General features: G+C 31.6%; 2 protein-coding genes across 3 annotated transcripts; one reads left to right on the forward strand and one right to left on the reverse strand.

Moving 5' to 3' along the window:
• The first annotated feature begins 5,138 nt into the window (after positions 1–5,138).
• Positions 5,139–14,166, forward strand: LOC137933862 (alkaline phosphatase-like). Its single transcript, XM_068777938.1, has 11 exons — positions 5,139–5,303; positions 6,573–6,654; positions 8,186–8,327; positions 8,870–9,044; positions 9,120–9,298; positions 9,796–10,003; positions 10,973–11,143; positions 11,250–11,444; positions 12,482–12,679; positions 13,717–13,841; positions 13,910–14,166. The coding sequence occupies exons 1-11, from the start codon at positions 5,207–5,209 to the stop codon at positions 14,135–14,137; spliced, it is 1,800 nt and encodes a 599-aa protein (XP_068634039.1). The 5' UTR covers positions 5,139–5,206; the 3' UTR covers positions 14,138–14,166.
• Positions 14,167–34,821: 20,655 nt separating this feature from the next.
• LOC137933770 (uncharacterized) lies at positions 34,822–117,412 on the reverse strand. 2 transcript variants are annotated; one of them, XM_068777818.1, is made up of 11 exons: positions 117,408–117,412; positions 42,234–42,301; positions 39,771–39,858; positions 39,025–39,129; positions 38,385–38,524; positions 37,705–37,860; positions 37,357–37,623; positions 37,181–37,277; positions 36,294–36,406; positions 35,132–35,197; positions 34,822–35,053 (listed from the first exon to the last, which is right to left on the reverse strand). In XM_068777818.1, the coding sequence occupies exons 2-11, from the start codon at positions 42,288–42,290 to the stop codon at positions 34,919–34,921; spliced, it is 1,224 nt and encodes a 407-aa protein (XP_068633919.1). In that variant the 5' UTR covers positions 42,291–42,301; positions 117,408–117,412; the 3' UTR covers positions 34,822–34,918. The 2 variants fall into 2 exon arrangements, with proteins under 2 accessions (XP_068633919.1, XP_068633918.1); XM_068777817.1 differs by lacking the exon at positions 117,408–117,412 and adding an exon at positions 44,729–44,912 and having other exon boundaries at positions 42,234–42,295.
• Positions 117,413–144,179: the final 26,767 nt, after the last annotated feature.

The raw sequence follows: 144,179 nt of genomic DNA on the forward strand, positions 1-144,179 counted from the left end.
AAACTCTTCAACGTATCACGGTTTATTTATTATTAATATTAGTTTAGCATTATTTTAAGTCGCAGCTGCTTTAAGTGGATCATCACCCGAACTTCGTGCGGAGGATATACCCAAGTAAACAAAGGTGACCCTCGGGTTAAAGATGTTGTTGTTCTATACAAACAGTTGCTGTACATGCATAGCCAATGTTTTATAGAATTTATTCTCAAACAGTATATATTTACATTAATATTATTTTGAATGAATAATTATAATACCTTGTATATATCACGAGAAGAATGCCACAAGAGCCCAATTTGATAGAAAATAACATCAAATTCAGCTCTATAAGGTTCAAAGTTTAACATAACATAAATATATTAGACTTATAAGCGTATTTATTATATGTGCGACCAGAGCGCTTCGTAACGAACTCAATTGGGTTTTTATCTGTAATCACTTCTACAGACGTTTTTCTTACAGTACCACTGTTGATAATTTTATTCCCAAGCCTATTTATTCCTTAAAAGTCTTTCATATTTGCTTTATGATTTTTTGTTTGATGAACATTTAAAATTTATCGTATTATATTATAATTCTAGAGGAATTAGTAATAAAAGCTTACATTATTACTACAGAGTAACTAACTTCCAAAAGCAATCATATCATTTTTGCAGGCCGCTATCACTGGGTTTCATTGTAAATCTATGGTGGAGGCTTATGGACAGCTGTAATCTTCCTGGGACTGAAATTAATATAATGTGGTTATCATTTTTTTACCGTCAAACGAAGAAGAAAATGTTTTATAGTTTTCAATATAACAATTACAACAATTTAAATATGAAGAAAAAATTTTGGTCCGTCTGATCAAAATTTTACATTTAGAATATTTTATCTACGAATTTTTAATATGTTTGCAAATCGTCTGATTACTAGTTGAAAATGAACAATAGAAAATCGAATAACAATAAGACATCAAACATAAAATGAAAAAACATAGCGAGAAAAATGGATATGCAATCACTGCCATGCTCTACATGTAATCTAGGCTGTATGCAATGAGGCGTATGGCGTACAAGGCCATCGTGCAAATTTAAGAAGAGACATTATGTAGTCCGTTTTGTTGGGAAGTTCGTTTGGATTTTCAACTGCTTTTATAAATTTACTACGTCATTCACATTACACATTAATTATTTTGGAGAGGTAAAGAAATACGAAATATAGTAAATAATATTAGTAGTTTTATTGTTTTGATTAAAATTACGGCACGTCACGTCAAAAAAAGCACTATGTTATTAAAAGTTAGAAAAATGGATTATTCTGGTAGCATAAGGTTTTCGCTGCGCGCATCCATCAATTTAGCAGAAAATATCCTAAAAATTTAAAAGTTCTTACATTTTAAAATATAGTTCAAACTTTATATACAACAACACGACTTCTTATTTGAAAAAAGGGTCTTTCTAAATTCATCACTCACAATACAATTTCGTTTATTACTTCAAAGAAATTCAATCATGTTTGAAATGGCGGATTCAACCTTATATTAAGTTTAAGAGCGCTCTCTAAATTGTTCGGACGTATACATCATGTAAGGCTTAACTGTTAACCGTTTATTACTAAAGATATTATTATTTTTAATATGTTAGGCATACATATTCTATAAACACGGTAAATTGGAACCGTTATATGAACATTTACACATAAAACGTACATGTGCAAGCCCTATGTTTATTTAAATCGAATATTAAGGAATATTATATTCCGAAACAGCAATATATGGTTTATTACAAACAAAATAAATAGATTTTGTATAAAAACGTACAGATATGAACTATAGAAAAAAACAATTTCTTAAAAATTATACGATTCCAACAACAGATTATTATTACATATTTATTCTCTGTTCCATAATAACGTTCGTATTACATATTCTTAATTTCTTTAAAGATTCTTTTTTTGAGTATCTTCTTTTTCGTTCGTATTAATTACAATTAATACATTATGTATAATTAAAATATCTAACGATCGTCATCATCTTGCCAACCGATAGATGCCCGCAAAACATCGGCCTCGGAGATTGCCGCGATAAATAGTCTTGCGTTGCCCGTATCCTCTTGGTCTACACCCGAGCATCTATTGGCCCCTGAGGCTGTATGATTATCTAATAATTATCACTATAAATTTCATAGTACAGAAATATAACGAAAGAAAATATTCCCGTTATAAAAATAAATACTGGTTTTACGGCGGCAGGAAATGTGAAAATATAGTGCTATAAAGAGATTACAGTATTATTAGGTAAACAATTGTATTATAGAATTAGCTCATCTTTAATTCTTAGTTTGTGCTCAAATAAAATATATAAAATTAGACATTTAACTTGATTTCATTATACGAGGACTGCCGACATAATTTATTTTCAAATGATCTGATTTTTAATTTGTTTCATCCTTCATAATAATAATTGAATAAATTAATAAACCGCCTTATAAAGTGGCTTTGTGTACTTTACCAATGAATTCTAGTTCTATTAATAAACAGATATATCATATGAATTTCTTTTATAAACAAAAAGCAGTAAACGTAATAAAAAGTAACTGGGCCGAGACAATCACAATATAATTGGATTTTCTTAGATAAACCACTTGTCTTTTCGAGGGTGTTTACTTTGTTCTTCTTCCTAATATATAATACAAGACCTAACCATAAATAATGCTAACAATATACGTTATTAAGGACTGTGTGCTATTTTTAACATTTTGTATTTGCGAAAGCAAAATTTTTTACAACTAATGCTACTTTTATCTCTGGAACATAAGACTTAAAATCACATTAGTCATTCCGATTAAATTTAAGTTTTTCCTTAAGAGGAATTTGTACAGAGAACTACGGTTTATATTCCATTGGTGCCGGTCGCTATTAGCCTTTCTAGCTTTATTGATACTTCAGTCTCTGAGCTCGCGGATGCGAAATCCGCGAGCTAATAAATACAAAAAAATCTACGTTAGATGCGACGTCTGACGTATCGTATCTGCTAATTGATATCTATTCGGTTGGTGTGAACCTTTTTCTTTCTTCGATTCTTGTTGTTTATCTCGCTAGCAGAGCTGTTATTTCTTGAAGTGGGAAGTCGCTGATGCGGACAACATGAGACCGGTTATTGTTGAGCAAGCGGTAGAGGACTATGACTTGCGATCATTGTTTGCGTGTTCATTTCTCGGCATAAAATCTTATATAAAATTGCCACTGCTCACTAACAAATTCCTAGAAGATGGGCAGCAACGTCCTCTGCGTACACAACAATCGCCAGTCCTTCTGCCAAGCGTGGCGATTATTTATACCCCCTAGATATCTTTGGGAGAGGCCTGTACTCTGCAGTGGGCGTCTATAGGCTAAAATAAATACTGATCAGATGAGAAGTTCAGTCTTATAACAAAGTCTGAACACTTACTTATCGAGAATAGACATACATTATAACAACAGTTTTTTAATGTAGAATTACTGTGTAAGAAGATGAAATCCGAATGAATGAATTCTTCACAAATTCGTAGTGAACTCCGTGGAACGATCTGGTAAATGCAGCAAAGGCGAGAGATGAGTGTCGGCGTGAAAATGTGCAGTATGCTGTCCCTGCCACCATTACCATTTATGGGAACCTTTCGTGATATTATTCCCGCAGGAGTATAAACAGCAATATAACTTTCTCTGTACAAGCATTCCGTAAAAGTATTCTGTATGGTATTACATTGCTTTTTGGTTTACTTCGCACAATACTGTTTATTATATTATATACGACAATCACATCGTTTAATTTTGCACACAGAACCTTTCTTTACTCCTTAAACTTTCTATATCTACAATATCACCGAGAAAAACATGTTCAGTATTTTACGTCTGACCTATTGTGTTAGTGACAGCTTTCTATGTATATTCCTTCATAGTTTTCAGTAGTGGTGAAGTTACATAATTCGTACAAAGTATTTGTATGACGGAGATTTAACTTCCATCTAGAGATTTTTATATTTATAAATAACTAGCCACTCGGGAACTGCTTTTAATTAACACCCTATCCAATACAGAGGCTTTAGTACGGTAAATTATATTTATTGTGTTGTAAAATTTAAAATGAACAAGTTCATAAGAAAAAATTATAAACATAGAATCGAATGACAAACGAACACATGGACGATAACTGTTCATGTAATTTATAGACACTAAAATCGTAAAATTTTATGATTTATGAATAGGTAGGAAAAATATCGAAAGAAAATATTTCTCTGTTTCTCGGAGGAGCCGGATATGAAATAAATCACGATAGCTTGATATTATTAAAATACTTATCCATTCACTAATTTCAATGAAATCTGTTTTAGTAGTCGATATGTGATTCAGATCGTGAGTAAATGTTATTGAAAATATGTTTACCACCTCAATAGTCTTTGAACTTCTAACAATGATCATATGTTAAGCATTTGCCTTTGTCCATTATTTATAAAGTGACTGCCTGAATATCAATGACTAAACTTGAGAGTAAAGATCCTCCCAGAGACGAGTAAATTCAAAGATAAAATATTAAAACGGTGCCTTGGGTAACCGGCTTTGTTCTCTGACAAGTTATAAATATATTATCTGAACGCTCATAGTTTTGTATCATTTGATATTTAAGTTATTAAGAAATTTTGGCAATGTTTTTTATATTAAGGTAATAAGCTTTTAAGCCATTTATTAATATTGTCAACCATTATACCATTATTATCATTAAAACCGTAAGGCTGAATGTCTAATAATGGACACTGCTGGTCATAGCTTTCCATTAAAGACTTTTAATAGGACCAGTTGGTCATGCAGCGTCTTAGCAAGTTCATTTGTGCAGCTGAACGTCTCATACAGCGCTTTCCAGCCCGTGGTCTTACTGGTACTTCAGAAGATAGCAGCCATCAGTCCTGCACGCAATAAGGCTTTCCCACTAACACTTTAACTTGCTAACCTTCAACCTTTGCTTGCTACAAAATTTTCAAAGGATACTTATTCACGTATTTTTTGATTCCAGCATAAAACAAATGGAAATCTATGAAGTAGTAGAGACGTATTGCTCAATTAAAAATATAAAAATGATTTTGATAAAAATAATTTTAATAATAAGATTGTTTCAGGAAATACAAATATAAAGAAATAAACTGTTTTGCTCGGAGAGAAATTGCCGCCGTACTAATGCGTCATATCAATCATGAGTACTTGGTGCTGTGTCGTGATCATGGTTTCCACTATAAGTAACGGAGCTCTGCTTCGAGCGCCGCAACAGAGCGAAGAAAAGGAGACGTATGGTAACTATAATTCAGATAACTTTTTTCTTGTTTTATTATTCTTTTCTTATTTTCCTTTTACTTCACTAAAACGTATTACAATAGGATTCTCTTTGCGCACTCTGTTTTTTCGGAACCTAAGTCGGAAGCGGCTAAATGATTTTGCATATGGCGTGTTGCTTCTGTAATGATTTTTTGATGTAATGGTGAATATTTATGATGATGACATTGGGTTGACATGTTCAAATATGGATGAGTCTCCGACCAAATATTAAATATTAAAAAGAAACATTTATTATTTTTGTACATTTCATCGATTAATTTATTCATCCACTTTGCATCACATGTGTATTTAATATTAAGAAAGATGGTATAAGAATCGAATTTGATAGACACTATAATCAGAGTGTTGAAAACGCGTTCCGATCTGAAAAGAATTCATTAGGACTTAGCCGATTTATTTTGTAATCTCTTTTTCTTATATATTTAATATAGTAATTAGAGAAATTAATTCCCGAGTTTTATTATCACATACTACTAGCTGTTTGTTCGCCAAAACTAAGTAAATACTTAATTGAAAATGTCCTGTTTTTACCGCGTACCAAGTATTTTTAACACCGAGTTCTTCTCTTTAGCTGTTACAATTCGATACTTCTATAAGCATAAAAATATTTCTTTTTACCAAAAATATATTTTTTACATCGCCTTTAGGTTGTATATATACTATAAACTACAGTTCATATTATTTAGTTTATATACATTCAGCATACATGCTGTAAACTTTACACTAAATAAAACTGGAATCATTTATTAATCACACATTTCATATATTAATATACATATTATATATATATATATATTAATTACACTCCACGCACACACGACAAACTCCATTCACACTTTTAATGCAATAAAATATCTTCTGTTTTCTTCTTTTAACTTTCGTATTTTTTCTGTTTTTTTATATTAATTTTGTTATGTACGAATTTATCAGTTGTGAAAGTCCTCGCAATAAGTAAATAGAAATAGAATCCCTCAAAAAATCCATCACATTGTTATAGAATTAGATTGATAGATTACAATATTTTTATTCGAATTTTATTCAATATTTTTTTATGTTTATTTCATGATAATTAAGAGGGATAAATAAAATGAAGTAAAAAAATAAATAAATCTAGGATGTTAGTGTAATCAATATTTAAAGCAAAAGAGATTATCTCATTAAAATTTATTTTTGACACAATATCTAAGAATAATATTTCTCTCGTGAAAATATTCTTTTTGGCACAGATCGTCATTATTGGTATACTCAAGCCGAGCAGACGCTCCAAAAGCGTTTACAATACGCTACGGATAACAAACCTATAGCTAAGTAAGTATTATTGTTCTACATTTCATATTTATGTCAACTTGGCACTATATTTTAAGACGAGTTCATCGCCTCTTAAATAAGATATTTTATTTACAAAGCTGTGGGAGACGTAGCAATCTGTGTTTGTCTGAGTGAATCTGGCAACTTTTAGAACGCCTATTTTTATTTACTATTTATAAGTGATATCTACTGTATAGTAGTCGTTATTTACCTTTTACGAATTTTTCGTAAATGGACATTGCCATTGACTTTTCAATTATTACCAAAATTAATTTAAATAAGAAAGGTTTACGCAAGGTTAAAGTATTTTTTATATTCACATGCAAGCCAAGTTTTTGGGTCTTTACTTATTAGTAATATTCAGGCTTGTGAAGAGCAAGCATGAATGAGCTCATTTCTGAAATATCCTTCTAAAGCAGCATTATTATGATAAATTAGAAATATCGTCAGTAAAGTGGGTAGTTAGCCCTATCTTACCTGGTGTCTCTTTCTACAACGCGATCGACTCAGCAGTTGTAAGGGGAATCAATGGAATTGTAAGGAGTTACGTTATTTTTGATTTAATAGGGAGAGGGTCCAATAATACTCGAAATTTTACGAATGACACAGAGAGTGAAAATTTTTCGGCCCATGATTGTATCGTTACTTACATAAAAAAAATTAGCTCTTCAATACTTCTTCTTATGTACCCCAGATGTGATAAAATTTACACGCGTTACACGTCCGCTGCAACGTGTGAAACTTTCTTATTCCTGTTATATTTGCAACGGTTATCTAAATACTAAGTTAACGTAGCGGCGTAGATGGCACCGTTCCTTTGTTTTTGAAAGGTACTAACCAGAGCAGTCACACTTACAAAGTATTTGTATCAGTCAAAATACTCAGGCTCCAGTTCCTTGTCTCTAAAGTCGGAAGTTTTGTTGCTCACTCTTTTTGGTATGGATGAGTCGTTATTTCCAATTTTCAAGAAGAAATGTGAAAATAATTTTTAATTGATTATGTATTGTACACTATAGGATTCGTCATGAACTTCGCTTTGAAGTGGTAATTTGGGCAAGCTGTTTAGGTTTTGTTTATCGTTACAATGAGTTTATTAAGTGAATATTTGTGTACGTCATGAATAGAATGCCAAAAAGTCCAATTTAATAAAAGGCAATATCATAACGAGCTTCCTTATAAAGGAATTTAAAAATGAAAGCTACGAGGATTCCAAACACGAAAAAATACCAATCTGAAAAAGCTCGCCACAAAATCTGACAGGTTTTCTTTTTTTATTGTCACGTTCATAATAACCTTAATGCAGTAGAGCAATTCATTTGCAAGGTTTATTATCACTTAAAATGTCCTTCAAACTATTAAACGATTTATTTAAGTTTTTGTTTAATACCAAACTTATATTTTCCTCTCTTATATTGTGATTTTTTTCTTTTTATACCAATATGAGTCTAAGAAATATAAATGTATAAATTTTTAAGCATTTATTTGTATAACATTAAATTAAATTCCCAGTAATACTTGGTTTTGTTGAAAGGAATATCATACTAGTTGTTGGAGACGGTATGAGTCTAACAACCACAACAGCAGCAAGAATATTAAGAGGGCAACGTAAGGGATTATCTGGTGAAGACACGGATTTAGTCTGGGACACATTTCCGGCGATAGCTTTGGCTAAGGTATTAATTATTAAATCTTATGTACTTTTTAAAAAAATCTAACCACGGATTTTTTATTAGCATCTAAATAACTGACAGATACATTTTCATCGTCATTTTAGCCATAGGACGTCCACTGCTAGACATTCGCATTAACAAGGTCGTTTGTCTACCTGGCGGAAGTTCCAACGCTGCGCTTGCAGGTCTTCGGTTAAAAACTTTAAGACTCCAGCGGCGATATGTAGCCTACCTACGGCCACTTCAACTTACTAATCCTGGACTATGTCAGATACTTTCGTTCGTCTATGGAACACCTCATTTCCAATTCGATCTTTTAGACAAATACCGAGCACAGACCTCTTTATGGCCATTAAGTGAATGTGAGTGTGCGACGCTCATTTTATTCAAAGGATATTAAAATGTAATTATTTTATATTTATTAAAGAGTACTTGTATTTGTCAGTGGGCGAATCAAAGCTTTGAGAACTTTCCAATTACTTCCATTTATTACAAATGTTTCGGATTCTTTGATGGCGAGCGCACACTCTTTTTATTTTATTCAGACATACAATATAGATGCACAAACTGGCGAGTCATCGGCGTGCGCTACTGCTCTTCTTTGTGGTGTGAAAGCACGATATGAAACTTTAGGCCTTGATGCAGGCGGAAGATTTAATATTTGCGCCTCGGCTATTCACTCAAAAGTAACATCATTAATAGATTGGGTTCACAGTGCAGGTAAAAAAAGTTTTTTGTAATTTTTTCCACAAAATAGTTTTTTAGATAATATTTAAGTAAATATCTTTTGCTAAGGAAAATCAAGTGGCATCGTCACAACGGCAAGAATAACCCACGCAACTCCAGCAGCACTATACGCCCACGCACCTTCGCGTTACTGGGAAGACGACAGTCGTGTCCCGCCATCTGTGCGCAAAGATTGTAAAGATATTGCTCTACAGCTTGTGGAAAATGAACCGGGAAGAAATATTAACGTAAGGATTTAGAATACTTTAATATAAGTATTTCTATGAAAGCTTACGGCATAGTTATCTTTTTGGGGCTTGAACTTTATTTTTATTAAGAAAAAGTATTGGTTAAGTCCATGTTATAATTCTTATATGTAGTAATATTCAAGCAATAGAATCCCACTTTTTAACGATAAAAATAAGGCACAGTAATCACACTTGTAATATTTTATCTATGTTCTTTTTTTACAATCCAGTGAGATTGTTGTATATATTGGTTCGAATCAAGGCCCTCTAGGGAGGTTTTGCGCTTTGCTACGTTAAAAGAAGTTTTAAGGCTAAACGCCCTCTGCGCCTGCTTCCACGAATTTGACTAATTTGCAAACACCAACAGCACTGTAAGAATTTTGTAATTTTAGTTTTCACGGCACGTGAAAAATCTGAAAAGATGTTCCTTATATATTGATTATGTTTTATAGTGTTTTATAACATTATATTATTTTAATAGAACCTTTTATATCAAGGTCATAATGGGAGGCGGAAGGAGACATTTTTTACCAACAGTGACAGTGGACCCGGAACATCAAGATCGTGAAGGAAGAAGACTTGATGGACGCAACTTGGCTGAAGATTGGGTTAGAGAAAAAAAGAAACGAAAGTTGCGAGCTCAGTACATTCATTCACGAGAACAGTTAACTAAACTAGATTTTCGGAATACGGATTATTTATTAGGTATTCGTTTTCAATATATTACATAATTTATATTATATTTATATTGATCTTTTCTGTATGAGATGATTTAGGTAATTCTATTTCCGCTGCCAATTTTAAAGAGTTCTTTACTGCATTCTCATACTAAAGTATAAATATTTGTGTTCCAAAAGTCGTTGTCAATAAAATTCTTTGTTTTGTAGAAGAGACATACAAATTTGTCTTAAGTTGTCGTGTGAATATTATGGGGAGAAGTGTTTTCTTATTGGTATTAATACGAATTACATTTGTAACGGAATATTATCATCATCATTGTACGATTAGCAGTACATTTGCTGCTGAACATGGGATTATATCCCCCGCAGATTTCAAATAGAACCGAGAAGACGCTGGAAGCGACCCGCGTCTAGTGTCTTCCAAAGACCTTCACAAGGTCTATCTGTTCACATTGTTGGTGATCTGATCTTGATTTATGTATTGGTAATGGTTTCAGAAAAATAACCAAACGATATAGTAAAAAAAGCGTTTTCAAAGTTCCGGCAATTACGATAGTAAACAAATATTAATATGTTAAAATTAAAATTTCATCACTATCTGTCCCTGCAGGCTTTACACTGCCAGAACTTATTCGTTTGTAGCGTTCAAACAGAAAAATAATTTGTTATAATTTATTTCAGAGTGATCACTTTATGTGAATGTAAATAGGCGTAAAAATTTTAAAGCTTTTTGTTGACAAATACATTTATCCATTTAAAGCTTTTACACTTATAATCAATCACCTGTATTTCTGATAACGATGAAATGTAATTTTGATTCATTAAACTGAAGTGTATTTTTTACGCTATATTTTATTATAGATTATCTGCAGCAAAATTCATTAATATGATAAAATTACATGTAAGATTAAAATACATTACATATAGTAAGATTGTAGCATAATTAACACAATTTTTAACAAAGTATTTCCTTAGTAATTCTTTCTGATAACAGGTCTGTTTGAATATTCACATATGAATTTCAATATTGAGCGTGGGACGATAGAAGGGGAAGATTTAAAAACGAGTTCGAGAAAGGAAAACGATCCGTCACTTGCTGATATGACTAGGACCGCCTTGTCTTTGTTGATGAAAAATGAGAAAGGATTCTTTTTGTTTATTGAAGGTATGTTCTGTTCTTGGCTTTATAAGTTTTATAGTAAATTTACTTGATATTACTGATATTGTATAAAAATACGTTCCTTTTCAATGCGAACTATTTTTGTTATTAGGCGGGCGTATAGATCATGCACACCACTACAACAATCCGTACAGAGCTCTTGATGAAACATTAGAAATGGAAACTGCACTTCTGGCGGTCTTAGAGCGAGTGAACCCTGCAGAGACGTTAGTAGTAGTAACCGCGGACCATGGTCACGTGATGACGTTTGGAGGTCAAGCTACTCCTAGAGGTCACCCTATATTAGGTACGAATGTAAATAAAGTTATGTAACAAGCGTGAAAAGCGAAAACTTGTGTTTTGTTTGTAAAGAATGATTTTATGTTACCCTTTCACACTGCTTTCATTTTCATTCATTTTCAAAAATGTGTAAAGTTTTATATTTTATAAGGTAGAACTACGATAACATATAACTAAATTATTTTAATGTTCTCCTTTTATTTTTATATTTATTAAATATAGTTATATACATATATATAAATTAATGTTTGCCTGTATGTCTATGCATTTGATCATGTAATGATCTTTAGCAAAGTTGTTGTGAATGATCCCACGAAAGTTTCTAAGTTATATATATGACTAATTTTCTACAGACGGCGCCATTGTCCTTACAATGAATGACATATTTTACCGCGACAATTCATGCTGTGCAATTTAAATAAATTGACGAAAATAACGAAGCAATGATGACGTTTTGAGTTGCGGGTGACAAGAATTTATGTAAATTGTGAAATTCACGTCCGGCTCACATAATGCGAAAAAAAACGAAAACCAAAAGAAAAAAATCGAATGAACTATTTTTTTGTTAAATTATAATCAATTAATGAACATTATTATTATTCAGTTTTTGACTTAGTGTTTCTTGATACATATCATTTAGATTGTGAAAATGTATCATTACTGTTGATATTTGTCTTAGACTCGCTGGTTTATTTCGGAGAGTTTTACGTTAGTTCGTAACTTATTTATATATTTGTTTTTAATACTTATACGCTACATAAAATCGTCGTTGCTGTGTATCGCTTTAATTCAAGTAATGTATGCAGTAATATAGGATATTCAATAACGATATATTAAGTACATCTAACTAATATTATCTCGCGCCTATTGCCTTATATGTTATATTAGGCCTCTGTAAACTATTGACGGCTGGTTAGTGATAAAATAATACTGTTAACTGTTCCGATACTTCAGTCGCCTTACTTAACCAAAATGGCGTTATTGCGAGCTAGCGATTTGCGGATTTAAAATAAACGTATAATATTATTTTAATTTTGTTTTAAGGTGGCGATATCGATGTGTCAGATTTTGACGACTTACCGTACACAACGCTGCTGTATGGTACAGGACCAGGACATTCAGAGCCACGCTCATTACCTATAAATAGTACTAATTCAATACCAACTGACGCAGTGCATGCGGCTGCGGTGCCTAGACAATGGTCGACACATGGGGGAGAAGACGTACCTGTTTATGCTTTAGGTATGGTATAATAGTGAACATATATATTACCGAAATATGCTTATTATGTTAATTATGACGTCGTCCACCAATGAACGTCTTCTATAGATTTCAAACAGGAACGTGTCGTTGCAAGAACGTGAACTTGCAAGTGGTCTGTATCCAGCCTCTTCCGATGACCTCAATAGACGCCTGTCCATCTTGTAGTAGACCTCTTACGCTACGTTTGTGGATGCGCTGCTACGTCAGCGTAGATATTTTTTGTCACTGTATATTTCCTTTTGTAAATTTGAAAATATTGTTGTTTCACTCATTGTGGGGTTACGGATAGTAATTCAATAAGCCAGCTTGGTTGAATTTGTCTTTTTGTAAACATGTTTACATGTAAGTATCTTCATAGCATTTCAATCACTGATTATTGACCACTGATATTTAAATATCTATTTATTTCGTAAGATGTATCATCGATAGTTAAACTTACTTTAGTTATAGTTGATTAATTATAGTGGTCATTGCGTATGTTCATATTAGGTGTATACATTGTTTACATATTTTATTGTACATTTATTTCTATTGTTATAACAACCATGAGAAAGAATAAAAACTCCAGTTACAATCACAGATAATATCATATTATCAATGATGTAGTAGCGAATTTAAGATTATAGTGGAAGACTGGAAAATGTCAATGTAAGTTTTGTCGTTAGAAAGTTTTGTAGCGAGGTTTACGGGCGTTGTGATCTTTGTCATATATGAGATTTTCTGAATATATATTCTAGGGAGAATCTAGGATTACTTGGCTCGCCTAAATTATTATAAATTCATACAATTTGCGTCTGTCCTGAGTCCTAGTTTCATGATTTCGGTCTTAACGACTTAGCGTAAATGTTTAAAAAGTGGCGTTGAACCTGTCAAAATAAATTTGTTTCAATTAACTTTGATAATCCAATCAAGCGTTGTTGAAGGCGTAACTATTTTCAAGGAGACAATGAATCAAAAAAACATTAAAATTTGTTAAATATTTTGACATTATTTTCTTAATTAAATTGAATTTTTAGGTCCAATGGCAACAATACTTTTTGCGGGTGTGGTGGAACAGAGTTACATTCCACATGCGATAGCTTACGCGGCTTGCTTAGCGCACTATTCACGACGTTGTATGATTAACCATACTCAGCCTCAGGTATATTATATTTTTAATTTAATTTTTAAATTCATGTGTTATATTATAAAAATATTTTTTTCTTATAGATTAAAACACAAATATGTACCACACCAGAGGTTAGTAGAGGATCGAACGTGGAAGAGTCGAGAAATGATAACACAAAAACTCGCAACGTGGTTGTCGCTTCAAGCGTCATGTCTGATGAACGCATCAATCGATCGGCAGCTCAATTGCAAACACCCGTTGCATTTGTATTGTATTATACATTTGCCTTATCGTTATGGCGATATACAAATTATTTAAGCAGAGGTTAATGTATGTTTAAAATAAGTATCTTAGCCAATATCACTTATACGTTTAGTGTCTATTGATGATTTATAAGCAGAATTTAAAAGAATTTGGGTAACACAAATATTATGGAGTGTAAATAAATTGATTTTAATAACATGTGTTGTTATAATTATTTTAAATTACCTATATAAATCAATACATCGTTATGTCAAAAGTATTTTTTCGCTTGTCCAATAAAGCAAAATAAACAAAACATATTTCAGTAAAATTACATTGTTAATTGATTTAATGTGTTATGGAAAACAACGATTACATATAAAAATAAATTATATGTTTCGTACATTGCAAGATTTTAGCTGTGTACATATTTTCATTGTAATGCTTTATGGTACACGATATTTTTTTAAAGAATACATTATGCCAATCATCACCATCAAGTCAGTCGATAGACACCCACTGTAAGGTATAGGCCTTTTTCAGAGGTCGACTATTGAATATTGCACTGCCCGTATCCAGCGAATTTTCTCGACTTTTCTGGACTAGGGCTATGTCGTCGGTCCACCATGAGGTAGGCTTATCCACGCCGCGTCTACCGGCGTGTAGTCGCTACTCGCATATTCTAATAATATGATACTATATATGTATGGTAAATAAAAAGCACACCAGTTACATTGTATGGTACCAGTTAAATGTTAATTTTACTAATATTATTAGTATATTTACTACTTATTAAGTTTATAAAAGTTTCTCTTGTCTATTATTTTTATGTATACATATTTTCATTCATTTATTTACTTTACAAATCTTATTCATGTATTGAATAATATTAATAATTGATATAGTTTATTGGAAATTGTATGGCGTAACACATGACGATGTTGACGTTTTTGACGTATAAATAATTGGAAAATTACATAGATCGTATGCGATCTGTTCGATATCTTTTTTTTAAGTTCCGTAGTATAGTAATAGATACATAACCAACGACGTCATAGACATCACCACGATTTCCCAAGAGTATGATTCCATATCGCATATTGGATGCAAGGTAAAATACCACATGCGTTCATAGTACACGAACAATGCGGTAATTCATTCTCTGGTTTCTGCGATACAGACTACGTAGCTCTATACAAGGAGAGTCAGAGCTAATGTATAATTTCGAGTATGCGGCAATTATACGCATAAAACATTCCGTCAAAAAAAAAGTCTTAGGTTAAAAAAATAATATTCCTCCGAAAAAGCAAAAGCGAAATTCACAATCCAGTCGTTAAACCATCCGTTTTTATGAAAGAATCGTACACCCAGCAAAAAATTCGAGATTAAGTGATGTTAATCTTTCATAACCTACATGTGGAAAACGCGTTATCATCATTGCGAGAGCTCTACTTCTTTTTTAGTTGCGGGAGCTAATGACACGAGAAGTCTAAAAATAGTTTTTCAAGTCTCAGCATATACCATTTATACTCTATCCATAGGGGTATAAATGTTTAGATATAAATATAAGTTGCAAGTATAAGAGTTTTGTCTAACATGCTGTCATTATATTAAGCAGGTGAAGCTTACAGGGTTAAATACAGCCAAGTAGTTATATGACTAATGGCAGACGTACATTTAATCAATTTTCCAGATGATTTTTTTTTTGGAAAATCGTTAACTATTGTGAGTCGGTTGTGGGCAGCAGGCCACATAGCCCACAGAACAGCTGGCCGGCAAGCACAGTAAAGGACGACCATTCGCAAGAAATATTCTGGTTGCATCTGATCGATATACTGTAAATCTGTGGAAGAGGTCCATGAGGAAGTGAAGATATTATTTACTAAACTTTAGCACATTATTTAGTACTTTTTATTTAAATTATCTTCTTCTGTATTGCTTAAAACCATTATGAATAAAGTAACTGGACCAAGTTTGCAATGGCACTCTCAAAAAAACTTTTAATTTAAATTTTATAAATAATTCACCTTTTTGTTCACCAGTTTGATTCGGTCAAAAGATAGTAATGTATCCACACACTGCAGATGCTAGGAAGACACTGAGTCTAGTATATATATATATATATATATATATATATATATATATATATATATATATATATATATATATATATATATATATATATATATAAAGTCGTTGTGCTGTAACGACGTTTAGGGTTGTTTCAAAGTTATTTTTGGTTTTCGCATGTGCGTGAAAACATTTATTTCTAAAAACTTTAGCAGAAGTTGACGTGGTTTTTGTTTAAGTCAATCAGCAAGGTAATAGTATAAAGTTGAAAATTTTCTTTAAGAGTATTGTTTCTTGAATACACATTTTGTTGTGTTACATTATGCGTTTTTAGATATATATATATATATATATATATATATATATATAAACGTAATGTAATTTAAAAAACTATATTGATAATTTTGGCGATTTAGGTTTGTAAGATAAAATTACTACTTTCAACTTTCATTTAAATATTACCGTTAAAAGGAAGAAAAGTTTAAAATGATGACCCTATTAAGAAAACATTTAAAAGGGAAAAGTTAAACATTTGTTCCTTTTATTTTAACTGCAGTTACCGACATGTGGCCTAATTGATTAACGCCTGCGTATGCAATTAAGCGAATCCCATCTGGTGCACGCTATTTATAGTACAAAGGATTATGTTTTCAAAATTTCCAACGAATCATTTTTGTTTTCCTTATTTTATTCGTTTTACTATTAATTATTTATTGCTTGTACGTGTAGGTGTAATTAAAGCCATTATATAAATGGTTAATTGTTTTGGGGTTCATACAACTGATGGTTTAGCATATTTAGGTAAGGTTATTGACGATTCTAAAAGTTGAACGATTTAATAAAATAATTAAGTCTTATTACTAATATTCAAAGCTTTTCAAAAGCTTTTTAAAAGTTGTTATATATCATAGTTTAAAACACGCTGTGTGTAGAGAAATTACAGTCCCTTTAATACTACAGGAGTAACCGCATATAAAATTGTAAGAAAATTTAATCAAAATGTCCATTAAGAACCCGTGTCGTGAAACGCATTTTCAAAGAAGAGAACGAACATCTCATTAAAATCTGTCACAGGATGAAGTTAGTACAAGTAATTGTAAAGGAATGAGAGTAAGATTGTCCTCTTTTGATCAGTTGCTGCAAACGTTCTATGGAAAGCAGGTAATGCAACGAAGCTTGCTATAAAATAAACCGCTGTAGGTATTATGATGACAAATTAAATAACATATTTTTTTTAAATATACCAACTTTACTTGAACATTAAAGAGTCCATAATTTTTCAAGAAGACAAGAAGTGAAGAAAGGACCTTGGTTGGATCAACCATTTCAGACCTAAAATTCTATACGGGTAAAAGACTGAAACCTATGATCGCGGTCGCAGGTTCAACTCTCGAGATATAGCCTTATATAATTCACTCTGTGCATTAATCATATAGACTCTAGAATAACTTCAATGGCCGATAACAATGCGCAAAAATATTAACATTTATATATATAATAAAATAGAAACAAAATATCAAGGCACTATTTTGGTGCCACTATTGTTTCACTATTTCATAATTTTATATGTTAGACCTTAAGATTTAAAAGATGGGGTATTTATTGACTAATCTGTTTGCTAAATTGCTACAATAGCGTTACTAAACTGAAAATCTATTCGTTTCCACAATGATGGATCCATGCGACGCATTCGTGAACACGATTATTGAAAAAAAAAATACCATACATAACTAATTTGAATTTCACACTGTCAACTTTCATTGCGTATCGACATTGTTTCAAAATTTAACAAAGTTGCAAGTAAGCAATATTCGCTAGTTTTATTGAAACTTGTTTAGAATCAGTATTTTCCAAAAAAAGGCAAGCCTTATAGCTAGTTTGACCTTTAGCTATTAATAAAAAAAAATTTATTCTACAAATCAGCTAAGAGGCGTGCGCATTTACCTTACAGAAGTAAACGAGAATCTTGTGAATCGTATTTATAAGTTTGAATACCTATTTTAAAAATGTTGCATTAAACGGATACATAAATAGTAAACAAACACATAATGTCTTACTACCTTTATTTTCATCAAAGCATAATCCTTATCTGAAATAGTTTTTACTTTTTTTAATGAAAAATTCGAAACGCATTTTATTTAATTAAGCCTAATAAGCACATATTTACTCTAACCTTGTTTTACTCTCATGAGGAAAATCCAATTCTTTTCGAAGAAAGTGCAAGTATTGAAAGAATTATGCCAGAAAGACTAACAGCCGTTCTAAATCCTTCCTTTGTCGCTTGACAAAAATACGTAAAAAATACTGCAAATGAACCGCTATTCGAGAAATATCATATCTACATCCATTAGAATGAATATGTTTGATACATCGAGATAATCTACAGCGAATTCGAACAAGTTGCGTAACTACTCTGTAATCTATAACAAGAAGAGTGAGGTCATATTCGCTGTATTTGTCGCGCATCATGGATTTTGAACAACGCGTTAAAATATATTTTATTTTAATTTGCAAAAAAGTGCCAAAGAAGCATATGAAATGTTAAAATAAATCTATGGTGACAATGTAAATAACTTTGTTTACTAGTGGTATGAGCGATTCAAAAGCGGGAATGAATCGGTTGAGATGGACCTCAAGTGCGATCAAAGTTCTTTCTAAAGAATGACTCACAAGGGCTTCCTACAACATTTGCGACATGTACGGAGAAAGAGACCCGGAAAATGAGTCATCAATTCCCATCTCCGTTACTGATTCGCGAGTCTTTTGATAAAAAAATATGACTGTTTATCCTCACCCGTCTTACTCTCCGGATTCTGTACCATACAATCTCCGGCTCTTCCCAAAAATAAAAACCATCCTGAAATGAAACCGTTTTGATACAATTCCCGACATTAAGAGAGCTACTGCAGAGCAACTGAAGATCTTTTTGAAAGAAGCAGAAGTGCTTTTAAAAGCAGAATCAACGCTGGGATAAGGAGATTGATTTAAATTTGAAGTCTTAGTAAATTTAGTATTATTTTTGTTATTTTAACATACTTCAGATCGTAGTTTTAATATAGCATTTCATTTACTTATAGAAACTATTAGTTATTATTTGAATTATAATTCATAAAAAATCACGTACGACACTGCGAGATTATTAACATAAATGCGGGCAATCCACCGTCTAGGCCACGTCGTTAAATTGGAGTAAGCCGCGGTGAAAAGCAAACTTTTGTTTTACTAACTACTTATTTCATTACCTTTTGAATTTATAATGTCCCCTCCTCTATTGAAATTAAACTGAAAAAATGTAGTCATAGTTACATAAAAATTAATTATTATTAAGACAAATATTACATATATACATCATTATCATTTTAGCTAAAGGGCTCCTCATAAATTTTCAAAAGGATCGATTGCAAGCGGCCTCTAGCTCCGATGACATTAACAAGGTCATCTATCCGTTATTGACACTATTATTATTTAGTACAATTATAATAATCTGAAAAGCAATATTACAGCCATACCGAGCTTGAAATTTTTCAGAGTACCTGACGTGTATTTAAATTTTTAAAACTAAGCAGAGTACGTAAACATCATAAAGCGTACACTATTTCGATTCACGTCCGATCAACTCATACGCTTGAGTTGAAGTCATTGCACTCTACCGTGATACCATCCCCAACAAACGAGGTCACACGATATTACGTCACTATCACGTAATGCTATGCTCCTCCCATTTCCGGTCAAATTATTCTAAGATCCACTTCCGCAAGTGGCTCGCTTCAGTAACTGCTATTCCAAACGTTATCCAATCTAATTAAAAAAGTTTCTGGTAAAGATTTTTTTATTATATAAGTATCAAATTGGATTATGTAAACTGTCCCTGCAACTCTCAAATGATGCGGATTAAGTATGCTGTATATTTTATACCTACAGAATTTTTTAGTTTAATTTAGATTTAAGGAATTCATAAAATGGATAAATTTTAAATAAAAGTACTGTCTGCACTGATTTTCGACACTTCTCTTATGCTAAATCAGTTCAACGTATTCTTAGACGATAATTTTAATTAAAAAAAAAAACAATATTTTTTTTGAAACATTAAAATGAAGAAAAAAACAGTATTTTATTGGCTTAAATTTGACAAAGTGTTATGGAAACAACAACACTACCGACTTTGCATATTAACGCAAGTTTTGAGAAATGCTTTAATGATTATTTTTCAAATTCGAATGGTAACGTAATTAATATCATAAAATGCGTGATTGACTTGATTAGACATCTTTTCATCTTATTATTCATCATTTTCTTGTTAAGCTTATTTTGATTTAATGTAGTCTTAAATAAGTATTAACGCAATCGGAAACCTATTCAATTACTTTAAGAGATCAGATGAGTATTAAAGAATATTCTCCGGCTTACAGTCGCTGAATGGCCATTTCTTTATACTCATTGTACAAAAATCGCACACTCCGATTGCGAGGGTTGGTCTACAGCGACTGAATTCCTTATAGCCCCGCCATCGGCTGAGATACTCGATTTGTTGCGTTCACGCGGCTCACTGCAATTTTTTTTCTATTTCCGTGTATCGATTACATTGCGATATGTGGTTTGATGTAATATAATCTTTGCTTTGCTCATTTTTTTCATTCACTGATAATGCCTGATATTTGTCAATAACAGCTTCAGATGGATTTAGACAGAGAAACGCTAAAGTTCCATGAATTTTTTCACTCAAAAGCCTCTGTTCGGGTTGATATATGATTCCATTGTTGACTGCCAAGCTATTTAGTCCCTTTGGAGGATACTTCATGGAGTGATTGGGCAAAGAGAGAGCACTTGATTTTTTCTACAGATCGCACTTGACAATGTCGTTGTCAGAAGAATTTCCTTTAATACATTTAAAAAGGACACGGTCAAACTTGCATACATCTGTCTAATTTTAGCTGCCAATAAGCTTACTCTAACATTATTATAAAGATACTAGCTGATCCCGCAAACGTTGTTTTGCAAAAAAATTAAAATTTTTAATTAACAAATGTAAGATAAGGTTGATCGTAGAGGGGTGAAAATTTAGGTTTGTATGTATTTTTGTATGCTGTATCATAATAAAATAAAAACCAAAAAAATTGTCTAAAAAATTAAAAATAAAATTTAGGGGTGGACCACCCTTATCACTTAGGGGTATGGAAAATAGATAGTAGCCGATTCTCAGACATACTGAATACGCATGAAAAATTTGGTAAAAATCGGTCAAGCCGTTTCGGAGGAGTTCAAGTTCGAACACCGTGACACGAGAATTTTATATTAGATTTAATGTAGCGAATTTAGATTTTAGTTAGTTCACATTTGTTTTCAATAATAAACTTAAAAGTTTTACTTCGTGAAAAAAAATTCAGTCGCACCTAAAATTAGGCGCCAAAAATTCATAAATACAAATGACAATGACTAATCAATATTTTTTTAATTTCAAATCCTTAATACATTTTGCTATAGAAATACATACAATAAAACTCTTTCAATTAATTATAAATAGTCATTTGTGAAGTACGCTGCTTTTTACGATTGATTGTTTTCAAGTTTTGTAATACAATATATTACTTGTAATGTCCACTTCTATATTAAACGCTGTATTTCTTTTTATAAAATATTTGATTTTTTTTTTATAAAATTAATGTCAGTTTGTAAGTTAACAGGTATTCTTTTGAACAATGAGCGTATCGAAATCGGGTCAGTAGCTTACACGGGTTGACTGAACAGCAAATATTTTCCATTTGTGTTATTTTATAGCTAAAGTCGCCTGAAACAACATACAGACATTAAAAACAGATTATCTGTTTTCGGTATAACCCTGAACAAATGAAGCAATTACATGGAATTTTTTTTAATAATGGAAACTTCTCATGATAAATTAATTTGTGCAATGTTAGTGAAAAGCCTCGTGTTAACAAATTTCCCGGTAAAATAAAATTCAAATTCAAAATAGCTCAAAAGTATGTGGGCAACAAGGCGTTCTGCGAATATTAATATTATTAACTGGAGCACTACACAATCTCTACATTGGTGACCCCGGTTCCGGGCATAAGATCACAACCTTCAGAAACTACTTCGGCAATCCAAAAATCGCAGTGAGTAAGTACCTATATAAATAAAAATGTCGACATCAAGCGACGCATTTAAAGAAGCACTTGAAAACAATGGAAGTGCGCAGTTGTCAGTTTTTTCCGATACATGCCGCGTTGGAATGAAGATTCCACCATTTTATGCACACGACCCTCAGCTGTGGTTTGTGCAAATAGAAGGATATTTTTTATCCGGAATAAGAGTTGATAATACAAAATTTCATTATGTACTCACGAATTTAGAGTTACAATATGCAAAGGAAGTTCGGGATATAATTATTTCACCTCCCGCAGAAAATAAGTTTGAGACATTAAAGAAAGAACTTATAAAGCGATTGTGTGACACGCGAAAAAAAAGTAAAACAGTTATTGATGGAAGAATCTCCCAAAGATAGGAAACCTTCTGAATTTTTTAGACACCGAAAGCAGCTCGCGGGACCTGATATCCCTGAAAACTTCTTAAAAACTATTTGGACTAGCCGCAAATATACAGACGCTCATTGCATCTCAGGCACATTTGCGTTATTGGATTCGCTAGCTGAACTTGCAGACAGAGTAAACGAGCTTGTACCAAGCATCCCTCAAGTAGCGAGCACATCCAGAAGAGACGAAATGGCTGAAATGAAAGAAAAAATTGCTGAACTCACACGACAGGTGCACGCGCTGTCTAGTGGACGTCAAGCAAGAGACAGACCGAAACAAAGTTCATATAAATATTACCGCGGGCGTAGTCGTAGCCACACCAGATCAGATTCCAGCTACCGCAAATACCCCACCTGATAGTATCACTCTAAATTTGTGGCGAAGTCCCATAAATGCGTAAAACCATGTAATTTTTGTACAAGTTCAGTAAATGCAAACGCTAATGGCGACTAATGATTGCCACTCAAAAAGCTCCGGTCGCCTGTCCGTCACTGAACGAAAACGAAGTTTCTGGTCGATACTGGAAGCGACCTCTACGTCTTCCCCAAGTCAACACTACACGAACGCCGAACCAAAACCAACTACAAACTTTATGGAGCAAACGGCTAAATCATCGTCGATACTTAATGTCGTACCCCTCACACAACAGTTGGATTGAGTCACTGCCCTTGGTGCTATTTGGAATCAGGAGTGCATTTAAAGAAGATCTCCAATCATCTTCTGCCGAACTTGTATATAGAGAAACGTTCAGACTACCAGGAGAACTATTCCAGTCGCAGACGAACCCCACAAAAGATCTAACAGACTTTACGCTTAAGGAAAGTAATACAGCAGTTGCAGCCCGTGTCGACATCGAGACACTGTGAAAACAAAGTCTTCGTTTTTAAAGATCTGGCAAAAAAAACTCACGTGTACGTAAGAGACGACATGGTTCGAGAAGCTCTTCGTCTTGCATACTCCAGTCCACATCCTGTAATCGAGAGGACAGAAAAAAGTTTTTAGATAATTATGAATGGAAGACCGCCGCTGTATCCATAGATCACCTGAAACCGGCATACACATTACAAGAAACTCCCACCCAGAGAAAATAAAGAACTCAGGCAGACCAGATCAGGACGCAGGGTGAAATTCACAAATTTTTACCGATTTAATTTTTAACATTATTAAAAGTTCAGTGTAGTGAGTTCGTGCTTAAGGTATCTCAGGCTCGGAATGCTCAATTGCTCTTATTACATGAAATTTAAGAATATTTGTTATCAATTTAAAATTTTCCGTAATAATTATCCGGATTATTTTATTCAATGTTTTTAATATGATAAAAAAACTCCTTTGAATTACGACTAAACAATAGCCCATTAGCGCCACTTTTATAAAAAAGCGTTGTAGCATTTCAATTAACGAGACTCGTGACCATCGGTTTTCTTTTAAATTGTCTTTTGTGTAGCGCATGATTTTCTTCTACCGTAAACCGGTCGGTGGACAAGCTTCTTTAAATTCTTTTTTCGTTTATTAAATTGTGTTATTTTTAAAACAATGTCTTTTTATTAATAACCTAGGAGAGGTGTCATTTGAATTGTTAGTTTTTTTTAATAATTAGTTGTTTAGTTCTCATACAAATTGACCCTTTTTTCTATGGCGCTCAATTGTTCCATACACGTCACAAGGAAATAAACATTTTACTAAAAAAGTTAAAGTAAAAAATAATGTCAAACAAAAGTTCACGCGAACATATAAAATTTACACATACGACGTTAGCGTCGCGTTGAAGCACCGACCTTAGCTATTGTTGTAGCAAAGTGCAGATATTTCCTCAAAATGGTAGTTATGAGCGATTTATATAATATTTATATGAACCATATTTTGAGGTTTTGACGTTTAATAAGACCTATTTCTGTTATGAAAAGTAGTTCGTGTATCTAGATAAAAACAAACAACGTTTTTGAATAATAACCATTTTTAAAGACCTATTGGTATATTTATACGAATCTCTTGCTTAACATGCACCTTTCTGAAGTAAGTTTTTTATTTATTACCATGCGTAAGCATTGCAGACATGGCCGTTAATAATTTACAAGCTTTATTTAGTATACAGTCCAACGTATAAACTTCCATCACCGTAAAACGTCTAGATATTGCCAAAGGATTCACTGAATTCATCGCTCTATTAACGTATATACGGAATGATTGGAAGTAGGTGTAAACATTTTAAAGGAGTAAAACTATAGCTTATATTCTGTCAATGAATGCCTGATATATTCTCTGCAAAAATCAATGGTTTCGGAAATAATAAGTAAAGTTATCATAACATAGAAAGAAAAAGAGTTTTCTTTCTTTCTGTTCATTCTGTTGCCGCTATTGGCCATTCAAATTCTTTAAGAAAAGAAAAATGATATTTCATAATTATTAATTTATACAAGATGATTAATAACATCAAATATAACAGACTTCATTCGTCAGAAATACGCTACACATTCTACGTATTTAGATACATTATTAATTTAGCCTAGTTTTATTTTCGCTGTTTCAAAAAATCAATACAGGTCTAAATCTATAATTTAGTTGTTGTATCTTACGAAAAAGATCTTTTTATATTTTAAGAAAAACAAGTTGCAACCAAAGTACAGAAATTGGAAACGACGGGTTACCTCAATGAGCTCTTTCAAGTTTTCCTCAAAGTAAAACTACTTTGTGATGAAATGGAGCTTTAAAAAATCTTTAATGCCGCTTATACGTTATATTTTTATTCAATGAAACTCTTGTCTGATCAAGATTAGAGAAAATGACTAAATAAACAGTTGATTAGAACGGAGAAGGGTACTGCTAAAATTTTTTTAACAAAGCGTGAAGAATCAAATTATTATTAGTAAGATGTGTACTTTATTTACGCCCCAATGAACATCGTTCTGATATAATTTTCGATGTTATAATTTTTTTAAGTACCAAAGCGTTTGTGAAATCGAATTACTGATAACGATGAATTATTATAAATTATAACTTTTGTTATTAATGTCAATGTAGAGATATTTTGACCGTAGAAATAACATTTGGGGAATTATAAGTTCTGAGGTGTTTAAGATACCCTATTGACTAGCGAAAATCAATAATTATACATGGTTACTGGTTATATGTGGAACAGCTTTGAAAAGGTGAATGTATGTCTTATTTGTCGCCAAATAATGTATGATGCGATCTATTCAAATATCGATGGTTTTGAAAATAAAAAATAACGTCATAATAATGTACTAAGAAAAAGCGTTTTCAAATTAACTATTGTTTACTATCTCTCTGTAGACTTGGTACCGCTGGAGTAATTGACATAGCGAGTTCAAATAGATAAAATATACAATATAATAAATATAAATAGGAAATAATGTAGCAAAAACCATATATATAGGTTGGTTGTAAATAGGCGTAAAAGCTTTAAAACTTCTAGCTATACATTCACCTCTTTAAAGACATTTACATTCGTACGTATTCGTACGTATACACATTTGATTAATCTATTCTACTAAGCAAATGTGTATGCGATTAAAGAAACGAAATTTTATAAGTACTCGAGTGTGAAATTTATTCAGTATGCGATTAAATTGCGATATTTTTCTTCATCGCGTTCTAGGTCACAGTACAAAGTACTGCAAATTTGAGTTTAACAATGCGTTACATTTCCGTAGAGACATTCTACGATCTACGAGCCTAGTTTATTGTTTTGTTACTGGCTCATCTCATGGTCAAATTTGATTTTATTTCGTACTGTTTGTAAAAATACTTCAAATAACCTATAACCTATTGATACAGCTTTGTTTTAATTAAGGAAAGGTGTTTATATAAAAAAGTGAAGTCATCAAGACTGTAAAACAACAGAATGTAAAATAAGTTACGTACAGGTGCTAGTCAAGTGTTGTCGTGCTAAGACAATACGTTCCGGTTCATTGACTCCAAGAGAGAATTACTTACGAAGAAAGAGAAATACTAGTGTTTTATAATTAAATTAATTTACGCGTTTGTATAACTATTATGTAGTCACCGAGTTTTGTTTTTATTAACATTTAGCACAATTTCAACGGGCTAAAATAAAACAGAAAAAAAGGTTTACTTGTGTTTATATTTTAATAGATAAATGTGATAGAGAACAAAAATAGCTCAGTGTTCTTTTGCGGTTAATTCGCGGAAAAATAAACCTTCAACTGAGTAAGGTTTACATGTCCACGATTCATGATTACTGTGCAAGTATTTGTATAAAATATTGGAGAAAGGAGCGCACAGGACATCATTTTCGTCAAAAGCATAAAGATAACTTTTATGTTCTAGAGTAGTCCGTAGCCTAAAGCGAGTAGATCTCAACAAGTTTCCCCTTCATTGAACTTAAACTTTACAGACTAATAGCTTGCTTTAAATCGTTCAGTTCGATCAAGAGCGATTGCTTGTCTGCGGAGCGACGTGACTGATTGTAGCGCGGTGATCCCAAAATAAATATTCCGTTTTTAATCCATTGATAACAGTTATTTTTTTTATTTAAATTATATTGTTCGTTCTCTATTATTGTCATGGTTCGACTCGGCATTGTGTGTTTGCTACGTGTGACTTGTTTCAAACCATGAATATGTTAACCGAGTCAACTCAATTTCATAACGAAGATATTATTTTTTTGTAATAATGTTTATGAATTTTCATATTCCTTATTTTTACAAAAAGATTACACAGGGAAAAGTATAATAAACACAGTATGCATTGTGTAAAATAAAATCAAATAATAAATATGCTATGAAATATTCTTGTTACATACATATTATTAAAAATATTATTTACTACAGTCATTTAGCCAGACACGGACGTGTGTTGTCTAAGAGATCACATTAGTAATGTGGAAATTTGTAGATGAACAAAAGTAACCTAGCGAATTGGCACATTGGAGTGGCAGTGAGCATGTCATATAGCGCGCAGAGCAGATGACTGGACTTTAAGGTTCTGGAGCGATGATCGGCAAGCGCGTAGTAGTACCTCCTCTTAGATGGACAGACGACCTCTTTAGGGTCATCGGAAGACGCTGGCTGCAGGCTCCTTCCAACCGGTTTTATCACGTCCAAAACGTACTGCGCCTGAGATAATAATAACGGTAAAGATGATTTACCGCAATATAGTAATTTGTTAAATTATTTATTTCCTTATTTTTGATTTAACTAATATATAATTTTTAGTAATCAAAGATTCTATATCGCAAAGTTATAAATCGTAGATATATAATATAAATCGTAGTAAATATTGCCAACATGAAAAAAACGTTACGGTTTTACAAATTAGCGCTGTAATTTATCGCTCTCAATCATCCACAGTACAATGGTTCCGTCTACATTAATATACGTACGAGACGTCATTATAATAAATTGGCGAAAGATCATATTTGAGATGACAATAGTCAAGTTTGTATTATGTTTAGCTAAAGGAAGAAAAAATACAATCGGATATTATTTGATAACATATTTATTACGGACCGGCGCAGAATAGAACGTGTCACATAGTGGATCAAAGGCTGTGTTAAGGCGGGTCGCTTCCTACCGATCCTTCTGGAAACAAATAGGAGAGGCTTATGCTTAGCAGTAGACGTGCTACGGCCGAAATAATGATGATGATGTAATATTTTTTCCATCATCTTATTAAGCTTCATAAATTCCTTCAAAATATAAATTTGCAAGTTATTCATAGCATAATTGTGGAGTTGCAATTTTATTTTCAAATTATTATTAGATATCACATTTTTATCCACGATTTTTGGACTCTAAATAATATCGTTAATATGTCTGTACAATGCCTTTGTAGTTTGAATTGATAAATGGAGGCCGTTTATGAATAAAAATTGTGTGATAAAATGTATTCTATTGTTGGGAATCTAGATATTTACAACTAGTTCACTAGAGTTTTTGATAAAGTGTCTTTTTATGCTTTATTGCTAATTTTTGACAATAAAATCTATGAACCATTACTGATAAGTATAGAATATACATTCAATAAAGACATATCATAAAAATCATAAAAATAAACACAGCATATCAAACCTTTTTCAATATTACCTACACTAGGAACCTTCATAATATGTGATTATTATTGGCAGTGTTCTATTGTTTAAAATGCTTCCAGGAAAAAGTCAAATTTTAATAAGAGAGAAAAATATTTTAAGTGTTAAGTAAATAACTTTAAATACTTAGTATCAATAATGATTATAACAAAATTTCGCGGACTCTCCAGTGAAAAAATATAATAAATAGCTTGAAATTTTAATTACTAAAATAGCGTAGATTGATATTACAGAACAAAATTTATACATCAAGATCATCGCATCTAGGGAGAAGGTTTTAGCAATAGCAAGTTTAAGCAAGCCTTGTAATTCATTGGCGTTCATTTTCACCGACCAGACTCTTTTCCCTGTCCAATCGAGTTTTGAAAGATCGTTATTTCGTTGTCTAGGTCGTAACATGTTTATATTGGTAGTCTGTGGGTATATTTGCTTCCAAAGTGTATTAGTAATAATAAATTAAGGGTAAGCTATGAACACATTTCTGAAATTAGATTGTGTCTGTGAATATGAAATATGAATATAATCACAGCTCCATTTTATGTAATTTCACGTAAAAGAAATTTGCCTACGTTCCGAATGAATACTAAAAAATGGAACAGTAAGCAACTTCAATAATACAATGTGATATTATTGTACGTCTAGTGTAAGATCCCAAAAATAATCCTTTACTCAGCCAATTCGAATAAATATTCGTATTTCTCCACTTAAAACTTTCAGAGGCTACGTTTAATATTTATGAAACATTTTTATTTGAAGTGTCTAGTTAAGTTTTTCTTTAGCTAAAATACGAACAAATTTCACCTTGAATTGTTATTCAGTCTCTTACGTAGAAAATATAGACAAATATATATATTTTACACCGTTTCCCATAGACCAATGAAAAGTAGTGGGAAAGTTATTTTGGACGTATCTATTGAAAGGCAAAGGAACTCAATGTTTAGAGGATTTTGGTAAAATGACATTTAATAATTCGTGTATGTAATAGTGGACGTCTTACGGCTGAAATGATGACAATGATGATGATGATGTTCTCCAATAAAACATATAGCTATAAGCAAAAAGAGAAAATTTTTTTGCGTAAAAACATGCAAAAAAAAATCTCGTCACATTGTTAGGCAATTATATTTCAGTCTTCTTCTATATTAATGTGATAAATTATTTGTGAAATTGAAGAAATTTAATCTGCATAAAGAGGTACACCGTTTAGGAACGCAAGCGTAAAGCTTGAATCTTGTTTAAGAGCATCTGACATACTTCCCATGAATGTTGTTTGGTGTCGTCTTTAATATTTTATGGGCGAAACATTTTTTTTTTATTAAACAAAGCTTTAAAAGTAAATATCTTCTGTAAAATAACGTACAAAGATAAAGAATAAAAGCTAGTTTATCGCTAATAGCTATTCTGGAAGACAGACTTTTTGGTGGAAATAGATGTAATAAGTAGAGGTTTTTATTTCCATAGGAGTAATGAATCTTTATCTTAATCTAAATCTTTATGATCCAATAATGTTATTTATCAGTTCCAGATTCGCTTCTTAAAGTTGTTGACTCGTACGTGTATATAAGGAAATTTCTTAAGATACATATAGGTGACTGATTAGACAAAATAAGTAAGTCCAACTTTGAGAAAAAGATTAATCTAGATGATTGATCCAGCTCAACAGTTCGAAAAACTATGAAAGGTATTCCCGTCTAATATTCCACAGTGTCCTAAGGCTAAAAGTCTGCGGCAAATGTCTAAGTGTCTAACTTTAAGAGAGAAGCCACAGTAAAAAATAATATTCTTACTGAGGCCCCATAAAGTATTTATGATATTTTTATACGTTTAATATGTAATAAATTAAAAAAAAATAGAGAACGATTTTAGTGTATTTAAAAGGCACCGTGAAGAACTGGCTATACTAAAATAAGGACTGGAAAAAATTACTAAGTTGTTTAGAATAAATGGAAACAGATATAAACAATAAATTTCCGAAAAACATTATTAAACTACCATTCATTAAATACAAAATTCAATCATCTCAAAATCCATTAAAAAATATACATTGACAAAAAAGCATATTATTCGACGAATATTTAAATTACAAGAAGAATTCTTGGAAAGTCGTTGTTTTCATTCAGGCTGTATCTAACAGAAATTGTATATACCTAAATCAGTATTGGTAAACTTTTTTAAAGTAGTGTTGTTGTGGAGTTTCTTTCTGCTTTTTCTTCACAACTATAACATTTTGTGATGTAGAGTAGAGTTAAAATAAACAGGTTTTTTTAATAAATTCTCTTAAAAATCATAATCTTCTATAAATGATTTTTATCTTTATTCTTGATAGTCCATAATATATTCTTCCTTTAACGAAGACTTACCTTTTAAATCTGTAACAATGAACGCTGACCTTTATGTACACAGTTTTAGTTGTATCCGTTGATTATTAAATTACTTAATAACGACGAGCAACGTATTCATCAGAATCATGAAAGGTCATTAAAAATTTAAATTAGCTAAAGGAATAATTTATTTATTTGTGGATAATGTAACGATGAACATGTCTTTGACAACGAAACAGAGCGGACTGATTAATATTATATTTGGAGGAGGCATTAATTTTTCATTTCATTTTCAGATTTAATAAAAAATCATCTTGCGCTTGATTGCGGCGTATGTTTACCTTTTTTGTGCCATGACCTACCTTAACGTTTCTAAAATTCTTCCACCCCTCTTATGTAATATACATAATTTTTATGTTAAAACAAAAGAGTTTAACTCGTGGCGTGTCCACTTTCGAATTGCTCTCCTTGACAATTAAAACCCCGCGGGAGCCCTGTGGAACGTACGCCCCACTTTGGGAAACACTGATTTAGACATTGCGAATAGGAATATGAAAGGCTTTTGGTAATCGTAATTTCTTCGTGTATTTCTATTTATTTAGTACTTATCAATGAAATAATCACCGACTGCTTTTTTTTGGTAAATATTGAACTAGTCAGACTATCTTATAAAACGTTAATAAATATGCAATAAATTAAAAAAAAATTCTTAGTAAAAGGGATTCGCATTTTTAACTTTTCCTTTACTTGTTACCATGAGAAAATTTTTATTGTTTGCTTTAAGCCATTAAGATGAAAATTAAAAGTTTCTAATTTACAATTTAACTGCTAAAAGTTAGATCGTAAAATTAAGACTTTTATTATACTTTTTTAGGTATGTATTACGTTGGTTTATATCTTAAAAAAATGTTTCTTTTAAACATTATAATTTTTTTAGTCATTACCAGTTCTATGCTACATATATTAAAAGCATCAAAAATTACTAAACAACACTTATATTTCCGTTTTGATATTACTCGGGCAATGTTATATGAGCAGATGTTGCAAATCGATTTGCGATGACTGAAAAGGACTACGACGTCGACATATCTAAACTTTAAATTTTATGAGTAAAGTTTGCCTAACTTTTGTAGCATCTTACTAGAGACGTTTACGTTTTATGGAATGATAGTAAATTTTACGGCGAAGAATTTATATTCTTGGGGCCATAAATTAATTTAATGTTATTTGTGTTACTTAACTTTTTGGTTAAGTTTGAAAGACCGTTCAAGTGATAAATAATGATAAAGAAAGGCGTAAAAACCATCAAAAATGATACTATTTTATGGTGAAAAATTAGGGTAATAAATAACGGGTATTTTCGTTGCTGATCATTTATTATTTTTGTGAGTATACCAGCAGTAATAATCCCCACACATACATGCTTACCGAAATACGGTGCTAGTGGATAATGGCCGACGCCGTTAAGCGAAGCATTGTGCTGACCACTTGTAACTGTGCTCTGAAAATTGAATATGTCGGTTTGAAATGTGAGCACGGAATTACATGGACATCATGCTGTTTTTGTATAAAAGAGGAGCCAAATTAGTATGTTCTATATGTGTAATGTACTTGTAATGCTTCGGTCAATAATATTTAACATTAATAATTGTGTTACTGAAAAGATATTTAAATAACATTCTATTCTAATGTTAAATCTCCAATAATGTTGGTCCAATAAAGGGTGAGCATTTATATTTAATAGTATAAAATAATTTATATGTACTTTTAAATAATTGAATAGTATTTAATTAAGTATATTATTTACTTCAATTATTTTAAATATCAGAATAATGTTTGCGTATTTGACTAATACGAATTGTTTACGGCAATTGAAGAGATTTAAGAAAAAAGTCGGAACAGTTATTGATAAATTACTACAACAAATTAATTCACAATATAGTGAAATTTTTTCACAATATGTTACTATAGGTCTAAGTTGTTAAATTCTTTTAGGAGTTGTTAAATTAGTAATTGAGAGTTTTCAGTATCAAGAAAGTTAAATAAAACCTATGTATTTTAGTTAAAAATTAAAATTACAATTAAGGTTTATTTTTAGTTGAATTGTTATTATTGTATTAAAAAAAACAAAACATATGAAATCATTTAAAACAAGAAAATGATAAGCAGATGCTGTGACCTGATGGTTTCTCATCTTATATTCTTGATAGATGTGGTGGATGGTCTTAATATGCGGAGGCTAGTTGATTTATTAGAAGTTAACAGCTTAAAATGTATATTTACTAAAAATTTTAAAAATTGTTTTAGATAACACAATTTTACACTTCAATATTTGTAATACATTTAGACATTGGAAACAAACAAAACAGCGGTCAACAGAGTAAAATATAATATGATATGCTACAAACAAAAATAAATGCAATCATTCAGTCGTCTGGTAAAAACTCTGTGCATTTTATTTAGTTAACAGCCGAGGTTTCATTTAAATGCAGATGTTAAGAATTACTTTAGATATATTGTGTACTTTGAAAAAGAACGCTTTAAAAACTCTGACTCAAAGTTTTTTTGTAAATTTTACATTTTAAGTATATACGTAAAGGTGAATTTTCATGTATTTTAGTAAGCACTATCCAAAAGATACAATAAGTTATTGTTACAAATATAATCGACTACTTCCAGTTATATTAAGGTATATTGACTAAATATTCTGACGAAATTTTTCCACTTCGCTTGAATTTGTTATTTGAAGATATTAAATCAATTATTAAGTCGTTAATTATGTACGAGTTATTTCTACAGTCCATTCTTTGCCTGGTGTATTACTGAAGACATTAGGGTGGAGTAAAAATAACTATATATTGGTTGCAAAGTGAAATCGGCAGGCTTGGCAGGCGAGTTGACAATCGCAATGTGGTATTATAGTAAGAAGAGGATGCTACTGCCCATCCTCTCGAAACTTTTTTATGAGCAGTGGTAATTCCATATAATTAATGCCCAGGATGTGAATGAAATAGGAATGTATAGCAGGAATTGAACCCGCGAGCTACGATCGCAATTCTCAGTCTTCTACCACTGGGCTACTACTGCTAAATGAAAATACAAAAACTTATGCAACTTCCGAATTTGAAAAAAGAGTACTGAAATCGCACATCACAAGCAGCGACATCTCATAAAATAACACAATAATGTAGGAGGCTACTGTTTGAGGGCAGAGATTGGTAAAAGTGCACCAATTGTGTGCATTAAGTAAAATAAAGGCAGCAATTTACTAAAGTAGAACAAAATCGCCTACTAAAAATCTGTTGGATTTTGTAATTTTATGTTATGCGTTTTATTTATGAAAGTTTTTTTAAGTCTTATTTACATTATTACAATAAAAAACTACTAAGACTTCATGTCTCGGTAAATAAGGAAGTGTATATTTCTTTTTATCGCTATTCAAAATGAAATATTATAATATTCCAAATATAACAAAAATTAAAAAAAAATATTAACTTTTTATTTCCATATCTAAATTTGTGAAAGTAATAAACATTTACGCCCCAGATCCGTCTGTAGCATAAAGTTAAATTAGGGTACATATTACGGTGGCATACCTGAATCCCAAAAGTATTTATTGCCAGATGAGTATCGAATGGAGCGGTAAATAGAACTTTTAAATGAAGGAAATATAACCGGTAGCAGGTGAAAATGCGTTCGTTTAAAACTTAATTAAATAAAATTCATACAAGAAAAGTACGCTTATATATAGAAATCATTAAAACCATATTTAAAACGTTTCATAAATCTATGTTTATTTTTAAAAAAATCTACCACCTAATTTACTTATGTATTATAGTTAAAAGTCATGATTTTGTTGCTGTGATGGTGTTATTTTTAATTATTAATTTCTGGTGTGGAGTCCGAGTTGGCCTTGTTTTGCTCAATAATTTCTTTTTTAAGAGCTCTTCTTCTTGCATGTCGACCAGTAAATCTTACGCCTTGAGGTAATTCACCATTTTCAATAGAAACCTGTAATAAAGTCAGAGGTGTATAAACAATAATAGTTTATTATGCGAATTAGATCATGAAATATTTTTTAAATTTTACCCTTTTTCTGACAGGAACGTTGTTTTCTAAAAATTTATTGACTGCTCCAAGTGTGTTAATTGGTATCTAAAACGGTAAAGTTTTAGGTTTCATTAAATGATTTACATCACACACATAAGCAGCTCACTTAATCTCCGATAATTACATTAATTAAAAACAAAGTAACTATAATCATAAATAGTGTATACAAATGTGTGTCATAAATATTGTTACTAGGAAAAATATATTTTTCTATTATTTAAACCATTTATTATTATAACGTATTTGTTCATCAAGCTCATCCAAAATGATCGCCATTAATTTTAACACACTCCTTTTAACAAAACAAACATTCATAAAAAATAAATTTCTAATGGAAGAGAACCGTATTTATAGCCAGAATAAGTATATTAAATAACTGAGAAATTAATTAGCTGTAATGAATCGATACCGTAACCACGTCGTAAAGCAAATTGCATCTCAATATTAACGTCCTTTTTTTTCATTCATTTACTCTATTCACTTGTAAGTTAATATAAGAAAATACACTATTTATTGGTTGTATACTAGCTAAAGGTGCTTTTATATTCATATGACGTTTGCACGGTACGTACGCGTTCTCTGGCCTTATTGATTGTTCCTGTTTACTTTGCGACCTTGCTCGTCCTAAAACTGAATTCTATTAAACTCGTGATGTATTATGTGGTTTGTTTGTACAATGTGACTTAGTACATTTCATACACTACAATGAAATCTTTATAGGAATACCCAGCAAGAAAGCGATGAGGACGTTACTTTTGTCGACCGAGATGACAAAATTATGAAAATAAAATAATCAATATACAAATTGTTGCTTGCGCACCTTTTAATACAGAAGTCGCATGTAAGCGCATCTTTTAATTTCTTTATAATTGAACTTAATTCATCTCAACCAAGCGGTAACCAAGCAGAGTGTCAGACATCCTACCTACAAATTGGACAGACGACCTCGTTAAGGTTGTCGGAAGACGATAGATGTAGTATATCCTACGGCTGAACTGTTGATGATAATGATGACTAACCTTCTTTGTCCCCTTTTTAAAAAGCGCTTTATTAACACAGTCAAGTGCTTAAAGTATAATAATGATTTTACTCATGAAATAAATGTGGTATAAGTGCAACAAGCGATGTATTATGAACTTACTGCTATTATGTCATCAAGTAGTTGAGACGCATTCGGTGTCTTTACCGAGATTTGCGTATCGGATGATGTGGCTGATGATGGAGAAGCAAATTTGGGCGAAATTGATTCAGATTCTGTAGAAAATTAGTACTTAAATGATTACATGCAACTAAGGTCGATTCCTAGCCTCGTTTTATATAAAAAAAATATTTCCTTTAAAAATTTTTAAAATAAATGTATGAAATAATGATGGATGTATAATAAACCTTCTAGTAAGCGCTATATAAAATTTAATACAAAACGGCGCACGTTGGACTTTTTATAGCAACAGTTTGTTAAATATTGCCATAGTTAATGTTTTACTAACTAATACAACTAGAAAATCGATCAAATAAGCAATTTTATATGCAAAATTAAAAAAAAAATTCATTTAAAATATTACAAATTTGGCAATGTATCAATCAAAATAATGCTAATAATCCAGTTATTTTGATTTAGTTATATAAGAAAAAGAAATAGATGATGTAAATAGATGTTCACAAAAACTTAATTTTTAATTTATGATAAATAAATCGGTAACAACTGCAAAATTGTATTTGTTAACAATAGATAAAAAAATGCGTGCATATTAATTGCGTTGTATAGTCGTATTGACACACAAAATAGAGATTTCATTAATGTCGGCTTTAACTTCTTATTTAAAATAATCAACATTTCACAACAAACACTAAGTATGTAATCGAAATCCTACCAAACCGCAAGTGGATCCTCAACAATTTTGTTGAAAACTTATTACGACAGTGAGTCCGCTCGAAGGTTAACAAATATGTTTTTTTTTAATATTTCATGCTTGTCGAGTTATAATTATGTATAAGAATGTAAAGAATGATTTTGTTAAAACTATTCACCTGCGTGAATAGTGCCCGATTTTTGTACTGATATACTTGTGTTTCCCGCTGTATTTGTCAAAAATGTTTTTACTGCCGTTAAAGCTGCAATAGGAATCTGAAAAACAATGGTAGCAATGTTGTCAAAACAAAAAAAAATAGAAAACAAAATAGAGCTAATAATTTAAATAACTAACATTAAATATGTCCTCGAAGAATGTTGGGTTCCTTCCTACATTAACCTGTTTATGATAAACCTGTTCTACTGTTTTTCCTGGCTGGCTATTAAATTCATTTTGCATTTTGTTTTCAAATCCAGCGTCAACTCGTTTTTGTATTACTGGTGAAACTTGTCCGTTAACAGGTGAATCACCTTCGAAACCTGGATAGCTGTTTTTATGTAATTGGTTATTGTTCGGTTTGTAAAAAGCATTGTTGCCTTCTTTCTCTTGTTGACTTTGTATCTGTGAACATACATTTATTACGGTAGTAACGTTGTGTAAAATTTGATTTGTACATAGTTATTTTGTTAAAATATCAGTTACCTCTTCAACCGGAATGTTATTGTCATTTCTATTTAAGGACTCAGAATTTTTAATTTCGTAATTAGGTACGTCTTCCACTGGAGGTTTTAATTCATTTGTAGCTTCCGATTTTATTTTATTTTGTACTGAAGGTCCGGGAGGATATTTTTTTTCTATCTGAAATTAAATGATTTGAAGATGCTAATATGACGAACAATTATGTTCTCATGCTAATAAAGATTTAAAATTGAATTTTATTAAAAAGCGTGTTTAGTCGTATTTGCGAACTATGTTATAAGCATACTTACAGTTATATATTATTTACCTTGCTCAGTGCTTACTATCAATATTTCTGAGGTGAACAAAAAATAAAATTAGTTTATACCACTTTATTTCACCAAATTTATATAAAAATATGAATAAATTTTATACATACATATATAGTTTTTATAGTTTTAATCAATCTATTATAAACTTAAATTCGATGCTTGTTACATTGTGCCTTGTTAGTGTTAATTAACCAAAGCAAAGAAGGTATTAGAGGAATTAGAGTAAATTATAGAATTGTAAAAAATATGAGTAAACAATTAGTTTCGTGTTAATAAAAGTTTTTTCTCCTGTTCGCGTATTTCTTTCTTTAACAGTTTCCTCTGCAGCCTCTCTTGCTTTCTTCGTTCTCTTTCTGTTCTGTCAGCACCTACCAGAGTAGATGAAGAATAACGATTTCCTGCTTGAGCTGCCGCATATCCATTTCCCGCTGAAGTTTCTCCATTGACCCCACCTGCTAAACCTGCAGCTGCTTTAATATTTCCACCTGCAGTTGCTCCTGCATATAGGCCACCTGAAAAAAACTTATTCGTATTACTATTGTTTGTAGAATTAAATTGAGCTCCTCTAGAATGGCGTTTTTTCATTTAATACGAGGGTTCCAAACGCGCTATGATCTACGAAGAACCATCATCATCAATTAAAATATACTTAATACAGCAGTTGAGCAAATTATAACCATGTTTTATTATCACTTAAAAATACTATAACATTTTTTACAAGCCTTTGTTCAATAATCTTAAATTTATCACACAATAATTAAGAGACGTTACATGGTATATTTTAATACCATACACAGAGAATTTGCCTTGTGATTACTTGTGACTTATGTTAATCGCCGGTAAAATTCCCGGGAAACTACACATTATGTCAATTACATTATTAACATTACCATTAATTACAAACTATAGAGAAAAATATCATATAAAGTGCGATGAATTACGTTCCGAAAACTTATTGTTAGGAAAGAATTTTTAAGATGGAAGACAAAATCATTAAACAAATTTGTTCCACCTGAAGTTCCACCATTTCCATCCACAGAACCTCCTAAACCGGCCTTAGCAGATTGTCCAAAAGGTGTACCAGCTTCAGCGAATAGTCCACCGCCTGCGCCATTCCCTTAAAATTATAATTCAGTTTTTTTAAATATTCTTTTAAATTCATTCTGATTAATTTGTAATTCGCTAGAACAAAATAACGACTCTTTTTTTACTCATACATTGTTAGTAGCGCTAAAAATGTAGCACGATTATAGTTTTTAGTACTACAATGTTATAATTACCAATTTTTTTACTATCTGTATAAATAACATTTGTTTTGATATAATGTCCTCTAGTTATTCCTTTTTCATACGTCATCTCAGTCTATGGATGCCTATTGAAAAACATATATGTCCCCCAAGGATATCTATGCGGTTGGCGATTGTAGTATAATAGTATGGCATGGAGAACACTGATGCTCATCATGGAAACTGCTTTTGAACAGCTAATATATATATATAATTAAAGCAAAACACTGAGTTTTAAGATTGTGACTCGAGAATCGATTCCGCGACCTACGATCGGAAGTCTCAATTGTCTACTGCTGAGCTACCACTGCTCATATATATAATATTTTTTTTCTTAGTTTTCAAAATATAATCGCTGAACTTTTTAAACTATAAATCACACACATACATATATATATATATATATATATATATATATATATATATATATCACTGTTACTTTTAATATATTATTGAAAACATAATGTCATACCCAATAGTCCTCCTAAACCAACAGCAGCATGATATCCTCCAAAATTGACTCCCAATTTGCCGTCAGAGAAACTAATTAACTGCGGTGCCTACAAAAATAGATAAATATAATAAAATTACTTTTAAATTATTTGTAAAATAAATCTAAGTGCTTTCGTACCAAGTAATCGAACGATTTATACGATTAGAATATTAAATCAACCTGATCTTTGTTTGCATTCGCATTAACATAATGAGGAAGCTATTCAAACTTGTATTTAATCCTTGGCAATGTCCAATGAGATTTCAACATCTTGAGAATTGTATATCAATATGACGCAATAACGATTAACCCAATGGATGGCGCAAAATGAACAGAGTACCTACTTAATATATTAAATATGATCATATAAGTATGATTTACTTGACATAAATTTAATTGTATGTTTAATTAAAATATCTGAACTAAACAATAAACAACCGTGTTTTATTATGCCTTTACCCAGCACATACTTTAATAGGTCTAAAAGTGAAAAAGAATTAGGCTAAAAAGACAGCTGTCGAAACGATTAGGGAAGGGTATTCATCCGATGACATAGCAAAATTTTTTCACTGGAGGGTTTGTCATAGTGATGTTTACCTATCTAACTATTATGTAAGAAGTATAAAAGCTTTTTACTACTGGGATAATTTGGATAAGGCTTTATGTTATGGTTACTGAAAGCCATTTTTTTTCGGCATATGAGATCCGTCCGATAATAGCTATGAATTTTTCAATTCTGCAGGTTAAGATAGTATGAATTTCGATTTTTATGGCATTACGTTGTTATTAATTTTCTTCAACTACTGTTTGCAGCTGTATTGGACTAAAACAACGTTTATTTGTTGAACGTAATATAATAGAATAGGCCGAGAAAACGTGAGCAATAAAGATCGCGTTGGAAGCCCGTGTTTGAAAGCTGTTGCCATAGACGAAAATATTGACGAAGTAAACAAAAATATTGATAATCGCTTAATGATCGATAAAACATTTTGTGCGGATCTTAACATATGAATTGGTTATTGAAATTCATCCTTCAATTTTAGAATAAAACATATTCAATTTTAGCTAAAAAGAGCAATCACTGACATCGCTAAGGAGCTATTGGATTCTATCCGCAACGATCTCAGTTTGTTTTGCTCCCGAGGGCCCTAACTGGTAACGAATCATGGGTTTATGCTTTTGACGTGTAGACCAAAGTTTAATTATCTCAGTTAAACCGCCGCACGATTTGAATCCGAAAGAAGCCGAAAACTTTTGTCGAATGTGAAGGCTTTGTTTACATGGCAGGGGCTTGGTGCATCATAAGTTCTTGCTGCAAGATAGAACGATCAAATTCTATTTCTTGCAAATTACACAATTTATGTGAAGCGATCTATCTATACCTACATGGATTTGAGAAACAAAAAAACAAAAATTGAATTTTGCACCATGAAAACCTGTACCAGCGATATCGTTACTTGAGAGGGAATATTTGGCCATGGAAACACTTTGATGATTATTAAGATCTGGTTCTCTGTGACTTTCTTTTGTTCCTGAAAAGAGGAGGCTCTTAAATTTTTGAGGAGCTTTTGTGCTGGGCGAAAACATTAGCATCAGTGTATATCTATCTGATTATGGTTTTTTTGAATACTACAATTTTAATATAATAATAATATAAAATTTTTAAAAAAACTCCAAATTATAGTTTCGTGTTCTGTTTCCACTCATTTCCTGCAGTAATGGAATAATACAGGTACTTAAACAAATTACTATTAGGCACTTAGACGTTCTTGGAAATATTTATTATTGAATTGGGTTATCACAATCGAATTTGTAAAACTTTCGTTAAGGTCTTGAAAATATTCCATTTTGCACAACGTGACTCAATATAGTTCATTAATTACGTAAGGAATAGTTAATAAAGCGGTTGCTCAATATTTTTGTTTTATTATAAATTAAGTATTTACGCACGTATTTCCCGCGGTTGATATTTAAAAGTATTACTCGTATAATACGAAGTACGTTACATTTTATAAAGCAATAAAACCATAATAAATAAATTTATAATAGCACAAAAACACCGTTTAAATTTTTATTCAGTGTTCTTTTCTTGTTTTTTGCATTAAGTTTTGGTATCTTTAAGTATTTTATGAAATGTAAAGTTAATTACGTCCGTTATTTCCTTATAGTGTTTAATGTTATTAAATATAAGATCAGAAATGTGACTTAAATTTATTTACAAAACCAAACCTATGTTAAACATGCTGGATCAAGCTTTGTTCGATTTTTACTGATACGCATCCTTGTATTATTTGCAATTCACGTTACAATAATAATAACCATAAATTAAGTTATGCTAGAATTAAATCAAAATACTTTCGTTTTCACTAGTTTTTATGAAAAGAACAACCTAGTTGACTTTCTGTTAAAAGGATTTTTGTATCAAGGAAATAAGATACTTACGGAGTATACTTGTGCTGCGAGCACTGCCATCGAAATGATAAATAGAAAGCGTCCCATCTTTTCTGAAACATGTAAAGTAACCTCTTTATAAAATATGTAACAAACTGTAAAAGGAGAATAACTTATTCACTTAAATAACAATCTTTGTACTTCATGAATATTATAAACAGTTTGCAAGCTTGGAATGTTTTCAATAACATTTTTTAATAAAAATTTATTCATAATTTTGATTCGATTTCTATATAGTTTACGAACCCTAGTATCTAATGTTAACTACAAAATATATTAATCTGTTACGTTAAATTATTAAGGTAGTAATAAAGTCAATAAATTACTTAATACTATTCTAATTTTTCTTTTCCTTTTAAGCCGATAGACGCTAACTGCAAGGCAGTCCTTCAAAGATCGCTACGATGACAAGTCTTGCGCTGCCTGCATCCAGCTACTTCCATCGATCTGAACTATGTCGAAGGTCTCCCTAGCAGGGGACCAAAATTCGTTGCATCTACCGATTCGTAGACTCTACTCAAGAACCTTTGGGCCAAAAATTTTTGGACGCTTGTCGACCACACGAGTGAAGTCAACCGCCTACTACCATTTCAGAGGTGTAAGTCTTCGACAAATGCACGTTACTTTGACTCTTCTGCGGATCTCTTTATTTCTGATAAGATCACGCAGCGAAACTCTGATGATGGTAAAATAACTAATAACTTGTTTACTAATAATTATGACTTATTAGCATAAAAACAATTAGTTAAAGCGTTACAATATTTGTTTTTGACGAAAATAAAGGTAATTCATAAGAAACATAATACTCAAAAGTAGATAAAAAATAAGATGTTTTATAACACACGATTAATATATGTATTCACAATACACATTACATAATCCAAATATCAAGTGTTAGTTTTGGTATAACAGACCTTGACTATCAATTTGGCTTGTGGGCAAAATCAGACAAACAGTTTTTTTAAGTATATATACGTGAAGACTATTTATCAACGATATGAAGTCTGTTGACTAGAAAAAACGTGATTAAGTTTTTCAAATACATGTATCAATTGAGCAATACGTTACTGTTGTTTTTTAACCAGTAAAAACCTGAGGTCTTATAAATTGTCGGTTATCTGAAACGTATTGATGTCAATAACCTTTGACTTGTACGAAGCTGTACAAAAATGTGTTTAATTCTCTGAGTGGTAATCCCGTAATAAAGTTTAATCAAACTGTTTAAGACTGTATATTTCTTGCGAGGTTATAAACCAAATAGGTTTTCCGGTGTGCGTTCATAGAAGTAAGTATTGCAGATTGCGTCAAACTTTGCAATAACGTCGTTTTAATGTAACTTTCACTTTTTATACTTACGTCATGTGGATGAGATATTGTTTATATAGGCGAATTGAAATTTTTATCAAATCCTCAGATTATGTTATGTTCTTTTTATTTAGGTTGTTTTAAAATTTATAATAATCATTTACTATACCAAAATTTTCGCGGGGAATAAAACGTTATTTAAAAAAAATATGAATATGAGCATCTATTTTATATTATAGCATTAAAACAGATATTATTTAAAAAAAGCAGACAGTTTTTTTAATCATAAAAAATGTTTTGTTACCTTTCAATGTCACCTATGAGATAAAATTACTGTCATTATAAATGACAACAAATAATGCGAACATTATCACGTAAGTTTTGAGTGCTGTTATATGATTTTTTATGTTACATTTTGAGTCGTAAAGACATTTGTATGCGGCAGTGATCACTATGATACGTGATGCTCACCATGAGAAGAATGCATAAGTAATAGTTGAAACATTCCTTTATGCCTGTGTACAATACCACCCAAGAGTTATAAATTTTATGACTAGATCTACACCTATTGTTGTATAACCAATATTTTAATAATAGTATAATAATTCAATTTATTTCGGATTCTAGTAAGTTCATAAAGTATAGTTAGTAATGGGTTAGCATTATAAAAATTTAAAGATATTATAAAAAATATAGTAATTAACTAAAATTATGTATTGTCTTACAAAAGAATTATTTAATTATTAGTATGTATTTGGAGAAAAACTTTATGTTAATATCTCATACCTTTGATTGGATATTTTGTTTATATTTGAAAAAGATAAATCTTAATGATTCAATTGTACCGTGATCATTTCAGAGGCAGCGGTGTATGACGATTTATAATTTTAAATTTTAGTACATTATGTTTATAAAATTGCGTGTTGTACTGTATTCTACGTTTCTGTTAATAATATTAACTATTTTTAAAATGCGTGCAGTTTTCAAAGAAATCAATTTTGTTATAATCCCTTCTATCTAAGATAGCTTTTATGTCAATGAACCATATGAGATAAATTAACCTTGATATACGTATAAATTAAATATTTATAAATTAAGGAATAATAAAATAATCTAAGTATATAAAAGTTATTATAGAGTTCAATTTGATCATTAAAAATATATGAATAAATATTACTTACCTGAAATTGTGTTTTTGTTCTTTTATAATGCAAAACTGTCAATGATTTTTTTAAGTCCGTAGCCGAAAACTAATAATAAGTTTATTAAACTCAACTCTCTACTTAAAATAATTGTTTATTTGCCTCTTACTTCAATACAACCGCGCGCGTTGCCAAAGGCTTTGCGGAAAAAACTACAGACATAGGCCATGCCGTTCACTACTTTTGTTGTGAGCGGTCATATCGGGGGGACCGGTTAGCCGTTGGGTTTAATTGGGCCTTCGCTAATTTCTTTGCGATTAAATTAAATTAGTATGTAATGCCAATGAGTAATACCACACAATAATATTATCCAAAAATATTATTAACGATCGCTTGATATATCTTGTACAAAATATCCTTATTTGGTAAAATATTTTGTTGATCGCTATAGATATCAACAAGATATTTTTATAAAATTTAAGAGATAAGATATCGTACATCATCCTTTTCTTACTTTTAAATGCAAAAATTAAAAGTACATTATCAAATAAATGTCGTAATAGTATTTAAGAAGTTTTTAGTTGGTTTGAAGTAAAATTTTTATTCATTTGCATGGTTGATATTATGTCTACATCAATCATTGTTAAATTTCATTTAAAAAGAGTAACTGTGGACTTCCTGCAGTAGATAACAATTCAAACCGGTGATTGTTTACTACTTATAATATGAAGGTAATTGATACTTATAATATTAAGGTGATTGTTTACTACTTATAATATAATTGTAATATTAAGGTATTTTAATTTAAAATTGCTAATTAAGTTTTAGGATCTAAATTATAAGTACAAGGTCAAATTTTCATTACGATGTTTATATATATTTGTATATATATACATATATATATATATGTAAATATATTTATGTACATGTATATATATACATACACACATGTATATATCTTATTAATTAATCTTAAATGATAATATATAAAAATATGTTAAAGCTTATTTATTATTCAAAAACATACGTGGTTTTGATATAAATGATACCTGTTTGCGCTTATCACCTTGAACCATAATGCTTGGACTTTTCTATTTAGCCTAGAAAATGTACTTACTGGCTTTGACGTCTTTTAAAGCGAAACAGTCCTAACAGAATAAGTCGGTTATGTTATCTGTAAAAAATCGCGGAACTGGAATAAAACTACTTGTCTATTGTCTATTGTCTCATGTGAAGTTTTTGCTGTTAGCCCTGCGGCTTTTACAGCTTCATCGGAAACGAGTTCACGGAACGGAGGGGTCCGTGAACTATATAAAATTACAGGATTCGAGTTTCCGAACCCGTATCAGTACTCGGCGGGGAGACGAGGAAGTTACAAAGGTAGTGGCCGCATGATAGTAGCAGCGCTGTACTTGTATTTCTATATTACCTAACATATACAATAGAGTGTACTATTTTTCACCTTCGTCATCGTTTCAGCCGTAGAACGGTCACAGCTGGGCATCGACGCCTCCCCCACGGGTTTCCAATAAGCCCGCTTGGAGCATTTCTGTGTCCAACTTCTTTCGATGACTATCATTTCTTGTTAATGTAATTATATCTGTTTATATACATATTTATACACAAAAGATTATTGATATATCAATGTATTTAGCTATTATGGAACAAGCAAAATTAGTAGCAAGTGCTTTAAAAATCAATGATTCGATCAGTTAATGATATTCCCATTTTTTTTCAAAACTCAGTATTAACCAGTTTAAAAGCTGAAACTAGTTTATCATACAAATTCAAATAGCTTTGATATGTAATTTGAGTTAATTTAACATAAATTGAAAATAATTAAAATTAAATTGATGTTAAATTTTGCAGATATTTTAAAGGTAAGTAAAGAAGTTAGGGCTGTGAGGATTTGAACAAGCTCTTGAACGAAATTGGATTTATTGGTTCGCGGTGGAAATATAAAAACTTTAAATGAGCCGAGATATACTATTGCGGGCAAACTTCCTATAGATTTTTTTTAAACGTCTAAAATAAAGATTCGTAGAATTTGTGTGTTCTAGTTTTGTTAAAGACCCACATGTTAAAATACACAAATATTTGGCCTTAAAAATCAAAATTTATTACACATTTTTACAAAATTAGTAAAGAGATAACGTTTTTTATGGTTGCGCAACCAAACATTTCCTAGATACTTATTATAATTACACAACTCATTGTTGTGATAGTACAGCTAGTGCAAAGTTGATTCCAACAATTACAATCGCATCACATTGTTTGCGAGGAACAAAATCAAACATCTTTTATAACTGTAGCATTTATGAAATCAATATTATTGCCTAAGGTAATAATGAAAAAAGCTAAAGTTAATATTTTAATAAAGTTGCCTTATGACACCATAAGTACATCATATATGTTTATTCTGATAAATCGTAGCGAAAAAAATTGTTTCGTACCAAAACACATGGTGAACATATAATTTTGTAATTAATACAGATTATACAGGCCGCTTCCAACGGTTCCTGTTAGAAATCTATAGGGGAAGCCCAAGTACAACAGTAGACGCCCTTCACCTGAAATAATAAAGATGATTTTTTACAGGTTGTTGAGAAAGCATAGATTTGTATTTCGTTGAATGGAGACATTATTTCAAAAGCGAGTAGTTCTAGAAAGTTTTTTAAAAGGTTATTTAGATGTCCTTTATTGAAAAAATTATAACATGAAAGAAAAATATTGCATTTTAATATCAAAGATACGATTTCAAAATGAAGCAAATAAATTCTAGGAAATCAACAACTTCTTGATACTTGGAAGGATTAAATGTGGAAAAAAACACTCGTATTTTTATGATAGGATAAACATTAAACTGCATGAACGAAATTCCTGAAAGAGCCGTATCCATAGTTTCTGCGTAAAGATCTGAACTACAGTACATTTAACGCTTATCCTCCCTAATCCGGTCAAACTGCCAACGAGAAAATTTACTTTTTTTTTAGCATTCACCTTTAAACGTAAGCCTCCCCCATAGATTCTGATGTGACCTGCCTCCAGTGTTTTACGATGACTTTAACAAGTTCGTGTAGTAGAATGTCTACCTTATCGGTGTACTTCTCCTCACTCCAGTCTTCACTCCAGCATCTTAAGCATCTTAAGGCCCCAACAGCCATCTGCACGCTTCATGGCCTGCCCCGAGATACACCACCCCATGACTAGATGAGCGCCAGTGAGCTAGCAAATGCGGTCCGAAGTGTCTTGTTTCTGGGTAGAAGACATATTAAATTATTAATAATTAAAAAATTCATTCGTTTAATTAATTCTCGTTAAAATAATGCATTTAAGGTGTTTTATATCCTAAATTTAAAAAAGCCTATTTGTAAAAATAATATAATATTATAAGCTGTCAATTAATTTTAATAAAAAAACAGTCTCAATGTTTTGAACTTTAAAATCTTTAGATAAATTTACTTTCCATGTTACCGAAAATTGGTTTGATGAATGCAATTATCAAACATAAAACCGAAGACATTCATCCAAAGGGATTAAGCATAGTTTTAAACAAACATCTGTGCTGCAAAATTAGATATAGCTTTCCTTTGCAGAAGCTACATTAGAGAATGCAGTCAAATTTCAAGTTTCTACTGCATTCGTGTGTGAACATCAATATGTAAAGTTACTGCGCAAACAACATGTACCTTTCTGTTTCTCAAGGTAGTGAACACAAACATAGATATAGAACGTTATATCTCTAAGTGTGCTGTCTGATTAACCATTACTACTGATTGACTGATTAATAAGTAACTTCTTACCGCGTTATTTTATAAAGCATATTCATTAAAATAATCAGAGAAACTTAACAAGTTTTTTTTTTTTAAATTGAAATTGCGGAAATAGCATGTGATTCGTTCTGCTTATAATTTTAATTACTGCACCATTAAGGGCATGGCAATAGATATCCAGACATTAAACTTATTTTTTTTGTCAAAATAGTTTTTAGTTCTTGACAATTACGTTTAACTAAAGATAACATAAATCACTGGTGACTAATGCTAATTTTATATTACGAAATACAAATATTTATGAATCATGAGTAAATTATAATTGTATAATTAGTTAAAACATTTAATTACTGTTAAAGACTAATTCAGATGAAGAGTGCGTTAAAATATCACTTTTATTCCTAGTTCTTTTATAAACATAATTGTAAACATAAATCCAGATTTTTATTTTAGGTTTCTTGTCGTTATTTGCGAAGTTTATCCTTTTGTTCACCTTGAGACTATTTACTTACGTGTTAACTAGACTTAAATCCGATTACGGAGTAAACATGACATGTATATTTATACATATATCTACTCACTCAGTTTTTGTGCTTATTGTCTGAATAAGTGATAAACATAAAAAAACGTTTTAATATTCATATTTATGTACGTACGTAATGAAATCGTGTACGTTCATTCTCTTGTGGATAAAGACTTCTTTGCATGTACTTTAGATGTACGAGAGGTGGCACTGAAAATATAGAATATCTAAAATTAAACTTAGTATCAACTTAAAAATAATTTATAGTTTTACAAAATTGTCGTCATAAGAGTTTATGCATCGTTGCATATTGTAAACATCTTCGTTTAAATACAGCCATCGTTTCTTTAGCACCTTCAAGCGCTATAAAAATATAAACTTGCCTCCTAATCAATGCCAAAATATTAACACTTAAAAAAATTATTAGTATATTTTTTGATCTTATAAAGTCAATACTATTTCTATACTCACAGTTATAACTATGCAGGAACGCTAAAGCTGTAAGGGCAGTTAGAGATGTTTTCAAAAGCTTCCTTCGAGATCTATTTTAATGTTTTAAAATTGCAGACGAAGTAAGAATTTTTTTAACAATATTGTTCCACGAGGTAGCATTCTGGGACCTACTTTATTTAGGTTCTATACAAATAAATTCTGCGAACTATTGTTACCAAATCGTCATATTATAGTATACGTTGACATTTTACTTGTGTTTTGCCTGAAGGTCAGGTACGCGCCTAGCAATTACTCCTTTGTAAAAGAATAAAATAATGGTTAGCTCTTCATTTTCTTACACTTGACAACAATACAACGAAATATGTTACTCTTGCGCTCTTACTGAATGTTACTTATGTAATACTATAAAAATGTACTTGTTAAACGATTACTGCAGAGACCAAAATACTTTGTAGTAATAATTGAGAATCGGCTAGCTCGGAGTGGACATATAAAAGTAAGAAAAATGTAAATATGAAAACTCGTAAACATTTTTAATAATTTCTGATCGGCGCTTGATGTGATACTTTAAAAATTGTCAACTGCTTGGGTTTGCAGTGTGTGAAAAATGTGGTGCGACAAAGATGTTAATCGTTGAAAGGGCATAAAGGACAGTATTAAATTGATTATTTTATTAACCTATTTTATTTCCAGCAAGTAAGATAAAGCTACATTCTGCGATTAATTCTCCACCAATCCGCACAATTGGCTTTTACTCCTAACATTACTAAACACGGCAGAAAGTTAATAGGATTTATATAGTTAATAGTTTAATTTCACAGAACCAAGAATTCAAGACAAAAAAAATAAGTTTTTTTTAAATGTACTTCGTTGCTTAACGTAAATGTAAATCCGTAACAGTAAAGTGGCCGCCGAAACGTTTGTATGACGATACTCAACAATTTACAGTAAGTGCTTAATGGGTTAGAAACAAACAAATTATTTTATACAACGATATCTACTCTGTTGCCTTTTAAACATGGAGGGTGTCAATATCTGTGGCCCAAATATAAACTAATGCAAATTTTAGCGGACATTTGTGTTGCATTTCGTATTTATTATATCACGGCGTTGTGTTGTTGTGTAAATAAAATGAAAAGGTTTTGCGTAACTAACTCTTGGATAGCATAAATTATTAAATTCAGCTGAGAATACGGTTATTCAATTGTACAGATACATTAAGGTTGCTACCTTTAAACTCCCTTAAAACTTAAAACTTAAACTTAAAACTCAAGAGTCGTGGCAAAATTAGTGTAATGACTATTTTTGAGGTAAGGCGTTTGTGTCCCTCGCCTAGTAGATGATAAACTGATGTGATTAAAATTGAATAATTTTTTTTGTCATATTTAAATTATTTTTCAATTTTAATTATAAGTAGCATAAGTAAAATATTATTCGTTTCAATTACATAATTTTCTTTTCGACATTTGTAAAGAATGACATTTTTAATATTTACATTGATTTAGAATAATGTACATTAAGGATAGATATTAATAGCTTAAAGATTTGAGAGAGTAAATGGGCAATTTTATGGGGATTTTTTTTTCACTTTTTTGAGTTGGGTAATCGTGTACATCGGTAGACCCAATTCGCCCAAAAATTTAAAAGTTACCGACATATACCTCCCTTACTTCCTTCAATCAGCAAAACACTTTTTGTGGATTTATTGGCAATTTATTATTTCGCAATTGTATTCTGAAAATGTAATGCCGTGTGTAGATGATATATGTTTACTCGTTATGGAATCTGTGAATGGAATGAATGAACTTGTAACTAAATTAAAATATTTTACGCCTGCGAAGAGAGTGGGAGCAATTTATTCTGAAATGTGAAGTTTTTGTGTATCGTGTTACAGTAGGATAAAATAGAGCTATAAACGGAAAAGTCGAATTACAGATTATTTTTAATAATATGGCATAAACAAGCAATTTCTTTGCTTAGAAATGTTTTCAAATTTTATAATTTGAATTTCGAATAGAATTGGCTAATATTTAAATTGGAAATTTGTGTTTTTAAATGTAACAGCGATATATTAGTGTTGTATTGTACGTAGTGTTATTGTTACATTCCCAAGATATGCATTGTGCATTGGTGTTGAATAAGCTTGTCAAGGTCAAAGTGCCCGCGCCGAGGCTAAACGATTGTTTTGAGAGGGCACTCAGAGTACTAGCGGGCGTTGCCGCCAGGTAATTATCTGAAGAGTTACTAGTTTTAAGTCTTTGTTCAAAGATAATACTTGTTACTAGAGTAATTTTTGTACTTTAGCTGAAGCCTATAATATCTGTCGAGCAAGACTTACGAACTATGAAATTACCATACAGAAATTGTTGCTTTTCCGAAAAATATTTTACAATATATATAAAAGTGAACGTCAAAGAATTCATGCAAGTTAGGTTAACTTTATATTCTCTTCCCAGAAGGCACCTTTAACATCGATAAGATTCCACAACACGATCCTAAAATAATGAACTGTTTGGGGTAGGTTAGTTTTGTACATTTAGACATTTTTTCCTGAAACCAAAAAAAAACGCGACATCCGCTACCTAATGGAATAAAAACTATGGGGAAGGCGTAAGTTCCGCAGTGCATATCCTAGGTATCTATTTAATATATTTACGGTAGCTTTATTGGCTTAACGATAATTTCTTAGCTCTCCATGAATACAAACCCTTCTTAGTTTTTATTTAAAATATTATTAGCGTTTACAAAAAAATTATTACTTTTCATTAATCAAAATTTAAATATTGGAAAAATTTTAATTATTATTTATTTATCTCTATTAGGCTGTAGACAACATCATTTGCTGTGTTCTACATAGCAGGTATTTTTTTAGTCTTATTTTGACGTTTTTTGGCAACTACTGGTTTTGATCTTATGTATTTTAACACTTTTAAACAAAAATCACATTCATGAATAATACAGACCAAATAATTCATCACACGTTATTTCTCATGAATGAAAATTTCTTATTAAAAATAGATGAGAACGTAGTGGCTAATCTGTCTTTAAGAAAATTAATTAAAAAAATGCATATCACGTATACTCAAGCAAATTATTGTACAAAAGAGAAATATATTTTTCACTTCACTTAAATTGTACGTTTTTTAAAAGTACATAAAATTTTTCAAAAGGATATAATACTAACAGTTTTGTGTGTAGAAAAATAACATATTTTCACGTAAATACTAGTTTATCTTCTCTCATTAGGTGTTAATTGTAATTATTAAAAATTTGTTTTGGTTGTATTATATAGATAATTTATGCAAATATTTCAGTGAAAACAATTAAAAATTTAACAGTTTTTTTCTGTGAAAAATAGAGACCAAAAGCCTAATATGAGACTTTGATTTCTGCAGGACTAAACGCACGTAGAATTTATTCCATCCATGATCAATATCGAAATCTGATGGTGATTCTTTAGACATCACTGAAATAATAACAATTCGTTTAAATATTCGTTCTTACGTATCAATTTTAAAATTCTTTTTTGTTTTAAAACGGACCAAGTAATCAAAAACATGAAAAAAGTACCGATTAGTGATTGTGAAGCGACAAAAAATTTCTTCAAATTGCAAAAGACGATTTTTCTTAATAATATTTAGGCAATTATAACAGTCGAGCAATTTTTTGCTGAAACTTCCATTATGGTCGTTTAACTGCCTGTGGTCTTCTTATAAAGAAGTTATCAAGAATCCTTGTTTTGAACAAAAACAATTATTATGTTACATGAGTCAGTGAGTGTACTCTCTGCCTTGGGTAATTAAAATTAAAAACATTTGTTTTTTGGACAGCATTTCAAAAAATTATTAAAACTTTTATATAAATAAATATCCAAATAGATCCAATAAACTGGTCTTTTGTAAAGTTTTGGGTTTTCCAAGAGAAGTAATTCCAATTATTATAAATGTTTAAATGCAAACCTTGAAAAAGTTTTCCACTTTACAACCTTCATAATGACTAATATAATTTGTTGTTTATTACAATGCGTACCTTCCGGTATTTTTTACCTTTTAAAGAGCATAGTTAATGTTTTGATAAAACGTAAAACTTAAATTCATGGAAAGGTCGTTTTACGCATATAAATTATTAACATTTGCGGCATTAACAAATTATCGTATATTATCTTAATTAAAATTAAACTCTTTATCACTAAGTATGCAGTTAGTTAATGAAATATAATCTAATTAAGTATCGATAACTATATATTTTTTTTAAGTTACATTATTTTTATTTTTTGAAAACACCAACAAATATAGAATACAAAAAAGTTTACTAGTACATTTTATAACATTTTCATGATAACACAATATGAGTAAATTAAAAACGAGTCCATATCTACTAATTGGCTGGAATATTACCGACATTTTCAAGTACAATTTTTTTGCCTTTATTATTAGTTGTATCTTTTCGTTTTTTTGTGACATTTTTGTTACAGTCTTCAGAATATAAGTTCCACCACAGCGATTATATGCAGAAGTTATATATACTACATTTTATGTATACAATATTCTGTATATATTAGTTATATATACAGAAGTAATATTAATGTCACTAAAATCGAATATGAGATGAAATTTTTTAATAAGTCAATATGAAAACGGGTGATAAGGCATATAGCTAGCCCCTAACAAAGACAAACAAAGTTTTTAACCATAAATTATTACAGTATTGAATACTGTAATAATTTATGGTTAAAAACTTTGTCAAAAAGTGCATTATAATTTAAACACTATGGCAATAAATTTAATTGTGCGTGATATCAACTTTTTCAATTAATTTTCTGGGGTTAGTCAAAATCACCCTTTTTCGGCTTAAAGTTTATTTATGACATTCTCTGGTGCGCACTCCTAAGTTATATAAATAATGTAATTTTAGTTCTAATAAACATGTTTAATTTTGTGTGAAAAATTAAAAAAGATAACGAATCATTGAATCATTATTAATAAAAAATAACGTTACAACATAAATTTATGGAAATACGAACTTGAGAAATATGACGTAAAATAAATTTATTTCGAGTGTTTTTGTAACAGACATTGTTAATCCAGAGTAAGGCAAATAACAATACTATTACGTATTATGCTAATTTTAATATTAAACAGAGTTATCTTGGTGAAGCAGACAGAAATATTGTATTTTTAATACTTTGACAAAATTAAGCGTGTAATCTATGAGGACAGACGAAAACTTCAAAAACTTATATTAATTATTCCATCGTACTTATTTAAATTATTTTTATGACCAAAACGTTATAAAATTTGATTGAATAATATGAATAGCCGTACTGTACAGAAAAATAGCCTGTACAATGACTGCGAGAAATTTAAATAAAAGTCTGGATTAACTTTATATCTAGGACTAATTTTGTTGTTTTAAATAATTATTAGGCTGTCCTAAAATATCTGTGAACTTAAAATTACGACAGTTACTTTGAACGAATCAATAACTCACGAGAACTTAATTCTCTTAAAAAAAATCAAACCCAATGGGGACCTACGTAGGTGTTAATGTGCTGCAATATGTGATATGTTATGAATTGAAGTCTCAAAATCTAATTACACTTATACACATTATTTACACATATTCACTTATAACATTTATAGCAATGTATTTTACATACGTAAATCCGTTACTAATCTTAAAATTTTATTTTTATTTGCTTATTAAAAATATTTTACATGCTTGTCAACCAAAGCTAAAATTTCGATAAGTTTACCTTTAGTTTCTCGCTGGATACGTAATTACATAAAACATATTATAAGTGTCCTAGCAATTGTTAAATTCATAATGCAAAAGATATGTATGGATTAGTATGTAATTGTAATATAATTATTCCAATGGTGCACCATCGATACGTCATAGTAATTCTATTAGTTATAATTATTTATGTGGTCATCGTTACACCCCATAGACGCCAAAGAAGGTATAGAATTCCTCCAAAGATATCAATAGGGAGATATACCTTAACCGCCATGCTTGGCGGACGGTTTGGCTATCGCAGTGTGGTATTATGGTAAGCAGAGGACGCTTCTGCCCATTCTCTTTAAAATTGTTAGTAGATAGTGGCCATTCTATATAATCAATGCACAGAGTGTGAATTATATTTGGTTTCTTTTATTCAATTCTCTTAAATATTGAAAGACATAGACAATTATTTTGTTTTGGTTTTTACTTATATGGTAAGCAAATTACAGTAAACTAAATTATTTTTACAATTTACATTTAATTTAACTATTATAAAATAAATAGCTACATATGAATAAAAAATTACGTATTTCATTTTGTAGTTTCTGTTATATATTTTTAATTTAAATTTTTTGATTGTACAATTTAGTAGGTTGGGTAAAATATAGGCTAATGTTCGCCTTCCGTAATAGTTATTAAGTTTTATTTTATTTGATATTTTGAAGCACAGGACCTGTCACCGTGGTGATTTTTGGGAGAGGTCTATGCCTTGCAGTGGGCGTCTATCGGCTGAAAAAAAGAATGATCCTTGTGCATTTTGCCTTTGTACCTCAACCTAATTCTGCCGTTTTATTGATAATTACACGTGAATTTATTTTTGTATGGGTAAAATGATGCAGAATATAAAAAAAATTATGGGGTGTTATTGTTGTCTTCTTTATTTATACATTTTTGAGGATAACCATTTTAAGACGATTTGTTTGAAGCATGCATATTATGTCTAGGTATGGTTTAAATGTATGCCCATAATGATACTGTACGATATTATAGATACTGCTACAGCCATGTAGTTGTTTATAAGCATCTTATTTAGCACGTTTGATTAAATTAGGAAAAAATAGTAAGCAAAACTCGTAATTTTTCACAGGCAGCATCAATCTGTCGCTCCAATTAAATCTGTTGTAATGATTAGACCAAGATATGAGTGATGGTCTACCTGTTCTATAGTATCACATGGCTATGGTAGGTCTAATTAATGTTGATGACTCAAAGGGGTCAGTAGTTTGTTTAATATTTTTTTCATTTCCACCGTGATCTCACGCACAAGTTTTTCCGTATTTATAATATAATTTTCTCCCATGTTGTTCTCCCATATATAAATCGCCTCGTTATTCATCACCTTCTACTACTAGCATTTTCATAGATAATTTCTATTTAGGCGAATTATGTTGGCTTTCGTCACATAGCCATTCTATCCTGTTAGAATTAGGTATACTCCACAGACTTGGTTTTCGTATTTAGAGCCTTGCACAGCACAGTTGTTAGAAACTATTCACAACACTTAGATATGGTATTTTGAATAACAAAACTTTGAATTTCCTACCTTAAACCAAAGAACATAGTTATAGTACGACATCGTAACAATATACATATAGTGTTCAATATATTTTTGAAATTTTTCCTAGTAATCAACTCTCTAGAGAGGCAGAAGTAATTTAATTCACTTTCTCGATTTAACGCCTATGAAATTTTATTTATATTATTATCTGAATGCAAAGTTTTCGCAAATGTACCGATTTCCCTGGTGCACTTAAAGGAAAACATTCGTCAGGAAATGTCAAGAACCACAGATTGATTATACTATTCGATCAAATTAGTACCGGCCCGGGTCGCACAATACACACAAACAAAAACCTTTTTTTTTGGACGTCACTGAGAAATATTTGTAGTAATTTATAATAGAAATTTGATGGCAATTGCGAACAAAAGTTACAATCTAATGTTCTATTTTAGATGTTTAGTTTTGTCCTATATGAGACTTAAGGTCAGGTTAGTAAACTACGCTATAGTCTCGAAGTCTTCATGTTTAATACCTCTACTACGCTCTTGTTATATATATATATATATATATATATATATATATATATATATATATATATATATATACACACACATATATTGATTTCTTTATTAAAATAGCTCCTTTTTAGGAAAAAAAAATTATAACGATTTCTTATTACATTTAAGTTTCATAAGTTTAGTTTTTTAAAGTTTAATAATAAAAAACAGATACAATATTACCTGTGCGAGGTATTTTAGAAATTTAAGTTTAAACGCAAGAACAATAATAAACTTTTATGTAGCCAAAATCATAGTCCTCTTACACATCTAAGTAAAATTCACTCCTTAGTTTAAACAGAAATGAACAAATTTTTATTAAGTAATAAATAAGATTTATAACATCATATTCAGTCGCCAATACAGCGTCGTCGAGGCGGACTTATATGATCGTAAGAGTCTTGTACAAAGTTCTTAAACTTACTGGAACTTGAACATTTGTTAGCTTAATGTTCGTACCTTATATTTTAAACCTACAAGTGGATATTTGTTCATGTGAATATATTCATGAATGATAAGTTAAGGTTGCACAATTTCAAATACATTAAAATTATCATCATAGATAGATAACATATAAATCAATTTAACAGTACAGTTGACAAATGAACGTAAATTGGGTGCATCAAATGTTTATGTATTTAACAGACAGGTAAATAATTTTAAGGCTAATGTATTTATAACTAAATATCTGACTGTATAACGAATTCACAATAGAAATGGCTACCAGGCACTAGTGGATTATTTAAATAAAATATATAATGCGTTTTTGCAATCGAAATAATATATCGGTTTAAGTGACTACAATATTTATCTAATGCTTAACATTTTTCTTGTAACTTATTTCACCTACATTCAAATATTTATTGTCCCACCATCCAAATTGATAGAAAATATCTTCGGCATTTAGTTTAGTTCGGTGTATCGTATAGGAAGTGTATAAATAAATAAACTTCTATTTACTATTTCACTTTATAGTAAACTAAATTATTAGTAAATAGATAAGGACCTTTTTTATTAACTACGCCGGTCATAAAATTGACATGAATTAAGTATTTATTTTAAATGACAGTGTTGCATCCTGTAGGTGGTATTAACTTCTTTTAAATAAACTCTGTAAAAGTTTTAATTGAAAAATATCATGTTTAACGTTTGATTTTTTCAGAATCGTTCTCATGCTCATAGACGCCAACAATAAACTATAAGTCTAAATATATCATAATCGCCACGCTTGGTAGGGGGTTGACAATCTCAGTGTGGTATTATGGTATGAAGGCGCTACTGCATGCTCTGGGAATTAGTTTGTTAGTGGTGGCAATCCTATATAATTATTACACTTAGTGTGAATCACATAATTGTATCCCGGGAATCGGACCCGCGACCTACAATCGCAAGTCCCAGTCCTCTACGGCTGGGCTACCACTGCACGACTTGTTTATGAATATTATTAAATAATTATTATTGTAATTATAAACCCAATATATCATCTGCTTGTAACTATTAGATTACTTTATTAATTTTACTTATATAAAAGTTGGAATCCATAGACTTAATACATGACTTTTAATACTTAAGGCACGGCGGGAAAACTACTAAGCCGACTTTTATTCGGTTCCAGCTGTTTGAAAGCTTATGCTTTCACTCGAAAACCGTGTTACTTTCGCTACCGGAAAAGTAATATGAATTAACTAAAAATAGCAATGACACGTGAATTAATTTGACACATAAATCTAATTATTTATCAGTTGCAAAGTAAGATAACATTTTACTTAAATATGGAAAAATTACCATTAAAATATAAAATAGTTTTTCAATTGAAGCAGATTGATAAGCTGTGACTTTGTCCTTTCTTGGATCCTTCCATTCCTTGCTACATTTTGGAATTAAGTTATTTAAAAAATAAAAAAATAATTTTGTGTTGATGTCTTGTTCATTTTAATACATTTTCGATTGATAAAACCCTCGGATTTGAGAAGAACATGCCAATGAAACTAAAGGGTGCTATGTAATATTAATATAAATTTCTTTAAACAATATACAATTACTTCTTAAATTAATTTTGAAATAGCTATAAGGCGAATACATCTATCCTAAGACTTGCTATATATTCTCTTTTATAAAGTGTTAAGATTCATAATATAAGGCAAATGCGCGTGATAAATTGGATTTATATAAAACGAAAATGTAGAATCTAAAAGTATTCAACATACGTTTTGTCGTGAGTTAAGGAATGTCGCGAGGAAAGGTAAAGTTTAGTTTATTTATACCGACCTTGTAAATATAATAACTTGTCGACGATTCACTTAATTATTTTTCTTCCTTTTTGAATGACATGGTTTTTTCTTTATTTTATTACAGCAAGTAGTTTCTGTATGCTAGAAAAAGTAACGAAGAGTTTTTAAATCCTTTTTATTATATAACTCATTATTTCGATAGGTGCTGTGAAAAGGCTCTAGGTTATGTGTAGAGCAATTGAATATGGCTAAGCTCTCAAACGCTTACTGCGAGATCGAATCAAAAAGATCCGCACAAGAAATCAGGTCACCGAGGTAGCTCGAAAACTTGCTAGTCTGATGTAGCGGTGGGCAGAACACATTGCTCCTGTAACGGATGGCTGTTGGGATCTTCGAGTCGCGACCACAAGCTGGTAGACGTTAAGTAGGTTCTCCACTAGCTGAACCGACGACATAGACAAGCTCGGGTGAAATCCCTATATACGGGAAGCGCAAGGTGAACGGTGAAGGAGGCCTATGGTTTACAGTGGACGTCTATCCGCTGACATGTCAATGATGATGATGTTATTTTAACTTAAGCATTAACTACGCTTAAAAATTCATCGTAATGAAGTAGGTTTAAAATTAAATAATCTAACGTAAAATCACTTAACCGCCAATTGCAAACTCCAATTGAATTAATTACGTAAATAGTTCTCCAATCGGTTCAACTATTCTAATCCAAAGTACCTCAAATTGAAAAGGATAACTACTAATATAATATTATATCATAATATACATTTCAAAGAATATCTTTAAATGCCAAAATAATACGTATTAAATGTAAAAAATAATATTTAATTTATAAAAAATTAATAATTACTTTATAAAAACTGCTACTACTCTGCTTATAAAAGTAGAGTATTAGCATTTTAATACCTCGAATAAAGATTCGAGATATTAAAATCATTAGAGGAGTATTCTAAATATTTAAAAGGGCATACCACATACATATGTATGTACTATATCATCACGATATCATGAAAATCATAAGACTTAGACACTGGAAATTTGGCACGAAAATCCTGTTTGCAGAGGTCAGCTAAGCTAAATTTTAGGGAACTTCACACGCAAGGCGTTCCTGAAGGAGTGTAAATTTAGTTGGCGAAGCGAGCGGGAATCAGTTCTTTATTAGCTTATATATTATTGCTTTGTATAAATTAATTACAATTACATTAAAAATAAGTGCATCACAAAGCAATGTACTTGATATACAATACTTACTATATATTATGACATTATATTTATAGACTTACTAGTCAATGTCGAAAGAAAAAATATATTATCCTTGTATTTAACGAGGATAGTAACTTTTACAACCAATTATGTCATTTAAAAAAAAAAAATTCTTACCTTTCTTTTAGGTTGCTGTGTTCTGCAGTGTCTATGTATGTGGCATCCTCTGTCAATTCGCAAGGTATCCGCGTATAGAAGATTTTGAGCGTGTGCTGGGATTTGGTGATGCTTATTAGAAATTGACGTTGGGGACGGGACGTTGGTGTTACCTACTATAAATTTTTAAGATGTGGTCAGAGAACTATTGCGGATATAAATATCCAATAATGCAAAGATAAAAGCTCGCTATTCCACAACTGTGACTGATTATTTCCTCTACCCCACTGGCCCTTAAGGACGACGCCATACTTTTCCACACATACCACATACAGTTGCTAACGAACAGCAGCCCCGACTGGAAAGCTTGCGCCGTATTCGTGTCCGTGTTCATCTTTAAACTTGCTTCGGTTGAATAATACTTTATGCTAACATTATTGCAGAAAAAAAAACAAAACCTGTAAGGCTTACTTTGTTTGAATTAAGTTCCTATGTCTTCAGGTGGAGCAGAAGGCGTTCATCATGAGCTACCATCCTGGTTGGTCCTGAGCCTCGCGTTACCTATGTCATATAATTCATTAAATCTCCCCTGTATCTATTTCAGAAAAACTATAACCTTTCTGTAAAATGATAGAAGTGCGTAAGAATTGAACACATTCACAAGTATAATAATATATATATATATATATTTATATATTTTTTCTGCTTCATTTTATCGAAAAGGAACAGTTATTTAATGTTCAGATCTTAGATTTCCAATTTTTTATATGTTGTATAATACTGTCATTGTGATTTGTAGAAAACGGATGGTAAAACCCCAACATTAGGCAAGTGGCAAAAAACGGCGTACTGAAAAACGTTAGAAATTTGAGTAAAATTTTTATTAAAGGTCAATATTATATGTCCAAGTATTCGTTAACACTTTAAGGCAAAATAAATAAATTTACAAATAACTGAAAAACAAATATAATTACTTCATAGTTTAAGATGATAATTTAACTAATAATTTTTTTTTAATAATATACTAAAATTGTGTAGCATTACATCAGATGGTATTCTTATTAATAAAACTTACCTTTTTAATTTAAACTGTAGCTTGAAACAAGAGTGCTATCAATATCAAATCATAAATATTAAAATGAAAATAAATCTTGATCCCTATTACCTTGTTCATTAGGATAATATTTGACAGTTACAAGCAATTAAGTACAAAGAAATTATAATAAAAAATAATATTACTCATATGAAATAAAAGAAGCCTAAGTGTGTAAGACTATCGTCTTTGTGTGATCGGTTCGCGTTCAAAGGCATAGAGAAATGTGAGAAAGACCATTACAATGTTAATCGAATCTGTTGCCTTCAGATTCTAAGGTCGATGTTCAATAATTCCGGCGTTATACCTTCACCAATAATTGAGCCTTCGATCTCTATTACTCGACACACTAGATACATACGCTGCTGTATGTTACAACCAGATTCGTTATTTATGAGTTCAATTTTCGTGGCATTTATCATTATAACTTAGTAATCCAGACAAATGACCCGCCAAAACTGGATAAGTATAAAAAAACTGTCGGAATATGTGTCCTAATTTACATAAATATATTAAACTATTTAAAATACACTATGCTATAACAAAATTCACTTTTGATAGTAATATAAAAAATTGTGTGCTGTGTCGAATACATATTTTTTATTAAACATAGGAAGTAAATTTATTTATTTTTTGGAAATTGTATTATCAGGTTATTATCCAGACACTAAGGATTATTCTTCCAAAACTTAAGGTTTTCAAGCTCCCAGGTTAAACAAAATAAAAGATCGCAGGTTAAGACGGATAAATTTAATAAAAAATATTAATTGACTGCGACATTGTAGTTACGTGATGCTTTTAATATGATTTTTGGTGTGTAATTAGGACTAATTTATTACTCGTTTTACGATATTATATTTAGCATCCCACTTATTTAAAAAGTTTTTGAATTTTAATACCCTCGTTAAATTAATAGTAACTAGTATTTAAACAAATTTAAAGCCAAAGCAGCGATCGAATACTGCTGGTACCGGTACAGCAAATATACGCTTATTCGCTAGGTATTTAAATTCAGGAACGGAAGGAACTTCTCTGTGACATTCTGAAAGTACCCTCAGAATGAATAGCCTCCTAATGCCTGAACCTGACATATTTAAAAGACGAGGTGTTAGGAGAACTTTAGGTTTCTTTTAGATTGACTTTCATGAAGGCTTTGTGCGCTCTTTTTAAGTCTTGAAGTAATGATGGTTGGTTGCTTTGCCTAAACGTAATCAGCAACACGAAAGGGAAGATTGAAACAATGAGACTTAAATGATTATTATAAGTTTAGGAGTAACTAGCTATGTTAAGAATGAAGAAAGATATGAGGATTCATTTTCAATGTGTAGCATGGTTTTTGTTATAGCTATACATGTGTCAAATTGCTTCAATGTAACACTTTTGAATACATAAATATGTTTTTGGAAATAAATTACCATTATTAATGAAGATTAATTCTCATATTTGGAGACAGTTTTGCTGATTTTTTTTAAATATTAAGTGGAATAAACCTCGGGTAAAAAAGCCAGCGTAATCCGTGGAGGAAGCCTTTTTTACAGCAGAGAACTGCCTTCGTCTGAAACTTATCGAAATAAAAAAATACCCAAGTAGTGAATGTTTAAAATTTTGATGAGGGGACTACTATATACTTCACCTATAACTTTGTTTAAGAACAGCTTACCGTTATATTTATCAAATATATTATATTGTTTAGTTATTTTCATGCACATTTGAGACAACTCTTTGTAACTGGAAAACTAATAGAATAACCTGGGCGTTCACCAAACAATTTTATGAAAACCATATGATGTTAAGTAAAATAAACGTTCGTCGGATATTTGGACGTTGTCTTCTGCATCTAGCTAAACATTATTTATTGCCCCCTACATTCGTTGTTGCCAACTCTACATTTAAAAACCAGAAGTCGTGCAAATGGGCCGGAAAAATCGGACAAAGCTTTCCTCGCTTTCCAGTACAACGTCCTAATATAAAAGTTGCGAACTGAGCGTCATGATACTCGAAGCATAACATTTAAATCCTCGTGGACGATAATGTAACTTGTTTTCTTTACTATTAATACACATTGAAAGGGTTACGAAAAAGATACATTTTATACAATTGTTGTTTTTTTAAGACAAATATTAAATTATACTTTTTAATGTTATTATAAAAGTAAAGTAATTCTTTACGTACATATTCTAACTTTTAAATGAAAAAAAAAATCAATGAAAAATTTAATAGAAAAGTGGCAGAGCGTTTTCAATAAGGAAGTAATGAAAGTTTGCTAAATTGAATGGCGTGCGAATGATTGCTGAGGTTTGACCTCTTAACTTGCAGACACAGTACACTAGATCTAATTTTAAAACTATAATCTGTTGTAGTATAAGAAGAGATAGCTATACTTTCACTTCTACTGGTTATATACCATGTAAAATTTTATTTTAGCGTATCGTCGAAGGAATATTATGATACTATTATATAGTGTCTACTGTATAATATTATCACACTGGAATAGTTTGCCGCATATAAATATTTAAAGTCGCATTTCTCAGAAAGGCTGTCGCTACTAAACGGTCCTATTAGGAAACAATGGGGGAGGTCTATGTCTAGTTTAATAGTGAACTTCATACTATAGAAACATTAATGATTTAAGAATGATTTCTTTTTATCAAAAACTTTAATTTTTAATTTGAATTAAAAAGTTTGGTTTAATAAAAATATTTAAGAGAATTACTTTAGTTCAGAAATGGCAGCTATTTGGTAAATTTTTTTAAGATTTTGATAACCCTGACATATACAAATATTCGGGATATATCTAAAAACAAAACCAATAAAAATGGTATAAAATAAAAAGTTTTTAGTACGATACTTCACAATGTGAAAAGACAATTTCTTTAATAGGAATAATATTATGTGTACGATGAGAAATGTCTCAATAAGAAAGCTTTTAAGTTCTCTGCTTGGCAGATTTAATAAAAAGCAAAGTTATGTGAATCTATAATTTGTGATTTCAGAAGCTTTTAGCTCAAAGAGGATTATTAGTTTGTACTTTCACACGTATTTATGTTGTAAAATAAAAAATGTTGTAATTTTTAACTTTTAGTTCGCATTTCAGAATGTCACAAACTCAACCGAAAACATGAGTATTACATATTTTATAGACATAACTTATGCTTTGATAATATGATATATCTATGTATGTAATATAATACCGTAATCAAAAAGTAAGATAAATTTGATAGTAAAATTTAAATTCTTTATTTATTCTTCCAAATCAATTTTATCCCTTTCAAAATAATACTCGTCTGATAAAATGCAAACGCTGTTTCCAGTCCTCGAAACACTAGGAATAGTCTTTTTCCGGTATAGCCTTCAAAATCATCTCCGATTCGATATTTATCGCCACAATCGTGTCAAAACGGCGTACCCGTGTTGACCTTTTTTCCTGAAAACCTAGAAGTTGCACGAAGTCAAATCAGACGAATACGGTGACTGCGGAACGATATAAGTCGAGTTTTTTTTATTCATAAAAATTTTGCGCTTTTGGCAGCAATAAGTCGTGATGCGTTTGAGACCCAGAACATCCTTCGAAATGTTTTAGGCAGAGTCAGCTTTTGTCAAACAGACGCTTGGCAAATGTCCTGTCACACAGTCCTTTCAACATAGGAAAAATATGTCTGTCTGCTTTACCCTGGAGTTTTAAATGACTTTTATTATTCTACGTTACTTTTCTCCTCACTTTATACACAGTAATAAAAAGGTCTTGCATAAAAATTTATGTCTATCCAGCTTAACTACTTTAATTATGCAGGCAAATATTTAGAAATTTGCAAAATAAAGAGTAACAAATGTTAAAAATATTATGATGACAAATTGATTTACTAATAAAATAATATTGTAAGTTGCAAAAAGTTTTAAATGTTTCTTTAACCATTTTACACGCATTACTATAAGGTCTGTAGTCATGTTATCCTTAGTTTTAACTTTATTTTCGTATACTAAATATTTAAGCGTTAAATTTTTTGTCTTTTTTAAGCGTGAACGCAAAGACCTAAAAATGCTTTTGATAAATCAATAAAAAATGATGAATAAATGCACCAATGATTATGTTATGTATTATGTTAAAGATACAAGTAAGTAATCAATTCCTTTTTAAAAAATGTTTTCATAAATAAACTATAATGTGCTGTTTTGCTTCAAATTACTGCTATACATAATCTCACTGTTCATTTTACAAACATGACACTCCCTTTACGAACAAACCGTATATCGCTGAAAGTAACGCGCGAAGTAGGTACTTTCTTGATAATATATTCTTGTTCATAATATTAGATGTCCGTATTTTATGTTTACTTTTACGGAAACTCAACTCTACATAACATTTTATTATCGCTGATATAACAAAGAATTTTTATTTATTTTGTAAACAATAACAAAAATAGAAAAGTAAAATAATGAATGTGTTGCTTAGTGCCAAAATCAGGAACGACTCCATCACTACGATTTTTTTATGGAAACAACGATTCTTGATATGGATTGAAAAATATATAATTGCAAGGAATGTTTTACAACATTTTTTCTCCACATAGACTTCAGAGTAAATTAAAATATCGGCTTACAAATATTTATAATCAATCAAAATTAATAAAAAGACTTCATCTTCATCGCCATTTAGCTGATAGGCGCCCGCTGCAAGGCATAGACCTCTCTCAAAGTTCGAAATGATTACCTGTTATTAAGATGTAATAAAAAATACCGCATATCATAAAATACGCAATGGAAATACAATTACATTCATAATGAGAAAAAGAAGAATTTTTTTGTGATATTCATTATTTAGACATTAAATATGTGATCGCTTTGAAATACGATTTATTTATGTTTATCTATCAGACTACATTGCTCAGTAGCGCAGTTAGAAATCTGAAAAAGTAGTGAAATTTGATCAAATTTTGCCTGGTCTTATGCATGGAGACGGTACGTAATAAGATATAAAATATATTTTAATAAGGGTTTATATGCAAAACTTAATTCATTTCAATATATATTTATAATTAATGTTTTATGATATTTAGAAGACAAGTAGAATATTCACCTGATTTCAACTCGCCTTATTTATAATAGTGAAATGTTACAAAGGCTTTTGAATCATAAAAATCAGCAGAGCATCGCGTTGCGTTCGCTACCTAGAGACACGAGTCTCTCCTTAGCGCAGTAATTACACGTGCCAAAGCGCCTCTCAAACCGGAATACAATAACACCCACGTAGAATGTCTTTTTCAAAAGATGTAATTTTGTACATGGCATGAACATTGAAATTTTTTTGATTCTTTAATAGATTGCTGTAAATATTTGATTCATTCATTTGACCTAAAAAGCGCAGTAATATATTTCGTACCTTGGAAACCTTTGGAACCTTTACTTAACCATACAAATATTAATATTTCTTCGAAAAATCTTATTTATCGTTGCTTCTTACAGTCAAAGCCGATTTTACGCCATACATTTCTTTTTATAGCAAATCCCTATTAGCGTTGACAGAGATAACAACAATTTGTCTCATCTCTTACTATTATTTGTATTAGTTTAATTGAAAAGTCTTTATTCTTGTTAAACCACATAAATAAAAGATATTCTTTTCGTTTGATCTAAGTTTCGTCTAACATTAAGGAAACATGTTTTTTCAGTATATTTAAGCAGTAGCAAAATTACTACACCACGTCTGATCTTTATTAATAAATATTTCAGGGAAAAACATGATATAGTTGAAAGAGTTTTAAATTGATATATCTATTGAATCAAATTAATACATGGTTTAGTCAAAGGACACAAACAAAAAAATTACGATAGATGTCTAAAATGTTAAAAATATTAAATTCCTATCATTTTATTTTTTTATTTATTATAAAAGCTTGCGAAAAACGATATAAATTTTTGTCTCCATTCGCTTTGTCATCGTGGTTTATTTTCAGAAATGTTAGTGAATAACTTTTTTCTATGCGACCAGGTTTTCATGTACATACATAAATATATATTGTTTTAGAATATAACCTCAAGCTTGCCCGTTATAAACGCGCCTGGAATAATTGCATTTACTTTTAACAGTATTTTTCCACATATATTCATCTTCCCGAAACTTTTAACTAAAAAGACGACTTTAAATAAAAAAGATTAATATGATAATATATATAATAAGTCGTATCTTAAATTTGAGCTGAAAACACGTTGAAGAGATGCTAGAGCAAAGGAAGCTTGGCGAATCTATTTTAGCAGTAAATTGTTCGTACTTCTATTTAGAAACTTTCTTTTAGACAGCAGATACAGTTGCAGGGAGTAAATAGTCAACGTCGCATAAGTGAAATTAAATTCATAATTCCGACATCCCGAAATATTTTTCAGGATATGAAGACGTTGTATATTACGAACACAACAAAGAGTAGTCCTGTAAATTGAAGAAGAATGTTCCGCATATCGTGGATTAAGAACTATACATCAAGCAAGGCCTCTTGGAAATAGTTCTCACTTAAGTTTTAAAACATACGGAAGACTTTATACGAAAGGAAGATGACGCTATGGAGATACTTGTTGTCGTAGATGGACTAAATGGCTACAAACAGAGATGTCGCCTACTTTTGTAAATGATAGATCAGGTGAGGGCCGTTGTAGAATTGTCCCTTAATTTACGTGTGCGAAGTGCTGTGGAGATGAGAATATTGGGGAAGATTGTAAGAAGGACAGGGAAATCATGGGTGTCATTATAACTGTTCTGCTAAAAGCATGCGACAAGGAAGAGAATATTCGGAATGGCTATGACTAGATTGTATTCGGCTGGTGCGCTCTAAAAACACACGAGCAAGATAACGAAAATTATAATATGACAGGCACCTCCTCATATTAAAAACACGAAATAAACAGTATGAGTATTGCCTGTGATGAAACTCTATGTATTCAATAGGATAATCAACGTATTGGTGTTATTAGAAAGCTTCGAGACTCGAAAAAAAAAGAGAACTGAACTCTCTCTGTCTCCAAATGAAGGAGTTTCAAGAATCGGAAAATGGTAATCAAATTCCTTAAAAATTACTTTCCTTTGCAGAATTGTGTGTCAACACCTTTATATCGAGTTAAATTAATAAACAAAGTTCAAAGAGTTCAATATTCTTTGATTATATTTATATATTCAAGCCCATCGAAGAGTCATGATTTTTTATATCTTGATATAGGTAAAAGAAACCGATTCTTAGATATACGCATCATTATTTTGATTATTGGGGTTATAAGTTTATTTTGATTGATCTTTAACATAACTAAAAGTATAATTTAGCATTTTTTACGTGTAAAGATTTTTGGTTATTAGTTTGTTGAAAAATAACTTTAAGATAATAATAAATTGTTATATTTTTTAAATCAGTCCTATACATATAAATATATTTTATTACTTCTCAATATTTATAGGTAGTTTTGATCCGAAAGGACATTCCCACATTCTTCCGGTATTAGAAGGTCAGGACTCTCAGAAATAAAAAGGACAATACAAGTGTAATATAGATTATATAATTTTGTTTCAAGAAATTGTTATCAAGATCATAAATTGTTTCAAGTTAAAATTTTCAATATGTGTATTCTTGCTGCAACTTGAATTTCTAATACCTCGTGTGCTATCGTACTATCAACCTATGTGAATGGTTAAACTTCCCGATGTATGCGCAATCACGCACGCATATTGCAAGTCATTTATTAAACCCAATGAAAGACAGGCTTTATTTAGTCAAATATTCAGTGTACAATTATGATTGTTGTTTTATTTGTGCTTTGTACAAAAATGTTTCATTTTGTTATAAAACAATACAGTGTGACTTTATAATTTATATGTACATTGATCTCAATGTACATTGCTATGTCTGTGCTATGTTTTATTCTTGTGAACTCATGTTTTTTTATTGTACTTACAGCATTACGTTTCGATTGGCCACAAGTAATTGGGCCAATCAAACAAACATTTGATGTAACTAAGATAGAGGGCTACTTGTAACACCAGATCAGAACACTAAGCTATGTGGTTGCTTAAGCGAATGCTCTACGGAGTGATTGGAAACAAAGACCCTCGAGAGGTAGTGTAGGCGTCACGGGATTTGTGTCTAACATTTTCATTTGGATGTTTCAGAGAGAGCCGAAGCACCGTTCGATCTGTTGCTATATTTTATGTAGGCGTATTAATTATCTTAATTAGGTATTTATTAACAGATTATCTTCGTAAGTACCACCGTTTTGGCTAATTACCTCCAGTCAACAATAAGTAAGCAAGGGAACCAATAATGATTCGAAAATAGGTATACTTGTGAATATTCTGGGCTGAAGAGACATACGACTTTATCTCTAAAAGGGTATAAAATCTAATGAAATAAATAGAAAGAGGTAAATCTAAAATTTTAGATTATATAATAAATAGATAATATATATTTATATATTAAAGTTACGTTAAACAGGCCACTGACCGCAGGGGCCTTAAGATTTTTGAGTGAAGATCACAACCGACAAGAGCAGTGTAAGACGTACACCCACATGGTAGACAGATAAACTAGTTAAGATCGTCATAAGATGCTGGATGCAGGCAATGCTGATGAATAAATTATAGAATTTGCTGTGTATGACGATATGTAAAATTTGGCTATGACAATTAAAACTTTTAATAGCCAAAAATCAAAGCGAACGCCTTATTGATAATATTATAATAATAATGAAAAATCGATTGGGAAAACTTAAAGTTTTATGACTCTAATCAGCAACGTTACAACTGTTTTTAATTACCAGGAAATGAATAATTTAAACGCTCGCAACGCACATCCATGCCGCTCTAGGTGTAATGAAAGATCGGAGTTTTTAATGAGTCTGAATTTTCATACATATGCAGAATATTCAGAATACAGAAACAACAACATCAATAGTTATCGGAACGGGCCGTGTAATGTTTTTGTGTAATTTTAGATTATTATAAAACGGTATAGTTGTTTGGAAGAAATCGCGTTTTGTCATAAGATCTCCCCCAATACTTAATTTTTTTTGCCTATTGCATAGTCTTTGTATACTTATTGATGTACTGTAAAATGTAAATAAATAAGGTTCTATTATTAGCGTAGCACGTTGTTATTTTGAAATGTTTATTTATCATTATTATCATCATTCACGCAAACACTCCCTTTAAGCCATAGGCTTCCTTTCAAAGATCGTTACGACGACCAGTCTCTCATTCAGCAACCTTAACTATATCGTCGGTACGTCTTGTGAGAGGCCTACGTACCTTTGAATTTTTATTAAAATATCATAAAAGCATTACAAGAAACGAGACATAAAAGTTTATATCATAATATTTATGAACTATGACAGACAGACATTAGCCTTGACCGATTACGTATCGTCAAAAAATATGAGAGAGAATAAATAAATTAGAATAGAAGAAATTAATTACCAAAACGTGTTCCACGGTAATTAATTTAGTTGCGGATAAAATGTTTTAGAAATAAACAACACTAACAATAATTTGTTATTTTTCTTGCACTGCCAATCTCTAGTATTATTGTGATTGTATTTACATTGTAATGTTTTATGGAATACAATACGAGAACTCAAAGTTACACCTTAACATAATGTTTTTGGTTTTTGGGGACAGATACTTAAATTTATAACGTGGATTGTGTGGGAGAAACTGTGTTGTTTTTAAAATTTCAATTATATTTTTATGAGTTTCATACTTAGCAGATATGTATTCATTCTTAAAAACTTAAAAATAAAACTAAAAGAATAAAGGGAAACCTAGGCTTATCTGAATGGCATATTCGTATATCTCGTCTTTCTTTACTTTATGAAAAAAGTCAAGATCGTTAACGATTCAATTCGCTTTACTAATATTTATCATAATTGCGTGTTTAGTCAGTTATTATTGTTAGATTTATTGTTAATTTGACTAAGTACACTATTTAGTTAAAATTAAATGAGGCCGTGGTATGATAGAGCGCCTATAATATTTACACAAGCTTATTTTATTTAAAAAAAAATATTGATATAAATGAACAGTTAATATCAAAAAATAAAAGTTTATATATAAAGATGACTGCAGCCTGTCCTTAATCATTCAGCGGGAACTGGAGTTTCTACTTGCAGGCATGACGCTCAAGTTTTTCTCATCTATAAATATTTTCTCCTTGAAGCTTTTATACCACACGTCAGTATTTTAAAGATTTCTAGGAAAGTCCGTACCAGTAGACAGAGTAATTTTAATTTAATTTAAGTTAAGCAGTGTCCGTTTTATGTAAAATATATTTAATTCAGATAGTACGCTAGTGTAACAAGTTTCCTGTTTAGCTAAAATGGCTAAATTTATTTAAGTTTTCAATATACCACTTAACTCATTACTTAAAAAATTATAATATTAATATATATATATATATATATATATATATATATATATATTGCTATTGATATACAAATAAAATAAACGTTATACTAATCTCTTAGGAAATAAATGTTTGCCAGTCAGCGTGATACTTTTCTGTTTAAATGTTTTTTTGGAAGAACCTCTTCACTTGCAACGAAAGCAAATTATAGCAGGGCGAGACGCTGAAATAACAATTTAATTTTTTAACATCAGGGAATTGTCATCGTATACTCGCCCATGCATTGACTACATCTGCGATGTACCTCCGATGTGCTCTGTCTTGGGGTTAATGACTATCTAAAGGTATAATATAACACAGCGGTAGTCAAGCGTTACATATCCAAGGTCGCCTTTTTTGGTTGGATAGGAGAGATAATTTTAAAAAACATAGATTACATACATTTAAAAAAAAAACATATAACTAAAGAACATATTGCACCCTATTAATAATCCATCAAAAGTATGCTATTATTATTTTGCTAACTGCAATTCTCGCTCAGTATATTAAAAAGTTACATAAATTTGAAATATAATCAAACAACTAAAATTGATCGAACTAAAATTAATCTTACGTACTTTCAATTATTGTCTTACATAATATACAATTTTATAAATCTAGCAACGGCTGCGTTAATAATCAACTCTATTCGTTGGCCATTGGCAAATTTATTAAAATTTTGAATCGAGGTATGTTCAGAACTTTTAATTTCTTATACTACCAAAAATGGGCTATACGTTTTAAGCATCCAATTTTTTTTAATATGGAAGGGATCTGCCGAATCTTTTTCTAGACAAACACAAATTTATAAAGAAATCATTTTAAAGATAAATTTAAAACACGATGATGATTCATGTCAGCCAATAGAAGCTGAACTGCAAACAATAGGCCTCCCATTTTTCCATCATCTTGATCATATCATCTGTTCACCTAGTGGAGAGCTTTGCTGCTCCCTGCAGATCATGGTCGTCACTCGGGAACCTTTAGACCAACAAAGCTAAAAAATAACCCAAAAAAAAATTAAAAGATTTTACTTAACATATTTTAACTTTAACATATTTACAAAAAATATTTGCAATCATGTTTAAAAGACATGTTACATTATCATGGTGACATGATTTTATTAGTACAATGTACGATAATTACGTCATTAAAGTCGTGTAAAGTGATTAATTAATTCAATACTGTTGAATACCAAATGTAATTTACGAAGCATGTGTACTATAATGCTATAAAGTGATTTGTAACTATAAATAGTCGCTTGTAACCAAAACCGTCTGCTTTATCTAAACAACCGTTACAAAGCGCTATTAACGAACGTTTATAGTCATTATCATTGTGTCCAGAACTGACATGATTGTAACATAGGATGTACAAGGTAGGGTGCACTATACGAAAGCTTTTACCTCTGTATAATCCCAAAAATTCTTTTTTTTTTAACATCAGTTGACACGCTGCTATTAAAATATAAATCTTTAGCAATCCATCCAAAGCTGGTCTATAAGATTGCTGAATCATGTAATGCAATAACACTGCAAATTGTACTTCTGTATGGTTATTGTGATATTTCTAAGTTATGTATATGATATTATTTCACGCAATAGACTCCCATTGCAGAGCACAGGTCTCGCCCAAAGATATCTTAGACTGATATACCATTATCGCATTGTATATTAACATGGCAACCGCAGAGTAATATTTTGATATGCAAAAGACACTACTGCCCGTTCTGGGAACTTGTTTATGAGCATTGGAAATCCCATATGATTGAAGCATAAAGTGTGATTTATAACAGCTTGTATCCCGGGAATCGACCCCGCGATCTGCGATTGCCAGTCTCAATGGTAGAGGATCACTGCTAGACGAGTAAGATATGCAATGAGGTAAAAAAAGAAATTAAATTGCGTTAAAATGAGATCAATACTTCAATACATATTTACATTTTACCGTAAAATCCAAAATCAAAAATAAATGAAAACGTAGTTCAATTTATTATCTCAATCGCCCTGTCCAGTTTGAATAGTTCGCTTTCATAGATTGTGGAAATTAATTGCCATCATCGCTTCGGTTCACGGAAGTGTTAGCAACCACAAATTTACCATTACAAAAGGAAAACCTTTGATGTAATTATTAGACGTGGCCACGAGAGAATCATTAAGTGCGGTCTATTTTATTTCATTATTTATTATATATATGATGTACTTAGTCTTGCCATAAATATTGATGCAAAGGAAAACAACGTTTTTTATATTGTAAGTAACATTTATTACTATGAAAGTGTTATTTTAATACATAAATATAAAACCAATATTATATACATATAAAGATTATTCGTCGTGATATCCATTTACTGCAATAAAGTCCTTTAATGGTTCACGCTTATTATCTATTGATATTGCAGCGTGTTTAGTTTTACTTACGAAAATTCTTCACTGTCAACCGTATAGATTGTTTAAGGGACTCAAAATTATCATAGCGCTTAGAGCAAGCCTTAGTCTCTAGAAGTGACCATATATTTTGACCATATTTTTAGACGACGGCCAGTCTCTAGGATTAATGAAGGCTAGAACTTTCATTTATTACCAAGATTTGTTGGATGAAGCATTATGGCCCGGCGCTGAGTCTTGCTGAAAGGACCATTCTTGGTTATTGAACGTGGTGTTAAGGAACTTAACTTGCTTCTCAAGAATGATATCCTTGTCCCGATGTCTTGATACCTTTCTTCACAAAAATCTCGCTCAGTCACTCCTTCATAGCTAACACCTGACTAAACCATCTATGAAATCGGATAATATCCACGTTGTACTCTGTCGACTAAGTGGAAAGCTTCTTTAGAGATTCAACATAAATACGGTCGTATTATTTCCTAACATATTGTTTAGTTTTAAAAAAAATCTCAATTATTTAAAATTTTTCCTCTGACCTCCCTTTGCGTACGCTTAAGTAGACGTTTTTATTTTAAAATAATCTGTTCTTTCGGAGAAGATTTCTTTAATTTCTTGTAAGGACAAGTGCTTTGATCGCTTTTTTCTTATGAACACTACGGATGGAGGTCCAGATATTTTTCTGTCACAAACAGAGAAAGTTTCACAAACATAAACATGTGACTAATACCAAACGTATGGAGAATTTTAAAAATTGTATTTGGCATATACGTATTTTATGTTATGAAACCACAACGATTTTATTAATTTCTTTGATTGATTTAGATATTTCTTTTACCAAACAATAAATATCCAATAATTCTCTTTTTTCAGTGAAAATAAAGTTACAGGTAATATTAAAGATTTGTTTATCGAACACATGGTTTTACGGGTTTAGTCAATATTTTATACATACACACATGTATCACATCATACGCATTTGACGAAGTTTTTAGAGGTACATATTCGAATAACAAGTTTTTTCTGATGAAAATTTCATTTCAGTTTTCTAAATAAAAGCTTAATTTACTTGTCCTACTTTCAGAGACATTGCTGTGGATAATATCGAATACGGTGCACTTAATTTCGACGTCAGATGTTTATAGCAATGATAACATAGCAGTTTCTACAGTTTTAGTTCTGCTTTAAATAGTCGCTTTTACCCACAGGCTCATATGAAACAAGTCAAATTGAAATATTAGCCAAATTTGCGGTTAATTCTGCACATATTAACAGTGAACGCAAAGCTAAATTGTGTTTTGAAAGTAATTATTCGATATATATACTGAATATCATAATATTAATTGTAGGGCATCTGTTTGCGGAAAAATGCTTCTTTTGTTCAGAAATTTTTAATTAATTTCCAGAATAACATCGATTAATAAGTAGTTTAAATTTTGTTTTCGTAATCATTTCAGCCGTAAAAACCACTCCACTATTGGATATAGGCCTTCATAGATTTTTAATAGGATCGGTTGGAGCCTGAATCCCACGTCTTCTGAAAACCTTAACAAGGTTATCTGTGTGCTTTATTGATGAACGTCTTAGGCTGCATTTGCAGGTCTGTGGTCTCTACTCCAGAACCTGAATCCATGGCTATCTTTTCTACACCGTGTGGTCTGCCCACTCTCACATATTGTAATCTGCTGGGATATGTTAACTACTCGTTCATATGGTCGAATTCCAGACACAATGTGTCTGTCCTTCTCGCTAAAATATTCGTTCGCCCAGTGAAATTATTTTACCTTTAACAGATATTAGTAACTACAAATTTTGTTTACAGTTATGTCCTTTAATTCTTGACAAACTTTTATCTACTCTGACTTTTAAGAACACTGTTTATAAACAAGACTCTCTTTTGTTTAAATTTTGATTTAATAATAATTGTGTTCAATCAAGAACATAATAAAATACTTTATTGATAAAGGTCTTTGAAGACATTCGCTGTGATATTAATAACAAAATATGCAATTTAGTTGCTTTCTCAGTCTCCTTTTTTTTGGAGCTTTATGAACCGAAACTGCGTCTTTCTGAAATGACTATTATTGGTTATAATACATGGTATTGTTAAAAGTTCTAACTAAATACTCTAGAATTGTATCTTAGTTTTGACACCTTTTTCATATAAACACAACTAAAACGTCATTATAGATAACACTGCACGAAATCATTACTGAAGTTTTATAACGTACCATTCATATCCAGATAGTTTTTCTGTGACTTCTCATTGCGTACTACTTCAAAAGTTGTTTTGTTCTTTGCACCCCTAATTGTTATTAAATTATTAGTTAAATAATTATCAGTGCGTCTAATATAATCTGTGCTATATTTATTTCACCAGATAAAAAACATTGCTTTTGTACAAAAATTCTTAGAATTTTTTTTCGATATTTTTATTGCTCGTATAAATACTATGTGGAAAATCAGATCTTTTCTGTCACAAAATCATCACAAGAACGCGTTCTAGATTATTCTAGATCATTCTTTTTTATCAACGGCTAAGACAAATATCAGTAAACGTGCACCCTTATACAGGATGTGTGACTTGCACAATTCATATATTAGTGATATTGAAATATTCTCGTGCTCTCTTGTATCTTTTAAAAGACAATTTCGTTCAAAATTATTGAATACACACAATACAATTTCAACCTCATTGGAACGTGACGGCTTGCTGTGACTCATAATTATTGCGGTGTGATATGCAGAATGCGCTGGATCTATGATCCCTGCTTAGTAATGTTTTTCTTTGTTTTGTCATTGTTTGACTTTAAATCATAAAATGTTCTTAGATAGTTATAAGGTATACTTTGTAATTAATTTTATATTTCTAAGTTTGTACTTTCTGCCTTCTGTTTATCAAAAAAAGTAAATAAATAAATAAATAAAAGAGAATAAATATTAAAAAATGAAAAATCCCGAATTGTACATCATTATTTTTCCTTAATTGTAACAGTATTTATAGCCATACTAATTATAGACAGTGGTCAACAAAGTTTTGTACACATGATTGATACATACGTTCTCAACGTCATACAATGACATTAACCTTTGCATCCTTTCTACCATCGAGTCCGTTTTAAATCTTTAATTCCTAGTAGTTGTTCATGTTAACTTCTTCAAATCGAACCTCCAGCTGTATTTTCGAACTTGTTTTAACATTAATTTGAATTTAATATGGACTTAGTTAAGGACACGAGATGTCGCTGAGTGTGGGCAGTGCAAGACCCGTCATCGTGACGATCTTTGGGAGAGGCATACCTTGCAGTGGCTTTCCATTTGCTGATATGATGATGATAATGATTACTGTTTTTAAAAAACGTTCTATAATTACAGTAAAAATTGAGCATAGCTTATTATCGTACAATCATACATTTCTTTATACATTTATTGATACCACGCTACGGTTTTGCGTAGCTACGAATATGTTTAGTCTACTAGTATTCTATAATTTTGATCTAAAGTCTTACAAAATAAATTAATTACATCGATAATAGTTGATAACAAACGGTTATCTGCAATGGGTTTTAATAACATGAACCTTTTCTTAGGTATTTTTACACGTTATATTTAATTATTTAATCAAATCAATACGAACAATGTAAAACATATTTGTAATCAGTTTTGTAATTACTTTTGTCATTAGTTCAAGAAAAACGTATCACATGTGGTTTGAAATTCCTTGAATAGTGATAAGTGAGAACGGAGAAAAATAATTAAACTATTTCTTAGCACTAGACTTTAAAACTATTTGAAGATTTTTTATTTCGTTATAAATTTGATCCAAGTTGAAATTAAAGTCCAAGATAAATTAAAGTACGCTGTACAGGTCTCCACTTGGGCTAATGTGCACTTGCTAGCGATCAGTTAGCATTGGTAAAGAATGTTAAGTATGAGGATTTAATTTAATTAACGGTTCTGTTACTGTTAAGATCTTAAATAGTTCATTAAAATTATATAATCATTCTTTCAATGACGTTTTTGTGATTGTGATGAAATGATTTTTCTGTACTTTTAATTTATAGAAGAGTTTAAATATTGTATAATGCAAAATGCTTTTCCAGATCGTACTAAAGTTCCATTGTTTGGCATTCGGCACTGTACAATGAAGCTATATTCGGTTTCTTCTCAGTATAAAAAGATGTATTGTGAAAGTTTTGCAATGAGTAAAGTGATTGGATTATTCGTGTCAGTAATCTTCAAAGAAAAATTCTTTTGCTAGACAATACTTCTTAAAATTTTAAAGAGAAAAATGACAACAATTATAAGTTTGGCTGTACGTACGTTCATTCGTTGTTTAAATTATTAATTTTTTAAGTATTTGTTTAATAAACTTTCTCTGTTTATTATATGATTATTTAGAGAAACCTCTCTAAATAGTCATATAATAAATTGAAAAAGTTTACGGAGTACAGTTTTGCAATATGTTGGTGTTATATGGGTTTATATGAGAGTACAAAACCGTACTTCGTTGCCTAGACATGTCTTGTGACGGTGAAATTACTAGAAATTCGCAGTGAGCTCAAATAGTTATTAACGGTGCTTCCTTTCTAAGAGGAGACTTGAAACAAATCTAGAGAGCGTCAATAGTAAAACTTGAATAATGTACCTTCTTCACTTGTATTCTTCTTCGAATCTAACACAACACTCGGAACTGAGATATATATATATATATATAGATACATCGTGACAATAAGAGCGTAGTAGAGTTATTAAATATGGAGGCTTCTAGACTATTGCGTAGTTAACTTTCTTGACCTTAAGTCTTCAAACACTTCCAGAATAGTAATATAATATAATAAATAGCTTATTTACCAAAGAAGATATATAATTAAGAAGCTAAACTTATACTCCCATAGATTCAAATTAGAGTATCTACACTTGATGTCATTTTGTATGATCTTTTTCTAGTGAATGTAAAAAGCGCCAAAGTAAAATATCATAAAAACGGTTCTTCATGAGCAGAGTAAAGTAAACTTCATAGAGGTCCAATAAAGATTGTCTCGCAAGATGAGTTTTCGTACTGCTAGAGGGACGGCCAAAAGGACGTTTGCGCTCTACTAGCTCGACACTCAAATAACGATATCTGTAGACGAACGATAGTTATCGACATATGCCAGCCATATGCCATATGACATTGGATTGGCAAGTTGAAAAGAGTGGGAAGGCCACATAGCGAGCTGAACAGATGGCCATTGGGGCCTTAGGATACATGAGTGGAGGATAGACGGTTTTATTAAGAGTGTTAGTAGATATTTGATACCGGCCGCATGCATAATTTTACTACGTTTGTGTAGCAACACACGCAACATTGACATTATTATTGGCTTATATTCGCAGAAGTTTGTGCGGTTATTTAGATTTACTAATGACTGTATTGTATCAAGCTTATTAGACCTAGATTTTATTTTTTTTTATTTAAATTTCCTAGAAAATGAAATGACCTAGAATTTTTCTTATTGCTTGCACTAGGTGGGGCATGAAACAAAAAAGGTTGCTCCAATGAATTTATTTATATTTTTATCCACTATGAAATATTTGTAGTTATCTTTTGTGAAGTTATATGTAAATGTTTACCTTTAAAATAAATCACATCATACTGCCATATTCTTGAATAATTTTGTTGATAAAAAATAATACTTAAGAAGGTTTGAAAAAACACAAGGGAATAATTTTATACAAATGTTTTTGATTTATTCACATTATTTACTAAACCATTGTTTCCTTCCACTTAGCATACTTAGCAGCTAAAGGTAAAGTAAATTTTAGTTTCAAATTTGTTTAAGCAGAAACGTTAATTTAAGTTAAAGTTAAATTACGCTCTTGAGATTTTAGCTCCAATAATTTAAAAAAAAAACAATAAAAAGTACGACACAGCTATGATTTTATAATACTGGATAGTCTAAGAATTCGTTAAAGTAAGTAAGACCTCGGAGGAGTTCTCGGAAATTTTGTCGCAGTAGATCGCTTTTGGAGCGTCTTTTAGTTTTTCGATATTTAAAAGAATATTCAAAGTGAGAGATTTAAACAATGCTATTAAATTTTGGGCTAGTTATTTAAGGCGTTGTAAAAATTTTGAATTGAAGATTTGAGATCGTAAATCGTAAATATAACGCATAAAAAGACATAAGAGAAATAAGTACGGCTGTTTTAAAATTTAAATTCGCTTAAAATACTACTGCTGACTACAAAATACATTCACAGTTTATGATTTTATCACTCTTACATTGTAGTCTAGTGTAATTTGTTTTGAACCAGTTGTACATTGCAAAACAAAATTGAAGACTGCAAAAATTTGTCTTTTGTATACCTTAAAATCCACTACACCAATAGAACAATGGTTAACATTTACTATATAATATTATGGCACATTCGCGTAAAAGTCACTTTTAAAATGTAATGCAAGAATTCTTAATTTTTTTCCTTCACTTGTAACGATATAGTAATAATAATAATCACACTTGACATAAGCTTTTGAATCCGGTACTGCTTATGCTTCTGTCGACTATAAGCTTATTTAAGCTAACTTACTTGACATTAAATTAATGATGCTATAACTTATGATGGTATTCTCTCGTTACTCTCGCCGGTGGCCATTTGGCTGGATTGACTTACCTTGATAGACTGGATTTCGATGCACACAAATCGTATATAAATAAACCTAAATTATAAAGTAACTCACATACGATACGATAAATTTAAAGGCCTTTAGGCAATTATAGGATTTTTTGCGTATATTACATATATTGTATATGTTAAATAAAAACATCTTTACAAAAAGGTTGTCGTAATTGGCAGTAAAGAAAAATGCTAAAAATATTTCAAGAAATCATTTGATTTTTTAATTAATTTTCATTTGATTTAAAAGTATAATACATATCAGCAGTCGTAGCCGAGAAATAGAATCAGTAATGAGCTGTCACTTTACTTGCTTAAATCCAGTAACTATTCCACGAACTTTCACTTAATCCGCCCATCAAAAAGAAGGCCGATTTTGATCGATTATATCCTCCTAGACAATAGACGACAAGTGTTTTAATAGCTTCTTACTCTCACATGAAGTGGCAAAATTATTTTAATATTTTGGAGTACATTTACTCTTTTAACTTGTTTAATGACAAGAGACTAGTAAGATTGCATTAATATCGTTAGCATCAGTATACGATATAACGAAAAGTTTTGTACAACACCGCATTTCAAAGGTATATGTAACTTTCCAAGTAATGGTAGTACGAAATATTTATCACAAAAACATTTCTCTGAACTATTGTATTTGAATAGCATTATTAATTTGCATCTGTTATATCTGTCCTAATTTAGTAGTTTGATGCCGCATTTCAGCGCATCTATAAGTTTCAGCCGACTCATTTATGAGCGTTCTAATTACAAACAGAACAATTTTGATTAATTCCATTAATTATAGTCATATTCTACTAATTTAGTGGTTAGATGCCACATTTTCAGTGCATCTGAAGGTTTTAACCGATTCATTCATTAGCGTTCTAATTACGAACTCTACAATTTTAATTACTTCCATTTATAATAGTCACACTCTTTTGGAACTCAAACTATAAGTCGAAAATTGCATTAATATTGAAGTTATTATAATATATATATTTATGTACATATATTTCTTAATAACTAAAATGCGTTATATTTATATGATCATGACTTAACATGCAAAACTGACTTTTTTTAAAAAGTAATATCAGTATCGATAACGGAATTTTTATTACTTGCTCGTCTGGTCGGTAACTTCACTTATCTCTTATATATTCCGATATTGAGCTTCTGGAAAATAGTAATATTTGTTTGATATTGTGTACTTGTTATCCATAAGATTATTGTTTAGGATCATATTTACAAAGTCTTAAGGCGATAGTTCTGTCTTTCAATGATGATATTTATGTACCGTGAAGCAATACACTACGTCAAAATGTCTCTGGCAATATATGGAATTGTATGTAAGGATATTCTCGCCAAACTAGGTTTATGAAGGAAATACCTAGTGAAAAAATAATTAAAAATTATGTCAACTATCTAAATAAAAAAAATTGTAATCTCATTATTATACGATTACGCCGGTTGCCTATCCGCAATCTCTAATTAGAGACAAAAATTACAATGTTGCCAAATTTTAACTAATAATGCCTTTGTACCGAAGTTACAGCGTTAAATGTAATAAAAATGCAAAGAAACCTAGATTTTTAAGGGCCTAAGAGTCTATCTAAATTTAATGATTTTTACTGAAAAGCAACTTTGATTTTTATGTCGGGTGCAGCTTTGATACGCGGTAAAGTAAATTAGATCGAAATCGGCGGTTGCTCACTATTAATAATTTCTTTGAAATTAACCAATCTTTTTTTGAAAAAAAAAAACATGGTTCTAAATTTGTTCGGAAAAGCATTACAACGAAATTGAGCCCACAGAAATGTTTATGAAAGGGCGTTTTGATTGAAATCGAGTAAGCACTGAAAAGATTCAGAAATAAACGATACGGTTGAATCTATTTTTTACTTGGCAGGTATTTAAATCAATTTCAATCAATATCCCTGTCATTACTTTCCACAGACTTGACTGTTATAAACTTTTATTTACGATTATTGTCTTGGTAAAAATGCTGGCAGGAATGAATACGGCTAACATAAATTTATAAAATGATTCTCCTTTACATTTGTTAAATAGTTTAAATAATTAAATTAAACACAATCACTTTTTCACAAACTATTCAATATTTTTATTAAATGACAATGAGTTTCCTTTAATGTTTGGTCTTGAAGAATACGCAATGTTTTAATCGTGTATCAAGGTTGTTGTTAAAAATTCTTCACTATCATTATAGTTTGTAAGCTTTGTAATAGGAATATTGAACTCATGTAGTAATACTGACACTGTTGAGATAAAAGCCTTCTTTCAGACAGAGGATATAGGGCTGTAATCACACCAGTATGGATGAAGGGCGTCACATAGTTTTCGTCTTTTAGTTAATAAATAATGAAATTGCTATAAATATTAAAAGTAAATTATCTGAAACCTTATACTTACATATATTCTCGGTGCGTAATTAAAACACTTAAAACGTCGTTTTTACTTAAGATACTTAAAATTACCACCTTTTCTTAAAATCAATACCTATTTCATAATTAAGTCAAATTAAAGTTGCTTTGTATTAAGTAAATATAACAGATTATTACATTTTCAGAATCTTAATGATGTCAGTTTTTATTATAAACCAACATTTTATTATAAACTTAACTAAAATACGAAATTAAATGTAGAAAAAATATCCAAACATTTGTTAGAAGGTCAGGGAATATGTCAGTATTTTACTGTAGAATTTTCAGTTCACTTCAGTCATTTAATTTGATCTTTTTTGATTAAAAACCTGTAAAAACACACACAAAATCAACGATACTTTTTTGTTAATATGTAACCTCAAAGTAGTTCTCTGTCTTCTGTATCTGTTTACATAACAAAACCATCAGTTTACAATAAAGTCATCTTAAAAGTTGGTTATGACTATCTGCACTATTACAATTTATCGTCTGTCGTTTATCAGGAATTTTAGTGAATTTTTTCGTCATTCTTATAATTTGTATTATCTATGTATTTTTATGTATGAAACATGAATTTTATTAATTTATGTTTTAAGTGAAATGTCTTTACAGATTACGTCTATTTACACTTTTTTATTTTATGTCTGTTCAAAGTGTTTTATTTTGTCAATAATCTAAGATTTTAATTTCTGTTCAACATGTACTCAATGGTTTCTTGTCCACAGAAACATTATGTTACCATATTCCAGTAATATTTAGAACAAGCGGAGTTTACCTAAGTCGGGGCGACCTATTTACGACCACAAAACGTGTGTTGCCGCACACTAAATACAAACATTTTATGGTTTAGAAATAGTAGCATACGACGTGTTATGTCTAAATTTATATATATGGTACATCTTTATTTTAAAAGTTCTCTTTTTATACCTGCCTGACGTTTGAATATTAATGTAACATTTAAACCAATTTTCCAAGAGCAAATCATCAAGAATAAGATACGTACACGAAGGAAATTAACCACAATAGTTTGGCGGAATAATAAGTTGATGTAGTGTAATGCAGTGGATAAACCACCTATCGCGCAGAACAAATACCTGCTGGGACATTAGGGTTTTGGAATCTTCATCACGGACCGGCTAGCGCAATGTAAGATGTCAGACAGACAATAAATGTGGTGGACATACTTGTTGGGTCGTCGGAAAACGCTGACAGGTCGCTTCCTACCGTTTCTTTAGAAAATATATAAGAAAAGCCTGTATCCAGCAGTGGATCTCGTGCTGCGAAAATCATAATGATAATAATGAAATTTTACATTATATTGCAAACGAATTATACACATAATGGCAAACGTATAACACTACTTATCTGATAAGAGAAGGTGTCGAAGGCTTGTTCCCCGCATTCATTCCTCTTATGACATTGCAGAATATTTGAAATCAACTTGTCTGACCATTAGTTTCAATAAATCTATTACTAGATATTAATCTATAGACGCCTTCTTAACGTGAATAATTCATCTGCCCAATGTACTCTAGGGAGTAAGAAATTTAGCATTCAACTCTAATTGTTCTATGCAAACATAACAATAGGTCTGTAGGATTACCGATGTGGCTGTTGGACTAATGATCATCGACTTCACTCATTGTTCGTCTTAGAGAGTTATGGGAAGGGTAGCTATTTGTTTATAAATGGCTAGGACTTTCAATCGTTTTATACACAAAAGACTTTTTTGGCAATTTCCGAGAGGATTTTGGACGTCTAGAGTTACAGTACGGATTCGGAAAAATTGTATGAGTTACTTTTTTTTGAATTGTCTTCAAAGTAATGCCTCTGCATATATGTTCGAATACAAGCTCGAGTTAAATTTTTATGATTTTACTATACACCGGCCAGACAAACAGTTTTATAGAGAATTCGTCGATAAAAATAAAAGAAAACTTGTCCTCAATGTAACCGATTAGAATCGGCTGAATCTTGTACTTTTTAACCCCAACATTTACATTTATCACATAAAACCTTTTTTCGTTTCTCACACTTTTGAAAAGATTCTTCACACGGCCTCTGATAATATCTAAATCGAAAATTTTAACGTTGACATATCGAAAAACGTTAAAGCCTAGAGAATTTTTTAATTTACTAATATGCTATGATTTGAAACATATTATTAATCTTAAAATTTAATAAAATAGGAAATTTTGATAAAATAGGAAAGATATTTCATGGTCGCCATCATCTTTTCAATCGTAGGATTTCCACAACTAGACGTAGGCTTCTATTACGAAGGTCCGAAGTTAATAACTAGTAATTTGAATAAGGCTGTTAACTCCAAATTATAAAAGTGTCGATTGATGTTACATAGTTGTTGACGGGATTTTGTAATATTTTCAAATTCAGTTTCTTTTCTTTTGCGAAAGCTGATTCCTCTGACAACAATCAAATGTCAAACGTTATCCAACTTGTAACGCTCTCGCTGAAGAATTTAATTAAAGTTCATAGGCTTTTTCATAGCTGCTGCCCGTTTATTGCTAGCATTAAAGAGATAAATTTAACTTCACTTAAATGGATAATATGAAAATAAATATACAATACAATAGCATGCAATTTCAAGTCATTAATCATTCTCTATTTTCAGTAAGAAACTACTAAGTAGAGGTAATAATTAAGAGATATTTCTGAAAATAAGTCCGTTTCGAAACGCATTAACGAAATCGATGACGAGTTATGCTATCCTATTCTCTGTTTTCCTCAACTCAGTAGTAATGCAGTGACAAGTTACTTGTACACTTTATACATATATCAGCTAGTAGGTAATCGTCCATATGATCTTTGATTGAAAAAGAGATTGCTTACAGCAAAAAATCTCTATGGCAGTCGTTTTTTCTCTAATTTAATACGTTTCTGGAAAATACTTTTGGTTCTAATGCGACCTATTTCATGTGCATTGATATGTATTTTGATGTAATACTGACTTTGATTACCCGGACTAGATCGTTCTTAACGATTGCCTATTTATTTTCACACCGATAACATATAAATGGTTTAAAGATAGAGTTATCTATAAAGTGATTATTTGTTTATAATTACTTTAAATGATTCATATACTAATCTCGAAACAATATAGTTAGAACCAAGATATTCCTATAAAAACGAGTGATATTTCAATATTAAATAATATTTGACAATAAAGAAAAAAACTGCTGTCAACTTTAAAACCCGACTCAGGTGTTTTATAGTTTTCCTAGAAATATTTTGTTATGTACAAACAATCAATGACGATCTGTAGACATTTTATTAACTTCGGATTATGATATTTTTATCATAATAAATTTTGTTGTATAAAATTAAGATATTTATTAAACATATATGCAAAATGTTTCCGAGTGGTTTTAGCCCGCCACGGCAATTGACACTATATTCTTGGTGACAAAATACTCATGTATTTCTATATAAATGATGATGATAAACACAGTATTTATAAAGATAGTGGATTTTCACAAAGTCAGGTGCGAGCAAAAATATTTTGTACTTCCATCACAAAGAAAACAAATAAAGAAAGAAGATTTTTTATAATGAGCTTAGCTTAAAATTAATACAGGCAATATGTTATTAAAGTACCAACGACGGGAATCCTTACTCACCTACTTACTGCAGTACAGCTGAGTAAGGCTTTACTTGTAGTACAGCGCTGATTTTAACTACGTTACCCAGTTATTTTGTATTCTTATTATCGATGGTTACTGCTTGAAAATATCAATACAGGGTGACATTTAGAAATTTAAAAAATTAAAAAATAAATAATTAAATAAATATTTAAAATTATAAATGCATAAGTGCTCAATTTTTGACAAATCATTCTTGAAAATTTTGTAACAATAAATATTTGATAAATTACCGGAGGTTATGTTACGAGTAACAAATAAAATTTGTAAATATATAACTAAATTTATTTTTCTATAGCTATTCTCTGCTGTCTCTTTTACTGTTGCTGCAGTTGCTACATCGAAGTTATTCCAGCAATGAGTGGCGGAATATTTCAAAGGTATATTTAATATATAGTTCTATATTGTGACTCCTTACCAATTAGTTTTGTTTTCTCTATCCGCTAAGCTACTTGATTTAAAGTACAATTCACGTTTTTTTTTTGTGAAAATACTTAGTTTCATTGTTTTCATGTTAGTGTTTTTTAATTGTTATTACATTTTCTTTTACATTTTCCGTATATTTGGCACGACTTTATAACGAAAACGTCCTGTGGATATCTGTTGGCAAGTCTTCAAGCGGGAAAGAATTTTACACCACCTTTCCCGTAACATACTTTCTCATAAAATTTATAACTTGATTTATGGTAGTGTAGGTAGGCAGAAGGGAAAGGCTTCGCGGGAAAAATGTATAGCTATAATACATGTTAGTTTATAGCACATAATTTTATATAAAACATCCGTACATGTTCCGACGTTATTGCACGTCAAAAATTTATCTTGTTACTTTTAAGAAATACATGAATAGCCTGAACAGATAAAGTAAAAATATGTACTATTTAACGTCACAGGCCGAAAAATAATGGATACAAGGAAACCCAGTGATTGATAGCGATCGCTAAAATTGTTCAGTGATAATTGAATTTAAATTCGACTTAGGTCCACAAAATATGGTCAAAAGACAAGTTAAAGAAAATCGTATTTTATATGTTTTTACTAATTTAAAATTTAAGTAACTTACAAATTTTTATTATATCAGTTTTAAGCATCTTCAATTTTATAATAGTCTTTGGTATTTTCACATAAGTTCGAATATTTTTTTCATATGTAAATTTTTTTTTGGATTGCTTGGCGAAAATTCACTCGCATACCTGTCTTTGCAAGTACGGGCTGTGAAGGACTAGCACCAATGAAAACCTTTCGAAGTTTCTCTACATTGCTATGTGGCAAGACCCTAGGAAAGATCTTAGATAATCGCAATCCCCCACCGACGGTCGCTCCCGCAACTCCATCTCGGGAGTGCCAGAACTTGACACACCTTTCTCCATCTAAGGCAAGAAACGGACGCCCCCGCATTCGTCAAAAAACCAAGTTTACTAAAAGAGCGAATAGTCTCGTGTTCTTTTTGGCCTCCTACAGAATATCTAGTATTTGGCTCCGCTGTCGACCACTATTCTGTCGTAGAGTGTAGGTATCACCACAGTCCGGCCGTCACCGCATCAGGTTATTGATGGAGGTTAGAGAGATTATTTAGAGGGGCGTATCGTAATATCGACATTACTCTCTATCCGTAACTTACCCTCCGATGCGAAAGCTTGAGACTGACGCTTTTACTGAATCCCGTTTTCACCTTTGAAGTCGGCTTACCGAACTTATGTTGGCCTCTTCGGACCTTTCATTTTGTGCGACCCTTCATATTGAGAAGGGAGAAAGATAGATGAAAATCTAGGCTAAGGATATGGCTGAGTGAATCTTTATTCTCTTATTTATCTTTAGAGACAAATGTGCAATTTAGAAGTAATACTAGGTGAAAATATTTTATAATTATTATAAACATTTTTTTAAATACTGCAAAAATCTTAAAATATTTTAACAGTAATGTTACGTTAAAGCCGTATGGCCGTAATATGACTCATAAAAAAAGAAAAGAGGTCTTTACGATTTTTCAGCCCTGAGATATGTTAGTTTGTTTGCAAGATATTTTTCTTAACCGTTTATAATTAGTGGTTCAAAAAGACAAAATGAGCGCTTGTTGGGTATAAAACCTGCAATCTACAGTCCAAACAATAGACACTGTGACAATTTTAATTAAAAAATGTAAGGTGCAAGTAACAACATTGAATACAAAATATGACAGAGAATAATTCATTTAATATACTATTTTCAACCTTTAAATTGAATAATGAAAATGCAATTTTGCTTTTAATTAAAAATACGGATATAATATTTAGTTAATAAATCATTACCATTGTCAACTTCCCTTAAACAACATCACGGTGACTGGTCGTGCGCTGCCTATTTCCAGCTACTTCCACGACCTAGACTATAAGTCGTCGATTCCCGGTAGTGGGTCGGTAGTGGAGGGTCTACAATTAAATAAAAATAAAATCTAATATGAATGATGTAAGCGCTCGCTTCTTTTAAAGCGGGATTTGAAGAAATTATCTCCCAAATTCTTCGCTACGGTACACATCCGTCATCGGGTCCCCGATGCACCACTACATTTACAACTCTAGCAAACACGACACCGACGGCCCGGTCCGTTTTGAGTTCGAGTGAGGCCGTGCAGAAGAGGCCCGTACCTATCCCGACAGCCTAATAGTCCTACCTCACTTCATTCACTACACTATACACACACCTACACAGGTATAGTTCATCTTAGTGTAAACGTCATCGTTGTAACTGAAATACGATCGCCTATGGATTATTTTTTATTTCGCAGACTTCAATTTCGCGAAATTTAGATGAAGCTGTACAAAGCCTTACGGCTAACAGCAAAAATTTCAAATTCATCACATGTTGAATAACACGAATCAATAGGAAAACATGTCGATCTGAATATGTAAAGCGTACTTGATTAATTTATTTGGTAATCAAGGTATAGTTTACAGTATGAATTAATATAGTGTATACACGTATTTATACTCTAAGTATGCAGCTCTAACCCTTCGTTATGAATCCACGAGTAAATTGATTAAATCAAAGCATAATTGTATCGCAAACTCCCTGCTACGCTTGGAGAACGGAATTCATTAACAAGCAAAGAATCATTAACAACCGTAAGAATAAGAACATACCTTTCGTAATAATTAATCACAGCTCAATTAAGATTTTGATCATTCTTTAAAATTATTTGGATTAATTCAATTTGTTAATATTAATCTAATACGATGTCAAAAGAAAAAAAAAGCCAAAAATAAATCTTGTTTCGAAAGAGGTGTTAATGTAATATAAAAATATTTTTTCTTAAAAAAATGTATGCTTTCATGCTTCTACTTCTGAACAATGTTCAACGCTTATAAATAAAGTAACATGTTATTTTTCGACCCTATTTCTATCTAATTAAATTTTAACACAGCAACAATTAAAAATATTCCGTGTCACGTTTATTTAAAGAGCTGAGTTTTCTAAAATGTTAACATTAAATAAATAAATGTATGTATGAGTTTATCTCTTTTATAATTATTTATCTTCTTAATTAAGATATAATAAAGCAGAAATAAGTTTTACTGTATTTCTTTCGTATACAAAAGTTGCCTTGATTTATTGTTTTCTGAACGTTTACTTGTTATCATGTTTTAAGCGAAAGCCCAGTTGTTTGGGACTGTGTCTTATGATCGTAGATCTCAGGTTTGATTCCCAGCAGACGTACACAAACGAAGATGAAAAGCAGAAATAAAAATTTGTAAAAAACCTACTGTCTACTTGTACTCTCGTGCTGAAGTACGGCTTTTAACCTAAACAGGATAGAATTTCATAGTTTTAGGTGGCATACTGTGCACTACGACTTATATCATCACAAGGTGAACAAATAACCATGTTAAGGTCATTAGAAGAAACTTGGCGCAGGTCGCTTCTAACAAATCCTATTGAGAATCCAGCAGTGGTCGTCCTGTGGCTGAAACAGTGATTAAAATGAGAACGGTTAAAGACATCCAGCATAATAGCCTGTTCAAAACTTACTAATTGTATTATTAGGCAATTTCGGAAGGTGGTTTATGAAGATGCGCCATGGAGTGATTGGCGCAAGGGCGGATCACCACTAGGTTTTCACTCAATAGCCATTTACTTTCCGACTGAAGAGTGTCCAGGTGGGCCGAACCATTTCATCTAAGTTTACTACCATTTTGGAACGCGTAAGCGCAGGAAGAAGTGGTGGAAGGAACTCCCACAACACTTCTATAATACATACATTATTCTTATCTGCCTGTTAATAAATGTTACGTCTATTGCGCTTAATCTCAATAACGACTGGGCGTCAGCTAACAATAACTCAAGCTAATAGCGTCAGTCGTTATCACGTGCCTATTGTACGTTAATTGCTCAACATAAGAGCGACTAATTAACAGCTACATACATTTATTACACAAACTATTGTAGCCATTCCGGCAGGTTTGTTAACCATTCGATTCCTTTTTATTTACCTTCAACTAACGTTGCCAAATTTGCTAACATGTTCATTATTCAATTTTATTGACCATTAGTTTCAAACAAAGTTATATTTATAATTCAAGACTACAGTAAGTATTTTGATATAAAATCCTGAACTGTAATAAAATGAAGTGTAAACTTAATAATAAAAGGCTCATGTGTAGGTTTCTTCTGTTTCTTTACTGTCTTGTCTCAAAGAACTAAATTCGTATCGCTCACATACATGGTTTATTTATTTGTTCACACAACAGTACCATTAAACACATTATTTTGTAAAGATACGCGTAAACTACTGCTGTTAAGTTTCTGGCCGATTCTTCTCAGTAAACCATTTACTGTCGTTAAATAATTGACGATACAAAAGTGTGTGTAAAAAAAACATACATAAAGATCTTTTTCAATGAGCGCTTGAAAACAGCTTAATGAAATTTTTGTAGCGTTGGTATTATGTTGGACATCGTGTCTCTGAATTTGAAATTATATTTTTTAGTTTTCTTTGAATTCGGATGAACGAATCACTTATCGTTTTTTTTTTTTTTAAAGTTGTACTTATTTTTTAATTAGCATTTCCTGTTTTCGATTTTCTTTGTTCCTAATTAACATCGAGTAGGTATTTCATACATTGGATGTTTTATACAATTGTTGTGTTTCAAATAGCACAGGTCAAGGCCAACTCCCTTATTAATTTTCTTTTACTTATTTTTCTTATTAAATATAAAGGTAACAACTTACCTACTACCTAATGTACATAAATGACAATAATGAGAATAATGAGATAACTTCGGCAGATATACGCTTAAGATTAATTATATAAAACTGTACACACGTACGTAAACTGTAAAATATTGAGAAATATTTATATATCATTTAAGAGCTAATCATACGGAATAGTGGTAGGCTTGGAAACAATGTTATATCATTAATACTTTGTGCATTAATGAAATAGGATTGCTACTCCTCACAAACAAGTTTCAAGAGGAAAGGTGGAAGCGCCCTGTGTGCGATCATCTACTCGCCTGCCAAGCGTGGCGATTACGGTATATCCACCATAGATATCTTTGAGCCTGATATGATGACGCAAACCGTATATATAATTAATAATTTTTACTAACATTACCCGTGGACTGTGAAATTCATAAAGTAAATATGAGAACACAACAAACACTTACTACAAAAGACTCGACTTCAAGGCATATAAATATTTCTATGGGTAAATTCTATGTACTTTACAAAAGGATCTGGCTTCTTTACCTTGTCATAATATTCAATTTTCTTCACCTATTCGTCTCACATATGTGACGTTTATTAATAAATCGGTAAACAGAGATTATCTTGACGTCAATAAAAATTTAATTCATCTTATAGAATAAATCAATTTTGAATTTTAAGCTTTTAATTTTTGAGTTCCTCGCATCTATCTATTAAGCTTATATAGTCGAATATTAAGACATTGAGACTATATTATTAAGATAATAAAAGATTTATGTCCCAGCATTGAAAACAATACTAAACAATGACGATTTAGTAAAATGTACACAATAATATTTTTATAATAGATATCCAAAAACGGGTGTAGCTAGTAAATAGCAGAGAGTTTAGTGTGTACATATATTAGCGAGAGGCAATTAAGCAAGTTTGTACGCCTTGTTAGCTGTGAGAAAGCTTGCGTCTGAGTAAAATCATTTTGAAACAAATCTTAGCGATTTGGTTAATAAGAGCTGTCTGCATGATATGAAAACTGTATAATCAGAAAATTACCGTGCACGTAGATAATTAAGTTTTTGAAGAGACTTCACTTTTAAATTTACATCCTAAGTGGTAGAGGAAGCTTTGCAAGGCTTTTAAATTCATATTTTGATATGCATACATTTGACATTAACTAATGGGGACAAATTATTTCTAATAAAGTCTTATGATATTTATTAGAAACGCATTTAATGATAAATCGATTTTTACTCGATGTCACATAACTCAAGTTGAAATCAGTGTTGAGGCAAGTTGTGACTCTCTACGGTATGTGAAAGGCTTCCCGTAACTTTGACAAAAGGCGTCAAAGAAGTCCGTGGAGTTTAAGCCAGTATGAGTCCGGCATTTCTCTATGGTTTTCCAAGCAGTTAAAGCTACCCCATGTAGATTTGCGCCACGAGCTAAAATATTGCAGCGGTTAACTCATATTTTAAAAACCAAAGGCGTTAAAAGTAATATTAATAATTTTGTAAATAGTTTGAAAAAGATACTTATTAGTTTTGAAAATAAGGCCATTGCAGTATAATTTTTTGTATGTTGTTCACTAAAAGAATACCTGTAGAATAACATAAAAAAACAACCTTAGCAAGTAAACATTGATGGTCCTGGGTAAGGTACGTAAAAAAGACAAAAATTTTAAACACATGTGACGTAGATCTTTAAATTGATTTTCGGCGTTAGCATTAACCTGGGCTTTGATTACTACTTGGCGTTTCTTTTATTGGATACCCTGCACATGTTTTTAATACTATTAAATTATGAGGATTACAAGGCGTTATTTTAGGGTAAATAATACACTATAGCTTTTACAATGTGGTATTAGGATATTTAGGAGTAAAGATTTTGAAGAGTCAGATATAATTTCTATCATAAATTAAATGAAACACTGTGTGAATGGCGCATGGCTGTTCCATGCGCAATGCTTGTATTGACGAAGTTATATATATATACATATATTTTACACTCCCGGCAAAATATTACCATAAAGGGTTTTTGCAGTCACGCGGCTCGTTGTTGTGACGTTTATCAGAACGGTGTCCTGTAGCAACGACGATACTCGAAGTCTTTCGTCTGTTGCGGCAACGTTTTTGAAACCGAGTCGTATATGAACAATTCGTTTTATTTTACTTATAGTATGTCAACTGCTGGGACTCGCAGGTTAACATTTGGGAGTTTGTATGTAGCTGTTAGTGCGGCTATGAATATAAAAAATAAATAATCCTACGTAGTACCGCATTAGCTTTCGTCATTTTTAAGATATCTGTTACAATATATATTCGTTGAACCAATAGTTTAAATAAAATTGTACCATTTATCCTGTGAATGTCGTCAATGCAGCTCATAAACGCTCCCTACAAGGTATAGGATTCCCAAAAAGATATTTATGAGAAGATGCAGCGTGATCGCCACGCTTGACGTACGGGTTGGCAATCGTAGTCTTGTACGCAGAAGACACTGTTACCTTTTCTCTGAAAACTTGTTTATGAGCAAAGGTAATTACATATAATTAATGTACAGGATGTAAATAAATAGGAATGTATAGCAGGAATTGAACCCGCGAGCTACGATCGCAATTCTGTCTTCTACCGCTGGGCTACTACTGTATATTACATAAAGATATACACACACACACACACATATATATATATATATATATATATATATATATATAATATACAGTACACTAACATTGCCATGCTTACAAAGGGTTACCGAAAGATATTGCTGTTCATGATTTATTGACTTCACAAAATATTTTTGATTTTTTTGTATGTTATAACCAACACATTAAATAACAAATGCAGAAGCCATATAATATAATTAAAACATAAAATTGTATAATACAAGTTAATTATTGGTAGAAATACACTGATACCTCAAATAGAACTCCTTCACTTCTGACATTAAAATTCTTATAAAAATTTTATACGCAACCCGCTCAATTCAACTTATAATTGCACTTGAATAAAGTTCCAATCACTGTTGGGTTTCTGAAACGGTATGCACGGGGGCTTGGGTAATAATATCCACATAAAAAAATATAGTTGTACTGAATGTCTATTTAGCGGAACGGCACACAATGATAATTAAAAATTTACTCGAGATCTTGATTATTCATTGTCACCGCAGAGATGCAGGATATTACGAATTCACAATTCAGTGACAGTACTTTTTTCCTTGATTTGTCTCTTGGGTCACGATCTTCTGCATTAGAAAGAACAACCGCTTGTGGTTTATTTCCTTGTCGTTTTTTGCTCAGAATGACCTTATAAATAATTGAGAGGTGGTGTCAAATAACGAAAGTCGGGTGTTGAAATAAACCTATTTAAAATATACAGATTTGAAAAATAAGAATAAAAACATCACAAAACAAATAAGGTAAAATACCCAGTAGATGACACCTTAACGATTTATCGAGATGTTTATTGAGATGGTTTGGTATGAAATCATCTTAGACGGAACTGCTTGTCATTACTGGTTGCGCTAATTATTCCCCTTTCAGAATGTGACAAGATTGTAGCAATAAAACTAATGTGTATTTTTATGTTATTTTTTAATAACATTAAAGTACTATGTTGAGTAGTTGACACCTAGTGGAAACTAAAATATTCAGTAGTTGACACTTTTTTTTTTAAGAAGTTGACATAGGTATGCTTAAATTAATATGAAGGTACAAAATGTACACAAAAAAGATATCAGCTAGTTCCATAAAAAATCTAATTTGGGGACAGAGTACACATTTCTTCTCTGACTCATTTTTAATGGCTCGTTGATATGATACAACAGGTCTTCCCAATTATAGTCCAAAAGATCCACTTTTTGAGGCCATTTCCAAAGTCTTCCACATTTCTGCATTGCCGAAATAGAAGCAGCTGTTTTGGTAACATGAGTAATAACCCCTGGAAATGACTCTTCTTCGTAATAAAATACTACATACTCTCCTACCTTCTAAAAAACGAAAAAAAATATTCAATAGTTGACACTTACAGCTCCAATAGTTGACACCTCCTGTCAACTACTGAACAAAATAGTTCAAAATTATTTTAGAAGATAAAATAGAGCAATTTAACGTTTAAGTAGCATAATTACAATAAATAAAACATTATTAGCAAATTATACTACAATCCATAAGTTGACACTCACATGTCAACTACTCAAATCTATGTGATTTCGAGTTTCAGTAATTGACATGACGCTATTTATATAATTTTTATTGAATGTGATTTTAAATAATATGCATTCACGCTTCAAACTCTAATATAATTAAAGAAATTAATGTTTATTTGACAATGTAAAATAATATTACCTTTCCAACATTAAAATTCTTTCCGCTTGCTCTTAACAAACTTCACAAGAAAATAACAATAAAAATGGTGCGAAACGTGCGGTTGCCGACATGCAAACGGGGTAACTAGCGGTGTTGTATAAGACGCCACGTTAGTTTGTTTTGGTGCTGCAAGATGTATATGCTATACCTTAGACACTATCTCGATTTATGGCAACCTGTATTTTTCTTAATATTTTATTTTCTTCCTCAAAGTGTCAACTACTAGTACAGTGTCAATTACTGGTGGTTTTACCTTATATTGTAGAATAGTAAAAAAAATATTTATGCGTTGTCAGGTCAACAATAAAGCTAACGATAACGTTTTAGATTTAGATTACTATTCAATTACAAATGCTTTATTGATGCCTAGTATCATTATTAACTTGTTTATCAATTCAGTTATATCATACTTAGTACAATAGCATTACGCCGCAATTAGCACCCTTTGGCGGGCTTAATACTGTGGCTATTTTCACACCCACTTAATATTGAACGTTCTATATTTGACATCACACTTCCACGCGATCTACTTGAAGACACACGACCCGGTTTGGAAATATCTATATGTTCGACTTTCTCGTATATCAATGTAACTTACACTACACCAATGCACAATTCGATTTAATTTATGAATTAATTACATACGTATACTAAATGAGTATTCTGTATATTTATTCTACAACGTCTCATTTTATTTGTATACTTTAGGATAAAACTATGTATTAAACGCATGGTTACATTCTTTTGATGAATATATTGTTACATACTTAAAATAATAAAACTTAGTATTTATAAATTACCTTTCCATTTTGTTTTATAAATATGTCCTTGAGGTATAAAAGAAAACACTCGGCTCCGATCGCTCGAAGCAGCCGCACGCTCCGTCCGCGTCCTACTCGCGACCAGCGCTGCCTGCTCGAGTTCTCCCCGCTGACTTTTCCCCAGCCAGCCGATCGTTCGCGCATCGTACCGCAACTTCGCTCGCGTGAGAGGTGCGCACACACCGGTTCACCTGCAACACACCCACCGTCGCGCGCAATCGAATTCCCGCTCGGAGCGGGACACGCGTCTCGCGCGGCTTAGCTCACCCTCTCGGCCCCTGTGTGGTTCTCCCCAAATAGGACAGAGAGACGCCTTAATGGTGGTGTAGCTAGTTAATCATCATCAGGGACTATCCCCTTTGCGAACAGCGCTGTTTGGCACAAGGGTGCCCAGTTCGGTTTAGAAACCGATTTAGATTAAGTATTGCCATTCGCACTCCACCCATCAGCTCCTGTGAGCAAGTTCGTTTACTCCCTGTCACCTGGCAGGGAGGTCGCGTGTGTTAGAGCCGTATCCGATTTCGGTGAGTACACTTAACTGTTTCATTCTACTTTAATTTACTATTACACACACACACAATGTCGCACCAGCAAATGCAGAATTTTGCGCGCGTCACCCCGATCTGTGTCCCTATCCTCCCAGCTCGGCTTATCACTGACTCCCTTGCTTCCCCAGACGCCGATCCCTCCGTATGTTGGGACCTAAATAAACGCCCGTCCCCTAGATCCACCGTCGTAACCAGCGACGCCGGCTCGATTTCAGTGTCCGAAATGGTGGTGGAGACCGCCTCCAAAACCAATAAAAACGAGGGCTTCACCCTCGTAAAAGGCAGGCACAGGAGGAATAGGAAGGCCCGCGCCTCCATCGGGGCGTTGTCGGGGGAAGAATTCCGCCATAAAGGCTACGAACAGCCTCAAACCAACCAACTCAGCCTCAAGCCGCACCATTACTCGCCCCCTCGCAAGAGGGAATTGCGGCGCCACCGCCGATCATATTACAGGACAAGAGTGCCTGGGTAAAGATCTCGCCCTGGCTCGACAGCCACGGCATATCCTGCCCCAAAGCGCAGAACACCGCGCAGGGGATAAGAATCCACCTTTCAACGGTGGATCATTTCCGTATGCTCACACGTCATCTCCGTTCTGTGGGACTCTCGTTCCTTACCAACACCCTCCCGGAAGAGCGGCAATTATTAGAGCGGCGTTGTCGCACACGGCCTCCCAATCGAAATTTCTTCGGACAAGATATCGTCCGACTTGAAATACCAAGGCATTCCTGCCCTTTTGGCAAAGAGGATGACTAGCGCGCGCGCGCGAAAGAAATTCCGCTAGTGCTTTTCGCAATAGAGCTCACCACGAAGTGCAAGCAGATCTTTGATCTTAAGCAGATTTGCGCCCTTTCAAAAATATCTTTTGAAGCCCCTCAAAAGAAGGGCTTAACCGGGCAGTGCCACCGCTGCTAACTAAACTAGCTAACATAACCAAACGGCAGGCCACCCCGCTAACTGTCGGGGTTGCGCTTAGGTGCGCAAGCGGCGGCCGGCAGGCCCTCCCCGCGGCGCGATGATCGTGATCCTAAAATTGCTAATTATCACCTCGTCAGGAATAACATACTACTCAGGAAGGGAGAAGGCACTATGATCTATTTCAAAAGGTCTCTTCACTGTTCCCCTCTTGACCCTCCACCACTCACCAACTTCGAAGTCTCAGCGTGTTGAATGTCCCTCACCGGACACCCTCCACTAATACTAATATCTGCATACCTCTCTGGTATCAAAGAGATACTCCGCTCGGACATTAGGACGCTCACCTCCTTAGGTCCGGCAGTCTTGATTGCTGACGACTTTAACAGCAAGCACGATAGCTGAAAACCAGCACTAACAACGCAAACGGGTCTAAACTTTGCAAAATAACCGACGGACTAGGTTTAGCCATAAAAGCTCCCGCATCTCCCACTCGTTACCCCAACAACCTGCTCCCTCACAGGGTGTCAACTATTGACGTATTCCTGGTTAGCAACGTCACTTTGCAGATTAATACTATCGAGTCGCTTCACGAACTCGACTCTGACTACCGTGCCGTCCTAATGTAACTGGGCCAGAGCGCTACAGAGGTTCTTACAAACAAAACTAGCGTTAATAGGCATGATATGAACTCCCTGCAACTCTCTAGTATTCCCGACAATCTCAACTCGCCTGAGGAAACCCTACAGGCAATAAACTCATTTGCTAAACACGTTTACTCAGCCACCGAAGAATCTACCCGGAGGACAGTCATCAAGCGCAAGTTTGTCGATTCTCTCCCGGACTATATTCGGCGCCTGATTAAACAAAAAAACGCTGCCATGAGACTCCACGATAGGTATCGCACCGAGGAGAATAGACTGCGCCTTCGCAAACTTTAAAAGCTGGTCAAAGAACGGCTCGCGGAGCACAGAAACAAAAAATGGGACGATCTGCTTAGTGACTTCAAGCCCACAAAAGACACCTTCTGCCGTCTGGCTCGAAGTCTCAAAGCAGACAATAGCTTCCTCATGCCTCCCCCCTCCAATAAGAGAATCCGACTCCTCCTTAACATTCGAACAAGGTTGAATGCCTGGCCGACAGCTTAGAGCAACAATGCATGGAATCATCTTCGCCAGGGGACTCTAACAATCCATAGCTTGATATTTTGCTTGGATGCTGTGAATAGATTCTATTTATAAATACATCTAAGTAGTAGTATTAATTTATTGATCTTATTTTCTTTTGAGGCACAATTTGTTGTTTACATGAAAAATACAACCTAAAGTGCTTATTTTAAGTAAAGAATCAGAAAACAAAATCAATAAAGAGGTAGCCAAAGTGTAAGTAACTATTGATAATCTAAACATTAATAAAAGATTGTACTGGAAAATTTTGCTGTTTGATTTATACGTTTTCAATTTATAAGAACAGTGAAAGCTATCTCTTTCAAAGAACAACAAAATATAAACTGAGGCGGATAAAAGATATCCCTCCGGGTTTTGTAATAAATTTGTACGCTGTACTTATAAAAGGTTCGTTATTTAATTAATATTAGTACCTAATAGTTTAATTATCTTTTCGGTCAGTGTAATTAAACAAAGTCATAGTCTTGAAATTTATTATCACAAGAAGAAGAACGAAAGATGTCCTGAGGCGTTTCATTATCTCTTGGTTTAATTAAGAACATTTAAATATTTTCTTTATTAATTTCTTTGTTTTATGTATCGCTAAGGAATTAAACAAATTCTATTCTGCAATTTTACAATTTACCTCTTTGTTTCTGTGGAAAAATAATGGATGGCTTCGTCTAGATGCATCTGAATTGGAAGCTAACTCAGCAAGAAAATGTAGTTCATCTTCAATCAAAACGACACTTAAGATTAATTTGTTACCAGTCAATGATGTTGACATAGTTTTGTCCGTCCCTACACGATCATCTTTTTTGTCAGATGTTATTCTGATATTACGTTAAGAGTATTTTAAAATACAGGATTAACGTTTCTCTAGGCATAATATATAACGTCGATTAATCGGATTTAATAAAGACATTTATACCTTACCAAAAATTTATATCTTATAAAATTGTAAAATAAATAGTATCTAAAGCATCAACAATCATGCATTGTTATTCTGAGTATAATTAAACACTTTCAAATAATAACATCGAAATTTGATCTAGGATATATTTATATAGATAACTTGCTATTCAGTTCACTCCTTTGCCTATATAGTAACATTAGAGTTTCGCTTTTAATGCACTAAAAGTACAAAAATATTTTTTTCGTAGCGTGGGTAAATGATAATAAATGTTCATACATATAATTTTAATGGTATATTTAAAACTCGTTAAGTTTGGAAAACGAATACTGAAAGTATAATTGGCACGGTAAAAAAATTATGTAAGCCTCTGGACAATAATTTCTTATGTAAAGGGTGTAAACAATCTGTCGAAGTTGGAGTGATTTTGCTCTTTTTAAAGAAATTAATTTTAAAAACTTATTTCAATAATTTGTAAACAAAGTTTACTTGTTGGGTTAGTGTTTTCTGTAGCCTATTTTACTGCACATTATATCGTTCTTAATGGAGTCCTTTAAAGATTCAGTCGTCAGTATGATCAAGTTATTCTATAAGAGGAAGACTGAGTTTGGATATTGAACTACACATGACAATAAATGTGTTTTCTGCTACATTGTAAGAAGAATAGAACAAAGACGGCACGACATTAGCTGTATCTACTACCGTCAAAGATCGCCTCAAATTTCCTCGATTGATATCAAAAGATATCACATAATGGTATGTTCTGCAAATTCTCAGAGGACGCGAATCAAGCTTCGAGATATTGCTGTCTAAAAGAAGCATTTGCTTGTTTTGTTAAATTATAGGGTTCCGACATTACGGTGTTGAAATTCCTGACTAAAGCAAGTCACGATTTGTTCATGACTGCGCGCGAGAAATTAGATGTTGCCATGTTTTTAACTTTCTGTATATTATGTATACAAGAATTTTTACGCTCTGTATTATTTAAAGCGATGGAGATGCATACACAGGAACATTAGGCATATCTGTTTCTCAAAATCAAGTCAAATATATTAAAAGCGGTGGCATTATTGACGGCGTTCGAATTGAAATCCGCATTCGAATTTAAATTTAAACGTGCAATAATGATTAAAAAGAAAACGTATTGTCTTTGTAGTGGTGAGCAATATGAAGATTTATTACGTGAACGCCACAACTAATTTATTGTATTTAGTTTCTCCCTATTTCACTATCTAATTTAAAATAGTGCTTCCACTCCTTTTATAGAACAAATTCTCTATTATTTAAATGGTCTCAAAGTCTTGATTTAGAAATTTCCACACATACCACACAGTTTCTCACCTACAACAAACTACATGCTGTTCGTTTGTAAAAAGAATTACCTGTTTCGATTAGAAGGTGAAAATCTCTTTGGAATTTTAAAAAGATTAGAACGTTGCCATTTTTATCACTGTCTAAGAATTATATTTTCCTTTTATATTGTCAATAATAGTCATGATTTATTTGGTTGATGGTTTTTTTACTTTTATTTATCAAAATATTTAACATATGTACATAGAATTTTGTATTTTATTTTAATTAAAAGTTTGTATGTTGTGTTATTTATTTTTAATTTAAAAATGACATTTTAGTCATCTTTAACATTAACCTACCATTACCTGTATAATTATGATTATATTTCTCCGTCATCTCTGCACTAATGGAAACTGTGGGTATACAGAGCATTGTGTTTTAAAGCAGCGCGAAGTAAAGACATGTGTAGCACAAAAGTCGACACTTTCGACGGTCTTGCAAATTGGAAAGCAGAAGTGAAAGAGAGAAGGCTACATAGCGTGCAGAGCAGATGGCCGCTGGGACTTCGACTTTTAAGTCTTCGAAAGACTGAGTGTAGGCCGTTTCAAACCGGTCCTATTGAATATTTACGGGCCTTTGTCCAGGAGTGGACGCTGAAATAATGATGATAACAATCTCTATTAAATTCCAGATTCATTTTATTTTTTCAATCTATCCAAAAGTTGCTGAGAGTTGCAAATTACGATAAAACCACCAATTGCACGTCAGTGTAATATTTATGTTTATTAGATATAAATTCAACAGTTTACGCATACAATAACACAGAATTATATAAACTGCTGTACTTACGTAATTCATTATTTTTAGTGATAATGTTAAGCGTACTACTAAAAGAGTCCAGTTGCAACCCTTATTTCAAAATTTCAAAATTAGGTCAAAGTAATTCAAGGCAGTAACGTTTAGCGGGTATCTTCCTTGTGACTGGTATCATTTTAAAAATATTAATTTTGATATATCCTCCATATAACTTAAGGTACCAAGCATTGTTTTTTTTTTTAAGGGCAAAACATCGTACAACTGATAGTAACTACAAAATATAAAGGTATAAGTCTAAAAGTTTGCAGTTACTTCAGTTGATCTAAACTAATATGCTTGATGTTTGATACCTAATCTTAATGGTGCTCCGCGACATCAGATATAGGAACAGATAAAGCGGCATATCGAAGATGAAGACTACTCTGTGTCCATCGTCACTTTAGGCAATTTTGATAATGATGCCAGGTGTTATATTTTGTGTTAAAAATTTTGTCTCATAGCGAGTATTTCACTTTATTTGTACTCCGGAACGAATTATGTTCGTTACGCGTAGTTTCAATGTATTTTTTATCTAGTTTACTCTGTGTATGAAACATAGCAACGCTGCCTTTCGAAATAGTTATTTTAAAACACAGTTTGTCTCATTAGCTTAGCAATTTTTCTAGCTGCAGTGTACATCAAAGCGGAATACAGTATTTGCATAGACAACAGGGATATGCGGAGGTAATGTTGATAATAGCTGGCTTTAGAAAAGTATCAAAAGACAATACAGACATCTTTGTGATATAATGCTTTCATGAATACATGATTATGTAGGAATTCTGATGTTCCATTTCCATAGAGATTGTTACTAATGAGTTTGTGATTGACGTTATAATCTCCTGCAAATTAGACAGCGGTCTGTTTTGCGCAGACATCACAAAACCATTTCGAGAATGTTGATTCCCACGTTAAGTTCCAGTCCATCTGGTCGGTTTGTTTCAATTTGTGTCCAAAATTGATGTTTTATTAGACATTCAAATTTACCTGTGAATATAAAGCCCGCATTGAAACAATAGTATAATATTATATTAGAAAAAGACGTGTAAGTGTACTTTTTACGGTGATCACCACAAAATACATTAGATTATGAGATATGAGTTTGTGATAGGTTTTTCAAGGATCAAAATGCCTTTGAAATTCTCGTAGTTTTAATATTTTTAATACCATTTTAGTAGAGCTCAGTCTGATTGTAGTTTAAAATAGCTTGCGAATAATCCTATGCGAAAATTAACATGAATAACTAAAATAAATAATTTATTCGTATTCGTTCGGTAAACGGTTTCCGTAGTTTGAAAAATTGTTATTTGTGATGCGACGTTAAATTTACATAACATTAATGATACATTAAACTAAGATTAAACATATTTAAATAATGATTTACATAAAGTTGGGCAAAAAACACAAACTTGACGTCTTTTTTTGAATCGCATCGATGTATAAAAGTCAGTCCTTATATATAGCACCATCCGTAACTTGTCGACATAATAGCCTGTCGTAACGTAAAAGCTTGTTGACCTCATTTTTATAAAGCTCTTAATTATACTCTTTTTTAGTTCTTACGCCATCTCCTTTATTTATAGTTTAATATTTTATAGTTAAACACCTTTTTCACTGTCATCAACATTATCGCAAACTTAAAAATTCTTGGGCTTTTGTTGGACTGGAGAAATCTACTATACCAAAAGAAGAAAGAAAGAGGCTTTGTAAGAAATTTGTGGACCGTGAAAACACCAATTTGCACCAACGCAGTAACACATTTCAATCTAAGAGGAACACGTCATTTAACAGAAATTTCTTTAAAGTTTTAAATCAATTATTGTAAAGCCAATTTGTGAACTCGAACATCTCATACTTCGGTTTTATTTTTTGGTGGACATCAAATTTGACATAGGTTGCACCATCTAGTACAAGATAATGGAACGTTTCTTCTGGAAGTGGACGAGAGTAGAACTGACCGGAAGTTCCTATTCTAGCGAAACGTTAAAACCACCGTGCAGCGACGTTGACGAGGTAGTAGATTCCACGTGGCGCTGAACGGTCGGTGATGGCGGATCGCTAACGTCCTACCGAAATTTAATCCTCGTTAATTTGCATTGTCAATGTATTATCTAAAGTTTTATTTCAATTTTGCCATACGCCACCTTTCAGAACGGAGCAATATCAGCGCAATACAATTTGGCTTCAGAAACATACGTCGCTGTGATAAACCACATCGAAGGCTTCTTGAAAAGAAGTATAGTTTTTTTAAATATTACAAATGTCGGTAATAATTATCAATGATATGTTGGCAAGATCACTATTCATTGTGTTTTATAGGGAACACGGTGAAATCTTCGAGGATTCAGTACGTTTAGATCATGTTAATTTGATTCCCATCCGCCTATCCTAATGAAATATCTTTTGTTTAAGCAAGTGACATTTATGATTAATTACCGTTCTTGAATAGTTTGCAAGATAAAAATATTAAAAGATTATTGTAATGCCTATTTTCTTGTTGTTGGCAGCATAGTCATTATTATCATGATTTCAGCCGTAAGATGTCCACTGGTGACATTACAGCATTACTTAGATTTTCGATATAATCGGTTGAAAGCCTCAGAATCCAGCATTTTCGGGCAGCATTAACAAGGTCGACACTCTACCCTGTAAGTTGATGTCCCAAGCTGCGCTTGCTACTTCGTAGTCTCCTTCCTTAAGGTCTCAGGGGTTATTAGTTCGGTACACTATGTGACTTGTGCACTGCCACTAAAAATTGCAAATCTACTGGTTTTGGATCTAGTCATCCCTGATTCGATCTTGTAAAGAAATTCCGAATCTAGCTTCTTCTGTGGCTTATTGAGTAACTGTCAGTTTGCTAATGAGGCCTATAGTAACTGAACACATTTAGTGCCGTAAGATTAGTAATACTTATACCCCTGATCTTAGATATTACGTTATAATATAAAAAAGGCTAGGTATTAAAAAATAGTAAATTCACTTGCGTTTATTTATGAATGGTATGTACCGTTTAAATTAAAAGAAAAAGAACAATAAAAACAACAGAGAATTCATAAAACTAAAAGGTGTTTTCGTTATCATTAAGAACACTCCCGAATTGTTACGAGCAAACAAAAAGTTGCCTCATTACATGTGAGGGGACACCTTCGCTCTGTTTACTGCCTCAAGTTCATTTAGTATTTTGCTGGGCTTTTTAGATAAGTCTTAATTCCCAAGCAACGTTCTTGTTACTAGTTCTTATATTATACTACTTCGTATACTTTTTAATAAATGCAAAATTGTTTCTGAGTTATAAAGCTTAGCTGAAATTATTTATTTGTTTGTTTATTTATTTAGAAAAACATAACAGATGCAGATACCTAAAATTAAGCGTTATAATATTTATTTAAGGTGTGAATAACACATATCAATAACTGTCGAGTGATTTGACTTTTTACTATCAAAAATGAAGAAGCGAAGATGTTGATTTTTCAATTATGTTATAGCTGATCCAAATTAGTATAATGATGTTCAAGGTTTGTTTATTTATTAAACTAAATCGCCGGTTGTGTTTATAACTTTGAACATATTAACAATTGTGAATTGTGAACAAATATTATTGTACCATTTAAAAAGTCTATGTACATGTTTTTAAATATTTTTTATTTTTATTTTGTCGTGCTATTTATCAATGTAAATAAAAATGACTCTCGTAATGTGTTAAGCGCAAAATTTAGGAATGGCTCACTTATCACTCACTTATTGTTTACAATTTTATCATTTAGGCTCAAAGAAGTTTCTTAAGAAAACGTTAAAAAATGGCAGTAAAATACACCATTCCTTTTGATCATTGAAGTTTAGTGTTCGTTCACAGAAAATTTATTTTAGTCAATAAATAAAGTAATTATTCCGAAATGCAACGACGGGTCAATAATTTTTAATTACGAACTAAAACTCTGAACACACAACTATGTATTTATTAAACTAATAGTGAATGATCGTTAGTTTATTGAAAGAATAAAAAGTAATTTAAACTGTTATATATATACTGTATATATACACCATAATATTATAAGATAAAATCTAAATAATACGTGTCTTTGTTCATGTTTTATGTTTTCTCTATTTTCCAAGTCTAATTTTAATGGTATTTACAATGAAGGTTTGCAATAATTAACCTATTCTCTAAGGCGTAACATCGTATCGGTTAAACAACTGCATTAAAATTTCATGTTGTGGTATCACGAAATTTCAAATGTCAATACACGACGTATTAGTAGGAACTGTACAGGTAAAGGTACTGATAGTAGTGAAAACGGAATAAACAAATAGAGCATAAATATTGTAAGTTTAGTTTACATATGCCTTACATTACATACACAATTATGATAATCGCCTATTAATTAACAATATTTAGTCTATTACCTACGTTAAGGAGATATTTTATTAAGAAGCATCAAACGATCTAAAATAAATCGTAAAAAAATGTAATATTTAACGTATAAATTGAAATTTTAGCATAATGAAAAAAAAAACTTGTCCGAAACGTGTGCGGAAAATATTGTAATATTTAAAAGTCGAATTATAATGTATGTATATGTGACTACATAAGTTAATGGTTAATATTTTGTGCATTATATACATTTCAAGTTTATTTAAAAATATTAATTGATATTCAGTCCATATTTATACCATTTTAAATTAATGCGTAACAAAATACCGTTTCCTTTGTTACGGTCTATTAAATGGCTAAAACAATGAATGCATACACCAGTGTACTGCGCCTTATATTTTAAATTTATTCTCTAAATTTATTCTAACAATGAACCAGTATAAAACAGTTCATCGGTAGGTGTCTTCTTGTGCAAATAACATAGATTATTTAGTTGGGATTTTTTATTAACTTTATCGTATTCGTAGAATGTATTTACCGCCATTATATTAATAAAATTGTTTCTATTTGAGCTTATTTTTCACAGGATGGAATAAATAAACTATTAGCTATGGTGTCTTATGCAAAAATATTATTAAATCCCTAATAGTTGTTTGAAATTTATGTTATATATAATGTTTTTGAAATATTATTACTTACAGGGTCATTGAAAATGGATGGAGGAAGAAAATGGCAACATTAGAATAGAAAGATGCATGGATTGACACGGACAAAAGACGGTTGTTAGGTGTGGTTAGGGGAAGGACTTATAAGATATTGTAATAATTAAAGTTCTAGAAGCAAATTCGAATGTTTTGCCATTGAGCATCCCACAAAATTTTTAAAGAGGTGAATCTTAAAAACAGCTCATCAGTCACCAAAAAGCTTTAAAGCTTTTATACTAATCACCATTTACAAAAATGTAATACATATAAAACAGTATTATTATACATAAAAATCAAAAATATCTGCTGTAATTTTCACGACATTGAGATCGGAAGACATCGTGTTTATTTTAAAACTCTTATAGCAATTTTCTGGTTTCGCGATTTTTTTATTACCCTTGAGGATGTTACATTATAGCCTACATTATGGCGGTATACTCTAATGTGTGCATGGTTATTTATCATAAAAAAATTTACGGACTTTTGAGATAGATACTTAAATATATTTAAAGAAAAATGTTGTTATTCCCTGGATTTAGATAAAGAAGCAAGTGCTGGAAATTTTTTAATCAAAATTCCTTGTAATATTCTTAAATATTAATACTTTCGAAACACCGTATTAATTGGTTAGCAATATTACAAATTCAATCTAAGAACAGAGCTTCAATTACGTATTTTACTCGACGTTTACGTGAGTATTCTAATAGTTGCTCTGTCCAACACTAATCTTCGTCAGAAACCGAAGGACTCAGCTTTAATTCAATACCTTGTTAGCAGTATCTACAATGCAGACGTATCATCTCAGTGGTACAAAATTAAAACATGTGTATCTCGGTAATAATATCCATACCATTTCATCCATCTATACAATGCTATAGTATAGTAACTGAAAGCGGACAAAATCTTTTGATTCATTTGTTGACCGAATATAATTAAAGGTCAAGCATTCATTAAGACTTTAGATATTTTAATATAGAATAAACTAATATGGATATAATTTATGGTCGTAGTGTTCCCACACGATAACGTTAACGAATAAATCTTTCACAGACGATTATCTAAGATGTTAAGTGTCTATTGTGATCCGTTTTTAATCGGTTTTTTTGTTGCGTTCACGTTTTGGTAATGTTCACGTACCCGCGCCAAAACGGACTGTCGCCTACGCCCCCAGCGACACCTACATCTGTCCCTTAAAACAACACGTCCCACATGAACCTATGTTTAATTTATATACACACAAAGCTGTAGAGGACTGTGTAAGTATCAAAGATTTTGTTCTAACTAATCATATTATTTTCATACGTAGTTTTTATCTTTCTATGCTTAAAAATAAGTAAAGATATACAAGAATTTAAAATTATACAAACGTATATGAAGAGATAATTTACTCATCAAAACAGAAATAAATTTTATTCCATAAAAGGGCAATTTTATTGAAGATTAGTCAGACCATTGTTTTCCCTTCTATTAATTACTCATAAAATTTTACAAATTATTAGAATCAAACAGGGTTATTTCTTGACAAAATGTACATTAACTTTAACGTTCTTATGAAAGCCAACGATATTATATGCATCAAATGTATGAGCGCCGGCGGCTAAGAAGCTGCAAGTCAGCAGGAAATTGGACGCGGTTCAGCGGAGCTTTGCACAAAAGATCGCGAAGGCCCACAGGACCGCGTCCCTGAACTCGGTCCTTACACTTGCCGGGTTGTTTCCATTCGAAATAAAATAAGATCATTCCCGGTAGATGGTAAAGGATCGGGGCCTGGAGGTATCAGTTAGCTACTCCTATACTGCTGACTGCTAACTGCTACACCCATCTTATCAGTTTGAGGTGGAGTTCTCCTATCTGAAAGAAGGTACGTCGACGGCTAAACTTGCCACTGCAACTATTTAATAGTCTGTTTATAATGACAGCAGCTGTATTGAGGACAAGGTGGGTGCAGCGTTCCGCGTCATGCAGGACGCCGCAGACCTCCACTGTAAGAAGTTCAAGTTGATCAGTTTCTGCACTGTATACCAGGCAGAGCGGCTGGCCTTAGCAGAAAGAACAGGGGGAAAATAGTTCAGTTATAATGTATGTGTAATGTGATAAAATATAAGGCTATAACATAAGATTGTATCTATAACTGTAGCTTTACCTTAAAAATGGAGATGAGAGATTAAAGGCGATGTTTAGAATATTACGAATAAAAGATATTGTGAGAAAAGAAGTAAAATGAAAAATTATTTGTTCAAAGTCCCTATCCCACTAAAGGGAACAAGAGGTCCCCAAAAACGGGACCCTTTAAAAAAGAAGTCATTATAAAGATAGAACGATGGTTTACTCTATAGCACTAATAGTGGTTGACGTACCGTCATGTCTCAAGTGACAAGCTAAACACGTAGCCGTGCAGCAATTGTTTTCCAGAAGTTTAAGTGGCGATAGAATTACATTAGTTATCTTGGTCAATTTCAGTATAAAGAGGATAATAAAAGAAAATAACAAAGTTCTTTTACCACACTTTTGAACTCCATTACAAATAAAGCCTTTTTGGAAGAAAAGTGTACTTGACTCTTATATTAATTACGAGAAATTTTATTTTAAAATAAATATATCTTCAACATAGTTCGAAATCTGCTGAGAATTTTTTAAAAAAAAAAGGGCCATAGATTTGCATTTCTAAGAAAATGTCAAACATAAATCAAAGAAATAAAATTTAAAATTATTTACAATCCTTAAAATGTATAAACTGTTTAACAATGGGAAGACGATATATTTTCTCTATACAACACAATTAGTGTTAAGTGCTTGACTGAAAAGCGAATCAGAGAAAGGTTATCTCACCGAGTATTATAAGCTGCTCCGGTCCTTTTACAATAAACTTGTGATCATGACAGCTTTGTAAAATTCAATTAATTTGAGAGAGTCAAACGTCGATATCACTCTAACCTCTTGAATTATTTCGCTTTTAGCTACTTGTAACATCTGCGGGCGGATTCCGATTTAAGTTTTATCAAAGGAAACCTTTTCCAACTAACTTAATCAAGTTTTACCATAGTTATTCGAGTTAAAAAACGTGAGCATTAATTTTTTAGTCGTACATTTAAGAAAAGTTTTCATTTCAAATGTTTAAAATTTCTACCGGCCATGAAAATCTTTGTTACTAATATCGGATAAATTATTCGTAGCCAATAGTTTAGGTAGGAATAGGAACAGCTACTTTTTAATAAAGGTCAATAAACTCAACGTGTTTGTAAACTATAATATTTCATAAACTGAGCAATTTTAGTGATAGTAAATAAGTACATGGGTTCCGGCTACACATTTAAATTTGGTTTTTCAGTCAATATTATTCTATACTCTATAATAATCTTTCTTCATTATCATAAAATATACTTGATATTCTGACGTTAGAATAATATTTTCAATATGTCTACCTTGACTTTTAGATGCTTAAAAAATAAAAAAATACGACATCGATAAGCAAGGCTAGTGAATATAATTTATCAAACATTTATACAATGATATCGTCATATTTATAATCTGTACACAATGTTTCTTTACATGTATTGTAATTGCCAGCTTTTTTTCTCTATCATATATAAACTAGTTAACCCTTTTTATCTTATTCAATATTATCGGCTTATCGCTTCTCCATATTTTTTATGGAACCTGTGTTTTCCATCTTCTCTTTGCACCCCTGGTGATCTATAGAATCTTACGATAGACGTCGAATAAGTTAAAATCTCATTCTGGTTCGGTGATTCCAAATCTAGTTGTGTGGTGGTGCAGTCCGAGTTATTTAATCTTTAGTGAAAAGCTATGTCCTCTGATAGATCTTAAGAGATTAATTTTCTGTTTTGTTCGGAGAGATCTAGAGGTAAGAGATTTTCTCTAAGAAAAAATATTTATTTTATCTCACAATATCGGGTTTTAAAACATTTTTTTTATTTATGTAGTCAACCCTGTAGAAGAGATCTTCGATATTTTAGTCTTCAAGATGATTTTCTGTTACGTTGAGATTGAAATCAGTGATATATTTTAGTTTTATAGTGCTACAATATTCTAGTGCTTGTAATATTGAATATGATATCGTGTATATATACAGCATCATTTGCGGCAAGCACAGCTCTCCTTATTTCATTAAAAAATACATATACAAAAATTTATGATGAATACTCTCTATTTATTTATTACAAGAGACTCTCATTTATTACAAGAGACATGGTTATATGACGTGGACAATTTAAACGTGGTGAAATAAACTTATAAGACAATAAACGCACTAATAAAATATTAAATTTCGAAGACTAGAAGTTGCAGGAGTTATTATATGAGGACCAAACTCAAACTCAAAAGCATTAAAGGATTTATAAGAAATAATTAGCAAATTTTTATAAACAATGCGAAACAATAAAACTAGGAACTTAATAAAATCAACGAAATAAAATCGATAAATTCCTAAAATTTGTCTCACACTTTGTGCGTGAACACCAAATGGGAAATCGCAGTTGTAGAACACTGGTTTAAGGCCATGAAAAGAAATTATTCATTGAATTAAGGCAGAAAAGTTGTTGCTTTTATCTGGCGAACTCGGTCCATGCCAAGTTCAAGATGCTTCGGAAAGAAGATCATACTTACTTACCGTCTCAGTATGAATAAGAGTAATCAAATTATGAAGCCCAGCGAGCTTGCTAATATACAATGCTTTCGCCAACAAATGATTTTGTTACACCACCCATTAATCAAAATTCAGCTGGATTGGATATAGCATGCTATATATATATATAAGCATGCTCCGTCCCATATATCAAAACCAGTGATAGACTAGAGATTGCTTAGAATGTACATCCTGTTGCACTTACTGTATTCGATTATGGTTTCTTCGGATCGACGGGGAACACACTAACAAAGCAGTATTTCATGAATTTCGTGGTAGTCGAAAAATAATTCGACGATGGCTTCCCGTTAAATATAAACTGTTTTTATAGCACGAATTTCATGAAAAACCGATGAAATTTGTAGAAACTAATGGTCATTGTTTTAAATAGTTCAATTAATATGGTAAATTAAAATCTATCTATCTCTGCACAAATTTTACCACGAATGTTATTAAATATTTATGAAGTCGGTAATAAATCAGGATTACCTAATAAATTTAACAATACCCCTCTTTACAAAGGCATATAACATTGCCAGAAACCTTATAGATTATTAATTAATTGCTGAATATGAATGAATGAAGTTCAGAGTAGAACATTTTCAATTTGCTTTCTGCTAACGAACGTTTTTTGATAACAAAAATGCATAAGATGTAGTAAACGACAGATATTTATTTTCTCCAGATATTCGTTCCAAAATAAACTTTAAAATTACTGTAACTTTTTGATATCACTCATGTGCTTCTAATATATTAATTAACTATAAGCCGAATTGTTATATTGTGCGAGCATATCTTATTAGTGCCTGTAAGCTGCATGACAATCCTTTTTCGAACACTCTTCATTTAGTTTGGCCATAATTTTTAGGTAATGTCTATTAATTGACGATAAAATTATTTGTTACTTAATATGATAATATAAGTGAAGACTTATAATTGTTTCTTAGTTCATCTACACTATTTATTTGTGTTATTTACTACAGCTGTTAGTCTTCCAAATAACTGATTCCAATTCAAATTCCAAAAAAATATTTATTCAACCTACGATGGATTATCTCTTGTTGAAGTCAAGTTGAATAAACCACCTGTTCAGATGAAATACTACAGACTCGAGAACAATAGTAAAAGGAAACTAAGCGCGGCTATATATCTATATTTGAAATAATATTAAATAAATAATCTAATAAACATTAAAATAGTCTGGTGACGAACATATAACTCTAAGGTGTATCATCTTCTATGAAACCATTTACAACGTGGTACACAAACGTTCTTTGACGTTTTTTTTTATAAATCTAGCAATAGAATCTTTCTGATCATTTTCTGGAATTGCATTGTAAAAGCGTATACGTTGCCCGTATAAAGATTTGCTAACTCGATGGATTCGAGTCTCAGTAATGCTTTTTTCTTTTCTTCCTGGTATTTATGCTGTGTATGTCACAGTTTCTGCGAAAATCGGAAATGATATTGAGAACATGTAATATAAATAAATAAATGATGTCACTTTATGTATATCTCTACTGGTTTTCAGTAGAGATATGTCATGACAATCTTTTCAATCATGACTTGTGAGTATGAACTAACATATTGCACCTTCAAAATGTTCTTTAGCTTTGTACATTAAATAAGGCATGGTATTGAACAACAATAACTTTGTTCTGGATTGTCGGTTAAATTTAAAGTGAACTGTCACTCAGGCTCTGTGTCAGTTATGATCAACGCATATTTCATGCATTGATGATCAGTAGAAATATATAACAATTGAGTGATAGTACAAGTAAAAAAAAACCGACGTAGCCAAGGGGAGTGGCACGTTGTACTAGAATTTGGCAAGTCACATAGCGCGCAGAGCAGATGAATGCTAGGACGTTCACCTACAAGTTGGATAGAAGATCTTATTGAGGTCGTCGGAACGCTGGATACATGCAGCTTCCAATCGATTCTGCAGGAAATCTACGGGGGACGCCTATGTCTATCAGTGAACGTCCTTGGACTGAAATAATGATTTGATAAGGAAGAAAATAAAAAGATATTTAGATTCTTTCGTTAGTTTTCCCAAATTTTGATTATTTAATCGATCAGGACAAAATCGTGTTATTTACCACGATTAGAGAACCTTTAAATATTCCACTATTGAACTAGACAATTACATTAAATACCCATCATCTTAATTGAAAATCTATGTGATATTGTACAAAACACGGAAATAAATTTTAGCGACATTTTAAGCAAGTAGAAAAGTAAAAAGTATTCGGGTAGACATCAAAAACCCTTGCTGCCGGAGAAGAAAGTGCTCGTTAACTTTTAAATTTGTTTCCATTTATATTCGCAAACTTAAACTTTTGTATAGGAACGCTAAAAGTATTATTCATGTTAAGATTGAAGAAGATTTTTTTTCTTTTTCTTTTGTTTGTGACAATTTTTTCACAGCAGTTATCTGTATACGGATGTGCTTGAAATAAAATGATAAATTCGAGGACTTGGTACTTTTATAGGCAAAGAGAATTATTAATCTACTAATTGCTTTATAATTATTTTTAGCCCCATATATCATGATAATCAAGTAATAACTGTAATAAATATGATTTATATACAACTTGAAACATTTTAAAAACCAGTTACCAAGTCAAAATTCAAAAACATTTGATGTTAGAATAATTATCCTTTAACAATTGATTATAAAAGTATACAAATATTAAATTTTCATTATTATAAATATTATGTAGTAAGAAACTCACTCGTAAATAAGTAGTATCACATAAAAATAATAGAAACGAAGAAATGAATAACAATTTATTTTAAGGGCGTTAAAAGTATAACGCGGTCTTAAATATATTACCGAATGGAAGTCAAAACATTTTCAGGAGAAATTTTGAATAATAACAGTGGTGTTACTGTTCATCAATTATTTATACTTTATTATACACTAAAGATAATGAAGAAAAAAAAAAGAAAAAAATTATCTATAGGTACAAGAGGCGGTCTTATCGTTCGAGGTGATCTCTACCAGACAAGCTTTGGATGGAGATGAGAAACATGAAGGAGAGGGCAGTAAATATTAACTTGCCAGAAAACTATAAACTTATAAAGTAACAACCATTTGATTTCAAGCTTTTGGGTAGATTTTAGAAGCGAAAGAGTTGCTATTAACAGAAAAATCAAAACATATGTATTTTAATATACCTCGTTCCGATTTGAAATGTATACATTCATTATGTTCCTTTGTATATAATTTAAATTATTAAAGAGATTTTGTACAATTGGTAAAGTAGATTTTTACCAATTGAAAGAAATTATAACTGTCTTATTAACACAATACACTCGGAATGAGAAGCTATTTCGCGTTTGGACCGCTACACTAAAATAAATATATTTTAATCGCAAACGTTGACATTTGACGTGACGTTAAAAATCTTGTGGTGAATAGCCACATACTCAAGTAAATATTGTTTAATATTTATAGCGGCAACATTTAGAGAAGTCAGGAATGGAGTGTGACAACCGTAAGAAAGGGGAAACGACAGACGTTCATGCAACAATATCGAATATATAAAACTGTAAAACATAAACAAGTAATAAATACAAATTGTACACAGTAAGAAGTTTATATTATTTCTCCAAGAGTGACGCTCACAATGTCAAATATTCAACCTTATTCCATAATTCAAATGTAGTTGAAAAAATAGCATAGGCTATAAATAATTTATTAGTAATAATTTGCAAGAACCGTTCGTCGCCGTTTAATAAAGATGAGAACTTGTGAATGACACTAGGCTTATAAAAGATATTGAATCGCTCTCAAAATTGCCATACCATGTCGAGTAGATCGCAAATTGCTCCGGAGGCCAATTTTGATTATCGTTGTGAATAAAATTTATATTAAATTCGTTAAGACGTACCAAAAATTTTAATAGTGAATTATAATTAATTATCACGTTTTTTTACAAATATTATAACAATAGTTTCCCAAATAAACAGAATCTTAATTTAACACAAAAATATTCATGGTTACTTTATCTGTAAACAATATCAATATTGTTTACAGATGTTAAATCAGAGCTTAACTGTTCGTTTGGTGGTATTATTTTCATTAGCAGGTGTCTTTTACTTTTTGTTTTTGAGCGGTACCTCCGCGGTATGTCTTTGTGGCGCCATTGTTCAATTGCAAATGTGATGACCGTTGTTGCTATTTACGCTCTGCTGTATTTTATACTGAGAAACGCAATGTTTAATCACATTCTTATATTGTTATCTGGTGAATTTGTTCATCGTTTCATTCTATTTTATTAATCTGTTTTTATAATTATATTATATAATTATATAATAATTAATATTTAATTATTATATATAATTATATTATAATTAAATATTAATTATTAATTAAAAAAAAGTTTTTGGTATCCAGGTAAAGAAGTAATGAAATTTGTATGTCAAACTGGCGTACACTGCTGCCAAGTGACATTTGTAGATTCCTCTGCAGATTTCCTCTGTTAAGGCTGTGAAACTCGAGGGCTCTCTGGAAAAGCTGGTCTCTGGCTGCTATTTGAAGTCTCCTTCGAGGGGATATCCGCTTGGTGATTGGCGATAATACCCATTTTGCATTCCGACTCAAGGGCATACAAGATGGGTTAATGAAAACAATTAGTTAAGAACTTATGTTAAGAAGCATTCGTTTGCAATTTAGTTATATTAAATTAGCACACATTTTAAAGTTTTGGAAGAAAAGTCTGCAAATTTTAAAATATTTTACTCCAGAGTTAAATTTTGAAACGGCGATAGAAAAAAATGTTTTAAGCGGTCTACTCAGAACTAACGAAAACCTTTTAACGCGAGGGGCCGTTAATAAATTCTTTGAATAGTTTAATCCTACATGATGATAGATGCCGTATGGTTTAATGATAGATATAGAAATAATTTGACTTATAAAAGGGATGTTTCACCAAATATAAATAAGTCGATGCGAATATATACCATAAGTTTCTACGTCTATCAATAGAGTCTTTCCGTTGTTTAATCTCGTTATTTACATCCAGAGATGGTGGTACTTAAATGTAATATAAAAGTTAACAAACCCTATATGGGTCTATGTATATGCGTTTATAATAAAGTTCCATAAGTTATCCTAGACCTTTCTCTCTAGCTTTAAAATGAATAAATAAAAATATGATTTATTTAAAATAAATAAATCATATTTTAGCTTTCACGAGTTTGTAGTTCATGGAAATGTGTGGTACTTGTTTGTTGACATATTTACAATAGTTATTACCCACTATTTATACTTCTACTGTTTCCATCCTATAGTTGTCTATAAGAGATTGCCTCGTATGATAAGACCGCCCTTTGTACGTTTTTGTTTATTATTATGAAACTATTTAAATGTGTCTTAGCGTGTACAATAAAGAATATTAAATTAAATTAAATTATAATGAACAATTCAAAAATTGTTAAATTTCATTTAAAAAGGGCAACTATTGGTTTTTGGCCGGCTCTTTTAGAAAATTAGCATTCCGCGCCGATAGTACTTTACTACTTATAATGTTAAAATAATCGACGATTCAAAAGTGCAGGTAAATGCCAGCTTGAACAAGATACTTTGTATTTGGATTGAATTGAACTGAATCCATGTTTTATCCAGAAAATTTGATGAAATAAAAAAAATTACTGTATTCAAATATTGAAATTTTCAAATAAAGTGACTCAGTTTCCGGATCTTTAAAGGAAAAAGTCAAAATCTTTTCAGAAATATTTCTAATCACTTATTTAAAGTAATCAATTTGAAATATGTAACAAGTAATTATTTTTCCTATCGTAAATTCTGGCTATATAAAGTCTGTAGGGGTAATTTCAACCTATCAAAATTTAGATTGTGAAAACGTTTTTTTTTACTATATTAACATAACGTCATTTATAATTTCAAAAAGCATTGGTTTTAGGATAAGTATTCGAATACGTTAGTTGACAGCAAATATGTTCTGTGCTTTAAATATTCAAGAAAATAACTTACACCAGAGGTTCATTCTAAGATAGATTTTGAATAAGAAATTATTTAACAATTTGAAATACTGACTCAAAGGATATGAATGCGGTCATAATGGTTCTCATGAGAGTTAAAAGGATTCCTGTTAGAGTAATTTTGCGAAAAACGGACCACTTCACATTACCTTTAATTCCATCATGCCTTTAGACTACCGGTTTGGACCTCGTTAAGAAATGGTTCACAAAAATACATTCAATCACAGTACCTCTTAAAATATTATTAAGTGGTGACATATGATCGACTTTGTCAACAAATCAGATGTAATAATTTAGTATGAATTAGTATAGACTATTTGTTCAAAACACAATTGCGAGTTCAGCGCTTGGAGCGTTTAGACGTGTCTCCAGACTTTTCCGCCTCCCATATTGCTGACTTGCAATTAGGTTCACTGCCATACACCATAGTGCAAGGAATTCCTGCGCACAGCGTTTGAAATTGCCGAAGTGGCCTCGCACTTTCTTGACTCCCTTTCAGCTGTTACTGCACGCTAAATTCTGTGCCCTAGCTCACGGATTCGCTACGCTCAGTGTATGGGGTGTCGGAAGTGTCTTCGGATTTCCCGCGTCCCGTAGTTGCTGACGTAGTATCCGCCTTCTTACACCTCAGCGCATGAAAACCTCGTAATCAGCGTTTGGAGTGTCGGAAGTGTCTTCGGATTTCCCCGCCTCCCGAAGTAACTAACGCAGCTTTACTGTTTCTACCTGTAGAGTATGTCAAAGGTCTTCCCTGAGATTCGGCAGTGATCGCACGTTCAGTTTGTGAACGGTCGCAGACTGCGCCGCTCCTGTCGCTTCGGTCCGGAAAGTTCCTTCGTCATGCTAAGTCCAGGAGGAAGCGGCCCCCGAACTACGTGCTCGGTCAACATCCGCCGGCCTGCTCGCTTCCCGCGTATTAACGTACCGACACTAGTCACGCGTTGTCGCCGTTAGACACTGTTTCCCTCAACGGTGCCCCCGTTTGAGTTGTTCTAGGGATTTAGGTAGGTAAGGTTAGGGCTGTTAGGCGCATTTACAGACATAGGGTGACTTCGCGTCCGTACGACCGTTTAGGGTTCAGTCTTCGCCAAGCTTAGGTAGAATTGCTGACGCATTGTGACCCTCAGTACCGCGGGTTTACCTCTCGCCGGACACTATTGTCCGGCACATGGATGCCCAGAGTGACCACCTAGGTTACTTCATTTAGACTCCCGCGAACCCGCACTCTCCATCGTTCCGTGCTCGCGTTGTCCTTCTAACCCCTGCCGTTCGGCGGGGAGGTGCTGAGTAGATCGACCACACCCTGTCACCACGCTGTCCCCGTCCCGCGGTCATAGAGACGCCACCCACGTGTGTCCTCTGCAAGACCGAAGGCTACCCCGCCAACTAAAGGGCTGTCTCAAGGTGCCTAAAAAGCGCCGCGTAAGCCGCCCGGCCTGAACTCCCACCCTCCCAAAGTCGCCGCCTGATCAACCTCCTCCGCTCCCGCTGTGAAAGTTTTCAAGCCCTCCTTGAAACCTCTTCTCCCTTTTCCGCCCCCAGCCACCTCAGCCTCCTCACTCACCAGAGGCAAGCCCTCCACCCTCCCCTTCGCCCCGTCGGTTGCTCACGAGTAACCAAATCCCTCCACTACCAAAACCGGATCCCCTTCGCCTGCCAAGGAGCTCAAAGCCCTCACGCTCTACCTCGCCAATGTTAACCTCGGCGAGGTTTGCATTCTAGCCGCGGAACTCCGCACTCGGCCCTGCTCGCCGCCCTTAAAGCGGAGTTTAAATAATTTTCGCTCCCCTTCTCAAAGTCAGGATATACGCCTCACATCGAGCCCCGGTGGTCTTGATGCACATGTCATGCACCACTTACACATGAGACGGCGGCCGCGTCCGCCTAACCCGCGTTCAAGCGAGGGAGGTCCGGAGAAGCCTGTATCTCTCCCGACCGCTGAGTAGTCCTCGCTTCGTCCTACTTACACTACACCTCATTTACTACACTATAGACCTACACGGGTATAGTTCTCCGCGTGTGTACGTCATCGTTGTAACTGGGGTACAATCGCCAGCGTTCAGTTTTTTTAGTCCGTAGACCTCTGTTTCCAGGGGCTCAATATCGATGAAGCTGCATAAAGCCTAGATCGGCTAGAAGCATAACTTCAAATAAATCAAAAGCACAAGCACAAGTTCAAAACAAATATAATACTTAATTTTTTTTCTGACTTTTACAGAACAATGCATCAAAACTTATTTATAAACTTAAAGCCTGGTAATTGAAAATGACTGAAATTACAACTACAAGGCTGTAGCCTCCACCAATGATCGCCTCATTGATCGGTCTTGCGCTGCCCGCATTCATCGACTTCCCGAGACCTTGATTACGTCATCGGTCCACCTAGGCACCTACTACCCACGCCACTTCTACCGGCACGCGGTCGCCATTTGAGATCTTTTCGGCGATATACTCCGCTCACTAACACTTCTCATGAGCAATTGTTCCAACTACGTCGGTTACCTTAGTTCTTCTGCTATACAGATTGTTCGCCTATAATTTACTCCTTAATTAAACCGTTTTTAATTTATGGCAATTCATTAGATCAATACGACATATATAGATAAACTGAAAACTATAATATAGATAAACTGAAACTGAAAACATTTTAAGATTGAAATAAAATTATTAATGTTTTAAAATTATTTTATAAATAATTGCTTGCTTAAAAAATAAATAAAATATTTTTTTCTTATTAATTGTAATTGATATTACGTATGTAGAGAAGAAGGCAATATTTTACTGTAATAAAAATAAAAGAAGTTAAAGTGAATATAACAAATTTTATTTGATTCTCTTGTGTTTTATGGTACATTAAACATTCCATCTGTTGAGATACTTGGTACGGGTCGATGAAAGTCCCTTAAGATTTTAAATCTCAAGATATTGTTCATAATTAATTTCTACCTGCACAGTTAAATATGCATTCCCAAAATGTTTCGACTGTTGGATATCAGGGAACTTTTGATTGGTCACAGTTTTTACCGCAAAAGTACCAATAAACATTCATCTAAATTTATATGATCATTCTTATATTGGCCCCATGGAACGGCGTCACCTAGGTAAACACTCCTTATGATTAAAAGTCAAGGAAATGAAATGAAAATATTAAAATAATGTCGAGTCGAGTGTTTTTTTTTCTAGTAGAAGTTATTGCATATTTTGTTCGCTTGAAAATTTATACGAAAGTAAAATATCAAAAGAGTATTTCACTTAGGTTCTTGTCATTAAAATGATTACATTCACGCCATGAACACAATATAAGAGAAAATTTTTATGTCCATTTGGATATTTGACGATCGTTTCAAAAGCTTTTTGTACTCTTTGTAAATTGAAATACGATTTTGATTATTTCGTAACACTAACAATGCACGCATGCGAAATCATTACCGGGATGAAAAAATACCGTTTTATTAAACGCGTTGGGAACATTTCTATTCGTTTTACGGAAAGTGTGGAAGATTATTTCTCTGTTTAATTTTCACTAAGCTTCCACATGACTAAGCTCGCCTGTATTATTTTTACAACTCTGTGAATCTCTGTGTTTACGTTAAAAGTAGGTATGATATTAACGAAGAACTATTTTATTATATTTTAACAATTGTCGCAACGCCAAGAGCTTACGATTAGAATCAAATCACTCTTTTTGTTTCGTTTCTTCGCCGATTTTCACACTTTTTCTTTCATTTCTTTACATTTAAAAATTAAAATAAGACATTGATTATTTATTCGAATGAATTATCTTCATTTTAGCAAGAACGTCCACTGCTGGACATAATCCTCACGTAAAGATTTCTATTGCGAACTATTGGAAACAGTCTGCTTTCGGCATCTTCTGACTACTTTCACAAAACTAGATCGTCTATCTGTCGCGCTTGCCGATCCGTAGTCTATTCCCGAAGCATTAAATCTCAGAGGCCATCAATTTTGTGCCCTTAGCCTTACTTAGCCCACACCCACTTCAAATAAATATCATCAATATATTATAAAATCTATTCATGACATGTGAATTCTCCTGATGTTGAGCATTTGTGTTGATAATCACATAATTATTACGGCTTAGTCGGACAGTTAAATTTTATATTCAAATAAACACTGGGAACGTATTTATTTATTTACATTATTGGAGATAAACAGTAACAAAAGGCAGTAATAAAGTATAAACTTAGAAATATAAAATTAGTTACAATTGTTACCTTATAACTGTCTTACTAAGAACATTTGATAATTTAAAGTCAAATAATGACAAAACAAAGAAAAACGTCACTAAACAGGGATCAAAGATCCAGCGCATTCTGCAGATCACACCGCAATAATTACGAGTCACAGCAAGCCGTTTCAACGAGGTTTAAATTGTATTGTGTGTATTTAATAATTTCGAACTAAATTGTCTTTTAAAAGATACGAGAGAGCACGAGAATATATCAATATCACTAATATGTGAATGCATTGCCCGGGGTAATGCATTTGGTAGTTCAAAATACGAAGGATTTTTTTTTGTATTCTTTCAATTTTATTTTCGTAGATTGCATACAGTGGATTCCAAATTGAGAATAGATACTCTAAGTGAGATCTTACTAGAGATTGATAAAAAAAGTTGAATGTGTCTCTGCGCTTAAAGGATTTTGTTATACGTGTAACAAAACCCAGCATACGGTAAGATTTATTAATAACTTCGTCAATGTGTCTGTCGAGAGTAAGTTTTGAGTCCAGATACAGCCCCAAATCCCGTATGGTGTTATCAGAAGCGAGATAGATACCACCTATGTGAAAAACAGCTTGTATTACATTAACCTTTCTGATATAAGTTATGTGTTTACATTTATTATAAGCTAGGAATAATTTATTAGTTTTACAGTATGCATCCAGTCTGTCTAAATTATTCTGTATTAAATTTAAGTCATTCAAACAGGTAACCTCGGCGTATAACTTAAGGTCATCCGCATATAATATAAATTTGCAATTGATAAAACAAGACGATTTATTATTAATAAATAAGATGAGTAATAAGGGACCAATTATTAATCCTTGAGGAACGCCAGATGGAATTGGAACAAGAGAGGACATATAGCCATTAAACACGACGGATTGAGTACGATTTTATAAATAAGAGGCAAACCAACGTAAAAGATTGCCTTTAATTCCATTGTAAGAAATTTTCCTCAGGAGCAGTAAGTGATCAACTTTATCAAAGACCTTTTTGAAATCGGTATAAATAGCTTCTATTTGTGCTTGTGTGTCTAATTTTTTAAATAGGAAATTGGTGAAAACGAGATTTGTTAAAGTGGATCTACCACGCACAAAACCATGCTGTTATTGAATTAAGGGGCTTTTTAAGGCTGAATAGACCTGGTGATGTACAAGTTTTTCCATTACTTTTGGGATAGCGAAAAGAATCGAAATTGGTCGGTAATTCTCTGTATTATTGTATAAATGAATATGTAATACGAATTTCACAAGCTTGTATACGTGATTTTTAATTCGAATCATCGGTTCAAAGTACCAGTTTCGTACCATATCAGAAGGTTCAATAGCTTGGAACACTTTACAGTATGTAATAAAAGTAACTGTAAGGGATTATAACGCAGTTTATTCCTAAATTTCGACGTTTTAGGGCATTTTCCGCATGTGAGATCTCGGGTAGGACTATGGTATTGAAACTCCATCTGTCACAGTTATACCAAAGCACCTTCTTGTTAATTATTGTTGTTTGTCCAATTTACGTAAAATGAACTCGTGGCATTTTGAGGTCTTGTAGTAATTTGTTAGATTTAATTATATTATGGATTCCATCAGGCTTTCAAAGTTTCTCTGCAGAAATGTAAGCTTGGAAGTTTTTAAAGTTCGTAGCTCCGCGTACTGTCCTTGGGCGGATTCTATGTTCTTTCCATAGTAGACTAGTTTAGTTATTTAGCTGAGCTATTCAAAGTGAGTACACAAATTAAAGGCGTTTCACAGACCCTGCTGCACACAGCTGAAGATGTTCTGTAGGGCAGTTTAGAAGCCAACTGCATCGTAGTCTCGTATATAATCTATATAGTCACATATAATTGGATTGCATTTCATCTATTGAAACTTGTATATATTATCAAAGTTTATAAATATTTTATATAATGTCCATTAATATATTTTACTGCTTTAGTGTTTCATTATAATTTTTTCTTGTGGAATGTTAAATGAAAGTAACGGTTACAAGAATAAACGGTAGTTGTATTTCAAAATTATTGTTATAATGTAATGAAACATTCGTATTAAACATTTGATCTATTTTATTGTTATAATGTAATGAAACATTCGTATTAAACATTTGATCTATTCATTTATAGAAACTTATACAACAAATCTTTTTTTAAACCGTCAAAATATCTGCAATTTATCTTCATTGCATTAATTGTTGATTCAATATCAGTTGAAAATTATTTTTAAGTTTAAATACTTTTTCAACAATTATATTTCACAAACGGATCTTAAAACAATCCCTTGTAAAACCACACAAAATGGAGTATGACGAAGTTTTATTTAAGTTCAAATATCGTCATTATTATCATTATTTTAGCCATAGCTTTTCATTCCTGATAGATGCCAGCCTGAATCCAGTCTCTATCTTAATAAGGTTGTGGGTGGATGTCCCACGCTACGCTTGCCGTTCCGTGGTCAAAACTCCAGAACTTTAAGTCCTCGGTGACCTGTTCTGCACTTTATTTCACTTGCACACTCCCTCTTCTACCTGTGGACCGGCTGGGCTGTGGTGGTTACTTTTTTTCCTCGTATATATATATAGCTCTTTATATATACATGTATATGTATATATAAAGAGCTATATATATATACAAAGCAACATTTTATTATTATACTCTTCACAAACTAAATCTTACCTTTGGAAGAATTATTAATGTCTATTGAACGTTATCAAATATCTTTTTGTTCATTAGTCAACGAAACTGACATCTCCATTGGCAGCCACCTCAGCGCCGATTAACTTATCGTTATTTCAATTTGCATATTCTAAAGGCAATTTAACTTCTGTCCCTGGTGTATTATTTCGTTACTAACCTTATCGCACGAAATTTGCGGCAATTAATATTGTAGCCACATGAACGTTAATTTATTGAGAAATATCACATTCTCCATATCGCATAATAAGCTTTCTTCATCTCATCTCTTTTTTCACTGTTCAATCCTGACAATTGCGTGCGTAAGTTGCGGGTTTGATTCCCAAAATAAAATCTTATACAATTCACACGTTGTACATTAATTATATAGGATTGCCACTACTCACAAACAAATTTCCAAAGGATGGGCAGTAACGACGCTACCCTCTTAACAAGTAATTGTGGTGTGTATGGCAAGGCATAGGTTTCCCCCATAGATACCTTCAAGAGAGGCCTATGTCTAACATTGGTTATCTATGAGCAGAAACAATAACCTGTAAGAAGTTAGTGTAATATTACGTTGGACATTTTTTATTTTAAAGTTATAGTTAATAAAATTTTATAACTTTTTGAGAAAACAAAGTTAAAAGAAATAAATAATTGAACAATAGATTTCATAACGGCAATAGTTGATCTAACTAAAACTATTGTTCCAGGGAAAAATCGGCTGAATCTATCTCTGTCACCAGCAGAGGAGGTTTCATTGTAACTAGCCTAGCCCGGTATACAAATATTCGACTTATACCAAGCGGATGGAGAGTTTTTAGAGGTTCATTTGGCTGCGTACTTATAGTATAATGTGTAATGCCATTACAACAACCTAGTCCTTTTTATCTCTGCACGCCATTTTAGTATCACAAAAATACACTATTATATAATACATTCAAAAATAACATTACAAATATTTATAAAAATAAATTATTGTTTAAACACCAATTTGTGGAAAATGAGAAAATGCAATAAGTATTCACATTATAATCATGATTTTAGCTGTAGAACATATTCTGTTGGACCTACGTCCACGCCTCCCCCATAGATTATTTAAGTATCTGTATTCATATAAGAATATAACATTTGATTTTTTAAATTATAATAGTATTTGTGGCTACACTAAGTACCTATGACTATTCACATGTGAGTATCGAACATTTGTATTAACAAAATTCTTCACTCCCTTTTGGTTGTTAATAGAATTTCCTGACATTTACTAGTTACATCCTATTAATAAAAAAAGAGAGACAAAGACTCGTAATTAACTGTCGAATTATATTTTTAATCGTCATTGTTTGGAGTCGTAGGTAAATTGTCGCTACTATTTATTTAAATTTTTATATTATTACATTGATACTCGTATGATTCACAAAAATTTAAAAATGGCTGTATTTTTTTTATCGTTTGTTCCGCTATGTCAAAACTTTATTAGTTCCTTGGAAATGAATCAAAAAATAGCGATGCACATACTATTAACACTATAAACAAAGACAAGTTTGTTTGTCTGTCCAGACTTCTAAAAACGTAAATCAATTTGTCAGAAACAGTCTCCGGTATTATATTACACTCCCATGTAATATCTGTGAAAAATCGTGTAATAAATTAAAAATTTAACAAAGAGGAAAGAAATCTTATTACAATTGCATTTCGTAGTGATAATAAAGCTTCGGAATGGATTTCTCTACTACAGTATTGCGGATATTGTGAAAGTGATCACTAAAAAAACAGTCTTAGCTATTGGGGGCTCTTATCGCATCAGAGCGCGTTTAGAGGCAACTTTCGTAGATTTAAGGAATGCCATTAGAGGGGAGCTGAATCTGAATTTAGTTTCTATAAAATTGAGCTCTTCTGGCATTTTCTTATGACCTACATAAGTGGCTACTATAAATTATTCTGTGTTAATGATAATTCAGAAATAAATATAGTGTTTATACTATATTTATTTTTCCATTAACGAGTGTGCTTTCGTAAACTTCATTCATCTCACACTGGGCTTAACTTATATCTCAAGACGTCTTTACAAAAATATCTTATATATAGCGACATTAACACGTAATCCGATTCCTGTAGTGCAAGGAATAGTTATGTTACGTTTGCTACGTTAGGTATTTATGGCAAAGACACTGTATGTCTCTCGTCTGAAAGTCTTTGAGGTGTTGCTAAGCTTTATGCACTTTTTAACAGCTCTTTAATTGAAACGACTAAATACTCATAGCAGAACATAGCAGTCTTTTGAAAATCAGGTTGAAGATGTGTAAGAGGTGAACTCTGCATATTGAGACTTATTATTTATGTGCAATCAAATAAACATTCAATCGCACGGCCAGACTTTAAAAGAGTTTGCAAGCAAATAAAAATTAATTAAAACATAATTCCTTTGATCGTACCGATGTTTTCTAACCACGCTTTTGTTTGTTTAGCAGAATCGTCGCCAACGATAACCACTTAGACGGCCTCTTGTAAAAGTTGGTAACTACCTGCACGGAGGAGTGAGGACTTGAAAAGTGTTCTTCAGAATCCGCAACGTTCGTGACAATTGATGTTATATGCTATGTTACAAAGTTGGCTCCCTGATGTGCATTAATATGTATATATGTGTGTGTGTGTGTGTTTATATATATACATATATAATAAAAACAACACGGACTTTTATTTTTTGCATCTATTTGTAAGTACATTATTATTAAGTTCGCATTATATTTTTAAGTTCGCGCTGAACAAAATCTTTCAAAATTGCAGTGCAATTTCTGGAAAGAATATCATACAATTTTAGTTTTTTTTTTAATTTTTCGGAATAACAGTTAATCTCGCTTTTTATTTAAATTAATGTCAAAAACAAATTTTAAACCAAGAAATTTGGAATAACTACTATAGAATAAATTCATAGCATCAAAAATATGTACAAAGCTAAAACTGAATTAAAGAAAATCGGCTCCAGTGAATATAAATTATTTTAAGACAAGTAATTAAGGCAAAAGTGATAAACTTCCTCTTTTGATGAAACTTAAACTAGAAGCTCTTAAATGAAATTTATTGACATAAAATCTGGAAAAAGAAAGTTTGTAATAAAAGAAATTCGTTAACAGAAGCCTTGAGAGGTATCTCTGTGCTTTTGTAAAGTAACTCACGCTAAACCAAACATTTAGCAATTAATTTACTGCTACCTCTTATCTTCTTTTCTTGCCCCCTTAAAACGCGATATAACATTTAATAAAGGAGAAATTTTATATTCCTTTAACACAAAATATGTGAATATAGTGAAATAAATAAAAATAGACATTGTCGTCCCCGACTTCATCTCAGCCCAAAGCTGCCCACTGCAAGGCATACGCCTCCCGCAAAGACATCTATGGGGATATACATTAATCGCCACGCTTGGCAGGCTGATTAGCGTTGGCAGCGTGGTGTTATGGTATGCAGATGACGCTGCTGACCATCCTCTTGAAAGTTTATGAGCAAATGCAATCAAATATAATTAATGCATAAAGTGTGAATTATATTAGATTGTATCCCCAGAAACGAACCCATGACTTACGATCGCAAGTCTCAGACCTCAGGAAATACTTTCTCTACATCACGAATTTCTTTTTATTTACGAATACGTCAGTCTTTATTATACATAATACTATTTTTAGCTGCTATACTAGATAGTATGTATAATATAATATAGTTCTCTTTTCCTGAAAAGTTTACATTATCATTGCTAGTAGAATAATTCCTCTTTAATTTTTGTATTTATTTCATAGATTTTATATATTCATTACTTAAAAATAAATAACGGCATTGATGTTTTGCTCTTAACAATATAAAATTTATTTTATTATAAATAGTTATTTTTAGTTTTTGTGTATGTATACCAACACACTCACTAAATATGCATGGAAACATTTTTATAGCCTTCTTAGATAGTGTAAATATTCAGAGAATAAGTTATGAAATATAAGTTCCGATAGCTTCTCGATAAAATAAAATGAAATTCATCCATCCACTATATTCTTTTTCACAATCATTAATAGTTTTATAAATCCTTATGATTTTTAATCGACGCAAAATAGGCGAAGAGTCGCTTAGTTGCGGAAACCTGCCCGTTGTAACAATGACAAAATCCGGGTATATTAATTAATATATGAATAGCTTTTTCACGGTAGAGGAAGGTTTGAAATAACAATTTTGTTACCTTGATTTTCGCTTTTTTTAAATTCATTACATAGATCACATTCAACTTTTTTAAAGCGCATACTAATAAGATATTACCTTAAAAATACTCTTCTCTTCATATGTGCCATGATAATAAACATGAGAGTTATCATTATCTTTCTACGTCCGTTATTACCAATAAAAATAAGAGTGAAAGCAGCTAATAATAAATGAAACAATGGTATGTTTAAATAAACTACTTAACTAAATACATTTACAGCTTTCAAAGTAGAATTGTGCTTTTTACGCGATGCGGGTTCAGGCAAACGTATAAACAACCACTTTAATGAAATAGTATTTTTTGAGCACTAATATGTGTTCAAAAATAGTATTTTGTTTGAAATGTTTATTAATTATTAAGTTCCGATAAATATTATAATAAATATACTCATTCCAATATCAGTAATAATAATTTTATGATATAAGCAAGTAAGGCTGGTGATTAAACTAGTAAAGGTTCTTTTCATCGTTTCAGTCCGTAGACACCAACTGCAAGATATACCATAATCACCACGCTTGGCAGGTGAGTTGGCAATAGCACTGTTCTATTATGGTACGCAGGGGAAGCTGTTGCTCTGAAACACTTTTATTAGCAGCGGTAATCCTATATAATTAATACAATAAGTGTGAATTATAATCGGGAATCGAACACGCGACCTATGATCACAGGTCTCAGTCCTCTAACCCTAGGCTACCACTACCAAAGTTGGGTCCGAACCATTGCTAATGTCCTAAATAAATATGTTATTCCTTAACTTTCAGAGATCAATAACTTGGAGAATTTATTTCCCGAAACCTAATATTATAAACACAGATTAAGAATTATTTACGAGTATTTTTAAGGGATTTCAATTTCGAAATTCAAAATATATTTTTAAAGTCGGCATTTACCTGCAATTTTAGTTCGTCAATTATTTGAACATTGAAAGTAGTAAGCTACTACCGATTCCAGCGAAGCCAGCGAGAAACTCAACACCTCTTTTTAATTGAAGTTTAACAATGTTTGATGTATGTAATACAATATCAACCCAGAAAATGAGTCAACTAAGTTTCACATATTTAGATCAACTAAAAAATCTTGAATGTTATAATATAGTTTATTTAATTACTGGCTGTAGATTTTAGATTAAAAATTAAGTAGAAGGAGATCTATGATATCCTGTGTAACTTTATTATATATGAAATTAATGCGTTATGAGTTTATTTTAATTTATTATATTTTATTGTGATTTTTGGTGTAAAAATAACATGTTATTACACAGAGCTCTTCACAACGTGTACTTTTAGAATGTAACTTAAATATGGGACACATTTTGTGTGAAATAAATTTAAAATATTTTTTAGTTACTATAAATGTGCAAAAATAAACGACGGTTTTTTTTAAGCTATTCTAATGCGATCTTTCGCATCTTTATCAAATTTTTAAAAAGATTTTAAATACTTGTGTGGAAATATAATTAATGAATGATTTCCTACATATCTTATTAGCACGAAAACAGACTCGTAGCTCCCATTTATTATATATTTTATTTATTAAATTACTATAGTGAGACTATAAATATAAACGAAATGCCATGATAAGAGTAAATAAAATTTTTCTTCAACAATGCCTTTACACCCTTTTGTTAAACCCGTGCGGTGTTTATTAGGTCATTTAAAATGAGAATACAAACTCTTAAGAAGCTCATACTGTTGCCAAAAGTAGAATCGAAGCCAAATAACATAGATAAGATTTGGTTTATTCAAGATCTAGCAATGGGAAGCTACGCTTTTCCGCTAGAAAAGGAAAAGAAAATCTTAATTTAAATTTTACTTTTCTTTAAAAGGAAATGAGTCTTCATTTCATCAAAAGTTTTATTCGGTGTTAAAAAATAATGAATACATATTGATGATTGTATATAGATTTAAAACAAGATATATATTTTTTTAATTTTATTCGATATACATTACATTTATAGGATGATGAATTATGGGTGGAAAAGCAAATAATTTAAATCAATAGGTAATATATAAATCGGATCAATAGGTTTAGAAGTATCAACATAATAAAAATATAGTAAAAAAACTTTCCTTTAATTGTAAAAGTACTTATAAAAAGTTATTATAGTTTACTACCTGTCTCCGCAGATTACGTTCTAAAAAAAAAAAATTATTAATGTTATATATTTTAGAATGATCACTTTATCTAAAGTGGTTGGAAAAAGGTATTAAAGGTTTAAACCTTATTGCTGATAAATAAGCTATAGGGCTTTTATAACCAATGACCTGTTTCTAATTCTGTATAGTGTGATTGGTTCATTCTATTTTTATTAGCATTATTTATTATATATAAAATTATTAAGTATTTATTGTCATTAAGACGTACATTTTTCTTATCATACATAAGCTAGCATTTCATTGAACTGTCGAATATTCGCAGCGAACATATATCTGAATTTTAGTTTTTGCCAGATGGATTGGTTGCGTTCGATTCGCAACAGTTTCAAAATTACTTTGTAATCTGTAGTGATATCCCAATTGATAACTCAGAGGAAAATCTGGTGCACTGCGTTTTAAAAAAGCGAAGCATCAAGTATTAATTATTAACAAAAAAATTTATTTATTTACTGTACACGCAAGGATAGAAGAAATGTGCGCAGACATTTTTCATTTCAGATTCTCTCAATATATATACATATAGTATTTTTTTGTTAATTAAAATCATCTTTATTTTTGTGCATTTTCGTACCTTTGTATTTATGATAGGATGATAATGTACGGAACTAGAGATCACAAGTTTCTGCTTAACCTATGTAGATCTAGGTAAATAAAGAAATGTTTACAAGTATATTATTTTGGTACAAAAGAAATCTTTTTTCAGATCCATTTTGTTCGACGTACTTAATAACTGTTAATTATACTTCTAAAAATATCTAACATACTTCTATTAAAGGTTCATGAAAAAAATAATTCAATTGTCATTCTTGCGATAAATTGAAGTAAATATGTTTTTTGTAAAAGTAACATTGATAAAACGTTTCGCTTTGTCATTTATTTCGAACGAAACAAAGGGTTGGTGAACTTGCATGCTTCAATGTTTTCGTCAAAGAGTGACAAGAGCGCCTTCAAAAAAAGAATGAATAGGCTAATAGGGGACTAGCGTGTTTAGCTTCAAATACTTCACAAGAAAACTTCCAGTGATGTTGTAATAAATATGAAGTGTTTTTATAAAAATAATTGGGCTTTAAATAATAATGAAATTGTTTATTACTGTTATTTATGTATCTGTGTATCGGAGAAACAGTCTCAGTATTGTTTTCAGCAAATGTGTACTACGTTTGCTTTGCTGACATTATTAACCTACTTTTAACACTCTACATAACAACGTTTCGTAGAATCTTACTATCGACTGATAGCGTAACAATATATTAAGTGATTAAATATTAATGTAGATGTGTATATGAATTTAATGATTCCGTAATATTTAAATCGTTTTCTTAATATATAATGTTGTGTTGGTTTTACGGTTCAAACATCCATACTTTTAGTAAGGATCTAATTTGACATCACTGTAACAAGTGAAAAATATATTTAATCGTATCAAAAGTGCGGATTACTATTTCATATCGCTTTTGAGATAAGGCGAATAGTGAAACTTTTAATACACACTCTAAGCTCACAAAATCTTCAAAAAAATTTTTAACAGCCAATTCGCACTCACTGTAAAGCTTAGGCCTCCTCCAAAGATATCTATTGAGGTATATATCATAATCGCCACTATTCGCAGGCTGGTCGGCGATCGTAATGTGGTATTTTGATACGTAGAGGACACTATTGCGCATTCTTTGGAAACTTGTCTGAAAGCAGTAGGAATCCTATACAATTATTGCACAAAGAGTGAATTAAAGAAGATTGTATCCCGGGAATCGAACCCTTGATCTATGATCGCCTGCCGCAATCCTGTACCGTTAGACTATTACTGCGCCTAATTATGCATTAGGTACCTTAAAATATAAAGATAGTTTTTTAATCATATTTTACAAGGCCAAGTTTTGTATGAAAATATCTGGTGCACACAAACTTTTTCACCCCTTTACAGCATAGAATAAAACTAAGTAGCAAAAAATATAAGTTTCATCGACATTGAAGTTAATGTATTAAAAAAAAAATTAAATGAATACTACCATAGTGCCTTATAAAAATATTTTCGTAAGTAATGTGGGTTTAAAACAAGTGCTAAATAATTTTAACAGGCGTTTTTAAAGTGAGAGCTTTATTGATGAAAACCAGGCAACGAGGATTTAAATTTTCCTTCCAAAAAGTATTATATGTGATTGTTTTACGTGAATGGGTTTTTTTATAAATACTTACTGGCTAGAAAGAAAAATGTTTATTATTAAAGTTCATGAATATTCCATAACTTTTAAAAATATATGTAGTTATTTTAGGAGTAGAGACATTTAAAATTAATAGTTTCTCTATTCTTACTTAAATGAAATACTGTAGTGTGAAGTAAGTTGCGTGGCTTTTCCATACGGAATGCTTTTATGGAATGCCTGTTCATGATCAGAACAGCTAATAGACGCTTATTTTAAAGGGTAGGCCTCCCCAAACACTGCAGAAATGATTAGACTTGCGCTGCTTTTGTCCAGCCAATGACCTTCACTCTATCATCGGTCCACCTAACGAGGGAGCTGGCTTGTAAATGGCACAGGGGTACCTTTTGCAATGCCTGTATAAAGAAAATTTTGTGACAATATGTACACCCGCAGGAATAATATGAGAGAGGGCTTCGACAGTTGTGCGGCGTATAAATAGCAGTGTCCTAATTCGTTTTTTTTTTAGATAGCCACCGTTTTAAGGGTTGATCGATGTTGATTTAGATGAATATTCTCCATACACTCGAATCGTATAGTCACGGGTTTACAAATGCGCGTTTATAAATTGCTTCTAATCGCTATATATTATGTGTTTTGTATTAACTCTCTTAACCATCTTTTTAAAAACACTTTTCAAAGAGGTAACGGTGTACGATATATATGGAAGATTTTTATCTTAAGAACTGAAGAAGTTATATAATCTACGAAATGTCTTTCGAGTATCAAAGACTCAGAATTAGAGTCACAGTCATTAACCACTTGGATACTCTTGCTCACATAAAGAGATACTAGTAAATGGGTTGTATTCACAAAAATGTGTACAAGTTTCGAAAAAATGCCGCATCCATTGAGGCTGCAAGTATTATTTTATATCCAAGAAGGAACTCCGCGTTTTAAAGCAGAAAGTTAAAAATGTTTTAAGAATTTCTAGGACGAACTTACAAATGTATTGCGTCTATAGATATTTCGTTTCGCATTTATAGCCGAGTAACTGCATCATTTACACAGAGAGTTTGTCATAGTCAACATATTCAACAAATTTCATTGTAAATTTGGAAAATTAAGTAAGTAAATATTTATGTTCTTCGAATGTTATTTTCAAATTATTTCCACTGCCACAGCATTTTCCGGTAACTACTGAATCGGAACTTTTGTTATCCGTAGGCACTGATAAACTGAACTTCTGATTATATATTTATAAGCCTTTTCGTTTATAATTTATAATTATATACTTTTCGTATCATAACTAAAGATACGAAAAGTTTTGTATTAGCAGCGTTGAGATATTGGAAATTACAGCATCTATAGTTATGTCATGTCGTGTTGTCGAAATCAGAGGATTATTATTCAGAGCTAGATTCAAATCATATTGGAGGAAATCGATAATTTGACAGACATATTTGTAAAAATTGACTTTGAAGTTTCCACTTAAAATTGTCGTATTTTTGTTTTAAGTGGGGATATAAATAATATTTATGTCTTTATTTTGTCAATATTAAATAACCTATAATAAATATTTTACATTAATAATTTGATAATGTTAAACATAATTATATTAAATATTAATATTATATTTTTATGTCATACGGATAGTTAAACTCATTTATATTGGAGCTAAAAAAGTGTGTAAATACAATTTTTTTCACTAGTATTAACTAAAAATAATACGAATAGTAATATTAATCAAAATATTCAACTTAAATAACTAATGAAATTTATTAGCACATATACAGTTATATAGAAGAGTGTAGATATATTGCAGGTGGATAGAATTAGTCCATACAAATATTTTTTGTAGTATGGGCACCATGGGTTGACATGTTTTAGTTATTTTAATTTTAGTGAATAAACCTGTTTCCTGTAAAATTGGTCTTTTATAGTTCATTTGTTAAATAAAAAAACGTAATATAAGACTACAATATATTATTTTTAAGATAAGCACATAAACCACATTATAATCAAAGTAATTAAACTTTAGTTATAACAAAACAATCGTATTCTAGCCAAAAGAAACAATAAAAAAAGCAATATTAAGTTTTAAAAGCTTCAGTGCGTATTTACAACAAAACGTGCTTGGATCTAAAGCTTGTTGCATTTTTTTACAAGTCATCATCATCTTATCAGTCAATAGACATAATATATGATAGGTTGATATAAATATTACCGTTTAATCCCTATTTTAGACAGTATAGATTTCATTCTTCTTAAACTCAAATATATTGCATAAGGTAAATAAAAAAATAATTACGAAAATTGCGCTCAGAGGTTTTAATTGTGAGCAGAAACTTGAAAATTTTAGAAATTAAAATGACATTTGGAACTTTACACATTGAATAGTTCGCTATAAACTTCGCGCGATTGGATATTCGTTTTAAACTTAGCTTGTTGGTTAGTTCACTTTGCAAATCGTGTATTTAATAGTTTGCTTGAAACGTCGCGCGTTTGACAATTCGTGCTGCGAATATATATCCTCGTTCAAAAGCTGCATCAGTTGGTATTTATCGATTCACTATAAAAACAAGTTTCTAAATTAATTTTCATTCTATTTTATATAAGTTGGACACCCAAATTAATGAAATAAGGAAGTAAAATCAAGTATTTTAGTCGTAAATTACTTCACGATAAATGCACTACAAAGACCGACATTTTTATGATATCATGCAGAACTTTAATCGCTTTGCCAGATATTCGCACTTTTAGGTCTCAAGCAATGACCGTTTCTCTTAGTTGTAAAACAATAAAATCCTAACCCAAACTAACTTGACACATTTATAATATTGACACTACATATCATAAAGCACTGGTAATAAAACTTTTGATAAACATAGCAGCAACTTCTACATTTTATTACTTATTTGCAAGTTGCGAATAAGTAATAAGATGTAAAAATTAAAACATGTGTGATACTGTTGTAAGTTTGAACAGCGCAAATACCACTCATGTACCTTAACAGAGTACCGCACCGAGAGACTAATAATTGATGACCCAAATTTGATTAAGGTCGACCCTTTCATCTTATAGTGTAGGGTAACCTGTTCCACCTTTATTTTAACCGTTACGTTTAAAACATATAATGTATATCAATATTTCTAACATATGCATATAAACATAAACTTCAGTAATATCATAATAATTAATATATTTTAATTGAGTACCTATGTAATAGTACAAACTAAATATAATATAGAATATTAATTGAAATTAATATAACACTAAATTTTATTTGTAATAACATATTTTTTATGTAAAAATAAAGCAGAGGAACTATTTAATGTGAGCAGTAATAGGTCGCGAGTTCAATTCTCGAGATTTAAGTTTAGGTAATTGAAACTTTGATTTATTTAGGATTGCCACTGCTTATGAACAAGTTTCAAGAAGATGAGAAGCACCGTCCCCTTTGTACCATAATACTATAATATGCATTAAATTATATATAATATGTATATATGCATACATGTATATATATTACATGTCGGGAACACGCCTGCCAAGCGTGGCAGATATAGTATATATTCCCCCGTAGATGTCCTTGACCGTCAAGGAGTTGAAACGACGTCAACTATATAATGTTATTTACTCTTATATAGGAATATATAATAAACACAATATTCTATTTTTATTATGTTAACATTTTTTTACACGAATAACGAATCATCTTGTATAAATCTCGCACTGATTGCCTTACTAATTTTTCTAATTACGGAGAACTTTGAAAATATTACAATCTTTGGAAACATTCGGGAAGTAAATATTTCAACAATGAGAATAAAAACACTCAGTATAAAAATAGATTGATATTAAGTATCGATGAATGGCTCATGATTATTCTTCATAGGTTCAAATTTAGTATCGTTACACACCTCGGCGAATACAACTGCTCCACGTGTCAATGGTTAGTATATAGAATAAACCGCATAGAATAATTTTTACTAAATAATTAATTCTACATACATATAAATAAAAATTAATATCTCCTTTCGATGATGTTTTATTAACACTTAAAACATTACCATGCAGTATAATTCATTTTAAATTTTACTTTAAATAAAATCAGTAGAGTTTTTATAGTTTGTAATGTAAACACATTTAATAACATTACCGTAATGTAATAACATTTTAAATATTGTTTTTATATTTATTGAAACGTATTATCGCTTATTGTAAAAATAAAATTTATTACCTAACGACCGCTAGATGTATTTATGAAATATGATGATTTAGAGTCTCCTTTGTATCCCACACGTTTATCTTACCTGTTTTGAAGACAAATATCCCAGAAAAATACCCAACGCCATGCGTGTATAAAACTTTATAAAATGTGTCCAATATATCGAACGTAAAACGATTGATTGGCAGGTAAAAAAAAAGTTTTTTTTTGAACTAAGACATATTTCAAGTTACGTAACCAAGTGATATATACCACTTTGTGCGCGGTTGTACTCCTTTTATGGTTTTTTTAGTTATTAATAACATATTTAGATTGTAGCTTAATTTCTACACATCTATAATATCTATATATCTTAATGCGTATTCCTGTTAACGTTTTATGCCACTTCTTTACTTACTGGGGTAATACATGATATTATTTATCTAGTTGTATTATATGTACATTGCTACCATAATCGCCACACTTGGCAGGCGGTTTGGCGGTCACAGTGTGGTATTATGGTATGCAGAGGATGCTGCGGCCTTTAGAAACATGTGAACTGTGGCAATCCTATGTAATTAACGCATAAAGTGTGAACTATATAAGATTGTATCGCGGGAATTGAACCCGCGACCTGCGATTGCAAGGCTCAATTCTTACCGCTGGGCTATCACTGTTATTACAAGGCACTAGACATTACACCTGAAATTTAGGAAGTATATTCCTAAAACGGAGTAGAATTTATTTTTGCTAAAAACCATTATTTATTGTAAAGATGTAACATAATCTCCAATACAATCTTTACTTATTTATTTTAGCGATTATATTGTTAGAGACCTATAACGTATGACTCTATTGTTTTTAGATTTCAGGGTAGCTAGGTGTTAAGCGTATACAAAAATACGAATAGTATGTTTTTCGTAACAATAATTTTTTAAACATCTCTTAAAAATACTTAAAAGATTGATATTTATAAAAAAAAATTGTTTTATTATTTAATGTTCATTGTTTACGCTAATTGAACTATGTCCGCGATGGCTTAGACATACCACATGTCATTTTGCTGTGGAATTCAATTAGCAATTAACAAGCAATTTTTAAATTAGCATTTAATTATCTGTTTGTTGGTAACACTGTAAATAATTTTTATACGTAATTTCATATTAAATAACCTACAACGTAATAAATTCATCAAGCAATAACTCCGTAGTTTTATCGTCTTATCCGAATAGAGCCACGGATCATCGGATTAAAACATTAATTATCCACTATATTGTTACTAGTATGATCAAAAATTTCCTAAATATTATAAAAATTTAATAATAGACTTTTAAAGATTATAAGTAATATTCATGAGTTTAAATTAATCATTAATGTGGTGTTCTCAGTTACGTACTCGATTGATACAAACAACATTTTAAAGATTGTGATGAAATCACGATGGATTTCATTATATGACCAGTTTCTGCTAAGTTATTTTGTAACATGTACAAACTTGAGCTAATGATTAAATCAAAATAATATTCATATTCATATCTGTAAAACTACAGAGTTAAAATTAAGTTCAATGAGATTTTGCATTTTTGCATATTCTTATCATCCTGTACAAATTTAACGCTTACAATAAAGTAAATAGAGACGTTTTTTTTTAAATTTCGGTAAATATTTTTTCAAAATAATTATTATTTATCATCATTTCAGCCGTACGACCTTCATTGCTAAATATATACCTCTTCCATGGATTTCCTATAAAACCGGTACGAAGCGGCCTAAATACAGGTTTTTGACGACCTTAACAAGGATATTTTTTCATTCTGTAGATGGACGTCTTACACTGAGCTCGCCTATTCATAGTCTTCACTCCAAAATCTGAATTCCCAGAATCTTTTCTGTGCTCTTTGTGGTCACCCACTATCACTGAAACTCGCTAAATCATTGGCCCCACCTTCGTTCGTTTACGGATATTTTCAATCCTTATTTGACCTTGTTGCAAAATCTCAAGACTTAAGTAGCAATTTGGGAAATGGTAGCTTCGTAGTAAAGGACTATAACTTGCAATCGTAGGTCACGAGTTTATTTGAGGTATACAATACTATATAATTCCCACTTTGTGTATTAATTAACTACTGGACTGTCACTACTCAAAAAAAGTTTCCAGAGGATAAGCTGCAACATCCTCTGCTTTCCATAATACCACAATGCGATTTCGAAGCCGCCTGCCCAGCGTGGAGATTGTTGTATATCCTTTGCCTTTCATTGGGCATCTATGTGCTGAAAAGACGAAACTAAATCCCAATAACTTTAAATTCTTTGATTTACATAAGGTTTGGGAAATTAAATACGGCGTCATGCTAAAACTAGCCATATTGGCCAAGTGATTATATGATACTAATGTTATTCTCTCTGCTCTTTGTATTGTAGTGCTACACAGGTTTTAAAGCAAATTATCCTACTGCGCACTGCATGTGCGCTTCTCACATTGTAAAATGAATATTTTCGCTATAAAAAATAATTTAAATTTTAATAATTGTAACGCTTTGATCATGTTTTAATCTCATAATTCCTCATGTTTTTTTCCAAAAATATAATATTGACACGCAAATTTATGTTTTTAAGTATCCAAGTAAACATACATATACTTTTCATTACAACATGTTCGCTACCCTGAATTAAAGAAAAGTGGTTGTACAGCATTATATTACTTTATTTCTTGAAAGATATGTATTCATTTAAACATTTCGTATGCGTTAAAGAGACTATATACCAGTTAACTGAAGGTATAAATAAAAAAGGAAAAAAAAAACAGAATGAAAGGATAAAATAAATAAAACAAACAAACTTGATATAAATATTGTAAAGACTACTACTGACTATAAAACATAAAGCGTATATTTCAATATTTTAAATATAATATATTTTTGTGTGATACGTATGATATAATACCTTATTATATTATTAAACATGATTTGACAACAGTAGCGGTAGCACAAACCTAAATGAGGTGTCATATAAAAAAGCGATTTTTGTCCCTTCCTTTCATACGTTTCCATTGTGACATCACTAAACTATTACAATAAGCAGTTATTCGCGTATCAATTGTACGGTACCACAATAGAATAACATAATAAGGTACAAGGTAGTCTATTGATAGATTTATCTTTGTCCCTTACGCTTCCGCCTTCAAATCGACTGTCATTGACGTCTCTTGATCAATTGTTATCGTCCTAATTTCAAATTGTAATCAGTAAAAAAGGTCAAACTTTTACTATTTTGCTAAAAATGTATTTCATTGACTTTGTCAAAGTTGTATTAAACTACCAGTGTCCCTCGTGCGCTCCGCATGGCTCCAAAAATCTTTTACCTTCTAGCTTAGTTACTGAAAGGAAGAAGTCTTGTCTCGGCCTACTACATTAAATGTTCCATAGGATTGAGAGGCCGCCAAGTTCTTACACGTGTCTCCCAAGATAAGGGTAGACAAAATAAAAAAAAAAACTCTTAGATGTGATGGGTCATCCTCACCGGCGAGGCTTATTATCGAGTTTGTTGTTTTCATTACCCGAGATGTCAGGACGCATCTCGGATTGTATTTCCGCCCCGAGGCTGTAGAGAGGCTCCTTTTTGTTATTGGTTATTTTAGACTTCAACAGTTTATTCAATTACAATAGATAATTTTACGAAGCAATTCATTTTATCAAAATAAACTATATTGATCTCCTCCTGCAGAAGGATTCACCTAAAAATGTTGAAATATAACAGTTATGAAACTATTTAGGCACACATCTTTTTAAAAAAAAAAACAAAAATTACAAAGCTAACAGATTTTTCGTTGCATGCATTTATATACTTATGGCAGCATTTAGTTGATGCAGTTATAACTGAATAGAGGGTACGTCTGACGTTGACAAAGAGTCCAAAAGAACTGTCAAGGACTAGGACTATCGCTGGTGACAATATCTTTAATTCCTGGTGACCCAAATATTGGTAAACCAGATGTCAAAAAGTCGATGGCTTCTTTTCCTCTCGAACGTAATTTCGTTTTTTTTTTATTTTCTATTAATCTAATTCTTCACTCATTTGTACATTAAATCTTGTAATGAAAAAACTATGGTATATTATTTAGTTTAAAAATATTGGTATATTCGTTTCTCAGACATAATTATCATTTCAGTATCCATTTAAAGTTTTTAATTCGTAATGTATAAAATCCTGTTACGTGTAAAGGTATTCACTAAAAATACTTTGTGTTAGTTTAGTCCAGCAAACCTTTTTACCTTGGGATCATACGAGCATAAGGTCGCAGTTTGTATACTCGTATTAAAATTTTGACCACAGAATTCTTTTCACATTAATCCTTTTTGAGATTTTTGTTGTATATTTCGGTCAGTTATTTTATGTCTTACATATTATGATTTTAAGTATGGATAAGGTTCGTTATTTAATGTCACTCTCAATACTAAGCTTATATATTTGATTCAAATTGGCTATATATTCTTGTTTATGTATTTTAATTCTTATTCTATCTTATTTGAGCATTCAGTGTTAATTGTATTAGATAATTGTACTTTTATTGCACATTGAATCATAGCCAACTAAATGCCTTATACGCATTTTCTACCCATCAACCGTTATACAAAGATAACAAATAGGCACATGTGTAAATATTATAAAAAAGTTATTTGATAATGAAATCTATACACAGGATCATTGGCGATAGAAGTAAAAGTTAAAAGAATGAATGTATAGCTCATTTGCTGTCAATTAATATGTGATATTTCTCATTAAAATAAAAAAAAAAGATTATAAAACGTATAAATTTCTATTCTACATGTTCATGATTTTATATTGACATCCAATAATTTATTAAGTAATAAATACATACTCACTTATGATAGACATTATAAGAAGACTCATCCAGAGAACCATGAAGAGCGCTACGCTCAAAATGTCTCAAAGCTACAAGGTCAACGATACGGTTTTAAAAATTGCTATGGCTGTTGGAGCCGAAAGATGCTCGAGTATCAAATAGTATCAGCCAGTAGATGCGGTGTGATAATGGAGGCATTTGGAGGGGAAGTTCAAGGAAGATCATCGTGGTGATCTATGGCCGAGACCTACGCCTTGCTGTAATAGTCAATCGGCATACACGATGAATAAACAAATAAACAAATACTTAAATAGTAAGATTTATAATATGTACATAAATTA

Source organism: Battus philenor, unplaced genomic scaffold, assembly GCF_028537555.1.
Source record: "Battus philenor isolate CCGP_79_NKW_IND1 unplaced genomic scaffold, ilBatPhil1.0.hap1 SCAF_14, whole genome shotgun sequence".
Lineage (NCBI taxonomy): Eukaryota > Metazoa > Arthropoda > Insecta > Lepidoptera > Papilionidae > Battus > Battus philenor.

Coding starts and splice junctions, on each gene's coding strand:
- LOC137933770 (XM_068777818.1), bottom strand. CDS start 42,290: ATGGGACGCTTTCTATTTATCATTTCGATGGCAGTGCTCGCAGCACAA. Junction 37,861..38,384: donor GTTATTCTTCATCTACTCTG/GTAGGTGCTGAC, acceptor ATTTAATTTCAG/ATAGAAAAAAAATATCCTCC. Junction 36,407..37,180: donor ATCGGGCACTATTCACGCAG/GTGAATAGTTTT, acceptor AATTTTCTACAG/AATCTGAATCAATTTCGCCC.
- LOC137933862 (XM_068777938.1), top strand. CDS start 5,207: ATGAGTACTTGGTGCTGTGTCGTGATCATGGTTTCCACTATAAGTAAC. Junction 11,144..11,249: donor ATTCTTTTTGTTTATTGAAG/GTATGTTCTGTT, acceptor TTTTGTTATTAG/GCGGGCGTATAGATCATGCA. Junction 12,680..13,716: donor CGTACCTGTTTATGCTTTAG/GTATGGTATAAT, acceptor TTGAATTTTTAG/GTCCAATGGCAACAATACTT.